Below are 144,179 nucleotides of genomic sequence, written 5' to 3' on the forward strand. Positions count from 1 at the left end.
GATGAGGTTGTACGCTCCTCTAAGGTCAATCTTAGAAAAAATCACAGCTGAACGTAACTGATCAAAGAGTACAGAAATCAGCGGCAAAGGATAAGTATTTTTAACTGAGATCTTATTCAGGGCTCTAAAGTCAATGCACGGTCTAAGAGAGCCATCCTTTTTCTCCACAAAGAAGCCTGCACTTAAAGGGGATTTTGATGGTCTAATAAACCCTTTCCCTAGGCTCTCCTTAACATAATCATTCATGGCCGCAGTTTCTGGCCCGGATAAAGCATATAATCTTCCCTTTGGCAATGCGGCACCAGGAATTAGCTCAATAGCACAATCATAAGGCCGATGGGGAGGCAGAATGTCTGCATTGCCTTTGGAGAAAACATCAACAAACTCCTGGTATTCCACAGGAATGAGTTCAGGAATGGCAGCTGCTACTCTGACTGGAAACATAATACATTCCTTATGACAAAAGGTACCCCATTGAGAAATCTCCCCCGACCGCCAATCAATGGTGGGATTATGAAAGGCCAGCCAAGGGTGACCCAGGACAACTGGAACTGCTGGGCAATGTGTAAGATAGAACTCGATCTTTTCGGAATGTAGAGCTCCTACAGTAAGTAGTACCGGGGGTGTACAGAGAGATATAACCCCATTGGACAGCGGACTCCCATCTAAGCCATGCATGGTGACACACCTACCCAAAGGTAACTGAGGAATGCCTAAGGCTTTAGCCCAAGTTAAGTCCATAAAGTTTCCTGCAGCTCCACTGTCGACAAAAGCCGACACCGAAGAACTGAGGCTGCCAAAGGAAACCTTAACTGGGACTAATAGGGAGTTATTCGAGGAGATAAGCTGCAGACCTAGGTGAACCCCCTCACAATTCACCTGGTCAAAGCGTTTCCCGACTTGTTCGGACAGTTACGAGCAAAATGTCCCTTACCCCCCACAGTACAGACAAAGACCGGAATTTTGCCTTCTGGCTCTTTCCTCAGGAGATAGCCGGGAGAGACCCATCTGCATGGGCTCCTCTACGTCTTCAGGAATGGAATATACACACGGACTTGACCTTACAGGTGCTCCTCTTTCAGCCCTCCGCTCTCTGAGACGACGATCAATCTTAATAGAAAGCTCCATGAGTTTATCAAGAGTCTCAGGAGCGGGGTACTGAAGGAGACTGTCTTTTATAGACTCTGATAAGCCGAGGCGAAACTGACTGCGCAGGGCTGGATCATTCCAGCCACAGTCGTTCGACCAACGGCGGAACTCCGTACAATAAACCTCCGCAGGATTTCTACCTTGTTTGAGAGCGCGCAGCTGACTTTCATCGGACGCCTCTCTATCAGGGTCATCATACAAAAGCCCTAAAGACTTAAAAAAGGCGTCTACTGACAACAACGCAGGATCCTCTGCCTTTAAACCAAATGCCCAGGTCTGAGGATCCCCCTGGAGCAAAGAAATAATAATCCCAACCCGCTGAGATTCAGTACCAGAGGCAGTTGGTCTCAAACAAAAATAAAGTTTACAGGATTCTTTCAAATTAAAAAATTATTTTCTGTCACCAGAAAAACGGTCAGGCAAATGCATCTTTGGTTCAGGAATTACCCTTGGGGAGGCTCGCAAAAGATCTTCCTGCGACTTCACCCGAAGAGAAAGATCCTGAACCATCTGAGTAAGTTCTTGAATCTGATTGACTATGAGCTGGCCTGGATTCGGCCCTAAATCAGTTGGATTCATGAGGCCAACAACCTAAATCAAACAGAATGAAAAATTAAACCCTGTCTAATTTTAACTTTTGGTATGGCTGGTAATAATGTTATGATTCCAGCACTCCTGGTCAGAGGAGATCTTAAGGCAAGGACCGGAGCACTGGAACGGAATGCTGGGGACGGGAGCGAGAAAGACTAATAGCCCCTGGCGCCCTAACTCTGTTGTCTCACCCGTGCTGTCAGAAATCCCTTGCGAGACTATGGTTTCTTGAGCCCTTGGCAGCCGCGTTTGAAGGGCGGATTATGTCTGCCCAACTCCGATGCCCCCCGGTCTTAGTGAGAGACAAAGGGAAATCCGAGACAGGATGATAACAAGAGGCCCTCTAACTAAACAAACCGGCCAGGGGCTAAGAGCTAACAAAAAACCTAAAGTATGTGCGGAGAAACCGCCAGGGAAAAGAACAACCAAAAATCAACTTGTCCAATACTCCTATCCGGCACCGCCGAATACCAGAGTGGACCTGTGGAAGCGGAACCCTCCGCAAATGCTCCAAACACAAAGTATAAAAAGGTAAAGCGGCCGAGCCGCTACACACGGCAGAGCCGCGACTCACGAACACCACTGGATGTTAAACAGTGATAAGTCAGGACTCCAGGGACAAGATGACAACTCCCGAGTGCAGGACTTCAGAGAACAGGAATGACCGGAATACAGCAGGACTGGAAACAGACTCTCAGCAAACACAGGCAGCATGCAGGAAGCTATTACCGGCGTCTGTGAGAAGCCCTGGGAGTGTATTTAAACAGGAGTCCACCAATCAGCTGCTAACAGAGCTGCTTAGCATAAATGCCGTGCAGCTGCCTTGCTGCACGGCCCAAAGACAGGTGCACCTATTAATTCCAAGGACCCAGCAACGGGGAACGCGGTCCGCCAGTGGCGTCCCCGTTGCTAGGGTCCGTGCGGGTCAGCGCGCCCGGCGTCTAGCGTTGCTAGGGAGCCGGCGGCTGTACGCGCACGCCGTCCCTAGTTGCTAGGCGCCGGGCCGCGCAGACAAGCGGACCCCGGCGCCTAACATGGTGGGAGTGATATAGTTTGCTAACATTAATGTTGACACTATTGAAATGTTGGCATGATTAGAATATCGACAAAACATCACTGGTGGTCTAATGGTGCCTTACCTGGTCCAGAATTACCAGGGGTGTCTTGCGGGACTGGCAGTGATGTCCTGATGACTTCTGGTGGATCCTGTGGCACTTTTAGTGATGAGTAACCCTCCCCCTAGTGCTTATCCCTTACTCTTCGGTACCACAGCCTAACCCTCCCCCTAGTGCCTAAACCTCCCCTTCTGTAGCCTTACACTTACTCTCCCATCCTTCAGCCTATCCCTCCTCTCCTGTAGCCTAAGCCTTCCCCTAGTACCTAACCCTTAATATCCCATCCTTCAGCCTAACCCTCCCTTCTTGTAGCCTAACCCTCCCCCTAGTGCCAAAACCTCCCTCCCGTAGCCTTACCCTTACTCTCCCATCATTCAGCCTAACCCTCCCCTCCTGTAGCCTAACCCTTCCCCTAGTGCCTAAACCTCCCTCCCATAGCCTAACCCTTACTCTCCCAACCTTCAGCCTAACCCTCCCCCTAGTGCCTAAACCTCCCCTCCCGTAGCCTTACCCTTACTCCCCCATCCTTCAGCCTAACCCTCCCCCTGGTGCCTAAACCTCCCTCCCGTAGCCTAACCCTTGCTCTCCCATCCTTCAGCCTAACCCTCCCCTCCTGTAGCCTAACCCTCCCCCTAGTGCCTAAACCTCCCTACCGTAGCCTTACCCTTACTCTCCCAACCTTCAGCCTAACTCTCCCCCTAGTGCCCAAACCTCCCTCCCGTAGCCTAACCCTTACTCTCCCATCGTTCAGCCTAACCCTCCCCTCCTGTAGCCTAACCCTTCTCCTAGTGCCTAAACCTCCCCTCCCATAGCCTAACCCTTACTCTCCCATCCTTCAGCCTAACCCTCCCCTTCTGTAGCCTAACCCTCCCCCTAGTGCCTAAACCTCCCCTTCTGTAGCCTTACCCTTACTCTCCCATTCTTCAGCCTAACCCTCCCCTCCTGTAGCCTAACCCTTCCTCTAGTGCCTAACCTTTAATATCCCATCCTTCAGCCTAACCCTCCCTTCTTGTAGCCTAACCCTCCCCCTAGTGCCAAAACCTCCCTCCCGTAGCCTTACCCTTACTCTCCCATCAATCAGCCTAACGCTCCCCTCCTGTAGCCTAACCCTTCCCCTAGTGCCTAAACCTCCCTCCCATAGCGTAACCTTTACTCTCCCAACCTTCAGCCTAACCCTCCCGTAGCCTAACCCTTCCCCTAGTGCCTAAACCTCCCCTCCCATAGCCTAACCCTTACTCTCCCATCCTTAAGCCTAACCCTCCCCTTCTGTAGCCTAACCCTCCCCCTAGTGCCTAAACGTCCCCTTCTGTAGCCTTACCCTTACTCTCTTATCCTTCAGCCTAACCCTCCCCTCCTGTAGCCTAACCGTTCTCCTAGTGCCTAAACCTTCCTCCCATAGCCTAACTCTGTCTCTCCCATCCTTCAGCCTAACTCTCTCCCTAATGCCTACACCTCCCTCCTGTAGCCTAACCCTTACTCTCCCATACCTCAGCCTAACCCTCCCCTCCTGTAGCCAAACCCTCCCCCTAGTGCCAAAACCTCCCTCCCGTAGCCTAACCCTATCCTCCTGTAGCCTGACCCTCCCCCTGCTGCCTAAACCTCCCTCCCATAGCCTAACTCTTAGAGAGCGAACACACTGGCAGATTTAGCTGTCCAATCTGATCAGAACAAAAATCTGGTAATTTAAGGGAACAAGTGACCATCAACAATTTGCTCCCAACCACTGGAAAACAGACAATGGTTGTTCAAACAAATATGTTAAATCAGTTTGTTTGGATAAATTTGTTAAATCAATCGTTTTTATCTATTTTCCAGTGTTTGGGAGAAAATTGTTGATTGTCATCTGCTCCCATACATTACCAGATTTTTGTTCTGACCAGACAGATTGGACAGCTAAATCTGCCAATGTGTATGCACCCTTACTCTCCCATCCCTCAGCCTAACCCTCCCCCTAGTGCTTAGACCTCGCTCCCATAGCCTAACCCTTACTGTCCCATCCCCTAGCCTAACCCTCCCCCTAGTGCTTAGACTTCCCTTCCACAGCCTAACCCTTACTCTCCCATCCCTCAGCCTAACCCTCCCCCTAATGCTTAGAGCTCCCTCCCATAGCCTAACCCTTACTCTCCCATCCCCTAGCCTAACCCTCCCCCTAGTGCTTAGACCTCCCTCCCATAGCCTAACCCTTACTCTCCCATCCCCCAGACTAACCCTCCCCTTAGTGCTTAGTCCTCCCTCCCATAGCCTAACCCTTACTCTCCCATCCCCCAGACTAACCCTCGCCTTAGTGCTTAGACATCCCTCCCATAGCCTAACCCTTACTCTCCCATCCCCCAATAATAATAAAAAAAATATTTTTTATCGCTACTGATGTGCGCAGTTAACAACGGAATGCAGCTGGGAAACAAATACAAGATGTTCATCCAACATCCACAATAGCAAGTACAAAGGGATAGATGTTTATAACCGGCGCTCAGGGCTGTCTTTTCGTATGGGCTCAATGGGCTCTTGCCCAAGGGCCCCAGGAGTATAAGGGCCCTAGGCTGATAGCTGAGGGTCCCCTCTTTCCAGGGGTACCAGCTTTTTGAAAATCTGCCTTGGGGAACCGGAGATTTTCAACGTGAAAGCAGTGGTCCCCATCTGAGCCTGTTAATTGCTCTTCTTAGCCAGATCTCTCAGGTTCTGTCTAACCTAGAGTTTTTCTGAGGGTAGAATCCAAAAGCTGAGACTCACCCCTTTTGCTGGACACTGTCAGCTTGTCTCTACTGTGCCCAGAACCAGAGATATCAGCCTTCCAGCAGCTGGTCCCTGCTCCAGCTCCACACGCCTGGTATACAGTTTTATATATTCATTGGAGGATTGCTCTGGCTCCTGACCTCTGATCCCAAGTTCCCAGAACCTTCTGAAAGGTGGGACTCTCTAGTTTTTTATCCCATTCAAAGCTAAGAAATATATTTTCAGGAACTTGAGATATCTGCAGTCAAGCAAGCTGCCTTCCCACCAGAAAATTATGAATATTAAGCCCACTCCATTAGCCACCCCTCCCCTGCGTATTAAACACCCCCTACTACCCCGGAAGTCATGTACCAGGGTGCCTTCATTCAGCCCAATGCCCCCTTCCTCGGGCTCTTCGAGCTGGTCCTGGTTCTAAAAATCCAGGGGGAAAATTGGACAGGGGATCCCCCGTATTTTTAAAACCAGCACCGGGCTCTGCCCCTGGTGCTGGTGCAAAAAATACGAGGGACAAAAAGAGTAGGGGTCCCCCGTATTTTTTACACCAGCATCGGGCTCCACTAGCTGGACAGATAATGCCAAAGCCGGGGGTCACTTTTATACAGTGCCCTGCGGCCGTGGCATTAAATATCCAACTAGTCACCCCTGGCCGGGGTACCCTGGAGGAGTGGGGACCCCTTCAATCAAGGGGTGTCCCCCCAGCCACCCAAGGGCCAGGGGTGAAGCCCGAGGCTGTCCCCCCCATCCGAGGGCTGCGGATGGGAGGCTGATAGCCTTGAGGAAAATGACATTGGACCCCACGCCATTTTTTTCCGGGTTTTTACCATTCCATCTAAAAAAAATAAAAAAAAATTATTTAAAAAAATATATAAATACTTCTGCCTCCAAAACAGACAAAACAAGTACCTAATCCCTTCTACTATAAATAGATATGCTATTACCCCCCCAAAAAAAAACATGTTTTAAATTTTTTTTATTAGTTTCACCCACCAAAGTGTGGCGGATTGAAAATGATGAATTTACTGTCTAAAAGCACTGTTGTCGGATTTCCAAACTTGAATTGAATATACTTTTGTCGAATTGCAGCACTTCTATCATTGCAGAAAAGTCGAATTTCAAAAAGTCGAATTTTGAAGGTCCGTTTTTTTGACGTTAAGTACTGTATTGCATTGTCAATTTTTTGGGGGGGGGCGAAAAAGTCCCGAAATTCGACAATTTCGGGATTTGACCGCAATTGCATATACCCCTAAGCCTCTAGGAGGGTAGCACATATGTTGTTACAGGTGCTATAAGAAAATACCCACATATCTCATTTACCACTCTTGAGGAAAAGCTAATGTTGGAGCTGGATGCTCCTTTAAATATTTAAAAGCTCAGTATTTTTTACTTTTTATTGTTATGTCATTCACCTTTGTCTCTACCTCACATTGGTGATTTTACTTGTATACATGTTTCCGCAGTAAGCGCAGGTTATAAACATCTATCCCTTTGTACTCTCCCATCCCCCAGCCTAACCCTCCCCTCTTGTAGCCTAACCCTCCCCCTGGTGTCTAACCCTCCCCTTCCCTTACTGTCCAGTCCCTGCAGAATCCTGCATTTCACTTTTCAAAATTATGAAACTGACCACATTCTACCATACACTATAAAGAGTGTACTGATGTCAGGTATTACTGTTTCTTTATTAAACGTTAACGGGATACGGTCAGTAGGTTGACAGTCATTAGGTCGACCACTATTGGTTGACATGCATTAGATCGACATGGAAAAAGGTCGACATGAGTTTTTCACATTTTTTCTACTTCATTTTTTTTTTCAATTTTTCATACTTTACGATCCATGTGGACTACAATTGGGAATGGTAGCCTGTGCCAAGCGCAGTGGTAACGGCCATACGATGGGACACGGTACACTAATTGGGGTTCCCCGTCACTTTACGAAGAAAACAACAACAAAAAAAGTACAAAAACTCATGTCGATCTTTTTTCCATGTCGACCATGTTCATGTCGACCAATAGTGGTCGACCTAATGACTGTCGACCTAAGTGTGGTTGACCTAATGACCCATAACCGACATTAACAAGGGGTTATTTACTGTACTCTGGGATAAAATGTATAAAGTAGTGATAAGAGTGGAGAAGTTGCCCATGGCGACCAATCAGCTGCTCTGTATTATTTTATAGTATGCAAATTATAAATGTTACTTCAGTGCTGATTAGTTTCCATGGGCAACTTGTCCACTGGCATACTTCTCCACTCTTATCACTGCTTCATACATTTACCCCTCTGTTGTAAAGCCTTTATAATAGAAAAACAGAGAGTACAGTTCTAGCCCTGCAGCTTTCTCGTCCATACACTTGCAAAGCATATCTATCTACTGTATGTGTGGTACCATCACTGCCAAATGCCATACTATGGGCGGAATGTATTAAGATACATCGCCGCCCCTCGCCACCTACCGCAGCGATGTTGATTGCATATGCACTAACATATGCGGTCAATATCGCAATGCGGTAATGGAGGCCCCCCGCAATACCTGTTAGGTGGTCTGCGGGGGGTCTCCGTCACCTTCCAGGGGTCTCCACACTACTCCCACGCCGGGAAGCAGCAGCAGCAGGTTGCCCCCGGCGCCTCCTCCTCCCCCCTGCAGCCGGAAGGACCTCCGGCGGCATTGCTAGGGGGAGGAGGAGATTACCTTCCGGTACCAGGGCTGCCTGGAGGAAGGTATGCCGGGGGGGGGAGGGGGGTCTGCGGCCGTCGGCGATAAGAAGCCCATAGGCTTCTATCTGGTATCGCCATCCAGAGATGGCGATACCCTGGACATCGAAATAACGGTGGTAGGGTCTTAGTACATTTGAAAATGCGGTAAAACTCCAGTTTTCAGGGGTTTTACCGCATTTTTCCTTTAGTACATCCCGCCCTAAGTGATAGATGTATTGAAGACACTGATGCTGCTTGCACTTATATCTTCATGAGTCTGTATTATGTAAATGCCGATTTACGTACAGGACTAAAAGCAACACTTTAAAAAGACATTTCATACACTTTAAATGAAGCCGCTGCGGCCGCCATACTTAATCCACAACCTACGTACTTATTACACCATTAGCGTACAGCTAGCTCTTTTTATACAATCTTCCAAAACTTAACACAATGGATACTGTAATCTCTTTGTCCATTGGACACAGGGATGGTCATTTACAGTACAGGAGAGGTCATAGGTTGGTTTGAATAGGTGGGCGATGTCTGTTCCAGATGCACTTGTGGGTGGTCTCCCCTGGATTCCCGCCGCATACCTAATGTACAGTAAATACAGTTTATATCTATATTCTGCTCCTGCACATAACTATTCGCAGGAACATGCGACCTTCTGCAAACCTTACAGCTGGATACCAAACACCACCATATAACCTTGTTCTGTCCCCTCCTATCCTGTAAAGGTGCATCCCTTTGTTCTGTTACCATTTAAACTGTTGTAGCTTGCTGATGTGGTGCAGGGAGACTATGTACACTGTGCACTATTTGGATTAAATATGTAATGTGGTTTGATGGCTTTTCCATGCGTTCACAAACTAACGTAAATACTCATACCACGCGCTAATGCGCAGGACTGCGGGAGCGACCATACGCAAATTACGAATATGCGCACGCACGCATGGCAGAACAAGTACACACACGGAGGCCATCTGTGTGTAGTTTGTATGTGATGTGTGTACTGCAATAATTTTCGACTTTGACAGTCCACCCTTTGGCAGTCACCAATAACTGCCACTATCTAAATCAACAAACAGAAAAATATCTATACAATATCTACAAAAGCTTGGATGGTCGGGGGAGAATTGTAGGTGGGAAATATATGACCTAGTGGGATAGTAAAAAGCATGTATGTATGAATCCATGTCTGGGGGGCATGTATCATCGTGCCGTATATGTCCTACATAAGCTTTGAGGTATTGCAAATTATACATTAAATCCTTCTCATCCCATAATAAGGGTCTGTATGTGGGCCAACAAACACTACTGAGCTCTTTTCGGCTTGTTTCAACAAATGTGGTGCACATTTAGCTGATGATACATGGAGGGGGGACATATGTGAGTGCTAGTATGTGTGGATATCACCTGGCGACTGTGCCATTAGCTGGAGGTTGCAGAGATGAAGATAAGACACATATAAAAATACATTCACATAAACATTTTGGGTAGGGCTGATGTCTTTTCCGGATGGATGTATCGGTAACTGCGACCTCACCAGTTCTTTCAGTGGGGAACACTGGTACTGCTCTAACTGGGTGGACAGGCCCCACCTGTTTCCTGCAAAGCGACTGCCTGAATGAGAGTTGTGAGTTGGCTGGATCCTTCATCTTCCTGTGACCTATGACCTTGAAAAGACTTCAAAACAGGATAAAACTTGCAAAGGTTAGGGTTAATACATTGCTCTTGCATACTACTATCATTTACAGATGTACCATTGATTGTAGCCATCTTTTTTTTTTCCTTCGACCTGTGTCGATATGGTGTGTTTGTGTCTCCATTCCTGCTAGGTTTGGAACCTGCTTTACAAGTTTGTCCCCTTTGTATCTCCCCCTCTTGTTGCCATAACTTTAAACAATCGCTATGTCTAATCCTTTGTTTTCTGGATTTAAGAAGACATATTTTACTGCTTACATTCTGCAGTACCTCAAGTTCAAAGCTGCCCCACCCTAGGGAATGGTACCCTATCTTTGTCAGTCATACATAACCATTCATTGCAAAAAGCCTCCGTGTGTGAATCATACTTTTCACACATAATAAACCTTGCTGACCCTCTCGGTCGCAATTCTGACCTTCTCTGTCCCACTTCTTCAGCCTGAACCCTAGCTACTAAACGCCCACCGCTTGTGCAATTGGATCCCATCGCGGACTTTTTGCCAATAAACGCAATCCCCAATGCACAAGACAATAGACGGTGAAAGGCACCTAACGCTTTCACTCGCTCCTTCTCCACTGAGTACCACGACTCACTCCAATAGTGAACACCGCATACCCAGTGAGGCCCTATTGGTTTCTATTTACTGGAAGTGATAGGAGTGACTTACCTATTCCAGTAAATATCTGCCAACGGAGATTTTCCTGAGAGAGACCAGCAAAAACTCCCTATTACTTACACAAATCACGCTTGTGTATGCTCTATACAGCGCTCATGATACCGCGATTCTACGCAAAAGCTCCTAAAAAGGTATCAAGTTGCGCTATATATCGCATCCACAAATGCGCGGTCCAAACGCACAGCGTATAGGTACTTGTTACCTATCTGCCGTACGACCACGGGTCGATGTGCAAACTGCGACCCTCAGCTCGGAGCGAAACAAAAAACCTTTTTACTTCAATACTACACAATGCACAATTCCCTATTACGCTCCTCTGCAAATCTCTTCACGGTTTGCGTATTAAACCTTATATTAATGTGAGTCAGCCGCCTCACGCCACCAAGCCTCCACTTACTTGGTGTACCATGGGACCCGATTTCCAGGGTTCAAATCCACTCACTCCTACGTTCGCTCACTCAAATACACTTTGGTTTTTCTGTACAGAAAATTGTCAGTCATTCAGATAGGCAGCTTTACCCCCAGAGGCAATACAGTTTAAACAAAAGTTTTATACTAATCTGCTTTTGAAACCGGGCAGTTTTCTGCTATTGTAGCGTGGCTACTGTCCCACCTTTTAACTAAACGTCACTATTGTGTAATTTGTACTTAGCGCCCGCACTCTTACGCACTTTGCGTAAACATGCGACCGTGTGTGTCTATTACACTGCTTGCGCAGTCCTGTACTTTGTCCAAGACACGTGTACAAAACCCTGCGTCCGCAATAAAACAAATCCCACAACTTCTATAAATGTGAGCAATACTAACTATAATCGCTCACTAAACACAACTTGTTCTGCATAAACTTTTATGCCGACCTGCGTTTGTGTCTTTACACTTACTTCCTTAAACACTGTTATTTTAATTTTTAACTAGATAGCCACAAAAGTATCCGGTTTCACACAGATCTAAATGAATCTAGCACTCTGAATCTTTATGCCAACAATGTGAGAGGGTATGCAAAGTATGAGTGTCTTTTGTGTACGCTTTTTGGCGCCCAAAAAAAATTCACAGATTTTCAAATAGCTTTTTTCCTGTTTAACGGGTTCTCCCAGCACCTCTGCAGTCTAGACAGAGCAGACGCACTCTAACAGCACACAAATAGGGTTTTAAAACATCCAGCAACCAGAAAAAGGTTTATCGTGGATATCTTTCCCCCTTTGCTGATAGATTAAGTCTGCTATGACCTGCTAGGCTGTGAGCATGTGGAAATCGGACGAACTCCCAATTGTAAATGCTGATTTGCGTACAGGACTAAAAGCAACACTTTGAAAAGACATTTCATACACTTTAAATGAAGCCACTGCGACCGCTATACTTAATGCACAACCTACGTACTTATTACACCATTAGCGTACAGAGTCCCGTACCGTGTACGGACATTGCGTACAAACGCTGCGCTGGCTGTACAAAGTACACAGCGCGTACACACCCAAAGATACACTGTGAGCCCTTAACAGAAATGCATGCGACAGTAATACACTTTAAACCTTAGCAGGGAAAGGAAAACACAACACCAGATTGTAATTAAACGGCTGGGTTCTGACACCACAGCATATTATTACTGAAAGGGGGTTACAATAACAAAGCAATACAATACAAAAGAATAATGGCTACAGTTAATGGTACATACGTGTTTGGTTTTCGCCGCGCTATCCAGTCTGGTCCTCGGTCATCTAGATAGATAACTTTAAGAGTCCTGTGTGACCGTGCCTGCAGCTAGCTCTTTTTATACAATCTTCCAAAACTTAACACAATGGATACTGTAATCTCTTTGTCCATTGGACACAGTGATGGTCATTTACAGTACAGGAGAGGTCATAGGTTGGTTTGAATAGGTGGGCGATGTCTGTTCCAGATGTACTTGTGGGTGGTCTCCTCTGGGTTCCCGCCGCATACCTAATGTACAGTAAATACAGTTTATATCTATATTCTGCTCCTGCACATAACTATTCGCAGAAACATGCGATCTTCTGCAAACCAACACCGTAATATTACCCTTAAAATACCCTACAGCTGGATACCAAACACCACCTTATAACCTTGTTCTGTCCCCTCCTATCCTTTAAAGGTGAATCCCTTTGTTCTGTTACCATTTAAACTGTTGTAACTTGCTGATGTGATGCAGGGAGACTATGTGTACATTGTGCACTATTTGGATTAAATATGTAATGTGTATTGATGGCTTTTCCATGCGTTCACAAACTCTACCGTAAATACTCATACCACGCGCTAATGTGCAGGACCGCGAGAGCCACCATACGCAAATTGTGAATATGCACATGCACGGCAGAACAAGTACACGCACAGAGGCCATCTGTGTGTAGTTTGTACGTGATGTGTGTACTGCAATATTTTTCGACTTTGACAATTATTATTTACTTATCAGGTATTATTAACCTGTTCATATCTAGCTATTAAACTGCTGGGATTATTTGGAGTCTAAAGTCTCTAATAGACCGGAGAGAAGAGAACTGTCAGCCACCCACTTCCTCTCTATCCCATGAAGAACTAACACAGTATCATTTTTTCAATTTATTAAATAACTGAGCCCACAGAATTACAATACAACGAATATCCTTCATTTTCTGAATCAAGAATATAGAGTAGCTGATCAAGTCAAATTATAATGACCGCCCCCTATTAGCCAGAGTAACCGCCGTGTGCAGCACGGACAGCAGCTAGACGGGCCAAACTGTAATTTTAGACACCCGTCTGGGAGCCCCCAGGTTCATTTCGAGGGTGAGCTGCTCCACAGTAGCGTGTCGGTCGGCCCTCACGCACCTTCATAGCCGACGTTCACCTCTCACATCAGTAGTGCTCCGCAGTTTCCATGGTGCTATTTGTCCAGTCATGATGCACCGTCACCGCAGCAGCACGCATAGAGGTCACAAACTGCGCTGTGTCAAAAATACTGCCCTCTTGGCCCAGAAACCGATAATCATCCCTTTTTGTAACTCTGATAAGTCGCCCCTTTTATCCATGACAGCAACAACTGATAAGTGTGCAGACGGCCTATCACGCACCTTATATACCCACCGAGCCAGCGCACCACACGTGACATACTTAATGGGCTATGTGCTATCGTTTTTTAAAGGGGGCAGTCATTTACAAGGCATAATCATGCTCTATAAATGACTGCTTCTTTAAAAAAAAGTCCAAGTTCAGTCGGCAACACGCATGTCAGGCGAACACGGACATCTGGCTCATGTTGTAACAGTCTCCCAATTGTATCGCTAGTAAACTTCAGGGACTCCTCCCACACTCCAAAAGTATACTGGTTAGGCTACTTGGCTCCTGACAAAAAAAATTAACGTGTGTGTGTACATGGGCAGACTAGATGGGCCAAATGGTTCTTATCGGCCTTCACATTCTATGTTACGGTATCCCAGCGTACACTAAAAGCAAAACTGGGCTTGCTGGAATGTGTAGTGGACGCTGCAAGGAATAATTTGTGGAATGTATGATTTCTGAATTACCAGGACCGGCGCTAGAAAAAGAGCCAATCACGAGCTGCTTTGCAATTGTAATCCTTACTGAATTAGGCCCAGAGTCCATCTTCTGCCTCCATGAAGGAATTTGGTGGAGGAGCACATTCCCAGGGGTGTCCGGATGATAGGGCGACACTCATACGTGGAAATGGTCAAAAGGTCGACGGTTCAAATTGTCTGTATGACAATGGTCGACATAACATATAGTGGGTTATTTAATAAACCTGTTATTTCTTAACTTACGTTTCGCCGCACTTCACATTTTATTTTATGCTATATTTAATGGAAAACACAATAATTTTTTTCTTCATTTTTTTAAAACTTTTTCATAATTTACCATCTACGTCGACTACAATTGGGCCGGTAACCTGTGCCGAGTGCAGCATTACACTAATTGCGATTCCATTTGCGGGAAGCTAAACTTTGACACAAAAAAACATGAATAATTAATGTCAGCCTTTTCATGTGTCGACAATTTCCATATCAACCTTTTTACCTTGTCAACAAGGACAGACCGGGACCTCTTTTTGGCCCTGGCATCCGTGTGCTGCGCACGTGGTGCAAAAGGGGCGCAGGGATACAGCAAATGGGCGCTTGCTGCGACTCATATTGCTTAGCAACAGGGCACTACGGGCGGCAGCGGGGTACAAACCATAGAGCCAGAAGCTGCACTCTGGCATTTGCCAAAAGTGCCAGATGGGCAGTCCGGGCCTGCATGTCGACCATTTGGTGTGGAGCTAGGCACTGTTGACCTTTTATACCATAACCATTCCCAGCAGTGCTCAGAGATGTTTAATAGAAGATTTTACACACAAAGATGACACACAATAGACACAGCCCTTCATTGTTGTGATGAACTTACGCCGGGTACACACTGGAGCGATGTCTGACTGTTTTTCCATTTCACAATGACAAATCGTCTACATCGCCCAGTGTGTACGGGTGATTTGCACGCTCTGGTGGCCGTAAGTGATGGACATTTGTTGGCCTTCTGCACGGCCAACCGGACATCCGTTGCTAGTGAGCTATGTAATGCAAATGAAGGAAGGAACATTGATCATTCCGTCCTTCATTAAATCTTTCATGTGTACGGGCAATCAGGTTTAAGGGAAGTCATCCCTTAATTCGGCAAGATTGCCCGTCACTCCAGTGTGTACCGGCCATTACTATAAAAGATTGTAACCTGAGCAGTATTATAGGTGAATATTGTGGCATTCACTTCATCTTGAAATTTTAGTTTTTTTACCTTTATAGCTTACTTTTATTTGGAACACTTGACACACCTAGGTCACATCTCCTGGAGGCAACACTTGCCGACTTTTGCCTTCCCTACAGGAGATTCCAAGGGAGAAATATAAGTGGGTTGTCCAACGATATGTGTGGTGGCACTGCCCTGCAGTACAGTGCCACAATTCATGCCATTACACAGGATTAGGGAGGGCCACTATGAAGACACCTGGCATCTGGTTTACTCTCCAAGCAGTCAGAGACAACTCCTAAATAATCCAGGAGAGTGGGTAAGAGTCAGGAGCTGGGTCTGACTTGGTTGTGTTTCCGAACTAGTTTCAGGCCCTAGTGGGTGTCTAATGTTTGTGGACTGGAAACTATGAGGTTTAATGTAGTTCCTACACATATATGGAACCCAGCTGGACTGCGAAGAATGTAGGGTAAATTGTACTGGCACTGGGGGGCGATGCGCCGGACTGGAACCGGCTAAAGAATAGAACAGGCACCAAGAGGAGTTATGCCGGTGTGCGGTGCGGTTATGCCGGTGTGCCGGCTTAAGCTGTAATGTGGAGCAGGAGCAGCTTTACAGGATTAGCTGGAGTGCGCAGACGAACCAGCTTTGAAGGAGTGCGGAGTAGCACCACCTAATTAAGATTATGCTGGAATGCGCCGGGCTGGAATGGCTCGTTTAGTTAACCAGGCTGGAACCAGCGGACTGCACTGGGCTGATACTGGCTGAAGAGTCTTTAGGGGCTGGGGTCGGTGGACGGTGCCGGCTGGATATAGCTAAAGTTGCTGTTGCGGACGGCACTAATTGGCTGCGTTTGGCTGGTACCGATAGGCTGTGTCGGACTGGATCCGGCTAAAGAGTCCGGGCTGGAATTGGTGGACGGTGCTGGGCTGGGACCGGCTGGAGTGCTGCTGAACAATTCCGTCAGGAGATGGCCAGGAACCGCAAGCAGGAGAAGCACAGGAACAAAGTCCACCTTTAGAAGGGTGCGACTTAAAGCACTGGCATTTTGGGTCTTAATGAACTAAGTGTCACAACTGAGGGCCTGAGCTGACGGGAGGCAGCCTCAGTTGTAGGGGCTGAGGTGTAGTGGAACCTGGAAGGTTGTATCAGACCCCTGGACATGTAAGTTACACGTAGAAGAATTGCCCGAAGGCGTGACCACGACAACCAGAATAAAAGTCAATGGTGTTTATTATGACAAACTCCGTATCACGGCAGCAATAAAATGAAAACATAAAATCAGCAGTGAAATAATACAGTTCCTGGGTACTACAGGGTGGCAAGGGCCACAGGGCTCTGGTAGTATGAGACAGTTCTTATTATCTTCTAGTTGGAAAGTCCTTACCAGGCCTGACTGTAGGAATGGAGATAGCCCAGGATCGTACCAGCTGGTGTTCCAGGAAAAGCTGGGCTGCTGTGGATAAAATGGCTGCTGTGGGTACTGGCTGGAACCAGACTGATGTAAGCATGGAGTGGATTGCTGGATGGAACCAGCCAAATAATAAGAATTTACTTACCGATAATTCTATTTCTCGTAGTCCGTAGTGGATGCTGGGGACTCCGTCAGGACCATGGGGATTAGCGGGCTCCGCAGGAGACAGGGCACATCTAAAAAAAGCTTTTTAGGTCACATGGTGTGTACTGGCTCCTCCCCCTATGACCCTCCTCCAAGCCTCAGTTAGGTACTGTGCCCGGACGAGCGTACACAATAAGGAAGGATCTTGAATCCCGGGTAAGACTCATACCAGCCACACCAATCACACCGTACAACTTGTGATCTGAACCCAGTTAACAGTATGATAACAAAACGAAGTAGCCTCCGAAAAGATGGCTCACAACAATAGTAATAACCCGATTTTTGTAACAATAACTATGTACAAGCATTGCAGACAATCCGCACTTGGGATGGGCGCCCAGCATCCACTACGGACTACGAGAAATAGAATTATCGGTAAGTAAATTCTTATTTTCTCTAACGTCCTAGTGGATGCTGGGGACTCCGTCAGGACCATGGGGATTATACCAAAGCTCCCAAACGGGCGGGAGAGTGCGGATGACTCTGCAGCACCGAATGAGAGAACTCCAGGTCCTCCTTAGCCAGAGTATCAAAATTTGTAAAATTTTACAAACGTGTTCTCCCCTGACCACGTAGCTGCTCGGCAAAGTTGTAATGCCGAGACTCCTCGGGCAGCCGCCCAGGATGAGCCCACCTTCCTTGTGGAATGGGCATCTACATATTTCGTCTGTGGCAGGCCTGCCACAGAATGTGCAAGCTGAATTGTACTACAAATCCAGCGTGCAATAGACTGCTTAGAAGCATGAGCACCCAGCTTGTTGGGTGTATACAGTATAAACAGCAAGTCAGACTTTCTGACTCCAGCCGTCCTAACTATATATATATATATATATATATATATATATTTTTAGGGCCCTGACCACGTCTAGTAACTTGGAGTCCTCCAAGTCCCTAGTAGCCGCAGGCACCACAAGAGGTTGTTTCAGGTGAAAACGCTGACACCCCTTTATGAAGAAACTGGAGACGAGTCCCAGTTCTGTCCTGTTCAAATGGAAAATTTTAATATGGGCTTTTGTAAGACAAAGCCGCCCATTCTGACAATCGCCTGGCCGAGGCCAGGGCTAACAACATGGTCACTTCCCATGTGAGATATTTGTCAACCGCATGGTCACTTTCCATGTGAGATATTTCAAATCCACAGATTTGAGCGGTTCAAACCAATATGATTTTAAGAAATCCCAACACTATGTTGAGATCTCACGGTGCCCCTAGGGGCACAAAAAAGCTGTATATGCAATACATCCTTTACAATCTGGACTTCAGGAACTGAAGTCAATTCTTTCTGGAAGAAAATCTACAGGGCCGAAATTTAAATGTTAATGAACCCCAATTTGAGGTCCAAAACACTCCTGTTTTCAGGAAGTGTAGAAATCGACCTAGTTGAATTTCCGTCGTGGAGCCTTCCTGGCCTCACCCACGCAACATATTTTCACCACATGTGGTGATGACGTTGTGCGGTCACCTCCTTCCTGGCTTTGACCAGGGTAGGTATGACCTCTTATGGAATGCCTTTTCCCCTCAGGATCCGGCATTCAACCGCCATGCCGTCAAACGCAGCCGCGGTAAGTCTTGGAATAGACATGGTACTTGCTGAATCAAGTCCCTTCTTAGCTCCCCAGGCCCTTAGTCCTCTGTGAGCATTTCTTGAAGTTCCGGGTACCAAGTCCCTCTTGGCCAATCCGGAGCCACTAGTATAGTTCATACTCCTCTATGTCTTATAATTCTCAATACCCTGGTTATGAGAAACAGAGGAGGGAACACATACACAGACTGGTACACCCACGGTGTTACCAGAACATCCACAGCTATCGCCTAAAGGTCTCATGACCTGGCGGAATACCTGTCCCGTTTTTTGTTCGGGCGGGACGCCATCATGTCCACCTTTGGTCTTTGCCAACGGTCCACAATCATGTTGAAAAACTTCCCTATGAAGTTTCCACTCTCCCGGGTGGAGGTCATGCCTGCTGAGGAAGTCTGCTTCCCAGTCGTCCACTCCCGGAAAGAACACTGCTGACAGTGCTATCACATGATTTTCCGCCTAGCGAAAAATCCTTGCAGTTTTCACTGCCCTCCTGCTTCTTGTGCCGCCCTTCTGTTTACGTGGGCGACTGCCGTGATGTTATCCCACTGGATCAATACCGGCTGACCTTGAAGCAGAGGTCTAGCTAAGTTTAGAGCATTATAAATTTGCTCTAAGCTTATTTATGCGGAGAGAATTCTCCAGACTTAATCACACTTCCCTGGAAATTTTTTCCCTGTGTGACTGTTCCCCAGCCTCTCAGGCTGGCCTCCGTGGTCACCGGCATCCAATCCTGAATGCCGAATCTGCGGCCCTCTAGAAGATGAGCACTCTGTAATCACCACAGGAGAGACACCCTTTTCCTTGGATATAGGGTTATCCGCTGATGCATCTGAGGATGCGATCCGGACCATTTGTCCAGCAGATCCCACTGAAGAGTGCTTGCGGGAAATCTGCCGAATGGAATTGCTTCGTAATAAGCCACCATTTTTACCAGGACTCTTGTGCAATGATGCACTGACACTTTTCCTGGTTTTAGGAGGATCCCGATTAGCTCGGATAACTCCCTGGTTTTCTCCACTGGGAGAAACACGTTTTTCTGGACTGTGTCCAGAATCTTCCCTAGGAACAGTAGACGTGTCGTCGGAAAAAGCTGCGATTTTGGAATATTTAGAATCCACTCGTGCTGTCGTAGAACTACTTAAGATAGTGCTACTCCGACCTCCAACTGTTCTCTGGACCTTGCCCTTATCAGGAAAGCGTCCATGTTTCTTTTAAGAAAAATCATCATTCCGGCCATTACCTTGGTAAAGACCCGGGGCGCCGTGGACAATCCAAACGGCAGCGTCTGAACTGATAGTGACAGTTCTGTACCAGGAACCTGAAGTACCCTTGGTGAGAAGGGCAAATTTGGACCTGTAGGTAAACGTCCCTGATATCCAGTGACATCATATCGTCCCCTTCTTCCTGGTTCGCTATCACTGCTCCGAGTGACTCCATCTTGATTTGAACGCTTGTATGTAAGTGTTCAAATATTTCAGATCTCACCGAGCCGGTTGGCTTCAGTACCACAATATAGTGTGGAATACTACCCCCTTCCTTGTTGTAAGAAGGGTACTTTGATTATCACCTGCTGGGAATACAGCCTGTGAATTGTGTGAGGGGGAGACGTCTCGAATTTCCAATGTACACCTGGGATATTACATGTAGGATCCCGGAGTTCCCTTGCGAGTGTTGCTGAAACTCTTGAGATGACCCCCTACCGCACCTGAGTCCGCTTGTACGGCCCCAGCGTTATGCTGCGGACTTGGCAGAAGCCGTGAGGAGCTTCTGTTCCTGGGAATGAGCTGCTTGCTGCAGTCTTCTTCCCTTTCCTCTCCCCCTGGGCAGATATGACTGGCCTTCGCCCGCCTGCCCGTATGGGGACGAAAGGACTGAGACTGAAAAGACTGTGTCCTTTTCTGCCAATATGTGACTCGGGGTAACAAAAGGTGGATTTTTCAGCTGTTGCCATGGCCACCAGGTCCAATGGACCGCCCCTTTATACGGCAATACTTCCATATGCCGTCTGGAATCTGCCTCACCTGACCACTGTCGTGTCTTCGTCTGGCAGATATGTACATCACATTTACTCTTGATGCCAGAATGCAAATATGCCTCTGCGCATCACACATATATAGAAATGCATCCTTAAAATGCTCTATAGACAATAAAATCCTGTCCCTGTCAAGGGTATCAAAATTTTCAGTCAGGAAATCCGACCAAGCCCCCTCAGCGCTGCACATCCAGGCTGAGGCGATTGCTGGTCGTAGTATAACACCAGTATGTGTGTATATACTGTTATGATATTTTCCAGCTTCCTATCAGCTGGCTCCTTGAGGGCGGCCGTATCTGGAAACGGTAACGCCATGTTTTTTATAAGCGTGTGAGCGCCTTGTCCACCCTAAGGTGTGTTTTCCAACTCGCCCTTACTACTGGCGGGAAAAAGGGTATACCGCCCATAACTTTCTGTCGGAGGAACCCCACGTATCATCACACACTTCATTTAATTTATCTGATTCAGGCAAAACTACAAGTAGTTTATTCCCACCCTACAAAATACCCTTATTTGTGGTACTTGTGGTATCAGAAATACGTAACACCTCCTTCATTGCCCTTAACATGTAACTTGTGGCCCTAAAGGAAAAATACGTTTGTTTCTTCACCGTCGACACTGGGGTCAGTGTCCGTGTCAGTGTCTGTCGACCGACTGAGGTAAATGGGCGTTTTTACAAGCCCCTGACGGTGTCTGAGACGCCTGGACCGATACTAATTTGTCCGCCGGCTGTCTCATGTCGTCAACCGGCTTGCAGCGTGTTGACATTATCACGTAATTCCATAAGTAAGCCATCCATTCTGGTGTCGACTCCCTAGAGAGTGACATCACCATTACAGGCAATTTTCTCCGTCTCCTCACCAACATTTTCCTCATACATGTCGACACACACGTACCGACCTACAGCACACACATACAGGGAATGCTCTGATAGAGGACAGGACCCACTAGCCCTTTGGGGAGACAGAGGGAGAGTTTGCCAGCACACACCAAAAGCGCCATAATGTATATAACAACCCTAGAAGGTGTTGTTTCTATATATGGGCTCTTAATATATAATTATATCGCCAATTTATGCCCCCCTTCTCTTTAACCCTGTTTCTGTAGTGCAGGGGAGAGTGGGAGCCTTCCTCACCAGCGGAGCTGGTCAGGAAAATGGCGCTGAGTGCTGAGGAGAATAAGCTCCGCCCCTTTCACGGCGGGCTTTTCTCCCGGTTATTAGGAAAACTGGCCTGGGTTAAATACATACATATAGCCTTAATGGCTATATGTGATGTATTTATTTGCCTCTAAGGTAATCTATATTGCTGCCCAGGGCGCCCCCAGCAGCGCCCTGCACCCTCCGTGACCGAGATCAGTGAGCCGTGTAGCAACAATGGCGCACAGCTGCAGTGCTGTGCGCTACCTTCATGAAGACTGAGGAGTCTTCTGCCGCCTGTTTCCGGACCTCCGTTCTGCCGTTCTTCAGCGTCTGTAAGGGGGATCGGCGGCGCGGCTCCGGGACGAACCCCAGGCTGACCTGTGTTCCGACTCCCTCTGGAGCTCAGTGTCCAGTAGCCTAAAACTTCAATCCTCCTGCACGCAGGTGAGTTGCAAGTCTCTCCCCTAAGTCCCTCGTTGCAGTGATCCTGTCGCCAGCAGGAATCACTGATTAGAAACCTAAAAAAAAACTTTTCTAAACAGCTCTTTAAGAGAGCCACCTAGATTGCACCCTCTCGGACGGGCACAAAAACCTAACTGAGGCTTGGAGGAGGGTCATAGGGGGAGGAGCCAGTACACACCATGTGACCTAAAAAGCTTTTTTTAGATGTGCCCTGTCTCCTGCGGAGCCCGCTAATCCCCATGGTCCTGACGGAGTCCCCAGCATCCACTAGGACGTTAGAGAAAATAAATGAAGCTTGAGAGCGATGAAATAATAGTACCGGTGGTGAGTGGTAATCTGCAGAAATGATACCGGCACTTTAAGAAAAGTTGAACTCTGCTGGAAGCAGGTAATTCTGTAACTGGAAACAGATGAGTCCCAGAGGACTGGAGAGTCAGGCTGCACCGCAGATGGTAAACTGGAGCGGGTCTCTTTAGTGGAAGTTTGGAGATGGTAACTGGAACCTGGAAAACAACCATAGGAGAGAGAGACAAGCTGGAACTAGGTTTGACAACCAAAGCACTGACGCCTTCCTTGCTCAGGCACAGAATACTTATACCTGCAGCAAGGAAGGGATTGGCTAGGCAATTATGCAGATTACAATGCAAACAACGGATTGGAGGAATTTGAACAGGTGACAGAATCCAACATGGCTGCGCCCATGCAGACACTTGGAGGGAAGATTGGTTTGTAATCCATGTGGTAACTTTAACAGTAATGGCGGCGCCGGCCACAGTAAACAGGAGACGCCAGACTGATGAGTGCACATTTGAACCACGTGGGCACAGCGGAGGCCGCTGCTGACGTAAACGCCACTCTGACATCCTGCACGCAGAAACTCAGGGACGGTGGCAGAGGCCACGGGAGACGTCATTCAGGATGTAACATGGCGCCGCTGTGACAGCGTCTCAGAGTGACAGGAGAGGAGGCAGGAATGTGGACATCAGTATAACAGATAGGATCCGGTCCTGGAGCGCTGAGCCAGCCTTAGGAGGCACCTGAAAGGTAAGTAATGGCGTCCAGATACCCGGATCGTGACACTAAGCCTTTTAAACCTGTTGGGCGGCTGTGATTGGCTACCATAATCAGCTGACTGGCAGACTGAGAGTGATTGGCTGAAGGCAGGTGAGCTGGTACAATCCAAGATGGTGGTGCTCATGCCACCAGATTGGCGGGAATATCGGTCTCCCCTGCGACCTGCTGGGAGCCCTCCACAGCCCCAGGCAAGGAAGACGACACTGAGACTTGTAGCACCCGCCTCCGCAAACGAGGGAAGCCGCGCTGGGGAGCCACCAGCAACCACACAGGTACATGGTGGGGTCTAACCCTGGGGTCTCATTCTGGGGCCATGACAGCAAGTATAGGTTGAGGGAGAGGAGCAACCTCAGACAAGAGGCTTAGGGGGTCATTCCGACCCCTTCGCATGCTGCAGTTCACAGCTGTGCGATCCGGTCATAACTGTTGCCTAGCAATCGCCTCTGCCTGATTGACAGGCAGAGGCGGCCACTGGTTGGGAGGGGGTGGCACGGTGGCATTTGGCCACCGTTTTGTGGGCACGGTCCGGCCAACACAGGCATGGCCGGACCGTGCGGGGGGCGGGCCGCAGTGGCTGTGTGATGTCACACGCAGCCGCTGCAACCCAGGGCTGCGCCGAGTAACTCTTCAAGTACAAAAGCATCGCCGCTGTGCGTCCCCCCGCATGTTGGTGTAAGTGATCGTAGCTGTGCTAAATTTAGCACAGCTACGATCAGGTCGGATTGACCCCCTTAAATGCCATTCAGAAATAAGGCAGTGTTTTACTCAAATAAAATGTACTTTGATTTGATGGTCCCAGTGCGATTTTGGTGATACAGCGCAGAATTAAAGAGATAATTAGTTTTAACGTTTGCTCTTGCCTCAAAACAATTGATGCTCTAATTGTAGCTGCTATATCGCTGGAATTGTGCATGACCAGCAAATTAGAAACCTGGGAGTGTGTCAATTATTCTGAATTCTGATGCTTTTTTCGTGTCCCGAGCGATGCAGATATAGGGGGTTATTCAGATCTGATTAGATGTGACAAAATTAGCACATCTACGATCAGTTACTCTGACATGCGGGGGGGACTCCCAGCACAAGGCTAGTCCGCCCCGCATGTCAGGCCCTAACCCCCCACCGCGTACAAAAGCATTGCACGGAGGTGATGCTTTCGCACCCGCCGAGTAACTCCATGCCTGCGCAGTCTAAGCTGCTCTGGCAGTCGGCTACCCACCACGTCCCGGGTCACAGCGGTTGCGTGTTATGTTATATCACGCAGCCGCCGCGGCTTGTGCCCACAAGGGTCTGGACACGCCTGCGTTGTCTGGGCCGCGCCCCACCAACGGCGTTCTAATGCCGTTGGCACACCCGCCCCGCCTCTGCCTGTCAATCAGCATCTCACTGGGCTCCCGGGGTGCGCACACGGACCCACTCCCCAAAGGGCTTCAGACTGTGATCGCTGCCGCTGAAGTAGGCCCGTAGACTCCACCTTTCCATTGTTAGATATATCAACATGCCATCATAAATCAGTAAAAAAGCACTGTTTATTGCAGATAACTATTTCATAAAGGTAAAAGACAAACAAGTATATAAGACAAGCTTCCTAAACTTTACTGTGACTTTGTTGATATGTACCAACATTAGTTTTCATCTTTATATATAAATGTGAAAGCCCTCACTCACTCACTGACTGATCACTAATTCTCTTATTTCCCGATATGTTAGGAAGATGAAATGTAACATCGGTATTCTGCAGGTGGGAAATAGGAAAACGACGTCATTAGAATTTTAATAAACCTCCCCCAAGGGGATGAAAACGGGGTTGCGATAGTGACGTCATTACCGATGCGTGGCTTGCGTTGTGTGAACGATAACGTCCAAATGGACAATCGGATGTAAATTTGGATTGCACCTCCAGCGTGTGGAATTTAATAGAGTACAAAAATGGTCCTGTCACTTTTTACCGTATCTGCTACGGGTGCTCCTCGGGTAACGCCAAGAACCATAGATTAATATTTACTTACATTAAGATGTCTAAATTTTACATCTCTATAGATGTACCAAAATTTTTACACATTTATATTTACAACCGTGAAAATCAGAAACTCCCGTGTGAAGAACGGATAGAACAACTAGTATACAATAAACTGATCATGTATTGTGATGAGAGGTAGTGCCTCCTATGATGTCGTCTTCGGGTTCCGTTTAATCACTAGTGAAAATCTGAAAAACATAATAACAGTTTAATTAATAAATAGCTAAATTGCCTAATTTAAGATGACATTTTTTTTCCCAGTGAGTTTCCTACTGCACATGCGCAAAACACAGCGGCCATTTTACCAGTGTTTCACACATGCACAGTAGTATCTTGATCATATTATTCCTTTAACCTGGGACACTCATGAATTACACAGGTTCTGTGGCTGCTTAAAACCAGGTGAAATGTAGGCTTGTAGTCAGCCAGCCAGCCAGCCAGCCACAGAACCTGTGTAATTCATGAGTGTCCCAGGTTAAAGGGATAATATGGTCAGTCTACGCAGTAGGAAAATTTCTGCAACTAGGGATTCTGAAGGGTAAGTATTGAAAAAAAGGGGTGCAGAGTGTGCACATACTGTGCCCATTATAAATACGCGCGGTCCCCTCTACCTGTTTTAAACCTTCACAAACATGTGTCTATATATATATATATATATATATATATATATATACACACACCGTGGGGATCGAAAGTTTGGGCACCCCAGGCAAAAATTCATTTTAATGTGCAAAAAGAAGGCAAGGAAAGATGGAAAAATCTCCAAAAGGCATCAAAATACAGATTAGACATTCTTATAACATGTCAAAAAAAAGTTTGATTTTATTTCCATCATTTACACTATAAAAAAAACAGAATATGGCGTCTGCAAAAGTTTGGGCACCCTGCAGAGTTAATACCTTGTCCCCCAGCAGTGCCAGCTGCACATGACATGCCCCCCAGCAGTGCCAGATACACATGACATGTCCTCCAGCAGTGCCAGATAGACATGATATGCCCCCAGCAGTGCCAGATACACATGATATACCCCCAGCAGTGCCAGATAGACATGACATGCCCCTCAGCAGTGCCAGATAGACGTGATATGCCACCCAGCAGTGCCAGATAGACATGATATGCCACCCAACAGTGCCAGATAGTCATGATATGCCCCCAGCAGTGCCAGCTACACCTGATATGCCCCCAGCAGTGTCAGATACACATGACATGCCCCCCAGCAGTGGCAGATACACATGACATGCCCCCCAGCAGTGCCAAATAGACATGACATGCCCCCAGCAGTGCCAGATAGACATGATATGCCCCCAGCAGTGCCAGATAGACATGATATGCCCCCAGCGTTGCCAGATAGACATTATATGCCCCCCAGCAGTGCCAGCTACACATGATATGCCCCCAGCAGTGTCAACTACACATGACATTGCCCCAGCAGTGCCAGAAACACATGACATTGCCCCCAGCAGTGCCAGCTACACATGACATGCCCCCCAGCAGTGCCAGATACACATGACATGCCCCCCAGCAGTGCCAGATAGACATGATATGGCCCCCAGCAGTGCCAGATAGACATAATATGCCCCCAGCAGTGCCAGATAGACATGATATGCCCCCCAGCAGTGCCAGATAGACCTGATATGCCCCCAGCAGTGCCAGCTACACATGACATGCCCCCCAGCAGTGCCAGATACACATGACATGCCCTCCAGCAGTGCCAGATACACATGACATGCCCCCCAGCAGTGCCAGAGAGACATGATATGCCCCCAGCAGTGCCAGATACACATGAAATGCCCCCCAGCAGTGCCAAATAGACATGACATGCTACCCAGCAGTGCCAGATAGACATGATGTGCCACCCAGCAGTGCCAGATAGTCATGATATGCCCCCAGCAGTGCCAGATAGACATGACCCCCAGCAGTGCCAGCTACACATGACATGCCCCCCAGCAGTTCCAGATAAACATGATATGCCCCCAGCAGTGCCAGCTACACACGATATGCCCCCTAGCAGTGCCAGATAGACATGACATGCCCCCCAGCAGTGCCAGATAGACATGACATGCCCCCCAGCAGTTCCAGCTACACATGATAAGCCCCCAGCAGTTCCAGCTACACATGATATGCCCCCCAGCAGTGCCAGATAGACATGATATGCCCCCAGCAGTGCCAGATACACATGACATGGGTGGTCTTCTGTATGCCGGCGGTCGGGCTCCCGGCGCTCAGTATACCGGCGCCGGTAGCACGACAGCCGGCATACGACACTTATTTTCCCTCGTGGGGGCCCACGACCCCCCTAGAGGGAGAAGAAAATAGTGTGGCGCGCATAGCGCGCCATCGTGCCCGGTGCGTTGCGAGTGCAGCGCGCCTCCAAGGGGCTCATTTGCGCTCGCCACTCTGTTGGTAAGCCGGCGGTCGTGCTCCCTGCGCCGGTATGCTGGTCGCCGGAAGCCCGACCACCGGCATATCGTACTGAACCCCATGACATGCCCCCCCAGCAGTGCCAGATACATATGACATGCCCTCCAGCAGTGCCAGATACACATGACATGCCCCCCAGCAGTGCCAGATAGACAAGACATGCACCCCCAGCAGTGCCAGCTACACATAACATGCCCCCCAGCAGTGCAATATAGACATGATATGCCCCCAGCAGTGCCAACTACACATATGCCCCTCAGCAGTGCCAGATACACGACATGCCCCCCAGCAGTGCCAACTACACATGATATGCCCCCAGCAGTTCCAGATACACATGACATGCCTCCCAGCAGTGCCAGATAGACATGACATGCCCCCCAGCAGTGCCAGATAGACATGACATGCCCCTCAGCAGTGCCAGATAGACATGACATGCCCCTCAGCAGTGCCAGATAGACATGACATGCCCCCAGCAGTGCCAGATAGACATGATGGTGGTCATTCCGAGTTGTGCGCTCGGTAATTTTCTTCGCATCACAGCGATTTTCCGCTAACTGCGCATGAGCAATGTTCGCACTGCGACTGCGCCAAGTAAATTTGCTATGCAGTTAGATATTTTACTCACGGCATTCCAAGGCTTTTTCTTCGCTCCGGCGATCGTAATGTGATTGACAGGAAGTGGGTGTTTCTGGGCGGAAACAGGCAGTTTTATGGGAGTGTTTGAAAAAACGCTACCGTTTCTGGGAAAAACGCGGGAGTGGCTGGAGAAACGGAGGAGTGTCTGGGCGAACGCTGGGTGTGTTTGTGACGTCAAACCAGGAACGACAAGCACTGGACTGATCGCACAGGAAGAGTAAGTCTCGAGCTACTCAGAAACTGCACAGAGATGTCTTTTCGCAATATTGCGAATCTTTCGTTCGCAATTTTGAGAAGCTAAGATTCACTCCCAGTAGGCGGTGGCTTAGCGTGTGCAAAGCTGCTAAAAGCAGCTTGTGAGCGAAACAACTCGGAATGAGGGCCGATATGGCGCCAAGCAGTGCCAGATAGACATGATATGCCACCCAGGAGTGCCAGATAGTCATGATATGCCCCCAGCAGTGCCAGCTACACCTGATATGCCCCCAGCAGTGCCAGATACACATGACGCGCCCCCCAGCAGTGGCAGATACACATGACATGCCCCCCAGCAGTGCCAAATAGACATGACATGCCCCCCAGCAGTGCCAAATAGACATGACATGCCCCCAGCAGCGCCAGATAGACATGATATGCCACCAGCAGTGCTAGCTACACCTGATATGCCCCCAGCCATGCCAGAGAGACATGACATGCCCCCCAGCAGTGCCAGCTACACATGATAAGCCCCCAGCAGTGCCAGATAGACATGATACGCCCCCAGCAGTGCTAGCTACACCTGATATGCCCCCAGCCATGCCAGAGAGACATGACATGCCCCCCAGCAGTGCCAGCTACACATGATAAGCCCCCAGCAGTGCCAGATAGACATGATATGCCCCCCAGCAGTGCTAGCTACACATGACATGCCCCCAGCAGTGTCAACTACACATGACATTGCCCCAGCAGTGCCAGCTACACATGACATGCCCCCCAGCAGTGCCAGATAGACATGACACGCCCCAGCAGTGCCAGCTACACATGATATGCCCCCAGCAGTGGCAGCTACACATGATATGTCCCCCAGCAGTGCCAGATAGACATGATATGCCCCCCAGCAGTGCCAGCTACACATGATATGCCCCCAGCAGTGCAAGCTACACATGATAAGCCCCCAGCAGTGCCAGATAGACATGACACGCCCCTAGCAGTGCCAGCTACACATGATATGCCCCCAGCAGTGCCAGCTACACATGATATGTCCCCCAGCAGTGCCAGATAGACATGATATGCCCCCCAGCAGTGCCAGCTACACATGATATGCCCCCCAGCAGTGCCAGCTACACATGATATGCCCCCAGCAGTGCCAGATATACATGATATGCCCCAGCAGTGCCAGATAGACATGATATGCCCCCAGCAGTGCCAGATTGACATGACACGCCCCCAGCAGTGCCAGCTACACATGATATATCCCCCAGCAGTGCCAGATAGACATGATATGCCCCCCAGCAGTGCCAGCTACACATGATATGTCCCCCAGCAGTGCCAGATAGACATGATATGCCCCCCAGCAGTGCCAGCTACACATGATATGCCCCCAGCAGTGCTAGCTACACATGATAAGCCCCCAGCAGTGCCAGATAGACATGACACGCCCCCAGCAGTGCCAGCTACACATGATATGCCCCCAGCAGTGCCAGCTACACATGATATGTCCCCCAGCAGTGCCAGATAGACATGATATGCCCCCCAGCAGTGCCAGCTACACATGATATGCCCCCAGCAGTGCCAGATATACATGATATGCCCCAGCAGTGCCAGATAGACATGATATGCCCCCCAGTAGTGCCAGATAGACATGATATGCCCCAGCAGTGCCAGATAGACATGATATGCCCCCCAGCAGTGCCAGCTACACATGACATGCCCCCCAGCAGTGCCAAATAGACATGACATGCCCCCCAGCAGTGCCAGATAGACATGATATGCCCCAGCAGTGCCAGATAGACATGATAAGCCCCCAGCAGTGCCAGATAGACATGATATGCCCCAGCAGTGCCAGATAGACATGATATGCCCCCCAGCAGTGCCAGCTACACATGACATGCCCCCAGCAGTGCCAAATAGACATGACATGCCCCCCAGCAGTGCCAAATAGACATGACATGTCCCCCAGCAGTGCCAGATACACATGATGTGCCACCCAGCAGTGCCAGATAGACATGACCCCCAGCAGTGCCAGCTACACATGATAAGCCCCCAGCAGTGCCAGATAGACATGGTATGCCCCCCAGCAGTGCCAGATAGACATGATATGCCCCCCAGCAGTGCCAGCTACACGTGACATGCCCCCCAGCAGTGCCAGCTACACATGACATGCCCCCCAGCAGTGCCAGATAGACATAATATGCCCCCAGCAGTGCCAGATACACATGACATGCCCCCCAGCAGTGCCAGATACACATGACATGCCCCCCAGCAGTGCCAGAGAGACATGATATGCCCCCCAGCAGTGCCAGATATACATGGTATGCCCCGCAGCAGTGCCAGATAGACATGATATGCCCCCCAGCAGTGCAAGCTACATATGACATGCCCCCAGCAGTGCCAGCTACACATGACAAGCCCCCCAGTAGTGCCAGATAGACATGATATGCCCCCAGCAGTGCCAGATACACATGACATGCCCCCCCAGCAGTGCCAGATACACATGACATGCCCCTCAGCAGTGCCAGATAGACATGACACGCCCCCAGCAGTGCCAGCTACACATGATATGCACCCAGCAGTGTCAACTACACATGACATTGCCCCAGCAGTGCCAGCTACACATGACATTGCCCCCAGCAGTGCCAGCTACACATGACATGCCCCCAGCAGTGCCAGCTACACATGACATGCCCCCCAGCAGTGCCAGATAGACATGACACGCCCCCAGCAGTGCCAGCTACACATGATATGCACCCAGCAGTGCCAGCTACACATGATATGCCCCCAGCAGTGCCATATAGACATGATATGCCCCCCAGCAGTGCCAGATAGACATGATATGCCCCCCAGCAGTGCCAGATAGACATTATAAGCCCCCATCAGTGCCAGCTACACATGATATGCCCCCCAGCAGTGCCAGATAGACCTGATATGCCCACAGCAGTGCCAGCTACACATGACATGCCCCCCAGCAGTGCCAAATAGACATGACATGCCTCCCAGCAGTGCCAAATAGACATGACATGTCCCCCAGCAGTGCCAGATAGACATGATAAGCCCTCCAGCAGTGCCAGATAGACATGATATGCCCCCAGCAGTGCCAGATTGACATGACACGCCCCCAGCAGTGCCAGATAGACATGATATGCCCCCAGCAGTGCCAGATTGACATGACACGCCCCCAGCAGTGCCAGCTACACATGCTATGTCCCCCAGCAGTGCCAGATAGACATGATATGCCCCCCAGCAGTGCCAGCTACACATGATATGTCCCCCAGCAGTGCCAGATAGACATGATATGCCCCCCAGCAGTGACAGCTACACATGATATGCCCCCAGCAGTGCCAGCTACACATGATAAGCCCCCAGCAGTGCCAGATAGACATGATATGCCCCCAGCAGTGCCAGCTACACATGATATACCCCCAGCAGTGCCAGATAGACATGATATGCCCCCCAGCAGTGCCAGATAGACATGACACGCCCCCAGCAGTGCCAGATAGACATGATATGCCCCCAGCAGTGCCAGCTACACATGATATGCCCCCAGCAGTGCCAGAGAGACATGATATGCCACCCAGCAGTGCCAGATAGACATGATATGCCCCCAGCAGTGCCAGCTACACATGATATGCCCCCAGCAGTGCCAGAGAGACATGACATGCCCCCCAGCAGTGCCAAATAGACATGACATATCCCCCAGCAGTGCCAGATAGACATGATATGCCCCCAGCAGTGCCAGATAGACATGACCCCCAGCAGTGCCAGCTACACATGATAAGCCCCCAGCAGTGCCAGATAGACATGGTATGCCCCCCCGCAGTGCCAGATAGACATGATATGCCACCCAGCAGTGCCAGCTACATGTGACATGGCCCCCAGCAGTGTCAGCTACACATGACATGCCCCCCAGCAGTGCCAGATAGACATGATATGCCCCCAGCAGTGGCAGATACACATGACATGCCCCCCAGCAGTGCCAGATACACATGACATGCTCCCCAGCAGTGCCAGAGAGACATGATATGCCCCCAGCAGTGCCAAATACACATGACATGCCCCCCAGCAGTGCCAGATAGACATGATATGCCCCCCAGCAGTGCCAGCTACACATGACATGCCCCCCAGCAGTGCCAGATAGACATGATATGCCCCCAGCAGTGCCAGATACACATGACATGCCCCCCTGCAGTGCCAGATACACATGACATGCCCTTGAGCAGTGCCAGATACACATGACATGCCCCCCAGCAGTGCCAGATAGACATGATACGCCCCCAGCAGTGCTAGCTACACCTGATATGCCCCCAGCCATGCCAGAGAGACATGACATGCCCCCCAGCAGTGCCAGCTACACATGATAAGCCCCCAGCAGTGCCAGATACACATGACATGCCCCCCAGCAGTTGCAGATACACATGACATGCCCCCCAGCAGTGCCAAATAGACATGACATGCCCCCAAGCAGTGCCAAATAGACATGACATGCCGCCCCAGCAGTGCCAAATAGACATGACATGCCCCCAGCAGCGCCAGATAGACATGATATGTCACCCAGCAGTGCCAGATAGACATGATACGCCACCAGCAGTGCTAGCTACACCTGATATGCCCCCAGCCATGCCAGAGAGACATGACATGCCCCCCAGCAGTGCCAGCTACACATGATAAGCCCCCAGCAGTGCCAGATAGACATGATATGCCCCCCAGCAGTGCTAGCTACACATGACATGCCCCCAGCAGTGTCAACTACACATGACATTGCCCCAGCAGTGCCAGCTACACATGACATTGCCCCCAGCAGTGCCAGCTACACATGACATGCCTCCTCAGCAGTGCCAGATAGACATGACACGCCCCCAGCAGTGCCAGCTACACATGATATGCCCCCAGCAGTGCCAGCTACACATGATATGTCCCCCAGCAGTGCCAGATAGACATGATATGCCCCCCAGCAGTGCCAGCTACACATGATATGCCCCCCAACAGTGCCAGCTACACATGATATGCCCCCAGCAGTGCCAGATATACATGATATGCCCCAGCAGTGCCAGATAAACATTATATGCCCCCCAGTAGTGCCAGATAGACATGATATGCCCCCACCAGTGCCAGATTGACATGACACGCCCCCAGCAGTGCCAGATAGACATGATATGCCCCCAGCAGTGCCAGCTACACATGATATGCCCCCAGCAGTGCCAGATAGACATGATATGCCACCCAGCAGTGCCAAATAGACATGACATGTCCCCCAGCAGTGCCAGATAGACATGATGTGCCACCCAGCAGTGCCATATAGTCATGATATGCCCCCAGCAGTGCCAGATAGACATGACCCCCAGCAGTGCCAGCTACACATGATAAGCCCCCAGCAGTGCCAGATAGACATGGTATGCCCCCCAGCAGTGCCAGATAGACATATGCCCCCGAGCAGTGCCAGCTACATGTGACATGGCCCCCAGCAGTGCCAGCTACACATGATATGCCCCCCAGCAGTGCCAGATAGACATGATATGCCCCCAGCAGTGCCAGATACACATGAAATGCCCCCCAGCAGTGCCAGATACACATGACATGCCCCCCAGCAGTGCCAGAGAGACATGACACGCCCCCAGCAGTGCCAGATAGACATGATATGCCCCCAGCAGTGCCAGCTACACATGATATGCCCCCAGCAGTGCCAGATAGACATGATATGCCACCCAGCAGTGCCAGATAGACATTATAAGCCCCCATCAGTGCCAGCTACACATGATATGCCCCCCAGCAGTGCCAGATTGTCCTGATATGCCCCCAGCAGTGCCAGCTACACATGACATGCCCCCCAGCAGTGCCAAATAGACATGACATGCCCCCCAGCAGTGCCAAATAGACATGACATATCCCCCAGCAGTGCCAGATAGACATGATGTGCCACCCAGCAGTGCGAGATAGTCATGATATGCCCCCAGCAGTGCCAGATAGACATGACCCCCAGCAGTGCCAGCTACACATGATAAGCCCCCAGTAGTGCCAGATAGACATGGTATGCCCCCCAGCAGTGCCAGATAGACATGATATGCCCCCCAGCAGTGCCAGCTACATGTGACATGGCCCCCAGCAGTGTCAGCTACACATGACATGCCCCCCAGCAGTGCCAGATAGACATGATATGCCCCCAGCAGTGCCACATACACATGACATGCCCCCCAGCAGTGCCAGATACACATGACATGCTCCCCAGCAGTGCCAGAGAGACATGATATGCCCCCAGCAGTGCCAAATACACATGACATGCCCCCCAGCAGTGCCAGATAGACATGGTATGCCCCCCAGCAGTGCCAGATAGACATGATATGCCCCCCAGCAGTGCCAGCTACACATGACATGCCCCCCAGCAGTGCCAGATAGACATGATATGCCCCCAGCAGTGCCAGATACACATGACATGCCCCCCCAGCAGTGCCAGATACACATGACATGCCCTTGAGCAGTGCCAGATAGACATGATATGCCCCCAGCAGTGCCAGATACACATGACATGCCCCCCAGCAGTGCCAGATAGACATGATACGCCCCCAGCAGTGCTAGCTACACCTGATATGCCCCCAGCCATGCCAGAGAGACATGACATACCCCCCAGCAGTGCCAGCTACACATGATAAGCCCCCAGCAGTGTCAGATAGACATGGTATGCCCCCCAGCAGTGCCAGATAGACATGATATGCCCCCCAGCAGTGCCAGCTACATGTGACATGGCCCCCAGCAGTGCCAGCTACACATGACATGCCCCCCAGCAGTGCCAGATAGACATGATATGCCCCCAGCAGTGCCAGATACACATGACATTGCCCCCAGCAGTGCCAGCTACACATGACATGCCTCCTCAGCAGTGCCAGATAGACATGACACGCCCCCAGCAGTGCCAGCTACACATGATATGCCCCCAGCAGTGCCAGCTACACATGATATGTCCCCCAGCAGTGCCAGATAGACATGATATGCCCCCCAGCAGTGCCAGCTACACATGATATGCCCCCCAACAGTGCCAGCTACACATGATATGCCCCCAGCAGTGCCAGATATACATGATATGCCCCAGCAGTGCCAGATAAACATTATATGCCCCCCAGTAGTGCCAGATAGACATGATATGCCCCCACCAGTGCCAGATAGACATGATAAGCCCTCCAGCACTGCCAGATAGACATGATATGCCCCCAGCAGTGCCAGATTGACATGACACGCCCCCAGCAGTGCCAGATAGACATGATATGCCCCCAGCAGTGCCAGCTACACATGATATGCCCCCAGCAGTGCCAGATAGACATGACATGTCCCCCAGCAGTGCCAGATAGACATGATGTGCCACCCAGCAGTGCGAGATAGTCATGATATGCCCCCAGCAGTGCCAGATAGACATGACCCCCAGCAGTGCCAGCTACACATGATAAGCCCCCAGCAGTGCCAGATAGACATGGTATGCCCCCCAGCAGTGCCAGATAGACATGATATGCCCCCGAGCAGTGCCAGCTACATGTGACATGGCCCCCAGCAGTGCCAGCTACACATGACATGCCCCCCAGCAGTGCCAGATAGACATGATATGCCCCCAGCAGTGCCAGATACACATGAAATGCCCCCCAGCAGTGCCAGATACACATGACATGCCCCCCAGCAGTGCCAGAGAGACATGACACGCCCCCAGCAGTGCCAGATAGACATGATATGCCCCCAGCAGTGCCAGCTACACATGATATGCCCCCAGCAGTGCCAGATAGACATGATATGCCCCCCAGCAGTGCCAGATAGACATGATATGCCCCCCAGCAGTGCCAGATAGACATTATAAGCCCCCATCAGTGCCAGCTACACATGATATGCCCCCCAGCAGTGCCAGATAGTCCTGATATGCCCCCAGCAGTGCCAGCTACACATGACATGCCCCCCAGCAGTGCCAAATAGACATGACATGCCCCCCAGCAGTGCCAAATAGACATGACATATCCCCCAGCAGTGCCAGATAGACATGATGTGCCACCCAGCAGTGCGAGATAGTCATGATATGCCCCCAGCAGTGCCAGATAGACATGACCCCCAGCAGTGCCAGCTACACATGATAAGCCCCCAGTAGTGCCAGATAGACATGGTATGCCCCCCAGCAGTGCCAGATAGACATGATATGCCCCCCAGCAGTGCCAGCTACATGTGACATGGCCCCCAGCAGTGCCAGATAGACATGATATGCCCCCAGCAGTGCCAGAGAGACATGATATGCCCCCAGCAGTGCCAAATACACATGACATGCCCCCCAGCAGTGCCAGATAGACATGGTATGCCCCCCAGCAGTGCCAGATAGACATGATATGCCCCCCACCAGTGCCAGCTACACATGACATGCCCCCCAGCAGTGCCAGATAGACATGATATGCCCCCAGCAGTGCCAGATACACATGACATGCCCCCCAGCAGTGCCAGATACACATGACATGCCCTTGAGCAGTGCCAGATACACATGACATGCCCCCCAGCAGTGCCAGATAGACATGATACGCCCCCAGCAGTGCTAGCTACACCTGATATGCCCCCAGCCATGCCAGAGAGACATGACATGCCCCCCAGCAGTGCCAGCTACACATGATAAGCCCCCAGCAGTGCCAGATAGACATGGTATGCCCCCCAGCAGTGCCAGATAGACATGATATGCCCCCCAGCAGTGCCAGCTACATGTGACATGGCCCCCAGCAGTGCCAGATAGACATGATATGCCCCCAGCAGTGCCAGCTACACATGACATGCCCCCCAGCAGTGCCAGATAGACATGATATGCCCCCAGCAGTGCCAGATACACATGACATGCCCCCCAGCAGTGCCAGATACACATGACATGCCCCCCAGCAGTGCCAGAGAGACATGATATGCCCCCCAGCAGTGCCAGATACACATGACATGCCCCCCAGCAGTGCCAGATAGACATGGTATGCCCCCCAGCAGTGCCAGATAGACATGATATGCCCCCCAGCAGTGCAAGCTACATATGACATGCCCCCCAGCAGTGCCAGCTACACATGACAAGCCCCCCAGTAGTGCCAGATAGACATGATATGCCCCCAGCAGTGCCAGATACACATGACATGCCCCCCCAGCAGTGCCAGATACACATGACATGCCCTCCAGCAGTGCCAGATACACATGACATGCCCCCCAGCAGTGCCAGATAGACATGACACGCCCCCAGCAGTGCCAGATAGACATGATACGCCCCCAGCAGTGCTAGCTACACCTGATATGCCCCCAGCCATGCCAGAGAGACATGACATGCCCCTCAGCAGTGCCAGCTACACATGATAAGCCCCCAGCAGTGCCAGATAGACATGATACGCCCCCAGCAGTGCTAGCTACACATGACATGCCCCCAGCAGTGTCAACTACACATGACATTGCCCCAGCAGTGCCAGCTACACATGACATTGCCCCCAGCAGTGCCAGCTACACATGACATGCCCCCCAGCAGTGCCAGATAGACATGACACGCCCCCAGCAGTGCCAGCTACACATGATATGCCCCCAGCAGTGCCAGCTACACATGATATGCCCCCAGCAGTGCCAGATAGACATGATATGCCCCCCAGCAGTGCCAGATAGACATGATATGCCCCCCAGCAGTGCCAGATAGACATTATAAGCCCCCATCAGTGCCAGCTACACATGATATGCCCCCCAGCAGTGCCAGATAGACCTGATATGCCCACAGCAGTGCCAGCTACACATGACATGCCCCCCAGCAGTGCCAAATAGACATGACATGCCCCCCAGCAGTGCCAAATAGACATGACATGACCCCAGCAGTGCCAGATAGACATGATATGCCCCCCAGCAGTGCGAGATAGTCATGATATGCCCCCAGCAGTGCCAGATAGACATGATAAGCCCTCCAGCAGTGCCAGATAGACATGATATGCCCCCAGCAGTGCCAGATTGACATGACATGCCCCCAGAAGTGCCAGATAGACATGATATGCCCCCAGCAGTGCCAGCTACACATGATATACCCCCAGCAGTGCCAGATAGACATGATATGCCCCCCAGCAGTGCCAGATTGACATGACACGCCCCCAGCAGTGCCAGATAGACATGATATGTCCCCAGCCATGCCAGATTGACATGACACGCCCCCAGCAGTGCCAGATAGACATGATATGCCCCCAGCAGTGCCAGCTACACATGATATACCCCCAGCAGAGCCAGATAGACATGATATGCCCCCCAGCAGTGCCAGATAGACATGACACGCCCCCAGCAGTGCCAGATAGACATGATATGCCCCCAGCAGTGCCAGCTACACATGATATGCCCCCAGCAGTGCCAGAGAGACATGATATGCCACCCAGCAGTGCCAGATAGACATGATATGCCCCCCAGCAGTGCCAGATAGTCCTGATATGCCCCCAGCAGTGCCAGCTACACATGACATGCCCCCCAGCAGTGCCAAATAGACATGACATGCCCCCCAGCAGTGCCAAATAGACATGACATATCCCCCAGCAGTGCCAGATAGACATGATGTGCCACCCAGCAGTGCGAGATAGTCATGATATGCCCCCAGCAGTGCCAGATAGACATGACCCCCAGCAGTGCCAGCTACACATGATAAGCCCCCAGCAGTGCCAGATAGACATGGTATGCCCCCCAGCAGTGCCAGATAGACATGATATGCCCCCCAGCAGTGCCAGCTACATGTGACATGGCCCCCAGCAGTGTCAGCTACACGTGACATGCCCCCCAGCAGTGCCAGATAGACATGATATGCCCCCAGCAGTGCCAGATACACATGACATGCTCCCCAGCAGTGCCAGAGAGACATGATATGCCCCCAGCAGTGCCAAATACACATGACATGCCCCCCAGCAGTGCCAGATAGACATGATATGCCCCCCAGCAGTGCCAGCTACACATGACATGCCCCCCAGCAGTGCCAGATAGACATGATATGCCCCCAGCAGTGCCAGATACACATGACATGCCCCCCCCCTGCAGTGCCAGATACACATGACATGCCCTTGAGCAGTGCCAGATACACATGACATGCCCCCCAGCAGTGCCAGATAGACATGATACGCCCCCAGCAGTGCTAGCTACACCTGATATGCCCCCAGCCATGCCAGAGAGACATGACATGCCCCCCAGCAGTGCCAGCTACACATGATAAGCCCCCAGCAGTGCCAGATACACATGACATGCCCCCCAGCAGTTGCAGATACACATGACATGCCCCCCAGCAGTGCCAAATAGACATGACATGCCCCCCAGCAGTGCCAAATAGACATGACATGCCCCCAGCAGCGCCAGATAGACACAATATGTCACCCAGCAGTGCCAGATAGACATGATACGCCACCAGCAGTGCTAGCTACACCTGATATGCCCCCAGCCATGCCAGAGAGACATGACATGCCCCCCAGCAGTGCCAGCTACACATGATAAGCCCCCAGCAGTGCCAGATAGACATGATATGCCCCCCAGCAGTGCTAGCTACACATGACATGCCCCCAGCAGTGTCAACTACACATGACATTGCCCCAGCAGTGCCAGCTACACATGACATTGCCCCAGCAGTGCCAGCTACACATGACATTGCCCCCAGCAGTGCCAGCTACACATGACATGCCCCCCAGCAGTGCCAGATAGACATGACATGCCCCCAGCAGTGCCAGCTACACATGATATGCCCCCAGCAGTGCCAGCTACACATGATATGTCCCCCAGCAGTGCCAGATAGACATGATATGCCCCCCAGCAGTGCCAGCTACACATGATATGCCCCCCAGCAGTGCCAGCTACACATGATATGCCCCCAGCAGTGCCAGATATACATGATATGCCCCAGCAGTGCCAGATAAACATTATATTCCCCCCAGTAGTGCCAGATAGACATGATATGCCCCCACCAGTGCCAGATAGACATGATATGCCCCCAGCAGTGCCAGATTGACATGACACGCCCCCAGCAGTACCAGATAGACATGATATGCCCCCAGCAGTGCCAGCTACACATGATATGCCCCCAGAAGTGCCAGATAGACATGATATGCCACCCAGCAGTGCCAGACATGATATGCCCCCCAGCAGTGCCAGATAGACATTATAAGCCCCCATCAGTGCCATCTACACATGATATGTCCCCCAGCAGTGCCAGATAGACCTGATATGCCCCCAGCAGTGCCAGCTACACATGACATGCCCCCCAGCAGTGCCAAATAGACATGACATGCCCCCCAGCAGTGCCAAATAGACATGACATGTCCCCCAGCAGTGCCAGATACACATGATGTGCCACCCAGCAGTGCCAGATAGACATGATATGCCCCCAGCAGTGCCAGATAGTCATGATAAGCCCCCAGCAGTGCCAGCTACATGTGACATGGCCCCCAGCAGTGCCAGCTACACATGACATGCCCCCCAGCAGTGCCAGATAGACATGATATGCCCCCAGCAGTGCCAGATACACATGAAATGCCCCCCAGCAGTGCCAGATACACATGACATGCCCCCCAGCAGTGCCAGAGAGACATGATAAGCCCCCAGCAGTGCCAGATACACATGACATGCCCCCCAGCAGTGGCAGATACACACGACATGCCCCCCAGCAGTGCCAAATAGACATGACATGCCCCCCAGCAGTGCCAAATAGACATGACATGCCGCCCCAGCAGTGCCAAATAGACATGACATGCCCCCAGCAGCGCCAGATAGACATGATATGCCCCCAGCCATGCCAGAGAGACATGACATGCCCCCCAGCAGTGCCAGCTACACATGATAAGCCCCCAGCAGTGCCAGATAGACATGATAGGCCCGCCAGCAGTGCCAGCTACACATGACATGCCCCCAGCAGTGTCAACTACACATGACATTGCCCCAGCAGTGCCAGCTACACATGACATTGCCCCCAGCAGTGCCAGCTACACATGACATGCCCCCCAGCAGTGCCAGATAGACATGACATGCCCCCAGCAGTGCCAGCTACACATGATATGCCCCCAGCAGTGCCAGCTACACATGATATGTCCCCCAGCAGTGCCAGATAGACATGATATGCCCCCCAGCAGTGCCAGCTACACATGATATGCCCCCCAGCAGTGCCAGCTACACATGATATGACCCCAGCAGTGCCAGATATACATGATATGCCCCAGCAGTGCCAGATAGACATTATATGCCCCCCAGTAGTGCCAGATAGACATGATATGCCCCCACCAGTGCCAGATAGACATGATAAGCCCTCCAGCACTGCCAGATAGACATGATATGCCCCCAGCAGTGCCAGATAGACATGATATGCCCCCAGCAGTGCCAGCTACACATGATATGCCCCCAGCAGTGCCAGATAGACATGATATGCCACCCAGCAGTGCCAGACATGATATGCCCCCCAGCAGTGCCAGCTACACATGATATGCCCCCAGCAGTGCCAGATAGACATGATATGCCACCCAGCAGTGCCAGACATGATATGCCCCCAGCAGTGCCAGCTACACATGACATGCCCCCAGCAGTGCCAAATAGACATGACATGCCCCCAGCAGTGCCAGATACACATGACATGCCCCCCAGCAGTGCCAGATACACATGACATGCTCCCCAGCAGTGCCAGAGAGACATGATATGCCCCCAGCAGTGCCAAATACACATGACATGCCCCCCAGCAGTGCTAGCTACACCTGATATGCCCCCAGCCATGCCAGAGAGACATGACATGCCCCCCAGCAGTGCCAGCTACACATGATAAGCCCCCAGCAGTGCCAGATAGACATGATATGCCCCCCAGCAGTGCTAGCTACACATGACATGCCCCCCAGCAGTGCCAGATAGACATGACACGCCCCCAGCAGTGCCAGCTACACATGATATGCCCCCAGCCGTGCCAGCTACACATGATATGTCCCCCAGCAGTGCCAGATAGACATGATATGCCCCCCAGCAGTGCCAGCTACACATGATATGCCCCCCAGCAGTGCCAGCTACACATGATATGCCCCCAGCAGTGCCAGATATACATGATATGCCCCAGCAGTGCCAGATAGACATTATATGCCCCCCAGTAGTGCCAGATAGACATGATATGCCCCCACCAGTGCCAGATAGACATGATAAGCCCTCCAGCACTGCCAGATAGACATGATATGCCCCCAGCAGTGCCAGCTACACATGACACGCCCCCAGCAGTGCCAGATAGACATGATATGCCCCCAGCAGTGCCAGCTACACATGATATGCCCCCAGCAGTGCCAGATAGACATGATATGCCACCCAGCAGTGCCAGACATGATATGCCCCCCAGCAGTGCCAGATAGACATTATAAGCCCTCATCAGTGCCAGCTACACATGATATGCCCCCCAGCAGTGCCAGATAGACCTGATATGCCCCCAGCAGTGCCAGCTACACATGACATGCCCCCCAGCAGTGCCAAATAGACATGACATGCCCCCCAGCAGTGCCAAATAGACATGACATGTCCCCCAGCAGTGCCAGATAGACATGATGTGCCACCCAGCAGTGCGAGATAGTCATGATATGCCCCCAGCAGTGCCAGATAGACATGACCCCCAGCAGCGCCAGCTACACATGATAAGCCCCCAGCAGTGCCAGATAGACATGGTATGCCCCCCAGCAGTGCCAGATAGACATGATATGCCCCCCAGCAGTGCCAGCTACATGTGACATGCCCCCCAGCAGTGCCAGCTACACATGACTTGCCCCCCAGCAGTGCCAGATAGACATGATATGCCCCCAGCAGTGCCAGATACACATGACATGCCCCCCAGCAGTGCCAGATAGACATGGTATGCCCCCCAGCAGTGCCAGATAGACATGATATGCCCCCCAGCAGTGCCAGATAGACATGGTATGCCCCCCAGCAGTGCCAGATAGACATGATATGCCCCCCAGCAGTGCAAGCTACATATGACATGCCCCCCAGCAGTGCCAGCTACACATGACATGCCCCCCAGTAGTGCCAGATAGACATGATATGCCCCCAGCAGTGCCAGATACACATGACATGCCCCCCCAGCAGTGCCAGATACACATGACATGCCCTCCAGCAGTGCCAGATACACATGACATGCCCCCCAGCAGTGCCAGATAGACATGACACGCCCCCAGCAGTGCCAGATAGACATGATACGCCCCCAGCAGTGCTAGCTACACCTGATATGCCCCCAGCCATGCCAGAGAGACATGACATGCCCCCCAGCAGTGCCAGCTACACATGATAAGCCCCCAGCAGTGCCAGATAGACATGATATGCCCCCCAGCAGTGCCAGCCACACATGACATGCCCCCAGCAGTGTCAACTACACATGACATTGCCCCAGCAGTGCCAGCTACACATGACATTGCCCCCAGCAGTGCCAGCTACACATGACATGCCCCCCAGCAGTGCCAGATAGACATGACACGCCCCCAGCAGTGCCAGCTACACATGATATGCCCCCAGCAGTGCCAGCTACACATGATATGCCCCCAGCAGTGCCAGATAGACATGATATGCCCCCCAGCAGTGCCAGATAGACATGATATGCCCCCCAGCAGTGCCAGATAGACATTATAAGCCCCCATCAGTGCCAGCTACACATGATATGCCCCCCAGCAGTGCCAGATAGACCTGATATGCCCCCAGCAGTGCCAGCTACACATGACATGCCCCCCAGCAGTGCGAGATAGTCATGATATGCCCTCAGCAGTGCCAGATAGACATGACCCCCAGCAGTGCCAGCTACACATGATAAGCACCCCAGCAGTGCCAGATAGACATGGTATGCCCCCCAGCAGTGCCAGATAGACATGATATGTCCCCCAGCAGTGCCAGCTACATGTGACATGGCCCCCAGCAGTGCCAGCTACACATGACATGCCCCCCAGCAGTGCCAGATAGACATGGTATGCCCCCAGCAGTGCCAGATACACATGACATGCCCCCCAGCAGTGCCAGATACACATGACATGCCCCCCAGCAGTGCCAGCTACACATGACATGCCCCCAGCAGTGCCAGATAGACATGATATGCCCCCAGCAGTGCCAGATACACATGACATGCCCCCTAAGCAGTGCCAGATACACATGACATGCCCTCCAGCAGTGCCAGATACACATGACATGCCCCCCAGCAGTGCTAGCTACACCTGATATGCCCCCAGCCATGCCAGAGAGACATGACATTGCCCCCAGCAGTGCCAGCTACACATGACATGCCCCCCAGCAGTGCCAGATAGACATGACACGCCCCCAGCAGTGCCAGTTACACATGATATGCCCCCAGCAGTGCCAGCTACACATGATATGTCCCCCAGCAGTGCCAGATAGACATGATATGCCCCCCAGCAGTGCCAGCTACACATGATATGCCCCCCAGCAGTGCCAGCTACACATGATATGCCCCCAGCAGTGCCAGATATACATGATATGCCCCAGCAGTGCCAGATAGACATTATATGCCCCCCAGTAGTGCCAGATAGACATGATATGCCCCCACCAGTGCCAGATAGACATGATAAGCCCTCCAGCACTGCCAGATAGACATGATATGCCCCCAGCAGTGCCAGATTGACATGACACGCCCCCAGCATTGCCAGATAGACATGATATGCCCCCAGCAGTGCCAAATAGACATGACATGCCCCCCAGCAGTGCCAAATAGACATGACATGTCCCCCAGCAGTGCCAGATAGACATTATATGCCCCCCAGTAGTGCCAGATAGACATGATATGCCCCCCAGCAGTGCCAGATAGACATGATATGCCCCCCAGCAGTGCCAGCTACATATGACATGCCCCCAGCAGTGCCAGCTATACATGACATGCCCCCCAGCAGTGCCAGATAGACATGATATGCCCCCAGCAGTGCCAGATACACATGACATGACCCCCCAGCAGTGCCAGATACACATGACATGCCCCCCCAGCAGTGCCAGATACACATGACATGCCCTCCAGCAGTGCTAGCTACACCTGATATGCCCACAGCTATGCCAGATAGACATGACATGCCCCCCAGCAGTGCCAGCTACACATGATAAGCCCCCAGCAGTGCCAGATAGACATGAAATGCCCCCCAGCGTTGCCAGATAGACATTATATGCCCCCCAGCAGTGCCAGCTACACATGATAGGCCCCTAGAAGTGCCAGATAGACATTATATGCACCCCAGCAGTTTCCAGCTACACATGACATGCCCCCCAGCAGTGCCAGATAGACATGAAATGCCCCCCAGCAGTGCCAGATAGTCATGATATGCCCCCAGCAGTGCCAGATACACATGACATTCCCCCAGCAGTGCCAGATACACATGACATGCCCCCCAGCAGTACCAGATAAACATGATATGCCCCCAGCAGTGCCAGATAGTCATGATATGCCCCCAGCAGTGCCAGATACACATGACATTCCCCCAGCAGTGCCAGATACACATGACATGCCCCCCAGCAGTGGCAGATACACATGACATGCCCCCCAGCAGTGTCAGATAGACATGATATGCCACCCAGCAGTGCCAGATAGACATATGCCCCCAGCCATGCCAGATAGACATGACATGCCCCCCAGCAGTGCCAGCTACACATGATAAGCCCCCAGCAGTGCCAGATAGACATGACATGCCCCACTTCAGTGCCAGATATACATTATATGCCCCCCAGCAGTGCCAGATAGACATGATATGCCCCAGCAGTGCCAGCTACACATGATATGCCCCCAGCAGTGCCAGATAGACATGATATGCCCCCCAGCAGTGCCAGATTGACATGACACGCCCCCAACAGTGGCAGACAGACAGTGTATGCCCCCAGCAGTGCAAACTACACATGATATACCCCCAGCAGTACCAGCTACACATGATATGCCCCCAGCAGTGCCAGCTACACATTATATGCCCCCCCAGCAGTGCCAGATAGACATGACATGACCCCAGCGGTGCCAGATAAACATGACATGCCCCCTAGCAGTGCCAGATAGACATGATATGCCCCCCAGCAGTGCCAGATAGTCATTATAATCCCCCATCAGTGCCAGCTACACATGATATGCCTCCAGCAGTGCCAGCTAGATATGATATGCTCCCCAGCAGTGCCAGATAGACATGATATGCCCCCGAGCAGTGCCAGCTACACATGAAATGCCCCCCAGCAGTGCCAGCTACACATGATATGCCCCCAGCAGTGCCAGATAGACATATGCCCCCAGCAGTGCCAGCTACACATGATATGTCCCCCAGCAGTGCCAGATAGACATGACATGCCCCCCAGCAGAGCCAGATAGACATGACATGCCCCCAGCAGTGCCAGCTACACATTATATGCCCCCAGCAGTGCCAGCTACACATTATATGCCCCCAGCAGTGCCAGATAGACATGATATGCCCCCCAGCAGTGCCAGATAGACATGATATGCCCCCAGCAGTGCCAGATAGACATGATATGATATACATAAATGCCCCCACAGTGCCAGATACATAAATGCCCCCACAGTGTCCGAAATGCCCCCACAGTACCTGCTGTGCTGGGAGGGGAAGTACTGTAGGCCGCGGGTGGAGTTGCCAAACTATTCAGTGCGCGTTATGCGCTCTGTGCGACGCCAGCGTCTGACGTCAGACGCCAGTGCCGCACAGCACACACAGAGTGCACAGAACAGTGTAGGGCAGCAGGCTCCAGGCTCAAAATATAGCTGCGCCACCCATTAAGGGTGGCGCCCTGCGTGGCCGCTCTTGAGCCGGCCCTGTATACACTAACACGCAAAGAGGGCACTGCCCAAAATAATTTAGCAGTCTGTGATAATACTAGGTGAATGTATCACTGATCACCAGCAGGGATAAACACTGACCATGCATGTGTGGCGGCTATTGCCAGGGAGGGATCCATAGGAACCCTCTCCAAGTACATTTTAGCCCATAAGATAAAGCAACACAATGCCATCTTCAGATGGCGCAAGCTGCTGGGTAAAACTGCAGAATGTTTTGTTTGCCAGAGCTTGGTAAATCTAACAGCATAGCACCGCTGCAGGATTCCAGTGAGGAAAGTACAGTGCCGTAACTAGGCATTTCAGCGCTGTGTGCAAGAAACAGCGTTGGTGCCCCCCCTCTCCCCTATGCGGCGCGCAACAAATATATAGGGGCGTGGCTTCATGGGGAAGGAACGTGGTCACAAAATAATACCAATTCATACTACGGTGCACAGTAGTCTTCATTATTCAAATTACGCTGCACAGTAGCACCACTACACCAGGTAGAGCCCCTTTTACACATTACGGTACACAGCGTCCCCCTTTTTACACATTACGGCACGCAGCGTCCCCCTTTTTACACATGACGGCACACAGCGTCCCTTTTTACACATTACGGCACACAGCGTCCCCTTTTTTACACATTACGGCAGACAGCGTCCCCTTTTTACACATTATGGCACACAGCGTCCCCCCTTTTTATACATTACGGCAGTCAGTCCCCCTTTTTACACATTACGGCAGACAGCGTACCCTTTTTTACCCATTACGGCAGACAGCGTCCCCCTTTTTACACATTACGGAAGACAGCGTCCCCCTTTTTACACATTACGGCACACAGAGTCCCCCTTTTTACACATTACGGCACACAGCGTCCCCTTTTTGCACAATTTACGGCAGACAGCGTCCCCTTTTTGCACAATTTACGGCAGACAGTCCCCGTTTTTACACATTACGGCAGACAGCATCCCCTTTTTTACGCATTATGGCAGACAGCGTCCCCCTTTTTACACATTACGGCAGACAGCGTCCCCCTTTTGACACATTACGGAAGATGGCGTCACCTTTTTACACATACGGCAGGCAGCGTCCCCTTTTTACACATTACGGCAGACAGCGTCCCCCTTTTTACACATTATGGCAGACAACATCCCCCTTTTTACACATTACGGCAGACAGCGTACCCTTTTTTACCCATTACGGCAGACAGCGTCCCCCTTTTTACACATTATGGCAGACAGCATCCCCTTTTACACATTACGGTACACAGCGTCCCCCTTTTTACACATTACGGCACGCAGCGTCCCCCTTTTTACACATGACGGCACACAGCGTCCCTTTTTACACATTACGGCACACAGCGTCCCCTTTTTTACACATTACGGCAGACAGCGTCCCCTTTTTACACATTATGGCACACAGCGTCCCCCCTTTTTATACATTACGGCAGTCAGTCCCCCTTTTTACACATTACGGCAGACAGCGTACCCTTTTTTACCCATTACGGCAGACAGCGTCCCCCTTTTTACACATTACGGAAGACAGCGTCCCCCTTTTTACACATTACGGCACACAGAGTCCCCCTTTTTACACATTACGGCACACAGCGTCCCCTTTTTGCACAATTTACGGCAGACAGCGTCCCCTTTTTGCACAATTTACGGCAGACAGTCCCCGTTTTTACACATTACGGCAGACAGCATCCCCTTTTTTACGCATTATGGCAGACAGCGTCCCCCTTTTTACACATTACGGCAGACAGCGTCCCCCTTTTGACACATTACGGAAGATGGCGTCACCTTTTTACACATACGGCAGGCCGCGTCCCCTTTTTACACATTACGGCAGACAGCGTCCCCCTTTTTACACATTATGGCAGACAACATCCCCCTTTTTACACATTACGGCAGACAGCGTACCCTTTTTTACCCATTACGGCAGACAGCGTCCCCCTTTTTACACATTATGGCAGACAGCGTCCCCTTTTTTACACATTACGGCAGACAGGATCCCCTTTTTACACATTACGGAAGACAGCGTCCCCCTTTTTACACATTACGGCCCACAGCTTCCCCCTTTTTACACATTACGGCACACAGCGTCCCCCCTTTTTACACATTACGGCACACAGCGTCCCCTTTTTACACAATTTACGGCAGACAGTCCCCTTTTTTACACATTACGGCAGACAGCGTCCCCTTTTTTACACATTATGGCAGACAGCGTCCCCCTTTTTACACATTACGGCAGACAGCATCCCCCTTTTTACACATTACGGAAGACGGCGTCCCCCTTTTTACACATTACGGCAGACAGCGTCCCCCTTTTTACACATTACGGCACACAGCGTCCCCCTTTTTACACATTACGGCAGACAGCTTCCCCCTTTTTACACATTACGGCTGACAGCATCCCCCTTTTTACACATTACGGAAGACGGCGTCCCCTTTTTACACATTACGTCAGACAGCGTCCCCCTTTTTACACATTACGGCAGACAGCATCCCCCTTTTTACACATTACGGCAGACAGCATCCCCCTTTTTACACATTACGCCAGACAGCGTCCCCCTTTTTACACATTATGCCAGACAGCGTCCCCCTTTTTACACATTACGCCAGACAGCGTCCCCCATTTTACACATTGTGGCAGAAGAGAGAGAGAAAGAGACTTACCATCTCCCGCTGGCAGTCAGGCTCCTCGTGCAAGCAGGGGAGGAGGAGGGAGGGGGACTGGAGCCGCAGCAGCGCTATGTCATTGGTAGTGGCACCGCTGCAGCAGCCCCCTCTCCTTCCGCATTGGCTGCCCGCCGCTGTGAATGCTGGGATGAGGGAACCGGGGGAGTGGGGAGTGCTGCAGCGGCGCTACTACCAATGACATAGCGCTGCTGCGGCTCCAGTCCCCTCCCTTCTCCTTCTCTGCCTCCGGCGCTGCTGCTTCTCCTCCAGCGCGGCGCAAGGCAAAAAACTGCCGGCTTGTAACGAGTCAGTTTGACTCATTACAAGCCGCTGGCCGTGCGCCCTCAGGGTAACTGCGCTGTGTGCCAGGCACAACTGGCACATAGGTAGTTACGGCGCTGGGTAAGTATAATACATGGTTGCAATGTGGGCCCTCCTGGACCCAGAAGCCCATGTACATTGCACATCCTGCACCCATTATAGATATGCCACCGGATTAATAACAGTCCTTCTACACAGAAAGCATTATAACATTATCAAGAGCTTCTTAATAGTAAACACATCTCTGCCGTCTGTGATATCAGGAAAACTGTCCATATAAATTGAATAACGATAATTGTATCTCATTATATAGATTCTCTGCTTATTAAATAGATGTGCTTCACTGGGGATAGACTGAATACCAGGGTCAGATTAAGGGCCTTGGGCTGAAAATGATCAAGGGCCTATTGTGAGAAGCAGAGGATGTGTGGCCAGTGTTGTGTGGGTGTGGCCAGTGATGTGTGGGTCTGACCAGTTCTGTGTGGGTGTGGCAAGTGCCATGTGGATGAGGCCAATGCTGTGTGGGTGTGGCCAGTGCTGTGTGGGTGTGGTGAGTGCCATGGGGGCGTGCACATCCTATCGCCCCATTGTTAATCTGATTGAGCGCAATTGGAGAATTGTGGTGACTGTTGATTACGTTCAGGGACTGATGGCTGAAGATATTAAGTCGGGAAAAAAAATAATTCTGGTATATACTGTGTCACGTAACATTGTGTTTCCATAAGGTCAATATCCTACGGGCCTGTACTGAGTTGGGAATAAAGGGCCTAGGGAGTCATTCCGACCTGTTTGCACGCTGCAGTTTGTCACAGTGGTGCGAACGGGTCGGAAATGCACATGCGCGGCGGACGCATCGCGCATGCGTGTCATTGCCTGGCATCAGCCCTCGCCGGGCAGCGTGGCTGCCAGCGGAAAAAGTGATCGCAGCGGCGATCGCAAGAAGACTGACAGGCGGGAAGTGTTCCGGGGCGTCAACTGACCGTTTTCCAGGCGTGGTGAGGCGTTTGGAGGGCGAATGTCTGACGTCAAGTCCGGGACCTTCGTCGCTGGATCCGTCACACAGGATAAGTTAGTCTGACCCTGGTCTTGTTTTGCAGGAAACTTTTTTAGCATAGCAGGACTGCACAAGCGATCGCAGCCCTGCTATGCTAAAATACACTCCCCCATAGGTGACGTCAAGTTGATCGCATGAGCAGCAAAAAGTTGCTACGTGCGATCAACTCGGAATGAGGGCCCTAATTCAGGTTTGTTAGCAAACCAAAAACACACACGCTAATGGACAACACCATGGGGGTAATTCCAAGTTGATCGCAGCAGGAATTCTGTTAGCAATTGGGCAAAACCATGTGCACTGCAGGGGAGGCAGATATCACATGTGCAGAGAGAGTTAGATTTGGGTGGGGTGTGTCCAAACTGAAATCTAATTTGCAGTGTAAAAATAAAGCAGCCAGTATTTACCCTGCACAGAATAACCCACCCAAATCTAACTCTCTCTGCACATGTTACATCTGCCCCACCTGCACTGCACGTGGTTTTGCCCATTAGAGTGCTTTTCTGGTTTGCTAACAAACCAGAATAACCCCCAAAGTACAAAAGAGCAAGTAACTGTGAGCCCTGGCAAAACCATGCTGCACTTAAGGTGGGGCAGATGTAACATGTGCAGAGAGAGTTCGAATCAGGAAGGGCGTGTCCAAATTCAAATCTCAATTGCAGTGTAAATACAAAGCAGCCCAGTATTTGTGCTCTCTCTTACTTTATTCCCAATTTAGAATCAGGCCCTATGTGCTGATAAAGTAGCTGCTTCAGAGGTGCACACTAATATGCAAATGCTGCAGGAGGAGTCTTGTGTAAATATAGGATTTATGTAAATCTCTTGGTCAGGCCCATATACTTACCATGCTTGCGCCGCTATATACACTGACCATTACTTGTGATTGTGTTGTGGTTCTGTATGTACAGATCACTGTGATGGCAAAGTGATATTATTATAGCATGCTACATACTGACATTAATGTCTGATACAGAACAGAATATTACCGTCGTGTGATAGAATGTACGTGTGTCTTTATGCTGCTCCGTTTCTGTGTCTCCTCTCCATCACAGACCCTGCAAACAACAAATATTATCACATTGTTATATTACTAGTATTTTGGGCTTCGTTATTTACCAGGTCACTAGCTGTGCCCGGTGTAGCAGGGTTTATTTTTTCTCCTTCCCCTACCTTTCCATTTTTGTCCCTCTACCCTGCCTGTCTCCCTGTCCTCTCTGACTGTTGTTCTCTCATCAATGTCCCCACTCCCTGTCTGTCTCTCTCATCTATGTCCCTTCTACCCCATCTGCCTCTCCTTCATCTGTCCCCACCCCATTTTTCATATCTATCCCCCTTGTCTCTCTCTCTCCCCCCCCCCCCCCCCGCCCAACCCCTGTCCATCTTTCTCTCATATCTGTCCCTATAGGTTGAACTCGATGGACAATTGACTTTTTTCAACCTCAACAACTATGTTACTATTTTTGTTTCTCATCTCTGTCCTCCTGTCGGTCTCTCTCATATCTTTGTCCCATACTCCATTTCTCTTTCCCTCATCTTTATCACCATCCCTCATTTCTTTCACCACTGTTCACCTTCCCCATCTTTCTCATCTTTTCCCCCCTCACTCAGTGTCTCAATCGTCTTTGTCCCTCTTTCTGCTTATCAGTCTCTCTCATCTCTGTTCCCCCTACCCACATCTCTGTCATCTGTCCCCCATCTGTCTCTACTGATCTCTACCCCACACCATCTGCTTCTTTTTCATGTTACACCCCCCCCCCCCCCCCCCCACATACCCATTTCTCTCTCATCTCTGTCCCCGCCTTCCCCAGCCTGGCACTCTCACTCTCTTACTCATTCTCTCTCAGCTTTTTTCCCCTCCCCCATTATCTTTCTCTCATCAGCCCCCTCCCATCTCTGTAATTTCTGCCCCCCTTCCCTACATACATCCATGAGGTGGTGGCAGCTCCAGGGTCTGACAGGAGAGTATAGACCTGTAGAGCCACACAACGCTGTGAAAGAAGAGAGGTTATGTCTGGGTGTCAGGCAGCCAGTGAGAGCTATGAGGGGAGCTCGCACTATGCAAATTATGGAGCCCATTTATGAATAAGTTTTACCTATTTAAAACTTTAAAAAAAACACATGACAGTTGGGAGCTGATTGACTAGAGCACCGTTTATCATATGTAACAAATTTCATATAGCTAATATTCATTGATAAATGGGGCCCATATACAATAGATTCTGCCAGTGGGTTATAAAGAACAGTTAAACCTAGGTTAAAAATTACAAATTTGCTAGTAAGCAGATAGCTCATGGACCTATTAAACAAAAAATTTTGAATAAGGCTGCAATAGTTGAGACATCATTTTTCTATGAAACCAGTAAACCTCCTGCAGTGTACAGTCCCCAAATCTGAGTACGTCACACAGAAATTATACTCCACAATCCTGCAGATTATTATATAATTTATAGAGTAATCCTCACCTCAGTTCCTGCAGTGTACAGCCCGGATATAAATGCTATAGTACTGTATAATCCTCACCTCAGTTCCTGCAGTGTACAACCTGAATATAAATACTGTAGTACTGTATAATCCTCACCTCAGTTCCTGCAGTGTACAACCTGAATATAAATACTGTAGTACTGTATAATCCTCACCTCAGTTCCTGCAGTGTACAGCCCGGATATAAATGCTATAGTACTGTATAATCCTCACCTCAGTTCCTGCAGTGTACAACCTGAATATAAATACTGTAGTACTGTATAATCCTCACCTCAGTTCCTGCAGTGTACAACCTGAATATAAATACTGTAGTACTGTATAATCCTCACCTCAATTCCTGCAGTGTACAGCCCGGATATAAATGCTATAGTACTGTATAATCCTCACCTCAGTTCCTGCAGTGTACAGCCTGAATATAAATACTGTAGTACTGTATAATCCTCACCTCACTTCCTGCAGTGTACAGCCCGGATATAAATGCTATAGTACTGTATAATCCTCACCTCAGTTCCTGCAGTGTACAACCTGAATATAAATACTGTAGTACTGTATAATCCTCACCTCAGTTCCTGCAGTGTACAACCCGGATATAAATGCTACAGTACTGTATAATTGTTATGCACACCAGTGCCTGCAGGAAAGTACTGGTGTCAGAACTGTTATGCACTCCAGTGTCTGCAGGAATGTACTGGTGTTTGAACTGTTATGCAAAACAAATGGACTCACAGACAAACTGGGAAATATGACATAATGTACACAGAAGGTGATAGGGTAACAAAATACACACAAAGTGAACAGAGAAGCCCAGAGGCTAAGGAACTGGGTATCTCCCTTGTATTAGAACTGCTCAGATAGAAAAAGCAAGATGTTGTGTTTTAATACGTAGAGAACCCAAAATGCTGTTGCTAAGGGCAACAGCAAAACCCTAAAGGGTTACCAACGGGTGTGGCAGTAAACTCCTTGGTCAGAGATGGAATGATAGACACAAGGAGAGTCTCCACAATCCTATTTCTCACTTGCAGTGCACAGGTTTTAGCTTACTGCCACTAAACTGACCCCTGACACCTAGCACAGTGAGACAGGATTAGACAGGCAAGTCTTAGAATACAGCCGCAAACTTGCTAAGTTCACAGAGTAGTAACAGAACTCCCGCAAGCTAAACGACTGACTCCAGTCTTACTGCTAGGTCTGGATTGGCAGAGTGTAATACCAAATCCCCAGGCCTATTTGCAGTAAGCAACAAATAAATACAAAGCTACACAGTACTGGCTAACTTTCATGAACTGACTAACCAACAAAGATTCAGCAGCATCTGCTTACTCTGAAAAGAGGCCTTATAAAGCAGGTGCTGTCCACGCCCCACTCAGACCTCACAGACTGTGAGCACAAAAACCAGCACCGGATCCCCTGCTGTGCACAGAGCCTATAACCACTGCACAGCAAAAGACCCGAACCGGAGTATCAGCTGCGCTCAGGTTACTCCACTACCACTTGTCTCCCGGTTGCCATGACGACGTGGCAGCACAGGGCAGGAGACCCTAACAGTACCCCCCCTCTGACGAGGGGTCAAGGATCCCCTACCACCGGGTTTATCGGGGAACTGCGAGAAGAAAGAGCGTATCAGTCTGGGGGCATGAAGATCACAACTGCGCACCCACGACCGCTCCTCCGGGCCATACCCCTTCCAGTGCACCAAAAATGACAGCCGACCCCGAACCACCTTGGAGTCAAGAATCCTTTCAACAACAAACTCCCTCTGGCCACGTATCAGAAGAGGGGAAGGTCTTCCACTGGAAGAAGGATTACTAATCGCCCGTTTTAAAAGGGAACAATGAAATGTTTTATTGATACCCAAAGAACGGGGCAGATCTAACTGAAATGCCACCGGATTGATAACCCTGGTGATCTTATAAGGGCCGATGAACCGGGGGCCTAACTTATGAGATGGCTGTCTCAACTTCAAATTCTTGGTAGACAACCAAACGAAGTCTCCTAATTTGAAGCTGCAGGGTCTTTTCCGCTTATCAAAAACCCTTTTGGTCACTAATGACACAGACACAAGGGCTTTCTTCACTTTCCGCCAAATACCTCTAAGGACCGAAACCACAGAGGAACCACCAGGCGTGGAGTCCAGGGGGTCAAAAGAATTGGCCTTAGGATGATGCCCATACACACAAAGGAAGGGAGAGATCCCTGTAGCAGAGTGAGCCGCGTTGTTATAGGCAAACTCCGCCATGGACAGATGAGCAACCCAGTCAGTCTGACACTTGGAGACATAACACCTGAGGAACTGCTCCAAGGACTGGTTCACCCTTTCAGTCTGCCCATTAGACTGCGGATGGTAGCCTGATGACAAGCTGACAGAAATCTGGAGATCGGAACAAAATGCCCTCCAGAATTTGGCCACAAACTGGGATCCGCGGTCAGAGACCACATCAAGTGGCAACCCGTGGAGACGCACAACATGCAGCATAAATAATTCAGACAGGCGTCTGGCTGATGGCAGCCCAACCAGTGGAACGAAGTGCGCCATCTTCGAAAACCTGTCAACGACAACCCAGATGGCTGTCATCCCCGAGGATTTGGGCAAGTCCACCACAAAATCCATTGAAATGTGGGTCCATGGCTTAGATGGAATAGAGAGTGGATGTAATGGGCCAACAGGAACCCCTCTAGGAGTCTTATTTCGGGCACAGATGTCACATGCCCGAACCCACTGATCCACATCCTTAGCCACCGAGGGCCACCACACCGCCCTAGATAGCAACTCCCGAGTTCTGGCAATACCCGGGTGACCTGCCGACTTCTTGGCATGGAATTCCAGGAACACTCGCTGTCTTAACCTAGGAGGCACAAACAAAAGACCTACCGGAAGGTCTGGAGGAGCCTGCTCCTGTGCTCTAAGGACTAATGATAAGAGGTCCTGGGTAATGCCCACTTTAATACATGATGGGGAAACAATGGGCAACGGCTCCTCGGTGGTCTCCTGGATTGGAGCAAAACTCCGCGAGAGCGCATCAGCCTTGATGTTTTTTGACCCAGGGCGATATGTTATCAAAAAATTAAAGCGAGCAAAAAACAAAGCCCATCGTGCCTGCCTGGCATTGAGACGCTTCGCTGACTCTAAATATGCCAGATTCTTATGGTCAGTGAGAATTGAGACCACAAACTTAGCCCCCTCAAGCCAGTGTCTCCACTCCTCGAGTGCATCCTTAATAGCCAACAATTCCCGGTTTCCCACGTCATAATTCATCTCGGCAGGCGAAAATTTACGGGAAAAGTAAGCACAGGGATGAAAGCGATTATCAGACACTCCCATCTGAGAAAGCACTGCCCCAATACCCATCTCAGAGGCATCCACCTCCACCACAAAAGGACGCTCTGGATCTGGGTGTCGCAGCACCTTGGCCGAAACAAATGCCCTTTTGAGACGGGCAAAAGCCGCTTTAGCCTCACAAGACCAGTGAGCAACATCCGCCCCTTTCTTAGTGAGTGCCACCAAGGGCGCCACTATAGACGAAAATCCAGCGATAAATCATCTATAAAAATTCGCAAAGCCCAGGAAACGCTGAAGCGCCTTCAAACTAGTGGGCTGCACCCAATCCAGGACTGCCTGTACCTTGGAACCCTCCATTTGGAAACCTTCTGGGGAGATAATATATCCTAGAAATGCGATTTGCTGAACTTCAAATTCGCACTTCTCCAGCTTCGCCCCAAGCCGGTGGTCTCTGAGTTTCTGGAGGACTAAGCGTACATGCTTCCGATGTTCCTCCAGGGAATGGGAGAAGATTAGGATGTCATCTAAGTATACAACTAAGAATCTATCCAAATATTCCCTGAGCACATCATTCATGAAATCCTGGAAGACTGCCGGGGCATTACAGAGCCCAAAAGGCATCACCAAATATTCATAATGCCCTGAGTGGGTATTAAAGGCAGTCTTCCATTCATCCCCCTCTCTTATTCGGATTAGATTGTACGCACCGCGTAGGTCAATCTTAGAAAAAATGGTGGCAGTACGAAGCTGGTCAAACAAGACCGAAATGAGAGGCAGTGGGTATGAGTTTTTAATCGTGATACGGTTCAATTCCCTGAAGTCGATACAGGGTCGCAACGAACCGTCCTTTTTACCCACGAAGAAGAACCCCGACCCAACTGGAGACTGTGAAGGTCTGATAAATCCCTTAGCCAAGTTCTCCTGAATGTACTCTGCCATAGCCTGAGTCTCAGGACGTGACAGGGAGTACAACCTGCTCTTGGGAAGCTTAGCATTTGGCAACAAATCAATGGCACAGTCATAGGGGCGATGGGGAGGTAGTACCTCTGCAACTTTTTTGGAGAACACGTCCGCAAAATCTGCATAACACCCTGGCAATCCTGGCAAACTTAGCTGCGAGAGCCTGACTGGAAGGCTCAAGCAACTCCTGAAACAATCAGTACCCCAACTAAGAATCTCCCCAGAGACCCAGTCAAATTGAGGATTGTGGGCCCTTAACCAGGGTAACCCCAACACCAATGGGGCAAAAGTACAGACAGTCACATAAAAGGACAATTTTTCAGAGTGTGTGGCTCCAATAAACAAAGAAATCTGGCTAGTGCAAGAGGTAATTTTACCTTGGGATAATGGTTCCCCGTTTAACCCACAAATCTCAATTTCTGATGCCAAGGGTACTAAGGGAACAGAGTGTTTCAGGGCGAATTGGCGGTCCATAAAAACCCCGTCGGCCCCACTGTCCACAAAGGCCTCAGTCTTGACAGTTTGACCGAGGATCTTCAAGGTCACCGGAATGATAAAAGTCTTCTTGGGAAATTCTGACTTCTGGCCTGACAGGATATTTCCCATCACCCTCAGGCCCTGAAGTTTTCCGGCTTTTCTGGGCATGATACTACCACATGACCTTTATTCCCACAGTACAAACACAACCCCTGCTGTCTCCTCCGCGTCTTCTCACGCGAGGAGAGGCGGGTAGCCCCAATCTGCATAGGCTCCTCAGAAAATTCCTCAGAGTCTGAGGTTCCCTTGGGAAGGAAGGAAATCTCAGTCTCCCTTTCAAGCCTACGCTCTCTCAGCCGTCTATCCACCCGGATGGATAACTGCATGAGCTGATCCAAGCTATCAGGCAAGGGATATTGTACCAGTTGGTCCTTTATCTGGTTAGAAAGACCTCTTCGGTACTGGTGTCTCAGGGCTGGGTCATTCCACTGGGTATCATGGGCCAACCTCCGAAACTCCGTACAGTAAACCTCAACTGGCCTTCGCCCTTGCTTAAGGATCGAAATCTGAGCCTCGGCTGAGACCGTCTTGTCAGGGTCATCATACAACATGCCCAGTGCCGTAAAAAAAACATCAACACTTTTAAGCAACGGACAGTCAGGCTGCAACCCATATGCCCAGACCTGTGGGTCTCCTTGTAGCAAGGAAATCACTATGCCCACCCGCTGAATCTCCGACCCAGAAGACTGAGGCCTAAGCCGGAAGTATAGCTTGCAGCTCTCCTTGAAACAAAAGAACTGCGAGCGATCTCCAGAAAAACGATCCGGGAGATTTACTTTCGGCTCCTTAACCCCTGCAGGTGCTGCTGCTGCGGGAGCTCCGCCAGCAGCCTGGGAGGTGTGCATTTTAATGGACAAATCATTAAATTGTCGAGTCAGGACCTGCACCTGATCGACCACCTGTTGCAACGTATTTTGAGGGGTATGCTCCATATTCCCACAAAATTTCAACAGGAGTATTGGGCTGCTGAATATGTTATGCACACCAGTGCCTGCAGGAAAGTACTGGTGTCAGAACTGTTATGCACTCCAGTGTCTGCAGGAATGTACTGGTGTTTGAACTGTTATGCAAAACAAATGGACTCACAGACAAACTGGGGAATATGACATAACGTACACAGAAGGTGATAGGGTAACAAAATACACACAAAGTGAACAGAGAAGCCCAGAGGCTTAGGAACTGGGTATCTCCCTTGTATTAGAACTGCTCAGATAGAAAAAGCAAGATGTTGTGTTTTAATACGTAGAGAACCCAAAATGCTGTTGCTAAGGGCAACAGCAAAACCCTAAAGGGTTACCAACGGGTGTGGCAGTAAACTCCTTGGTCAGAGATGGAATGATAGACACAAGGAGAGTCTCCACAATCCTATTTCTCACTTGCAGTGCACAGGTTTTAGCTTACTGCCACTAAACTGACCCCTGACACCTAGCACAGTGAGACAGGATTAGACAGGCAAGTCTTAGAATACAGCCGCAAACTTGCTAAGTTCACAGAGTAGTAACAGAACTCCCGCAAGCTAAACGACTGACTCCAGTCTTACTGCTAGGTCTGGATTGGCAGAGTGTAATACCAAATCCCCAGGCCTATTTGCAGTAAGCAACAAATAAATACAAAGCTACACAGTACTGGCTAACTTTCATGAACTGACTAACCAACAAAGATTCAGCAGCATCTGCTTACTCTGAAAAGAGGCCTTATAAAGCAGGTGCTGTCCACGCCCCACTCAGACCTCACAGACTGTGAGCACAAAAACCAGCACCGGATCCCCTGCTGTGCACAGAGCCTATAACCACTGCACAGCAAAAGACCCGAACCGGAGTATCAGCTGCGCTCAGGTTACTCCACTAGCACTTGTCTCCCGGTTGCCATGACGACGTGGCAGCACAGGGCAGGAGACCCTAACAATAATGCTCACCTCAGTTCATGTAGTGTACAGCCCAGATATAAATACTGTAGTACTATATAATCCTCACCTCAGTTCCTGCAGTGTCCAATCAGGATATAAATACTGTAGTACTGTATAATCCTCACCTCAGTTCATGCCGTGTACAGTCCGGATATAAATACTGTAGGACTGTATAATCCTCACCTCAGTTCCTGCAGGGTACAACCTGTATATACATACTATAGTACTGTATAATCCTCACCTCAGCTCTTGCAGTGTACAGCCCAGATATAAATACTGTAGTACTGTATATTCCTAATCTCTGCACCTGCAGTGTACAGCCTAGATATACATCCTTGTATAATTCTCACCTCGGTTCCTGCAGTGTACAGACCTTATATTAATACTATAGTACTGTGTAATCCTCACTTCAGCTCCTGCAGTGTACAGCCCAGATATAAAGTCTTTAGTACTGTATTATCCTCACCTCAGTTCCTGCAGTGTATAGCCCTGATATAAATAATATAGTACTGTATTTTCCTCACCTCAGTTCCTGCATTGTACAGCCCAGATATAAATCATTTAGTATTGTATTATCCTCAGTTCCTGCACTGTACAGCCCAGATATAAATTCTTTACTACTGTATTATCCTTACCTCAGTTCCTGCAGTGAACAGCCTGGATATATAAATACAATAGTACTGTATAATCCGCGGATCAGCTCCTGCAGTGTACAGCCCGGATATAAATACTATAGTTCTGTGTACTCTTCACCTCAACTCCTACAGTGTACAGCCCGGATATAAATACTATAGTACTGTATAATACTCACCTCTGTTTCTGCAGTGTACAGTTTGGATATGAATAATATAGTACTGAATAATCCTCAATTCCTGCAGTGTACAGTCTGGATATAAATAATATAGTACTGTATAATCCTCAATTCCTGCAGTGTACAGACTGAATATAAATAATATAGTACTGGATAATCCTCACTTTAGTTCCTGCAGTGTACATCCTGGATATAAATACTATAGTACTGTATAATACTCAGATCAGATCCTGCAGTGTACAGCCCAGATATAAATACTGTAGTACTGTATAATCCTAATCTCTGCTCCTGCAGTGTACAGCCCTGATATAAATAATATAGTACTGTATTATCCTCACCTCAGTTCCTGCAGTGTACAGCCCTGATATAAATAATATAGTACTGTATTATCCTCACCTCAGTTCCTGCAGTGTACAGCCCTGATATAAATAATATAGTACTGTATTATCCTCACCTCAGTTCCTGCAGTGTACAGCCCTGATATAAATAATATAGTACTGTATTATCCTCACCTCAGTTCCTGCATTGTACAGCCCTGATATAAATAATATAGTACTGTATTATCCTCACCTCAGTTCCTGCAGTGTACAGCCCTGATATAAATAATATAGTACTGTATAATCCACACCTCTGCTTATGCAGGGTACATCCCAAATATAAATATTATAATACTGTATTATCCTCACCTCAGTTCCTGCAGTGAACAGCCTGGATATAAATACAATAGTACTGTACAATCCGCGGATCAGCTCCTGCAGTGTACAGCCCGGATATAAATACTATAGTTCTGTATAATCCTCACCTCAACTCCTGCAGTGTACAGCCCGGATATAAGTACTATAGTACTGTATAATACTCACCTCTGTTCCTGCAGTGTACAGCCTGAATATAAATAATATAGTACTGGATAATCCTCACTTTAGTTCCTGCAGTGTACATCCTGGATATAAATACTATAGTACTGTATAATACTCAGATCAGATCCTGCAGTGTACAGCCCGGATTTAAATACTATAGTACTGTATAATCCTCACCTCAGGTCCTGCATTGACAGCCTGGATATAAATTATTTAGTACTGTATAATCCTCACCTCAGCTCTTGCAGTGTACAGCCCAGATATAAATACTGTAGTACTGTATAATCCTAATCTCTGCACCTGCATTGTACAGCCCTGATATAAATTCTTTAGTACTGTATAATCCTCAGTTCCTGCAGTGTACAGCCCAGATATAAATAATATAGTACTATATAATCCACACCTCTGCTTATGCAGGGTACAGCCCAAATATAAATACTATAGTACTGTATTATCCTCACCTCAGTTCCTGCAGTGTACAGCCCGGTTATAAATACTATAGTACTGTATTATCCTCACCTCAGTTCCTGCATTGTACAGCCCGGTTATAAATACTATAGTACTGTATTATCCTCACCTCAGTTCCTGCAGTGTACAGCCCGGTTATAAATACTATAGTACTGTATTATCCTCACCTCAGTTCCTGCATTGTACAGACCGGATATACATTTTTTAGTACTGTATTATCCTCACCTCTGCTCATGCAGTGTACGGGAACGTTGTCTGAATCCCTCTGACACCAGTGTTACACCACAGTCCTGCTGATTATTGTTAGTGAGATCCAGTGTGAGCATTGGTACATTTGCACCATGAAGGCAGCTCAGGGCAAACGTCCTCAACCTGATGATAAAAATACAACACGCCTCATGTAGTGTCATAGGAGCGAGTATTATACATGTGTCATTTACAGTATCCACTTTGGGAGCTAAATAGGATAATATGAATCATCCAACCGGATTACACTCCTGTTACCCTGCTTATCTCTGTGGAGCAGCCGAGCCAGAGAGGGGCCGTGCAATCCCTCCCAGTGAGCTGAACACGCATGGCGACCACTTCACACAGCAAGCAAGCTCAAGTCCCAGCCTGGACGCTAAGCGATAGTGTTCGCAATCACTTTACCTTTTTACTTATCGCCAGGGCGAGCTTTTACCATGGACCATTAGGTCTATTTACTAAGCCTGGTATGGAGATAAAGTGGACAGATAAAGTAGCAGCCAATCAGTTCCTAACTGCCATTTTCCAAACCCAGCCTGTGACATGGCAGCTAGATGCTGATTGGCTGGTCCTTTATCTCCATCCACTTTATCGCCATTAGTAAATGTCCCAGAGAGGGCGGTTCCGGTATAAATGGTCGACCATGTTATGGTCGACAGTCATTAGGTTGACCACTATTGGTCAACATTGACATGGTCGACATGGACACATGGTCAAGATGGACACGTGGGGTAAATTTACTAAGATGGGAGTTCTATTTGAAATGGGATGTTGCCCATAGCAACCAATCAGATTCCAGGTATTATCTTCTGGAAGGTGCTAGATAAATGAGAAGTAGAATCTGGAGCAGAGAAGAGAAAGGGGGGACATGATAGAAACTTTCAAATATATGAAGGGTTTTAACAAAGTCCAGGAGGGAAACATTCTCCAAATGAAGAGAAGCAATAGGACACGAGGACATGCACTGAGACTGGAGGGGGGGAGGTTCAGGGGAAATTTGCGGAAAAATTATTTCACAGAAAGGGTAGTGGACAAGTGGAATAGCCTCCCATCAGAGGTGGTAGAGGCTAAGACAGTAGAGCAATTTAAACATGCATGGGATAGACATAAGGATATCCTTACAAAGAAATAAGGAACAAATAAGGTTAGTGATAAAAAAAAAAATAATATATAAAAAAAAAAGGGGCAGACTAGATGGGCCAAGTGGTTCTTATCTGCCGACAAATTCTATGTTTCTATGTTTCTGATTGGTTGCTATTGGCAACATCACATCTTAAATAGAACTCCCATCTTAGTAAATTTACCCCATGGTCGACACGTGAAAGGTCGACACATGAAAAGGTCGACATGTTTTTTTAAAAACTTTTTTTGGTGTCGTTTTTTTGCGTAAAGTGACTGGGAACACCAATTAGTGCACCGCGTTCGCTCGCCATGCTTCGGGCATGGTGTCTTCACTCCGCTACCGCTTCGCTCGGCACAGATTACCGGTCCAATCGTAGTCCACGTGGATCGTAAAGTATAGAAAAGTTCCCCAAAAGAAAAAAAAAAGTTAAAAAACTCATGTCGACCTTTTCATTTGTCGACCTTTCATGTGTCGACCAGTTTCATGTGTCGACCATGTGTCCATGTCGACCATGTCAATGTCGACCAATAGTGGTCGACCTAATGACTGTCGACCATAACATGGTCGACCATGTGAACGGATACCGAGAGGGCACCATGTTATATATCCCCCCCCTCCAAAAAAAAATGTTCCTTGTTGCCTTATTTTCTAGGTTATATACAAGGTCGCAGATAAAATGATTGAATTAATATGTTTTATTTATAACGACCCTTTAGCCATTATTTATGTGGCATGCCGGTTAGAGTTGGTTACTGTCTTAGATTAGTTTTGTGTCCTGCCGCCCACATAATCATCTTAAATATCTACTAGTTGACTCCCCCATCTCTGCAGGTTGAATCTCCCGTATGCTCTCATATAATTCAATGTACAATAGTTCTCACCATAGCTCCTGCAGAGTACAACCCACATATCTGAGCCCTTGGCATAGAATCTCTATTCCATGGTCTTGCAACTGGTTACACGCCAGGTCCAGTTTGATCAGAGAGCGGTTTGTAATGACAACAGAGCGGAGGTCACCACAGCAGGATGAGGTCAGGTCACAGCCTCGCAAACTAGGGTGGGAGAAATACAGAAAATCCGGCTTAGTTCACCCATTTCATACTTGTGATTTCTGTAGCGCCACCATCAGGGGAGAAGAAGTTATGTAAGAGTGGGTCCTGACATTGTCAAAATGGGGTTGAGGTAGAAAAACTGCGCTGTATAGACTTTAGCTGGCCTAGGAGTAGTCACAGGGCTCCTCTGTTGAGCCCAAAAATAAAAATGGATATATGCAATACGGAAAGAGGACCACTCCTGATTGGCGCTTGTCAAAAAACACCCACATAAAACATTATGATTGAGCCGTGATTGGTAGGAAATAAGGCATGTGTCTAGTGTTATGTAAAAACAATCTCTGTTTTAATTTAAATAAACACATAAAATCAAAACACATATAAAATGGAAGTAGATAACACAGGGAATCCTACCAAGATGGTGGCCGGAGCAGCAGGTGTTATATGCAAGGTATACCCGGGAAAGATACCCTGCATAAGGCTCCGGAAGGCGAGATTTTCCCTGTGGTATAAACTGAGTCCAAAAACGTCCTTGGAAGTCCAGAGCACTGGTAGGCAGACACCAACGCGTTTCGGGACATCAAAGTCCCTTTTTCAAGGACGTTTTTGGACTCAGTTTATACCACAGTGAAAATCTCGCCTTCCGGAGCCATCTTGATAGGATTCCCTGTGTTATCTACTTCCATTTTATATGTGTTTTGATTTTAAGTGTTTGTTTAAATTAAAACAGAGATTGTTTTTACATAACACTAGACACATGCCTTATTTCCTACCAATCACGGCTCAATCATAATGTTTTCTGTGGGTGTTATTTGACAAGCGCCAATCAGGAGTGGTCCTCTTTCCGTATTGCATGGGTCCTGACATTCCCTAGGGCAACGCCAATGTTCACATAAATTAGCGGGGTTCTTTTGGGACTGTATTGCACAGCTCATGCATCCTACCGTGTCTGCATACAGAGTCGCAGGAACCAATTGAGCCCCACTGAGCCTGGAATGTATTGGGCGGTGACTGAGAGGTGGCTGAACAGACGCACAAAGATATGGCGTCTGATGAACGTTTTATGGTTGTGACTCAAAACCCCAGTTTTATGGGATGTAGTCACGTTGTCTGCGGTCGGGATACCAGTGGTCAGCATACCAACACCAGGATCCCGGACGCCGCCATACCATACCCAACCCGTTTTTACCAATGGGTCATAATTTGCTGTATGTTCATTGATAGCAGATAAACTGGATTGAACAGGAGGCAGTATTTTCCATAATGGTTTATCAGTAGTGTTCCTTGGGGGTAGGGTCCCAAATCCCAGTCCAACTCTCTCTCATGTCTACCCACAGAGTCCAGGAGAGTGTCAAGGACCACATTGTATTGATAAGAGGTCATGTCCTTCTGCAACAGTGAGAACAAACATTGTTTCTCAAATGGAGAAACACGAGGTGGAAGTCCGTGAGTGGGTAGAGTAAATTGGCAGAAAACTTGAGCAAGTCTCTTTAATCAAAACGGATCTGTCCTCCAGATAAAGGGCCCAGACACATGAACACAAGGCAAGTTGAGGTGAGTAGGCTCAATGATAGTCCAGGATAGAGGATTTGAGGTGGGCAAAGAAGACCACAAACTAATTTGGCTACAGTGAGGCATCCAATAGTAGTTATTTATATCCGGGAAGCTGAAAACCTCCTTGCACAATGAGTTTCTTAGCTATAGTTTATTTCTGGGAGGTTTGGCATTCCAGACAAACTTTGCCATGCACTTCTGGATAGTGAGGAGCTCGGAGGTCAGGACTTTTACAGCAAGAGTTATGGAGTTATGGGAAAATATCAATTTACACAACAATGATCCTGACCACCACAATATAAAAATGCCACACCAGACTTCATTTTGGCAAGGAACCTTAGATGGATCTCCCGCTAAAGGGACTCATAGCAATTGGTGATGAAAACGCCTATTGAGCGAGAGGGCAGAGCAAGGGGGTGGAACAGAGAAGAGAGTGGACAGAGGGGGCAGGACAGAGCAGAGCAGCAGATAAAGGGGGCAGGACAAAGCAGAGCAGCGGACAGAAGGGGTGGGACAAAGCAGACCAGTGGACAGAAGGGGTGGGATAGAGCAGTAGACAAAGAGAGTGGGGTGGGGTTGAAGTGACCCGGAATAGGTTCCTTTGCTAGTTATTCTGTCATTTGTAGTGTAATCCTCACCTCAGCTCCTGCAGGGAACATTCCCGTTGTTTGAGTTCCTGGCACAGAACTTTTACTCCGCAATCCTGCAGTTTATTCCACCTCAGATCCAGTTTGATCAGAGATCGGTTATTACGAATGACAGAGCACAGCTCATCGCAACAAGATGAAGTTAGACCACATAAACGCAACCTTTATAAAGAGAAAGAAAGTATCTGTAAACAGAATTTGAGATTATTTTTTTGTTTTTGGTACCTGGCATTTACTATTGTATTATTATACCTGATACTAAATTATTAGTGTTATTTTTAGATTAACAAATATTGTACCACATACCATATTGTTGTATATGTGGCTACCCCCAATAGCCTATCGGCTATTTCAGCTTGAGCCATTGACAGACCAGATGGTTTTTCGTCTGTTCCTGTACTCCACCATTGTGTATTACGCTGTACGATAATTCTCCACTTTCTGTCTTCTATTCTGGGTCCATACTGGATTACCTGACCAGCTACATTACTTACACTCTCCCATTGGCCTATTCACAGACTCATATCCTGTCTCCGACATAGATGTTCAGCCTCGCCAACTGCTTCCACTGCTAGAGCGATGGGATAGGCCTTAGCCGGGATGGATGGAGGACCCACCATGAAAGGGTAAGTGTACAGCCGTGAAAGGGAGTGGGAGGCAAAGTAGCAGGTGGACTGAGGTGACCCAACATGTGTCAGGTCCAATATACTGGTTTAATATAAATTGTTAAATGCGTTTTGATCAAGCTCTTTAATGTGCCAGAGATTCCACCAATGTGACCCTGTGGACAGTCACCTGTGGCTTGCTGCTTTGTGGAGCCCAGGTTGTTCTGCACCTCCTGTACCCTGGTACTGTATTTGTTGACTCTGGGTCCTGTACCCTTGCTGACTTTTTTTTTTACAGTCCCATCAGGCTGCTTACAAATATTGGATAGTCCAGGGCGAGACTGGGCCACAAGTCAGGTGAGTTTGGCTGCTGTTGTCAATATTTCAATGCCACCCCCCCATTCCCCTTGCAAGCGGAGACAATTGAATTGAATTGACCCATAGAATCTTATCTTAAGAAAAGGTAAGTGCAAATCAGATGCATATCTATCTAAGGGGTTTGGTTGACTTGGGCCTTCTTGACGATACTGAAGCTAAGGTGCCAGGGGGGCATGGTCGCCCCTTTTATAAACAAGGTGGACATTTGTCACCCTCAGCAGCTGACCTGGGCCCCACCAAGAAGCCAGGGTCAGAGTACAGAGTCTCCCATCCTCCTTCCTTCCCGGCAGCCCATAGGCAAATGCAGGGGGGATTCCGGTTGCCCAGAAAACCCCCTCCTCTTGCTAGCAGGTCAAATATTGACAGTATAGTATATAATACGGATACCAGAGCTGCATACACAACATGTAGTTTAAGGGACAGAGCGGAGCTGCTGCACAGGCCCAGTGTAGCAGCTTCTTCTATCAAGTTTGCTGTGTGAGTGGATCTGAGTCCTCAATCAGTGCACTGGACCAGAGAGTAGCTGCCAGTAAGAAGAGACAGGAGCCTTACCATGAGGTGGGAGAATATGTACTTAGAAAGTGCACTTCTGTCTCTTACTAATTCTGTTTGTGTATTTATTCGTTATGGGATGGTTAACCGTTTCCTGACCACTTACTTCATTTATATTAGTTAATTATGTTTGATACAGCCTATACTAAAGACTATAGTGTTAAATATTAATACTGTATTCCATACAGTATCCAATGTATAAAAAGTCCAATGTGTACATTAATGTCCAGGGTTGATACTAAGGGCCTAATTCAGACCTGATCGGCTGCTGTGCGTTTTCGCACAGCCGCCGATCAGGTCTGAACTGCCAGACAGCCGATGGCCACCTCAGCCCAGCGATCGCCTCTGCCTGATCGACGCTGGGTGGCAGGGGGCGGGCCTAAGGCATTGGGTCACCATTTTAGGGCCGCGGTCTGGGCAACGCAGGCATGCCCGGATCAAGCAGGGGGGGCAGGCCGCGGCAGCTGCTGCAACCCGGACAGCAACGTGCACGGCTACGATCAGGTCTGAATTAGGCCCTAGGTTCTTCCACCGTTCCCCCAGACTCCCGTGCTTGCTCCAGTGTTCCACAGAGTAGGAGGTTGTGGACTTCATTTGGAAACCCCCTCTAGGAATCCGTTTACCACTGCCCGTTGCCCCTGTGTACTGAATTTACAGGTGAACGCCCATAAAATGCCCTGTTTAATCACAACCTGTCCGACATCTTGGTGACGTACGATCCAAAATCCATCTGACTAATTTTCCCTTGACCAAATTTTTTACACGACGCAAATGGATTTGCATCAGCTCTTACGTCAGGTGAACTTGCGTATCTACTTTATAATGTTACAGGAAATATTTTTACACTTTGATTTACTTACTCCAATTCCTGAATTCTACGGCATGATTTGAATAAGCCGGAGATGCAGGATATTTCCTCCGTTCCCATTGTCTGAGGAAAGCACCCCTCGAAACTGGAAAACAAAATAATTTTGAAATAAGTCAAGAGGTGTGGTATATGCATGACTGGTGGTCAGGAGACGGTATCCCGGCAGTGTGTGGGAAGGGGGAGCGCAACAAGCCCCTTGCGGGGTCACCACGGATTCTGTTCCCACTCTACGGGTGTCGTGGACAACAAGGAATAGTCCCTATTGGTCGGCATGCTGACCGTCAGGATTGTGAGGGGGCGGGATTTCAGGAGAGGTATTGGGACCGATGGTCTCCTGACCACCCGTCACATAACTACATCTCCTTTGTTATATATTTTAGGAGCTAATAGAATGTGTAATGATTTGTTGGTTTCACCCATCTGAAATGTAAATGTAGAAAATCAAGGAATAATGGGGGTAATTCCAAGTTGATCGCAGCAGGAATTTTGTTAGCAGTTGGGCAAAACCATGGGGGGTCATTCCGAGTTGTTCGCTCGCAAGCCGATTTTAGCAGATATGCTCACGCTAAGCCGCCGCCTACTGGGAGTGAATCTTAGCATCTTAAAATTGCGAACGACGTATTCGCAATATTGCGATTACACACCTCGTAGCAGTTTCTGAATAGCTTCAGACTTACTCGGCATCTGCGATCAGTTCAGTGCTTGTCATTCCTGGTTTGACGTCACAAACACACCCAGCGTTCGCCCAGACACTCCCCCCGTTTCTCCAGCCACTCCCGCGTTTTTCCCAGAAACGGTAGCGTTTTTTCCCACATGCCCATAAAATGTCCAGTTTCCGCCCAGAAACACCCATTTCCTGTCAATCACACTACGATCGCCTGAGCGAAGAAAAAGCCGTGAGTAAAAATCCTAACTTCTTAGCAAATTACTTGGCGCAGTCGCAGTGCGGACATTGCGCACTAAGCGGAAAATCGCTGCGATGCGATTAAATTTACCGAGCGAACAACTCGGAATGACCCCCCATGTGCACTGCAGGGGAGGCAGATATAACATTTGCAGAGAGAGTTAGATATGGTTGGGTTATTTTGTTTCTGTGCAGTGTAAATACTGGCTGCTTTATTTTTACACTGCAAATTATATTGCAGATTGAACACACCACACCCATATCTTACTCTCTCTGCCCATGTTAAATCTGCCTCCCCTGCAGTGCATATGGGTCCTCATTCCGAGTTGTTCGCTCGCAAGCTGCTTTTAGAAGCTTTGCACACGCTAAGCCGCCGCCTACTGGGAGTGAATCTTAGCATAGTAAAATTGCGAACGAAAGATTAGCAAAATTGCGAATAGACATTTCTTAGCAGTTTCTGAATTGCTTCAGACTTACTCGGCATCTGCGATCAGTTCAGTGCTTGTCGTTCCTGATTTGACGTCACAAACACACCCAGCGTTCACCCAGACACTCCCCTGTTTCTCCAGCCACTCCCGCGTTTTTCCCAGAAACGGTAGCGTTTTTTCGCACACGCCCATAAAACGACCAGTTTCCGCCCAGAAACACCCACTTCCTGTCAATCACATTACGATCACCAGAACGAAGAAAAAACCTTGTAATGTCGTGAGTAAAATACCTAACTGCATAGCAAATTTACTTGGCGCAGTCGAACTGCGGACATTGCGCATGCGCATTAGCGACTAATCGCATCGTTGCGAGCAAAAAAAATAACTCGGAATGAGGGCCATGGTTTTGCCCAGTTACTATCAAAAATCCTGCTGCGATCAACTTGGAATTACCCCCATGGTTTTGCCCAACTGCTAACAAAATTCCTGCTGCAATCAACTTGGAATTACCCCCATTGGGGGTAATTCAGACCTGATCGTAGCAGCAAATTTGTTAGCAGTTGGGCAAAACCATGTGCAGTGCAGGAGGGGCAGATGTAACATGTGCAGAGAGAGTTAGATTTGGGTGGAGTGTGTTCAAACTGAAATCTAAATTGCAGTGTAAAAATAAAGCAGCCAGTATTTACCTTACACAGAAACAATATAACCCATCCAAATCTAACGCTCTCTCTGCACATGTTATAGCTGACCCCCGCAGTGCACATGGTTTTGCCCGACTGCTAACAAATTTGCTGCTACGATCATGTCTGAATTACCCCCATTGTGACATGCGGGAGGTGCATCAACACTTGGTGTGAGAGAAACACCGAAGAGAACGTATCAAGCAACCAACCAGCTTCTCACTCTCAATCAGACTTGCCTACTCTCCCGGAATGTCCGGGAGGCTCCCGAAAATCGGATGGCCCTCCTGGCCCCCCGGAAGAGCAAGCAAGTCTCCCGATTTCAGGGGCCCCCTCTGCCTGGCCGCCCACTTAGCGAGTAAAGTGGGCGGTCCGGGCAGGCGATGACACAATCGATTCTTGTTGAATCGCGTCATCATAGCCACGCCCCCTGCTGTATAATGCCCGTAATAGCGGCAGTACACAACGGGAAGCAGGGCTTACACGACACGATCCCGTGGTCACGCCCCCGGTCTGCCTCCACCACACACCCGGTCCGCCTCCGGCCAGCCCCCCTCTGCACGCACATCGCTGCCCCCTCCCCCTGACGAGCCGACCTGGCTGCTCTCTCCCAGAGAGAGCAGCCAAAAAGTCGGTAAGTATGCTCTCAATTTTATAGCACAGTCTGTAAAATTAGAGAAGCTGGCCGGTTGGCACTTTATCTCTCTCCAAGGCTTTATACATCTACCACATAATGTTATGGACTGAGTTGATCCCAACACCTAAACCAAGTAAGTGAGAGTGAGTCACAGGTTCCCCAAGAGTTTGAGGGGCAGCTGGGAAAAATTGGAGCCACTGTTTCTGATACATAGCTGCCATCTCATCACCACCCGATCTGGTAAAAATAGACTTAAAAAAACATATGAATTCCGAGAGTGGCAGTAAAATGGTCCATTGCTTCTTACGTGACTTACTCTGAAAAGTTTTTGAGCAGGAAAAATACCCCTGAAAGGAACAGGATGCGGCATCCTGGTGGTCAGAATCCCCACGGAGCCTGATGGTCAGTACTGGAGTAGGGGTTAAGGTTAAAAACTATGGGGACGGGGGGGTTAAGCTGCGGGTGAAGGGGGTGGGTAGTTAGGGTCAGGCAGCTAGAGGGGATGGTTAGGGTTAAGCTGCGGGAGGGGTGGGTTAGGGTTAACATTCTTACTGGGATGTCAAACCCAGTCTCTGGGAACCAAGGCATCTTCAGGTGGTGTAGGTTCCCACTGACAAGCTCCGAAAAAAAGTTGTATTTTTGGAGCTTGATAAATTTAGATCCTAATACTATTTTATGGGGACATCGGGCCAAATCGGGGCTGAAAGGTAAGCAGGAGATATCCGTTATATGGGCCTTATTCAGGCTTGTCAGCAAACCAAAAAAGATAGCAGTTGGGCAAAACCATGTTCCACTGCAGGTGGGGCAGATGTAACATGTGCAGAGAAAGTTAGATTTGGGTGGGGTGTGTTCAAACTGAAATCTAAATTGCAGTGTAGAAATAAAGCAGCCAGTATTTATCCTGCACAGAAACACCCAAATCTAACTCTCTCTGCACATGTTAATTTTTACCTACTTTTGTAGAAAATAATGGATAATAAATAAACCACAAATTCTTATTCCAAAAAAATCACGAGTCATCACCAGCGCCGAATGACATTTTCTGAATGGTATGATTAGCACTTACAAAATCTTTGAGCACTTGCCGAGAGCTGGAGCTAAAGCTTCTCGCGCTTCGGGCGCAATGTCATATTCATGAAGCTTAATTTCATGCACACTTTTACTGTTCATCAAGCAGTAAGATAATTTCCAGTAACTAATGAAAGGTGTAGAGAAAAACAAGGACCGGTGGTGTACTTCCACACGCAAATAGTGAGGCATGATTCTCTCCACCAAGTCTTCATCTTGCACCTCATACAAACATTTAAGACTTAAGTTGTCGTAAAATTGTCGAGGCTTCTTCAACCAATCTTCTAAAGGCGATTTATCCCTTAGCGAAACTTTACAACCAAGACATCTCTCAATCTCCTGAATGTTTTTGCCATTTGAGAGGCCAAAAAGAAATTGCGCCGTTAATTCGAATTGTGGTTTGCGACATAATTCCTGCAGGAAACGATTCATTTCACTGGTCCGTGGAAAGATTCTCCCAGTGACTGATGTGTCTTCCAGCAGGTAATGGAGAGCCGCAAAGAACTCCTGGACACTCAGGTGGATGAAGCTGTAGGATGTTTGGGTCTCAACTCCCCTTTGGAAGATGTTCTCATTCAGAAATGTAGACTCGGGTTCGGTCATTGAGAGTCCGTGTCTCTTCAGATCTTCTTCCTCAAATAGGAACTTCTGTTCCCAAATCCCTTCATTGGCTACAGCACACAGCTTCTTTATAGAGCTGTTTGTTGATTTGTTGATGCCCCTGCCGTGATACTTTATTAAACTCTTCAGGTAGAACAGGTAAATTGCTGTGGATGTCTTGCAATCGGCCACTGTCATTCCATGTTCCATTTGCTGATTCATGAGAGTACATATAATACAGCAAATTATGGGCACCACACACATGGTGAATAGAGTATCGTTGTCCTTTATTATACCGAGAGCCAGGTCTGCCTTTTCTTTTGTTTCAAAGAAGTTATAGAAATATTTCTTTCGGTCTTTCCCTGTAAACCCCAGAATTTCCACATATCGTGGATATTTCACCAGGTTCTTCAGCTCCGTCAATGAGTATGGTCTTGTGGTGATGATCATCGAGGCTTCTCTAAGATATCGTTGCCGTAGTAGACTGTTCAGAAGGATGTCTTTGGTGGTGACCTGGAAAGGGTCTTCGCAGAGCTCAGCATCATTTATGGACAACTTCAATTCATCAAAGCCATCAATGATAAAGAGAATCCTTTCAGAATCTTCAAAGACAGATTTAAGCAGATCTTGGTTACACTTGAAGTCGCATATTTTACGCATGAGCCCGGCCAGGCTGTTGTCACCAGTGACGGTGTTGAGTTCTCGACAGCTCATGTAAAACACAAATTTAAACCTGTCCCGATAGAGGTTTTCAGATGCCCAATCCAGCATGATCTTCTGAGTGGTCATGGTCTTTCCAAATCCAGCGGGTCCTTGTATCACCACAGACTTCGAGACGCTCCCGCCTTTATCGGGGTCGAACAGGCTATGGATGTTAGTTGGGGAATAGTCTTCTGAAGATCTTTGCTCCATAATCTGTAGATGCCTCCAGCCTGCAGCTGTTATTTCATGTTCTCTCTCTTCTTCATTCTGATGTTTGTTTCTGAACAGAAGGCTGGTGTACCTCAACTGTAGATGAACAATCTCCCCAATACGGGCATTTCCATCTTCAAAAACATGGTATTTATTCTTCATATGCTCCATGTATTTTGTTCTGAAATCTGAAACAAGATTTTATCAATTTCACCATTATAACGGATACTAGTCAATAAACATGATACTGTAATATAGTTGAGCGTATTCACCAAGATGGAGAGGTATAGCCTATTAGTAAGAGTGTGATTATCACCTATGCTAGCTTTGTATGTATGTTTCCTACGAGCTCTTGAATAGAACACACAGATGCAGTGGCGCCAAAAGTGTGTGTGTGTGTGTGTGTGTGTGTGTGTGTGTGTGTGTGTGTGTGTGTGTGTGTGTGTGTGTGTTGTGGGAAGGGGGGATATTTATAAATTGCTTGGGCTGCTGGAGAGGCCCGGTGGGGTCCAGATATTCTGCACCCCCCCTCCCCTTCCCCCTTAGTATACCTATACTTAAGGCCGTAGCCACCGTGGATTACAGTGGCACTCCCTGTGGAGCGTGCAGCAGTCCCGCAACTCTTGGATCTTGAATATTGACTCAAAATGGTCAGCAAGGAGTAAAGGTACATACATGAGAGACCCGCTTCCCTCACCGGCACCGGCGATCAGCGGGCATCGATGATTGTCGATCCATATGGGAAATTCTTAATTAGAAAAATCCCAGATTTGCTGATCGGGAAATAGAGATTTTTTTCAACATGTTTTCCACTCTCAATTCCCTTGATCGGACCGTTGGGGGGATTAGGACATTGCAGCAATACATCTGTAACGTATGGAGCCTTAAATGTTCCCATATATTAGCGGCAGATTGCAACAATTTCCCAATCCTCCCATGGCAGTGTCTGGGCATCAGGAATTTTAGATATGTTTAAACATGTAAATTCCTGGAGGCGTTTTTGGCCTTGCAGGCAAGTTTTCAGAGTTTGCTGAATATCAGGACCCCTAATGACGAATGGCCTGTTACACATGTGGAAATGGCATATATTTTATGTATCGGGCCATTAGGTGATGATAAATAGGCCGCTCATTGACAACCTGGTCAGAAACTATCCTGGGTATTCAGGTAATTAAGCACAGTTGCCTATCCACTGCATGGCTAAGAGAGCATTCTGGGAAATGGAATGCATTCAGCTCATCGATAATCTTTATACCGATAAGCAGGAGATTGGTAGGAGTATGTCGGCTGCACTGTGCCGACAAAGTTAAGATGCACCTTAAAGCTTTCTAACGGTGACAGCCGTATACCTGTGTAAACATACTCTGCTTTATCGGCGTGTTTGCACGTATACTGCCGACACCATTAAAATGCTTTAAGCTGCATATTATAACTTTGCTGACACAGCGCCGCCGACATACTCCTGCCGATCTTCCTGCTTGTTGGCTTAATGTTTGTCGATAGAAAAATGCATATTCCTACAGGAAGCAGAGTAATAATATTTAAGGGCAGATGTACTAAAACTTCTAAAAATGAAAAGTGCCGGTGCCCAACCAATCACATACTAGCAATCGTTTCTCTTTTGCATCCTAAACAATGATAGACACGGATAGCAACACCTCCACTTGCTGTTCTAGAAGCTTCATGTAATCGATCCTTTAGAACTGTGATGATCGTGTTCGCATATAATAAGCAATATTACAAATATTTTATATCTTCAAGAACAAATAATAGTTTTTAAAAATGAAAATAAATAAAAAAATCCTGAAAAAAGTTGCCCCTGAACGGCGACAACCCCTATAAGTGTGACATACGTTGGTCTAATTCATGGATACTGTCAGTCAGGCTTTAATGACTTACCTTCCAGCTTTGTTCTCCGCAACTTCTGCACATTCTCTCCTAGAAATAAAAAATAATTACAATAAAGGGAGTCAAGAATATATTTAGATACAGACATATTTCTTATTGCTCTGTTTTAGCCTGATGGACAAGAAGTTTGTGTATCACAGCCGAAGATGTCACCTCTTTTACTGAAGATTAGCTACCCTCACAAAAAACATCCATTAATTACCAGTAGCAATTGTAAGTGGTACCCATTCACTGGGTCATTCAACGCAACATGCCTCCACCTTTCCCACCAAAGAAACACTGCAGTATATCTACGGTCAGGACAGAGCCCTCAGTCAAGATTGTCCTCTGGTTCAATTTGCATCATGCAATGGGGTGGCATAGCTCCACCTTGCAAACTTCACAAAAAGATTAGGGAGCAGATGTACTAAGCTTTGGAGGGTGATAAGTGGAGAGCGATGGAAGGACCAGTCAATCAGCTCCTTACTGTCATGTTACAGGCTGTGTTTGAAAAATGACAAGTATTAGCTGACTGGTTGGTAGTTTATCTTTCTCCACGTTACCATTCTCTTAGTACTTAGTACATCTGCCCCTAGGTGAGATCTAGAAGATGGTCTCCTCTATCTCTGAAACTCATGAGTATCCCATACATCTTGTGAGAGCAGGCAAGTTTGAGTGCAAAGTATGCTGCGTCATGCGTTTTTCACTCGCATCTTTTTGTAGGGCGTTAAGTGCCACTGTAAAAGGTGGGGTGTGATAAACCATGGTGCCAGGTGCAGGCGCGAATGACAATGCATATGCGGACACCAATGCTTGTTTAGTAAATATCTACAGTGTTTGAAAGTAACAAAGAGGTGATCAACTCTTATCTCAATTAACTATATGACACAGAAAGGCAAAGGAAGTAGTTTTGGGCAACTGCAGACCCCCCAAGTGTGCACCTTTGGGCGAGGACAAAAACCGTCAGACAAACAAAGGAGGGAGAGAGAAACATATATAGGGCTATGGAGAAACATATAGAGAGCGAGAGAGAGACAAACAGATGCCCAAAAGAGAAGAGAGAAATGGACAGAAACAGACAGGGGTATAAACACAGGGCGAGAGTTAGGAAATATGAGTGGACAGAGGGAGACAGGTACACATACAAAACAAACCTATTGTTATTTGAAGTAGGAGAAATTATCATGTGCCGCTCAGCTGTCTAGTGGTGTGAGACAGTTTAACTTAATGTAAACTAAGTGTCCACGTGCTACCTTTCTATATGGCAATAGGCAGCCTGTGGCCCATTGTGTGGAAGGCGGTGTCCAGGCAGCCTGAAAGAAGGTGGTTCATGCTCTGCAGTAAATTTGCTGCACAGCCTGTACCCTGTTTTTCATTATTATTATTATTATTATAATCCTTTATTTATATGGCGCCACAAGGATTCCGCAGCGCCCAATTACAGAGTACATATGCACATAATCAAAATAGGAAAACAGTGACTTACAGTTGAAGACAATATAGGACAAGTACAGGGCAACTAAGCATAACTACACCAGTAAACATAGAGATAAGTTCCAGGTGGCCAAAAAACTGTGGGATCTGGGCAGTTGAGGATTATTAAAGTAAGAAAAGTATAAGCACATGAGGGAAGAGGGCCCTACTCGTGAGAGCTTACATTCTTAGGGGAGGGGTAGACAGACAGGGGTGACACAGATGGGGTACATAGAGAGCATGGAACAGAGGGTTATGTTGAGATTTGGCTAGGTTTGGTAAAGAAATGGGTCTTAAGAGCCCGTTTGAAGTTTTGTAGAGAGGTGGAGAGTCTGAGGGGGAGAGGTAAAGAATTCCAGAGAAAGGGAGCAGCACGTGAAAAATCTTGGAGATAGGAGTGGGAGGAAGTAATCAGAAGACAGGAGAGTCGGCGTGCATTAGCAGAGCGAAGAGGACGGGTGGGAGAGTAAAGGGAGATAAGGTCAGAGATGTAGATGGGAGAGGAGTGGGTGAGTGCTTTGTAAGTGAGTGTGAGAAGTTTGAATTGGATTCTGAAAGGGAAGGGAAGCCAGTGGAGGGCCTGTAGGAGAGGGGAGGTAGACGTAGTGCGTTTGGTGAGGAAGATGAGCCGGGCAGCAGCATTGAGGATAGATTGGAGTGGAGAGAGGTAATTGTCAGGGAGGCCAGTTAAGAGGAGATTACAGTAGTTCAGTCTGGAAATAATCAGTGAGTGAATAATGATCTTAGTGGCATCCTGGGTGAGAAAAGGTCTGATTCTAGAAATGTTTTTGAGATGAAAATTACAGGTTTGTGAGAGGTGCTGAATGTGTGGTTTGAAGGAGAGGGAGGAGTCTAGGATTACGCCAAGACAGCGTACTTGGGGGCTAGGAGAGATAGTCGTGCCATCAATGGATAATGAGATTGTGGGAGGTGAGGCTGTGCGGGAGGGTGGGAAGATGATCAGCTCAGTCTTAGACATGTTGCGTTTAAGAAAGCGCTGAGACATCCAGGAAGAGATAGCAGAAAGACAGTTTGAGGTACGAGTGAGGAGAGCTGTGGAGAAATCAGGGGAGGAGAGGTAGATTTGAGTGTCATCAGCATAGAGGTGGTATTGGAAGTTAAAAGAACTAATGAGTTCACCTAAAGAGGACATATAGAGAGAGAAAAGGAGAGGACCAAGAACAGAGCCTTGGGGGACACCAACAGTTAGTGGAAGTGGGGGGGAGGTAGCATCATGAGAGGAGACAGAGAAGGAACGATCAGAGAGGTAGGAGGACAGCCAGGAGAGGGCAGTATCATGCAGACCAAGAGAGTGAAGGATTTGCAGAAGGAGAGGGTGGTCCACAGTGTCAAAAGCAGCAGAGAGGTCAAGAAGAATAAGCAGAAAGTAGTGGCCCTTAGATTTGGCTGCATGGAGGTCATTGCAGACTTTTGTGAGGGCAGTTTCAGTGGAGTGGAGAGAACGGAAACCAGACTGGCAAGGGTCAAGCAGTGAGTGAGAGGAAAGAAAGGCAGTGAGGCTATTATAGACAATACGCTCAAGAAGTTTGGAGGCAAAGGGGAGGAGAGAGATGGGTCGATAGTTGGAGAGAGTGTTAGGATCAAGGGTAGGTTTTTTAAGAATAGGGGAGACAATAGCATGCTTGAAGGCAGAGGGGACAGTGCCTGATGAAAGGGAGAGATTGAGAAGGTGGGCAAGATGGGAACAGGCAGAAGGGGAGAGGTAGCGGAGGAGGTGGGAGGGGATAAGGTCGAGCGGGGAGGTTGTGGGGGGGGGGAATGGATGAGGGCCATGACTTCCTCGCCAGATACATGGGAGAAAGATGTCAGAGTTGGTAAGAGGGAAGGGGAGGGGTGGCAAGGGATGGGTGGTGGCTGGTTGCTGGTCTGGTGGGAAGTGATATCCTGACGTATGGAGTCAATCTTGGATGTGAAATAAGTGGCCAAGTCAAGAGCAGACAATGACGAAGGGAGAAGAGGTGGTGATGGGCAGAGGAGGGAGTTAATAGTGGCAAAGAGGCGCCGGGGATTGGAAGACTGTGTAGAAATGAGGATTTTGAAGTATGATTGTTTAGCAATGGAAAGGGCAGTACTGAAGGGTGAGAGCATGAATTTGAAATGGAGGAAGTCTGCTTTAGAGCGTGATTTCCTCCACTGTTGCTCGGCAGTACGTGAGCATTTTTGTAGGTATCTGGTGCATTTGGTGTGCCAGGGTTGAGGTGTTGATCTTCGAGGGTGAATAGTGGTTGGCGGAGCAACAGAGTCAAGGGCAGAAGTAAGAGATGCATTGTATAGGGATGTGGCTTGTTCAGGGCATGTGAGAGAGAGAAGAGGACAGAGAAGCGAGTCAAACAGGGAGGAAAGGGATGAGGTGTCAATAGCCTCAATGTTACGCTTCGTGATGGTAGCCTTAGGAGGGAGAGATGGGGGAGCAGAGATAGATAAGTTGAATGAGAGCAAGTGGTGGTCAGAGAGGGGAAAAGGGGAATTGGAGAAATCAGAAATATCACAGCGGTGAGTGAAGACCAGATCCAGTGAGCTCCCGTTCACATGGGAGGGTGAGGTGGTCCACTGGGAGAGACCAAGTGAAGAGGTGAGGTTAAGGAGTTTAGAGGCAGGGGATTTTGTGGGGTTATCGATAGGGATGTTGAAATCACCTAGAATAATGGAGGGAATGTCGGAAGAGAGGAAGGGAGGTAGCCAGGAAGCAAAGTTGTCGAGGAATTTGGAGGAAATGCCAGGTAGACGGTAAATTACAGCAACTCGAAGATTAGTAGGTTGGTAGAGGCGTATTGCATGGACCTCAAATGTAGAGAATGTAAGAGAAGGTTCTGGAGGTATAAGTTGGTATGTGTAGCTTGAGGGTAAAAGGATCCCAACACCACCCCCATGGCGACCCCCGGGTCGGGGTGTGTGTGAGAATGTGAGGCCCCCAGCAGAGAGAGCAGCAGGAGAAGTGGTGTCATGAGGAGTAATCCAGGTTTCTGTAATGGCCAGGGGGTGCAGGGAGTTGGAAATGAAAAGGTCATGAGTGGGGGCCAGTTTGTTGCAAATAGATCTGGCATTCCAGAGGGCACAGGATAGGGGGTATGAGTTTGTGGGAGAGATATGAATGAGATTATCAGGATTGCTGTAGCGTTGAGGTAGGAGTAATTTGGAAGGAGAGGATAAAGAGGGTGTGATGATGGTGCTGGGGCCTTGGCTAGGAAGGGAGACTGCATGCGTGAGACAGGGAGGGAGTGCAGTTTGATACTGGTGGAGGAGAGGTGAGGAGACAGGCAGAGGAGGGAGAGAGCAGGGTTGAGTGATGGGGTATAAATAGTGTGAAGGGGCAGAAGTGAATTGCAATGGGGAAACAGAAGAGGGGTAGGGAGGCAGACAGAGGAGAGGAGGGAGGATGAGATGTAGGAGACTGGGAGAGAGGGATAGAGGTGGTAACAGGGGACAGAATAAAGGATTAGAAGGACAATGAGTAATGGGGGTTGCCAGCCTGGCCATAGTGTGGATGGGGTGTGTAAACTGCTAGTAAAATGAGAATAGGAGGAGTGGTGGGTGTATGAGAGAGCAGTGAAGTTTGCAGAAAGAAATACAATTTGCAAGTATTTAAAATTATGTTAATATCTACAGATTACCAGTAAATCAAATATTTGTTGATGTTAGATGGAAAATTACACAGTGTCGGCAAACCACAAGTCAGTGTTACTTCATCAAATATGCTTCTCAATAAAACATTTGTTTTCCAGATATTTGCAGGGTCAGAGTAAAAGTTGTATTGCAGGTGTTTTTGCAGAAAGTGAATGTTTAGTTTCCGAGTAAGTGAGGTTTGGAGAATAATAGGTGTGTACAAACATTTGTAGCTGCAGTCCAAGTATTGGTGGATTGTGATGTTTTATTTGCTTTTGTTTGGAGTTTCCATGCAGTTTCCGTCCAGTTAAAGTCCAGTATAAGTCCCAGATGAAACCCTTAGAAATGTTCTCCCTTTGAAATCTTTCTCCACACAATGATTCAGCTACGCTAATTCAGCTAAACTACACACTAATATAAAGCCCAAACATGTGTATGTAAGCACATTGATTGATTGGACCCTCCCCTAGTCCATCACCCATTTGGAGCAATAAAACTTAAACAAACAAATGATGTGTAGGGATGAAACCATTACACATTCCCCAAATAACTACAAATAAAACTTGAATAAATCTGCTAATAATATTAGCGTTGAGTTAAGTAAATCATTCCCCCTTTGGGTTGGCAGCAAGAGGTGGTGATTTAAGCAAAAGGCAGTGGTTGAGAAGAAGTTAAGTTGAATAGACAAGCTCACTACTCTTAAAACCTGTCCAGTCAGGGGAACGCCAATCAGAGGAGAGCACAGCTTACATTAGACAAACTCGGATTACATTTAAAAGGGCTGAGCCTGGACTTCCGGTGGGCGGGGCACCTCGTGTGGCCGCATTTTAGCTTCTCTCCAGACAGGGGTCTGCTAAATCACCTCTCATCCATTAAAATAACTTTGATTCTGAGGTTTAAAAACTACACTACTAGACAGCCTCAGTACCGCGGATAACCCCGATACCAAACAACTGTCTGGAACTTTTATACCCCCGGAGTCTGGCCTTTGATGTGAGAGGCTTGTGTGAGCGCCTTTGCTCTGGCGCGAAAACTAGCGTGGCACAACGACTACTGCCACTTAAACTTAAATCGATGACTGCTCATATACCCCTGCTTAGCCATCTACATATACCTCTCTCCTGACGGTGACTTCTGAGGAGGCTCCGCTGGTGGCCGTGGTCGGGTCGCTGGGGGTGTCCCTGGGTTGACGACCCGCGGGAATCCATGCTCCGACATTAATCTACTGCAGCCGCTGACCTGGTTTCTGACGGGACCCAGAGCGGGGTGATGGGATCTGAGGTATCAGATATTTTCTTGGCTGGCTCCCGCGGCTCTCCTTAGCCGCCAGCGAGTTGATTACTGCTTCTCCCCGGCCGCCCCCGTTGTCGGCATACTTCACTGCAGGGATCCCGGCTGACGCTGCCCGTCATTCAACAGCTACATATTTGGGTGCTGGGGACCGTGAGCCCACAGTTGTGAACTCCTTCTCATCCACTCACTGCCTTTCCACAACTGAGTCGCGCTGATTGTGGGGACGCCGGGCTCTCCTCACGCGCTGACGGACGGCAGCTCTGTCCTCTAACGACCTGGTTCTCTGGCCGCTCGTTCACACGGATCCTGGACAGTAGTGCTCTGAAGATCTTCCTTTAGGCTGGCCCTGCATGCTATCCCCCTGCTGCCCTGCACTAATCGCCCCCCTGCCTGGTTCATCTGCCTGAGCTCAAAGTGGCCCGGGCTCCCCTGTCCTGGACAGCGAATTGGCAACGCGTCCCCAGGATTTATCCGGTGGTGTTCCTGGGCTCCTCTGGTGAAATCCAGGGCTGCCTGATCCTCTCCGGCTGGACCTGCTCTCTTCATCCTGGACGCCTGGACTCATTTTCCCCCAGGTACTAATAATGTTTGTTTCCCCCTTTGTTTTCTATTAACACTCTCCATGCTCCCTATACTCTGAACCGTTCCCCCCTTGTGTGTTACCCATACCCCCCCTGCATACCTCCTTCCCTAGCCCATCCAGTGACCCTCTCTGATACCCCCCCCCCCCCCCCCTCTATTGCTCTCTCTTCGCACCGGACCTCAGTTTACACACCTCAGAACTCAGTCTATCTGACCAATATGCCGGAGGATTACCTAAATGGAGCACCTTGAGACTGTAAATTGCCTTTACATTATTTCATAGGATATTATAACTGTATTTTATCCATTCCCTGGACTGGTCAACACGACACTTCCTCTGCCAAAAGGCTGTTCTATTTTGTAGTATGTTTTTTTTTTCCCCTCATTTATTTTTTACTATTCGGCATATATATCTAGTTGCACTTCAGCTGGTTATTATTTGTGTAATGCTGCCCTCTTGTGGGGTTCTTGCAATATGTCATTTATACTATCTCTATGGAAAATGCTATAGTTGCTATTATAACACCATAGTGTGCCATTGTATATATGAAACTAAGCTTGTCGCTTTGTCTAACAATTACTCTCCTTCTGTAGGGTTATCAATAATAATTACTCACGCAGCGTGGTTATCATCCCGCTAATCCCTTACTGCAGGTTTTGTCAAACTGCTTGACCCTTTTATAGTGGTGCTTTACCTGGAGCGACGTCCTAGAACGTACTGTTTCTGGTATTATTGTTATATAGCTTCACCACTCGTTGACATATAACTGTTGCCCTCCCCCCCCTTTTTTTTTTTTTATATGCTGTTCCTATATTGGCAGTGATTCCTTTGCTTCATATGGGATCTACTGAGCATCTGATGTGAACTTGCTCCCTCTTTAAAGGAAGCTACCTCGAATTATAGTTTAAATGTAACTGTCAACTGCTCTAACTCTGACCCCTACCCGATATTATTATACGTATACATTTTTTCATTATCGGCTTTCTCTCTCTACAACCTTCATAACTGTCCTCCTCTACAGGGGTATGGACAAATTTATTGATAAAGTCATGCCTCCTAAACAACAGAATAATGCAAATAAGGCCCCAAAAACGAAAACCAACACTCAAAAATCGGGACCACCTTCCCCATCTTTCTCTGAAAGTGATGGCCGAGATTCCCCGGGAACAACTACCACTCCCCTGACGGCTAAAGAAATCGCAGATTTCATGATGCCACTTATGGATAAACGATTTGAAGATCTCCAAACACGTCTAGAAGCAGGCCTTACTCGTATAGACTCTCATGCATCACGTATAACTGCTCTGGAAACTAGAGTTAGTGATGTGGAGGATCACCTGCATTCTTGTCAGGAAGGCGCGGAGAATCATGACAGGGCTATTATACAACTACAAGACAAGGTAGATGAGTTAGAAAATAGGTCCCGACGGAACAATCTAAGATTCATAGGGATTCCAGAATCTGTAGTGGGCCATGCTTTAACATCTTTCCTCACTGCTGATTTACCCAAAGCATTAGGGGTTATAAATGACTTAGAAATCCCCCATATTGAAAGGGCCCATAGAATTGTCATAGAACAAGAGGGATCCAGACGATGACCTCGTCCGGTCATAGCCCGTTACTTGGACTATAGAACAAAAGAAAAAATCCTGGCGTCTTATCGTAGGTCCCAGGGACTAGTGGTGGGAGGGACTAAAATACTGATCTTTCAGGACTTCTCAGCGTCAGTCACACAGAAGCGTAAAGAATTCTCTGAGATATGCACCTTCCTCCATAACGAAAAAATCAGGTTTTCCCTGCTGTATCCGGCAAAACTGAGGGTGTTGGAGGACGGAAAGCCAATTTACTTCTCTGACCCACGTGAGGCCAAATCATACTTTAAGCCCCCTCAATTGTCCCCCCGTTCTCCTCATAGATGACTTATATTTACAAAAGGTCGACCACCGGGTAGGGGAATCATGACCTCTATTGATCCCCTGGGGTAGTATTACTATGTTACGAATGAAGCATTCTCTCTTTTACTGGGTTTGCTTTATTTTTGCTTTTTCTTTTTTTGTTTCTACTTTTGGTTTCAGGTGCGCACATCTTACTCAAGATGATGCCCACCACTGTTCTGGTTTGCTTGAAAATACGAAAATGTGGAGTTTAGAGGTAACTTGGATTACACTTATTTGTATGTTATTCACTGCGAGTCCTAGAATGTTGCTACAGCTTTTTGATGTCTCTCTGTTTCCTGACTTCCATGCCGTGAGAGGATGTAGCTATTACCTTGTCGACTGGGTGATATGCGGTCTCAGGGATTCCCTACCTGTTAACAACCTCCTACAGATACTTAACCCCTGGTGGGGGGATGGGTAGCCATGTCGTCTCCCCATATAGGCGCTGACACCTCCCCCAAGCTTAAACCTTTACAGATAATATCATGGAATGTCGGTGGACTCAATACACCGGTCAAACGAAAGAGAGTCATTACCCACCTTAAACGGTTTAGTCCGGACATTATATTTTTGCAAGAAACACATTGGGTCAATACAGAGGACAACCTACTAAAGGCCCCTTGGTATGGCTCTTGTATATCCGCTCCCTACCATCGTAAGGCACGAGGTGTAGCAATAATATTTCATAAAGATCTTCCTGTCACTATTTTGTCTCAAGTTGTAGACCCGGAGGGCCGTTATATCATATTGGACATCGACCTGTACCATACTCAATATACTCTAGTCAACCTATATGCCCCTAATATAAATCCACATGTATATATCCAAGATCTTGGACACATCCTTCAGGGCAGAACGAACCATTCCCTCATCGTAGGAGGTGATTTTAATATGGTAGAAGACCCCTCTTTAGATAAATTGCCTCCAATGCAAAGACCTTCTAACTTTCATGCCCATTTTTACCAATCCTTTAAATTAGACTTATGCCTGTCAAACCCTTGGCGCCTTTTGAACCCTACAGACAAAACGCATACATACCTATCAATGGCCCATGGTTCCCTTTCCCGTATAGACAGGATCCTTATCTCAGATAATTTACTCAATAATATAGCTCACACAGATATTCATGATATAATGGTGTCGGATCATGCCCCGGTCTCCATCTCCCTGACTCATCCTCACCTGCACCCTCGTAGCCGTATATGGAGATTTCCCCATTACTTAGCACAATCTGACGATTTTAAGGCCTACCTGATTGGTCATTGGACTAATTATGTCGATGACAACCTTGAACACTGGGATGACCCTATCCTTTTCTGGAGTGCTTCTAAGGCGGTTATGAGGGGCCACATAATCAGTTACGTCTTACAGAAAAACAGACACTCTAGAAAGGAATATGAAGCACTTAAGGCCGAAATGCAAACCTCCTTTGTTCAGTACACAAATGCACCTTCAGACGATACTAAAAACTCATATAGACAAGCACGTCAACTACTGGAGACATATCTCGCCAACAAAGCAAAACAATCAATTGACTTCACACGAAACAAATATTACCGCTGGGGTAACAGAGCAGGGAAACTTTTAGCAACAATGTCCAAGCCATTTAGGAAACGCCAGGTTATTACTACTTTGAAACATCCCGTCACGGGAGCTTTATTAACGAATTCCTCGGATATAACTGCACAATTCCGCCATTATTTTGTAAATGCATTCCGCTCAACCCCTATTAATTTGACCGACCATTTAACTATCCTTGCAGATTCAGTGCTTCCAAAATTGACACCTGATCAGAGAGAAGCACTTGCTGGCCCAATAACTATGGATGAAATCAACAAAACCATATCTACCCTTCCCCATGGAAAGTCTCCGGGACCTGATGGTCTGTCAGGCGACTATTACCGAATTTTACAAGCCCACATTGCCCTGACCTTGCTAGAATTATTTAGGTCTATACATGAAAAGGGAGCTCCCTACTCATCTTTCAATGAGGCTTTCATGACCCTGCTCCCTAAGCCAGACAAGGATCTAAGTTTATTGACGTCTTACAGACCTATAAGTCTGTTAAATGTCGATTACAAATTGGTGGCCAAAATCATGGCAACGCGCCTCCAGGCTATACTGCCATCAATTCTCTCGGACCAGCAATTGGGATTTATACAGGGACGCCATGCAGTTAGGGCCATTAGGACGGCCATAGCGGCTGTTGTGGCGGCTCAACGCCCGACACCCACTCAAAATATATTGGTCAGCTTAGACATCCATAGGGCCTTTGACTCTATTCTCTGGTCACACCTTCATACTATATTAGAAAAAAGAGGCTTTGATGATAGTTTTGTAAATTTTATAAAATATATCTACCACGATCCGAATACTTCCCTACTGGTAAACGGCCTTTTAAGCCCAAGCTTTACATTGGAAAGAGGCACCCGCCAAGGTTGCCCTCTATCACCCCTCCTCTTCAACATAGCGCTGGATCCCCTACTACGCACTCTACAGCAATGGCATACCTTTCAGGGTATTAGAGTCGGGTGCAGGGAAATAAAGATCTCTGCATTCGCAGATGATATCTTGTTATACGTATCCAACCCGGAACACTCCCTAGATCAAATATTACACACAATTAATATATACGGTTCCATATCCGGCCTGCAACTTAACATGGACAAGTCAGTGGCTATGCTCCTTGGGGGCACACTAACTCAACCTCGTTGGGCCTCTCATTTGTCTCTGCAATGGGCCAGAACATTTATCCCTTACTTGGGAATAATTTTGCCCCGAAATCCGGTCAATTTATACCAATTTAACATTAAAAAGGTGATACACACTCTTATGGAAGATGTGAGACATTGGGAACGTCTGCCACTCTCTTTCCTGGGGCGAGCAGATCTCTTAAAAATGGTAGCAATACCTAGAATATTATACCCACTACAAAACCTCCCAGTACTTTTGACTAAAGCAGACACAGTCCACTTGAACGCCTTGATTAGGAAATTCATATGGAAGGGAGGACGCGCACGCATAGCCCTACGGAAGTTATATCAACGAAAAATGAATGGCGGCATCAACTTCCCTGATGTCACTGGGTATAACCACTCAGCTCTCTTGCGACATTTGAGAGACTGGCTACAGGGGACATCGATTTATACTGATGTCCTTTTGGAACAGGAATTTTTGAGGGACACTGCATTAATAGGCTTATTACATCAACATGATCAGGAAGTGGAGGAACATGTTAAATTGAATCCTTTGCTTTGGACAACGCGGAAGCTCTGGCACATCCTGCGTCACAAAGCTGGACTCAATGGTTTCTATTCTTTACATTTGCCCCTGGTCAAGAATCCTCAATTCCTAGACGGCATGGCTGCTCATCCCTTCACCCTATGGAGACACGCGGGAGTGGAGAATATTGGGTCTCTAGTGTCGGGGGAGAAACGCCCTCTCACCTTTACAGAATTATCTACTAAACATACCATGGTTAGGCCATATCCTCTGGCCTTCCTACAGACACGCTTTTATGTAAGCCACGTCATACAGCATTTTTCAGACAAAGACTGGGATAACCCCCTAGATGCCCTCTTGAAAAATACAGTCCCTCAACGTAGAGCTATCTCGATCCACTATGCCTTCCTTAGAGATATTATGGATCATACTAAAGTATTGGGAGGAGTGGCGGGGTGGCTGTCCCCCTTCCCTGAACTAACAATCCCAGATTTGGAAAAGACCCTCCTATATTCTCGCAGAACTCTTCCTTCTAGTATGTATACTGAGCTATTCCTAAACATATTCCATAATGCATATCTTTCCCCGTTACGTCGATTTCATATAGGTACCTCCGCGACTCATAACTGTCCCAGGTGTCATCAGGAGGTGGCGGATAACTACCATTGCTTACGGGCTTGCCCTATTGTAAAATATTTCTGGCACTTAATACGCAGATATGCTGAATTAAAACTGACAAATTATGTCCCATTTACCCCGGAATGGGCAATTTTCGGAATGGTTAACCCTTTGCTTCGAATAACCCCGGGTAGTAAGAAATTACTACTGGCTATAAGCGCAGCAGGTAAAAAAACTATATTGCAAAGTTGGCTTGATAATTCACCCCCTCAGTTACCACTGTTTTTTAATAAACTATACTTTCTGTTTCGAATTGACTGGGTGGAGACACTCCTGCATAAGGAAAGAGAAGTGGAGCGTTTTTTTTCACTCTGGGAGTCATACATAGACACGCTTCCACTTACCACTAGAAACCAGATTCATTATAGTCTCAAGGACACCACATGGTATCTTACCAGGCTGATAACCCATGATCCTCCGATAACCTTAACGTAGGGGGACACTTACTTTTGTATATTGGCTGTTGTTGTGATTCAGGACTCGCAGTCTTATTTGTGTTTGTATGTTCAGAATTTAGTTTTAAGTTATTGCTGTTGACGATTGCAGATTTATATTGATATACAATAAGTTTCCCTCGACATCAAGAGAGGTACACCTTGAACATTTACTATTATACTCAGATCGACTTATTTGTATGAAAGTTCCCACTATAACGAGAATCTGTGTTAATGTACTATTTCAGCTTAAACCACATGTTGTTACTAGAAGTATCAAATCAACATTGTAACTATTGTGATATGCTTGTATCACTTCTTTGTTACCTCAATAAAAATATTTAAAAAAAAAAAAAAAAAAAGGGCTGAGCCTTACACTGGCATCACTGCCCTATACCTACTAAAAAGTACATAAGGAAAAAATAAGAATTTACTTACCGATAATTCTATTTCTCGTAGTCCGTAGTGGATGCTGGGACTCCGTCAGGACCATGGGGAATAGCGGCTCCGCAGGAGACAGGGCACAAAAGTAAAAGCTTTAGGATCAGGTGGTGTGCACTGGCTCCTCCCAATATGACCTTCCTCCAAGCCTCAGGATACTGTGCCCGGACGAGCGTACACAATAAGGAAGGATTTTGAATCCCGGGTAAGACTCATACCAGCCACACCAATCACACTGTACAACCTGTGATCTGAACCCAGTTAACAGCATGATAACAGCGGAGCCTCTGAAAAGATGGCTCACAACAATAATAACCCGATTTTTGTAACAATAACTATGTACAAGTATTGCAGACAATCCGCACTTGGGATGGGCGCCCAGCATCCACTACGGACTACGAGAAATAGAATTATCGGTAAGTAAATTCTTATTTTCTCTGACGTCCTAGTGGATGCTGGGACTCCGTCAGGACCATGGGGATTATACCAAATCTCCCAAACAGGAGGGAGAGTGCGGATGACTCTGCAGCACCGAATGAGAGAACTCCAGGTCCTCCTCAGCCAGGGTATCAAATTTGTAGAATTTTGCAAACGTGTTTGCCCCTGACCAAGTAGCAGCTCGGCAAAGTTGTAAAGCCGAGACCCCTCGGGCAGCCGCCCAAGATGAGCCCACCTTCCTTGTGAAATGGGCATTTACATATTTTGGCTGTGGCAGGCCTGCCACAGAATGTGCAAGCTGAATTGTACTACACATCCAACTAGCAATCGTCTGCTTAGAAGCAAGAGCACCCAGTTTGTTGGGTGCATACAGGATAACAGCAAGTCAGTTTTCCTTACTCCAGCCATCCTGGAAACTATATTTTCAGGGCCCTGACAACATCTAGCAACTTGGAGTCCTCCAAGTCCCTAGTAGCCGCAGGTACCACAATAAGCTGGTTCAGGTGAAACGCTGGCACCACATTAGGGAGAAACTGGGGACGAGTCCGCAGCTCTGCCCTGTCCGAATGGACAATCAGATATGGGCTTTTGTGAGACAAAGCCGCCAATTCTGACACTCGCCTGGCCGAGGCCAGGGCCAACAGCATGGTCACTTTTCATGTGAGATATTTCAAATCCACAGATTTGAGCGGTTTAAAATGTGATTTGAGGAATCCCAGAACTACGTTGAGATCCCACAGTGCCACTGGAGGCACAAAAGGGGTTTGTATATGCAGTACTCCCTTGACAAACTTCTGGACTTCAGGAAGTGAAGCCAATTCTTTCTGGAAGAAAATTGACAGGGCCGAAATTTGAACCTTAATGGACCCCAATTTGAGGTCCAATAGACACTCCTGTTTGCAGGAAATGCAGGAATCGACCGAGTTGAAATTTCTTCGTGGTGCCTTCCTGGCCTCACACCACGCAACATATTTTCGCCACATGTGGTGATAATGTTGTGCGGTCACCTCCTTCCTGGCTTTGACCAGGGTAGGAATTACCTCTTCCGGAATGCCTTTTTCCCTTAGGATCCGGCGTTCCACCACCATGCCGTCAAACGCAGCCGCGGTAAGTCTTGGAACAGACATGGTACTTGCTGAAGCAAGTCCCTTCTTAGCGGCAGAGGCCATGAGTCCTCTGTGAGCATTTCTTGAAGTTCCGGGTACCAAGTCCTTCTTGGCCAATCCGGAGCCACGAATATAGTTCTTACTCCTCTACGTCTTATAATTCTCAGTACCTTGGGTATGAGAAGCAGAGGAGGGAACATATACACCGACTGGTACACCCACGGTGTTACCAGAACGTCCACAGCTATTGCCTGAGGGTCTCTTGACCTGGCGCAATACCTGTCCAATTTTTTGTTCAGGCGGGACGCCATCATGTCCACCTTTGGTCTTTCCCAACGGTTCACAATCATGTGGAAGACTTCCCGATGAAGTCCCCACTCTCCCGGGTGGAGGTCGTGCCTGCTGAGGAAGTCTGCTTCCCAGTTGTCCACTCCCGGAATGAACACTGCTGACAGTGCTATCACATGATTTTCCGCCCAGCGAAGAATCCTTGCAGTTTCTGCCATTGCCCTCCTGCTTCCTGTGCCGCCCTGTCTGTTTACGTGGGCGACTGCCGTGATGTTGTCCCACTGGATCAATACCGGCTGACCTTGAAGCAGAGGTCTTGCTAAGCTTAGAGCATTGTAAATTGCCCTTAGCTCCAGTATATTTATGTGGAGAGAAGTATCCAGACTTGATCACACTCCCTGGAAATTTTTTCCCTGTGTGACTGCTCCCCAGCCTCTCAGGCTGGCATCCGTGGTCACCAGGATCCAGTCCTGAATGCCGAATCTGCGGCCCTTTAGTAGATGAGCACTCTGCAGCCACCGCAGAAGAAACACCCTTGTCCTTGGAGACAGGGTTATCCGCTGATGCATCTGAAGATGCGATCCGGACCATTTTTCCAGCAGATCCCACTGAAAAGTTCTTGCGTGAAATCTGCCGAATGGAATCGCTTCGTAAGAAGCCACCATTTTTCCCAGGACCCTTGTGCAATGATGCACTGACACTTTTCCTGGTTTTAGGAGGTTCCTGACTAGCTCGGATAACTCCCTGGCTTTCTTCTCCGGGAGAAACACCCTTTTCTGGACTGTGTCCAGAACCATCCCTAGGAACAGCAGATGTGTCGTCGGAAACAGCTGCGGTTTTGGAATATTTAGAATCCACCCGTGCTGTCGTAGAACTACTTGAGATAGTGTTACTCCGACCTCCAACTGTTCTCTGGACCTTGCCCTTATCAGGAGATCGTCCATTTTCTTTGAAGAAGAATCATCATTTCGGCCATTACCTTGGTAAAGACCCGGGGTGCCGTGGATAATCCAACCGGCAGCGTCTGAAACTGATAGTGACAGTTCTGTACCACGAACCTGAGGTACCCTTGGTGAGAAGGGCAAATTGGGACATGGAGGTAAGCATCCCTGATGTCCCGGGACACCATATAGTCCCCTTCTTCCTGGTTCGCTATCACTGCTCTGAGTGACTCCATCTTGATTTAAACCTTTGTATGTAAGTGTTCAAATATTTCAGATTTAGAATAGGTCTCACCGAGCCGTCTGGCTTCAGTACCACAATATAGTGTGGAATAATACCCCTTTCCTTGTTGTAGGAGGGGTACTTTGATTATCACCTGCTGGGAATACAGCTTGTGAATTGTTTCCAATACTGCCTCCCTGTCGGACGGAGACGTTGGTAAAGCAGACTTCAGGAACCTGCGAGGGGGAGACGTCTCGAATTTCCAATCTGTACCCCTGGGATACTACTTGTAGGATCCAGGGGTCCTGTACGGCCCCAGCGTCATGCTGAGGACTTGGCAGAAGCGGTGGAGGGCTTCTGTTCCTGGGAATGGGCTGCCTGCTGCAGTCTTCTTCCATTTCCTCTATCCCTGGGCAGATATGACTGGCCTTTTGCCCGCTTGCCCTTATGGGGACGAAAGGACTGAGGCTGAAAAGACAATGGCCCTCATTCCGAGTTGTTCGCTCGCAAGGCGAATTTAGCAGAGTTACACACGCTAAGCCGCCGCCTACTGGGAGTGAATCTAAACTTCTTAAATGTGCGACCGATGTATGCGCATTATTGCGATCACAAACGAGTTAGCAGTTTCTGAGTAGCTTCAGACTTACTCTGCCTGTGCGATCAGTTCAGTGCTTTTCGGTCCCGGCTGACGTCATAAACACACCCAGCGTTCGCCCAAGCACTCCCACCGTTTCTCCAGACACGCCTGCGTTTTTTCCGGAAACGGTAGCGTTTCCAGCCACACGCCCCTAAAACGCCGTACATCCGCCCAGAAACACCCATTTCCTGTCAATCACAATGCGTTCTCCGGAGCGACGAAAAAGCCGTGAGTAAAAATACTTTCTTCAAAGTAAAGATACTTGCCGCATGCGCAGTGCGAACATTGCGCATGCGCACTAAGAGAATTCTCACTGCGATGCGATGAAAAACACCGAGCGAACAACTCGGAATGAGGGCCAATGTCTTTTTCTGCTGAGATGTGACTTAGGGTAAAAAAAGTGGATTTTCCAGCTGTTGCCGTGGCCACCAGGTCCGATGGACCGACCCCAAATAACTCCTCCCCTTTATACGGCAATACTTCCATGTGCCGTTTGGAATCTGCATCACCTGACCACTGTCGTGTCCATAAACATCCTCTGGCAGATATGGACATCGCACTTACTCTTGATGCCAGAGTGCAATTATCCCTCTGTGCATCTCGCATATATAGAAATGCATCCTTTAAATGCTCTATAGTCAATAAAATACTGTCCCTGTCAAGGGTATCAATATTTTCAGTCAGGGAATCCGACCAAGCCACCCCAGTGCTGCACATCCAGGCTGAGGCGATCGCTGGTCGCAGTATAACACCAGTATGTGTGTATATACTTTTTAGGATATTTTCCAGCCTCCTATCAGCTGGCTCCTTGAGTGCGGCCCTATCTGGAGACGGTACCGCCACTTGTTTTGATAAGCATGTGAGCGCCTTATCCACCCTAAGGGGTGTTTCCCAACGCGCCCTAACTTCTGGCGGGAAAAGGTATACCGCCAATAATTTTCTATCGGGGGAAACCCACGCATCATCACACACTTCATTTAATTTATCTGATTCAGGAAAAACTACAGGTAGTTTTTTCACACCCCACATAATACCCTTCTTTGTGGTACTTGTAGTATCAGAAATATGTAACACCTCCTTCATTGCCCTTAACATGTAACGTGTGGCCCTAAAGGAAAATACGTTTGTTTCTTCACCGTCGACACTGGAGTCAGTGTCCGTGTCTGTGTCTGTGTCGACCGACTGAGGTAAATGAGCGTTTTAAAGCCCCTGACGGTGTTTGAGACGCCTGGACAGGTACTAATTTGTTTGCCAGCCGTCTCATGTCGTCAACCGACCTTGCAGCGTGTTGACATTATCACGTAATTCCTTAAATAAGCCATCCATTCCGGTGTCGACTCCCTAGAGAGTGACATCACCATTTCAGGCAATTGCTCCGCCTCCTCACCAACATCGTCCTCATACATGTCGACACACACGTACCGACACACAGCACACACACAGGGAATGCTCTGATAGAGGACAGGACCCCACTAGCCCTTTGGGGAGACAGAGGGAGAGTTTGCCAGCACACACCAAAACGCTATAATTATACAGGGACAACCTTTATATAAGTGTTTTCCCTTATAGCATCTTAATATATAATCATATCGCCAAATAAGTGCCCCCCCCTCTCTGTTTTAACCCTGTTTCTGTAGTGCAGTGCAGGGGAGAGCATGGGAGCCTTCCCACCAGCAGTTCTGTGAGGGAAAATGGCGCTGTGTGCTGAGGAGAATAGGCCCCGCCCCCTTTTCGGTGGGCTTCTTCTCCCGTTTTTCTGACAACCTGGCAGGGGTTAAATACATCCATATAGCCCCAGAGGCTATATGTGATGTATTTTTAGCCAGTATAGGTATTTTCATTGCTGCCCAGGGCGCCCCCCCCAACGCCCTGCACCCTCAGTGACCGTTGGTGTGAAGTGTGCTGAGAGCAATGGCGCACAGCTGCAGTGCTGTGCGCTACCTCATGAAGACTGAGAAGTCTTCAGCCGCCGATTTCTGGACCTCTTCTCTTTTCAGCATCTGCAAGGGGGTCGGCGGCGCGGCTCCGGTGACCATCCAGGCTGTACCTGTGATCGTCCCTCTGGAGCTAGTGTCCAGTAGCCTAAGAAGCAAATCCATCCTGCACGCAGGTGAGTTCACTTCTTCTCCCCTAAGTCCCTCGTTGCAGTGAGCCTGTTGCCAGCAGGACTCACTGAAAATAAAAAACCTAATAAAACTTTTACTCTAAGCAGCTCTTTAGGAGAGCCACCTAGATTGCACCCTTCTCGGCCGGGCACAAAAATCTAACTGAGGCTTGGAGGAGGGTCATAGGGGGAGGAGCCAGTGCACACCACCTGATCCTAAAGCTTTTACTTTTGTGCTCTGTCTCCTGCGGAGCCGCTATTCCCCATGGTCCTGACGGAGTCCCAGCATCCACTAGGACGTCAGAGAAAAAATGAGAGCTGGGACAAGGCAGGGATAACACCTTGGAGGTTGGATACAACTTGAACAGCATTTTTTCTCAAATATAACATTTGAAAATGGCTTTGTTTAACCCAGAAGTTCCCAAACTCGGTCTTCAAGGCATGGACAATGGTCCAGGTTTCAAGGATAACGAAGCTTGGTCACAGGTGACTTAATTAGTACCTCAATCAATTTGATTTGACCAGCCATGGACATACTTAAAACCTGGACTGTTAGGGTGCCTTGAGTACAGAGTTGGGGACCAGTATCCGGTCTTTACATCAAAGTCGACAGTCATTAGGTTGACCACTGTAGGTCAACAGTAAGTACTTTGATAATGACTGAAGATCAACACATGACTAGGTAGACAGGTATGGAAGGTCGACATGGGCAATGTTGACACACAGAAAGTTGGTTATAAACCTATGCTCGCCACAGTGCCGGAAGCGTGGCTAGTGAAGTGAGCCTTGCAATGGGACGCGTTTCAACTGTCGGTGGTCCCAGATAGAAATTTGGGTCAAGAAACCCTCCCAAAAAACAGTTTCAACCTTTTGTGTGTTGACATTGCCTACATTGAATTACCTTCAGTCAGTGTCGACCTACTTATTGTCGACATTCAGTGGTCGACCTAGTGGCTGTCGACCTAGACAGGGTCGACCTAATGATCCACACCCTTGGGAACCACTGGTTTAACCAATGTTTTTGGGCCTCTGGAGAACGTTGGACCCTTGCAGCGTATTTTATCAGCCCACTCAACAACGATCAGGTCTGTGAAAATCTGGTCATTTTATCTGTGGTGAAACTGATCACGTACACAGGTGTTTGACAACCATGCCAGATAACTGAATCGTAATGCACTAAACACTTACTGCTCATCTCGAGTTTCTCTGCATGTCCCTTCAGGTTGATCAGATTTAAGACTCGAATGGTCACATCCAGAACTGACTCTTTTCCATAAACGTCTATGAGTCGGTTCTTTGTAGCCACATAGTCTGCTTTTTCCAAATGTCCACATGGAATAGGAGGTATGTCTTCATAGAAGAAATCTGACAACTTGTCCTTAAATCGTTCGAAGTCATATTGCTTCAGATCTTCTAGAGAAGCCAGAACCTTATCTCCAAGTGTCACATCCATCACCTGAGACACAGTAGGTAAACCTGACAAAAAAAAAGATCAAAGTCCTTTGAGACTACATCCTTAAGACATACAGTGCGGAGACCCGGCTGTGGAGATAGATCTAAGCAAGGGACAAGAGACATATGATTGCAACCATGGAACTGGGACAGGAGACATATGATTGCAACCATGGAACTGGGACAGGAGACATATGATTGCAACCATGGAACTGGGACCGGAGACATATGATTGCAACCATGGAACTGGGACCGGAGACATATGATTGCAACCATGGAACTGGGACCGGAGACATATGATTGCAACCATGGAACTGGGACCGGAGACATATGATTGCAACCATGGAACTGGGACCGGAGACATATGATTGCAACCATGGAACTGGGACCGGAGGCATATGGTTAAAACCATAGAGCTGGGACAGAAGACATATGGTTGCAACCATAGATTTGGGACAAGAGACATACCTGTATGATAGCAACCATAGAGCTGGAACAAGAAACATATGATTGCCACAATAGTGCTGGAAAAGGTGACATATAGTTGCAACCTTAGACCTGGCACAAGAGATATATAGTTACAAACATAGAGCGGGGACAAGAGACATATAATTGCAGCCATAGAGTTGGGACAGGAGGTATATGGTTGCAACCATAAAGTTGGGACCAGAGACATATGTAGCTTCTGCGCTATGCGTCCTTCTCTGAATCACCCCATTATTTCCAGTTGACTCTCCTATCACAATTAAAACTACAGTATCAGTCAAGAGCAAGCAGGGTGCCTTCTCAAATCCAACCACCAGAGGCCCTTGGTGTACTGTGCTACATTGAAAGTAACAGACTTAAACTTTCTTGCTGTTTACAAGACCTGAAGAAAACCGCACAGAATTCCTGGAGCACACTATAATGGACCAGTAAATGAGATTTACATCCTATATGATAGTAGAAATACAGAGATCTCAGTTACATATATTTGCAAAGATATGATCAAGCCAGCAGCCACTTCACGGATGCCTGCGGTTGACAGGCTATTACATTTCCCTCTGTACTGGGAATAGCAGCTGGCTGAGTATGAAGTAGGTGGTGAGTATTTATGTGGTGGCTGTTATTATGGGAGGGGACTACTATTGCTTTTGGTGATCTCAGGAGATGTGGCCTTGCAGTGATAGTGCAGTACACAACTCATGCTAATACATACTTGCCTACTTTTGCAAAAGCATTTCAGGAAGATTGTGAAAGTAACTCCTATGAGCGTGGTGGAGTAACGAGGTCGTGTACTGACCCAGATTGAGCCTGTTGCCCAGTAAGATCTTCTTTTTGACATAAGCACTGGTACTTTTCATAACTTGTTCATTATTGTGTTCTACTAACAAGTGGTTCCATATAAGTGGCCACGAGAAACCTATTTAAAAATGCATGTAGCCATAAGGATCATTGCCTACTTACCTACTCTACCGGATTGGCCGGGAGCTAGGATGATGCAATCTTGCATCCACACCCCTGCACCTCCCTCCCATGTTGAGGTCATGCCCCCTATTATACCGAGCTGCCTGCACCCTCCTGCATGGTGCAGCCAGATAGTCGGTAAGCATGGATCATTGGGCAGATGTATTCACCTGGAGAAGGGATAAAGAAGTGATAAACCAGTGATAAGCGCAAGGTGATATACACCAGCCAATCATTACGGATTTGAAAAATGACAGGAGCTGATTGGCTGGTGCGTTATCACCTTGCGCTTAGCACTGCTTTATCCCTTCACCAGGCTTAATACATCTGCCCCCATCCATGTGCCTTATCACCAATACAGGAGAATGGCATTGATGGTTCCATTTGAATGTATATACTGTATCTCTGATTTCTTTTGCTCCAAGTGTAAATTCACGGCATATTGTGGGAGATTGCTAGACTGTTCAGGGAGTGAGGGAGCTTGCTGCTATTTCAGGAGTCTCCCAGACATTCAGGGAAAGTTGGCAAGCACAGTACTGTGGGGGTCATTCCGAGTTGATCGTAGCTGTGCTAAATTTAGCACAGCTACGATCATCTTTCCTGACATGCGGGGGGACGCCCAGCACAGGGCTAGTCCGCCCCGCATGTCAGTCCGGCCCCCCTCACAGAAGTGCAAAGGCATCGCACAGCGGCGATGCCTTTGCACTTCAGGAGTAGATCCCGACCAGCGCAGCTTTAGCGTGCTGGCCGAGAGCTACTCCTCGCTTCCTGGCCTGCAGCGGCTGCGTGTGACGTCACGCAGCCGCTGCAGCCCGCCCCCCGATCGGTCCAGCCACGCCTGCGTTGGCCGGACTGCGCCTACGAAATGGCGGCCAAACACCGCCTTTTTCGACCCCTCCCGCCCATCGATCGCCTCTGCCTGTCAATCAGGCAGAGGCGATCACTGTCCTGCTACAGCCTTCGGTCGTCCCGCATGCGCACTACAGCGCATGCGCAGCAGGGACCCGTTCGCTCTGCTGCGTTAAAACGCAGTGAGCGAACGGGTCGGAATGACCCCCTGTATGTATTAATAACTAATACAGTTGAAAATGCTATGTAAAAAGAAATTAGAAAACGACACAAAGACAAAATTAAAGCCAATTTCAGCCAATCAGAAGCAGCGACCAGTTGTTCTCTTCACCACTGGTTTGCATTTTGCACCAGAGTTTAAGTACCCGCCTATGGGGTAAATTTACTAAGGTCGGAGATTTTAAGAAACTGGTGATGTTGCCCATAGCAACCAATCAGATTATATCTATTATCTGCTAGAAGCAGCTAGATAAATGGTAAGTAGAATCTGATTGGTTGCCATGGGCAACATCACCAGTACTAAAAATCTCCCACCTTAGTAAATTTACCCCTATGAGCCTACAGTATCTTGCCATAAATTCCATATGAATGCTCTGGTGCCCCCTATACCATGGCACCCTAGGCAGCTGCCTAGACTCGCTTAGTTCTGACACCTGACCTTCCCATTGGACTTCATCCTGTCTTTCAGCACTCGGGATAAGCCACAGGATTAAGTATTGGCAGCCAAGCAGCTCACATACAATGGTGACCCCGGTGTGACCCCGTGTTTACAAAACCCAGACAAGCGCCCCGCACCTCTAACGCTCACAAGATATAGCTACCCCCTCACACATGTCAGAGCACAGCTCCAAACAATAAGAACCTTTCTCTGGCAGAATACTGTGGGTGAGATATATCAAGCCTTGGAAAGAAATACGGTGAAGTTGCTAAGAGGAACCAATAAGATTCTAGCTATCATTGACCGGCAGTCTATGACATGACAGTTAGATACTGATTGGATGCTTTGGGCGACTTCTACACTGTGGGGTCTATGTACTAAGCCTTGAAAAGTGATAAAGATGGAGAGAGATAAAGCCAATCAGCGCCAAACTCGCATGTTACTGCAGGGTAAATCCTGGCTGCTTTATTTTTACACTGCAAATTAGATTGCAGACTGAACTCACCACACCCAAATCGAACTCTCTGCACATGTTACATCTGCCTCCCCTGCAGTGCACATGGTTTTGCCCAACTGCTAACAAAATTCCTGCTGCGATCAACTTGGAATTACCCCCTATGAGTATTGTCGGTGCTATGAGTATTGTCAGTACTATGAGTATTCAGGGCCGGTTCTTGGGATTGTGGCGCCCCGGGCAAAGTATAGGGGCGTGGCTTCAAATGGGGGCGTGGTCAGTTACGCCCCCATTTATGCCCCTGTAGCGACGCTGAAAGATAAAATAAAATAAAAAAATATATACTTACCATCCCCGTTCCTGATCCAGACTGCTGCAGACCTCCTCCGCCGGCGCCGCTCTTCTTCTCTCCTTTCCTTGATCTATGGGAAAGACTTATTACGTCTCTCCCATAGAACAGCATAGACACTAGAGGTCAATTATGACCCCTAGTGTCTGTGCCACTATGATGTGCGGTGCGCGATGACGTCATCGCGCACCGCACAACTAAGGTCCTCTCAATGAAGGGAAACTAGACGCTACGCGTCTGGTTCCCTTCAAAGCGGGGGGCACAGCGGGGCACTGCGGGGGGCACAGTGGCGGATCTTGGCCTGGTGCGGCGCCCTCCGGAAGGCGGCGCCCCGGGCAAAAGTACCGCTTGCCCGTGGCAAGAACCGCCACTGTGAGTATTGTCAGTGCTATGAGTATTGTCAGTGCTATGAGTATTGTCATTACTACTAGTATTGTACGTACTATAAGTATTGTCATTACTATGAGTATTAGTGCTTAGTATTGTCAGTACTATGAGTATTGTCAGTACTATAAGTATTGTCATTACTATGAGTATTAGTGCTATGAGTATTGTCAGTACTATAAGTATTGTCATTACTATGAGTATTGTCAGTACTATAAGTATTGTCATTACTATGAGTATTGTCAGTACTATAAGTATTGACAGTGCTATGAGTATTGTCAGTGCTATGAGTATTGTCAGTACTGTGAGTATGGTCAGTGCTATGAGTATTGTCAGTACTGTGAGTATTGTCAGTACTATGGTGGTCATTCCGAATTGATCGCTTTCGGTCGCTGCGCTGTGATCAGGCAAAAAAATCGGCACTTCTGCGCATGCGTATGCGGCACAATGCACACGTGTGACGTATTATTACAACAACCGATGTAGTTTCACACAGGGTCTAGCGAAGCTTTTCAGTCGCACTGCTGGACGCAGAGTGATTGACATGAAGGGGGTGTTTCTGGGTGTCAAATGACCGTTTTCAGGGAGTGATCGGAAAAAACGCAGGCGTGCCAGGAAAAACGCAGGCGTGGCTGGGAGAACGCAGGGCTTGTTTGTGACGTCAAACCAGGAACTGAACAGACTGAAGTCATCGCAAGCGCTGAGTAGGTCTGAAGCTACTCTGACACTGCACAAAATTATTTTGTAGCCGCTCTGCAATACAAGCGTTCGCACTTCTGCTAAGCTAAAATACACTCCCAGTGGCCGGCGGCAGAGCGTTTGCACAACTGCAAAAAAGTGCTAGCGAGCGAACAACTCGGAATGACCACCCATGAGTATTGTTAGTGATATGAGTATTGTAAGTACAAGTATTGTCAGTGCTATGAGTATTGTCAGTGCTATGAGTATTGTCAGTACTATGGGAGTAATTCCAAGTTGATCGCAGCAGGAATTTTGATAGCAATTGGGCAAAACCATGTGTACTGCAGGGGAGGCAGATGTAACATGTGCAGAGAGAGATAGATTTGGGTGTGGTGAGTTAAATCTGCAATCTAAATTGCAGTGTACAAGTAAAGCAGCCAGTATTTACCCTGCACAGAAACAAAATAACCCACCCAAATCTAACTCTCTCTGCAAATGTTATATCTGCCTCCCCTGCAGTGCACATGGTTTTGCCCAACTGCTAAAAAATGTCCTGCTGCGATCAACTTGGAATTACCCCCCATATTCATATCACTGACAATACTCATAGTAATGACAACACTCATATCACTGACAATACTCATTGGCCCTCATTCCGAGTTGTTCGCTCGGTGTTTTTCATCGCATCGCAGTGAGAATCCGCTTAGTGCGCATGCGCAATGTTCGCACTGCGACTGCGCCAAGTAACTTTACTATGAAGAAAGTAAGTTTACTCACGGCTTTTTCATCGCTCCGACGAACGCATTGTGATTGACAGGAAATGGGTGTTACTGGGCGGAAACACGGCGTTTTAGGGGCGTGTGGCTGAAAACGCTACCGTTTCCGGAAAAAACGCAGGAGTGGCCGGAGAAACGGTGGGAGTGCCTGGCCGAACGCTGGGTGTGTTTGTGACGTCAGCCAGGAACGAAAAGCACAGAACTGATCGCACAGGCAGAGTAAGTCTGAAGCTACTCAGAAACTGCTAAGTCGTTTGTAATCGCAATATTGCGAATACATCGGTCGCACTTTTAAGAAGCTAAGATACACTCCCAGTAGGCGTAGGCTTAGCGTGTGTAACTCTGCTACATTCGCCTTGCGAGCGAACAACTCGGAATGAGGGCCCTAGTACTGACAATACTCATAGGGGGTAATTCCAAGTTGATCGCAGCAGGAATTTAGTTAGCAATTGGGCAAAACCATGTGCACTGCAGGGGAGGCAGATATAACATGTGCAGAGAGAGTTAGATTTGGGTGAGTTATTTTATTTCTGTGTAGGGTAAATACTGGCTGCTTTATTTTTACACTGCAAATTAGATTGCAGATTGAACACAACCCACCCAAATCTAACTCTCTCTGCACATGTTATATCTGCCTCCCCTGCAGTGCACATGATTTTGCCCAATTGCCAACTAAATTCCTGCTGCGATCAACTTGGAATTACCCCCATAACCCTATCACTTAAAAAAGTAACACACAAATTTACCATTGAGATTTTTCTTGTCAACCTCATGTCCGTGTCAACATTCCGGTGTCAGCATTCCGTACCTGCTGACATTCTGCATACCCCCGTTTGCATATTTTACTGTTTCTGCCTATTCTGAACAATTTAATATGCATCACATTAACCCAATATTTTTGGAATGTCAAGAAAAATAGTTGGGTGGGATATGAAAGCGTAACAAGTGAAAGGTAACAAGGTTATATAAAGCTAATATACAGTATATTTCCTTACACCCACTGAATCAGCCCCACAACTCCCGACTTCAGACTCACTCACCTCCAGCTTTTATCACCACCCCTCAGCAATCCTTTTCTTACACATGATGTAGAACGCCAATGTAATTCTGTCTTCTCCACATAGATCAATTTCTAAAAAGCATTTTGTGAAGAAAACCCCCCCAGAAAAACCTGACAACAGCACGGATAGACCTTTCTCAGGTTACTTGTTTACATGACTGAGACGCTAAGCTCTGGTCTCCACACCCAAAAGGGAAATTCTAAATAAATTCCCCATACTTCCTGGTTCTTTACAGACCAGCACAATGAATGTTAGCCCTGCGACGAGTGACGGGGTGAGGTGAAAGAGAAGAGACATAAGAGAACGTTAAAATGAATTTTCACAGTAAAATATATCCCTTATTTGCAGGACATAAACGTTGGGCCTGCGTCCGTATCTGCGGCTTTCTGCAAATACTGCAACAAAGAGTTTCCCTGAGGTAAATCCATGTGTATGTATGAGCAAGGACTGAGGCGGAGTCAGCGTACATACATGCAGAATTACCGATTGGTCCGTCTTTAGACTGAGTCAGCGCCTGCACATGCAGAAATACTGATTGGTGTGTCTTTAGACCATTGGTGCGTCTTTAGGCAGAGTCAGCGTCAGTATATGCAGAAATACAGATTGGTGCATCTTCAGACTATTGATGGGTTTTTAGGAAGAGTCTGCGTCCGCACATACAGAAATACTGTTTGATGCGTCATTAGACCATTGGTGCATCTTTAGGCAGAGTTAGAATCCGCACATGCAGAAATACAGATTGGTGCATCTTTGGAAGGAATGACTGAGGCACCCAACAAAATGGTTAATATGTCTCCGCTGGTCACATGGGCTTTGACTTACTATCAGCCGGCCCAAATGAAAGGTGATACCAAATTCAAAATCTAGCCCCACCCAGATGTCCCTATGTACAGCTAAGTTGAGTAGGACCCCAGCTAACAACACAGTGACAGCAGGACCCAGGAGGGCAGGATCACCTGAGACCCAACAAGAATAGAGACCAAAGGATTCACCTGATGGAATACAAGGTCTAATGCTTGAAAGCCTGATAAGACTTGGAAGAGAGAGTAGGTTTGGCCTCTGTGCAAGGCCTAGCTTACGTCTGCAGCCTAGGGATGGACTGCTGCGTGCATAGGTCAGAACAAAGGCTGAGGGCAGCAGTGAGGCCTGTGGCAGAACAGGGACACATGGCAGAACCATCACTCCCAACATCAGAGATTTCCTGTTCAGGACGGGGTTGAGGTTATTTTTTATGCAGCAAGCCTTAGAGACACCTGAGCCCACACTGTGTGGCAGTGACACACTTCCATGCCGCCCCGTACATCGGGCACACTGACCTGATTGTGAGACTGCAGAATAATCCCCCCAAATTGTTACTATCCCACCAAAAGCATGGCGGTTGGGAAGCACTGCAGAAATGAGGTCTGAGGCAGGTCTGATCTGATCCGCGTAGCCCAGGACTTACCCCTACAGTGCGAAAGTATCATGCTGATAGGGGCCGGAGCGACGTGACACACCCTTCCTGAAAACGTTTTGGAATGCCTGCGTTTTTCCTGACACTCCCAGAAAACGGGCAGTTACCACCCCACAAACGTCCGCTTCCTGTCACTCAATCTACGTACGCCTAGCAATCGAAAAAGACGAAGGATTTTTGTGAAATTTGGCCTCGCGTCCGCTCATTACTATCTGTACGCATGCGCAGTTGTTCGATAATCAGCCGCTTCGCGATTTCGAACAACAGTGATCAGGTCTGAATTAGGCCACAGTCACATGGACTTGCATAGAGTCACATAGACTTACACAGAGTCACATGCAGTGGCGGATTCAGGGGGGGGGCACCCAGGCACGTGCCCCCCCTATCGTTTAGGATCACTATAGCTGCAAGGGCTGTGGGGCCGCAGGTTGCATGTGGCCCCGAACCTGTTAAGGTGTGACCCAGCACCCGGTCACCAGGCAGCTGGCCGCATATCAACAAGAGCGGAGCGGCGTGGCGGCGGGGGGGGGGGTGATTTTAGGGGTTGCCGAGAGGTCACCCCAAACACTCCTACCTCCCCTCAGTCGGGCCACTGCTGCCGGGCCCTGCTGCTGCCCGTACCCGGCACAATGACAGGGAGAAGCCCTCGCCTGTAGCGGCTCCAGCGTTCCGTGTCACGCAGGCCGGGCAGCTTAAACTCACCCGACTCCTCCTGCTATTAGGGGCGTGAAACTACACCTTACTCCATGCCCCGGCGTTTGCTCTCCCTGCTGGAGACCCCGGCTGACCAAGGAATCAGAACCGGCATCTTCTCCTTCGGCTCCCCCGTTCCAGACGCTGTCAGTGGAGTGGTGTCCCCGACAACCAGCAGTGCAGAGGGGTGAGAAGGCGTGAGGGAGGATGAGAGGGCATCCACAAAGCTGCAGTGGATCTTCGGTAATATGGGGAGAAATGTCACAGGGGGAGGGGGGTCTTCTGTGCTTGGGGAAGATCCTCTATCTGGGGGTGGGCGGTCTCCTGTCCTGTGAGGTGTATAGTGGTGTTGGAGAAGCTGTGATGTGATGAAGTGCAGAGAGTGCATTGAAGTGGGGGAGTGCTGTGAGGTTGGCATTGAAGGGCGGGTAGGGATGCTCTGCCCAGTCCTGGTTACAGACTCTCTCACCCTGTCACCCACAACATCTGCCCCACAGACACTCACCCGGTCCCCCACCAGACCTGTACTCCATGCCCCCGGCGTGATGAAACAAGGGGGTAAATTTACTAAATTGAGAGTTCTATTTAAGATGGGATGTTGTCCATAGCAACCAGATTCTACTTGTCATTTATCTAGCACCTTCTAGAAGATAATACCTGATATCTGATTGGTTGCTATGGGCAACTTCCCATCTTAAATAGAACTCCCAATTTAGTAAATTTACCCCAAGGTTGCGGCTTGTGAGTACGGAATTCCCTGTGAGGCCACAAGCACCATTCCAGAAGTTTGCACAAAAGACCAACCCTCCCCCCCCCCCCCCCCCCCCCGCTTTTCCGTATCGTGGTGTCCGCCCTGTCGTTTTGTTCTGGATCCGCCCCTGGTCACACTGACATGCATAGAGTCATACAGACACACAGTCAACAGACAAAGGGAGCACAGGCGCCAAAATGGCGCGGCAGCGATATAGCGGGGAGGGGTGGTCCAAATGGGGGAGGGGGGGAGGTATGCCGTCCTCTCTTTCACACCTAGGGGAGCAGGGCTAGCAGACGGAGGAAAGAGCCAGGAGGGGGTTAAAAGGCTGAGGCAGAGGGGGAGGCTGCATTTCACTTACGGAGCTGGACACAGATCCCAAACTCCTCTAACCCACCCACCCCTTTTGTGAATGTATCATTTCTGCTTTATGCCTTTCAGCATTTTGTGTGTTCATTTAAAAAAAAAAAATTCATTGAGAGAAAATGGGACTTTTATGGATGCATTGGAGGTCAAGAATTTTTGTAAGGTAACGAGGTTTGTGGAGATACAATCGGTTTTGGTAACCGGGTTGGAAAGAGGTTGTGTAATGTTTATGCATTTTGTCTTTTGTCACAGTTGGTCCAGGATATATGTAGCAGGGCGGGCGGGAAGAAGTGGTGAGCAAGTCAGGTGCAGGAGGGGAGCTAGCTGAGGTTGCAGATTCTCCGCGCGCGAGGCTCCAGCTGTCGGCGGTGGGCCGTCGGCTGCGCACCAGGCCAGAGTGATCTGAGGGGGCATTGCTGAGGGCCTACGGCTGAGGTATGTGGCACGCCCCGTCATAAATCAATGATGGGCATTGATAGGGTTTTTGTGCCTTGCCCACCGTTCTCTGTCCCTACCCTGTAAACTGTAAATACGGTAATGTTTAATAAAGCTGTGGCCAATGATTCAATCTCAGATCTTGTCTCCGAGTATGATTTCAGTAGGGGTGATATTGGGGTTGGTTTAGCAGAGATGCCGCAGGCCACTCTCTCTCCCTTATGCATAGAGTCACACGGACATATCTAGAGTCACAGAGACATGGATCGAGTCATACGGACACACAGTAACACAGACATGCATAGAGTCATACAGACACACAGTCACACAGACATGGATCGAGTCATACAGACACACAGTCATTCAGACATGCATAGAGTCATACAGACACACAGTCACACAGACATGCATAGAGTCATACAGACACACAGTCACACAGACATGGATCGAGTCATACAGACACACAGTCATTCAGACATGCATTGAGTCATACAGACACACAGTCACACAGACATGCATAGAGTCATACAGACACACAGTCACACAGACATGCATAGAGTCATACAGACACACAGTCACACAGACATGTGTAATAGGTGGTAAAGCGTACCTGTAATCTCTCGCCTGTCCAGTTGCGGCCTCTCTGGTCGTTCGGTTCTTGCTGGTTGCGACGTTGGGCAGAATCTGCGTGGAAAGGCTGCGGAGGACCTGGGCAGAAGGGACAGGGATACCCCAGTATAGACAACACCCCCCTTAAAGGTGAAAGGACCACTACGGTGGGATACAGTAACAAGATTTATTGTAGAAGCGATTAATCCCCATTCAGGGAAAACTAAGTCGGCAGTCAGTAAACCTAGCACATTTCGGTTAAGGTCATCACCATTGCTCACATATGATTCGCTAAGACATTACGAATATAACACAACAATGACACAAATGCATTTCAGAACTTTAGCATCCTAAAAGAACCTTTTAGCAAAGCAAGCTTCACGGATATACCGGCAGTACGTTGAACACACCACTAGGTGGCATTAGGACTCAATAAAAGGGTCTCTGACCTAAAGGTCCATATAATCCGGAGAAGTTCATGGGTTGTTGCCCGGTAATGTCACTGGAGGTACATTTATTCCCTGACGGGGCTTGGCTAATCCTGCTCACGGTGTGCAGGGCTATTGTCCCTGGGGATGGCAGCCTTTAGAAATACGGGCGACTCCCTCCACTGGGAGCAAATTGAACAGGGTCAGTAGTCTCGCTGGGTGCACTCCCTTAAGTATAACATGAGAGGGGATGCAGGTCAATGGTGCTGTTCCTTTAGGGCCGGTCCCGTTTTCCTGGGAGACAGTCACGGGGTAGCTAATAGGTGGCGCTTTAAGCCCACCCGGTCCACGATGTCAGGCCTGTGGTGGCTCAGAGAACTCCCTCCTTACTGGTGCTGCGGTGTGCTGAGGGTGTACATTATGCGGGGGAGGGAAGCAGTTGCAACCGGCCAGGGCTGGGGTAAGTGCGGCCGACAGTCTCTGTACCCTTGTAAGGTGCTTCACACTGGCAGCGTGGTGGGGAGAGAGGTTACTATAAGTCACTTCTTAAAGTACCTGATTCGGTGACTTCTCTCTGTTCCCTTGATGGTAGTTGCTCCCGGTCAGCGCGGGAACGTCCCCTGCAGTGGCGCTCTATCTGCTCACTCGGCGTCTGGCCCTCCGTCTGTGCGACGATGCTTCTCCTCTCCTGCTGCCTCCGCCAGCACTCTCGGCTACCCAGTTTCCTCCTCGGCCGGGCTCTGTAGCGCGCGTCGCTCCTCTCCCGCTCGTCTCTTCACCTCAGCGGCGGGGCGCACAGCCTGCCTCGTCAGCCGCGCTCTGCTTCCCGCTCTCCGCCGCCGAGTCTTTTACAGGCTCCGTCACGCCCCCCTGTTCTCCCGCTCGCTGGGCTGCCAATCCCCTTCGGTCTCCAGATCTCTGTCCAGACCGCCCTAGTTGCCTAGCAACCGGGCAGCAGCTGCAATAGTAGATAAGAGTGTCCCGGATAGACAGATGCTAGGTATCACACATGCATAGAGTCATACAGACACACAGTCAAACAGACATGCATAGAGTCATACAGACACAGTCACACAGACATGCATAGAGTCGTACAGACACACAGACATGGATCGAGTCATACAGACACACAGTCATTCAGACATGCATAGAAACTTGGTGGGACGAATCTCATGATTGGACAGTCAATCTAGAGGGCTAAACACTGTTTAGGAGAGACAGACTAAATAAAAATAGTGGAGGGGTGTGTCTTTACGTAAAGCCGTTTTTAAAACCTGATATACGGGAAGATATTCAGGAGGGGACTGTAGACACTGTTGAGACATTATGGGTAGAAATTGCATGCGGGGGAAAAAGGAATAAAAAAGTTAGTATTGGGTGTATGCTATAGGCCGCCTGGTATCAACGCATCTGATGATGAATTGTTACTAAAGCAAATTGAAAGAGCAGCAGGAGTAGGAGACATAGTAGTGATGGGAGATTTTAACTATCCAGAGATAAACTGGAAAAACGATTCATGTGATACTGCTAGGGGCAATATGTTTTTAAACACACTTTAATGATAACTACTTAGTTCAACTAATTGAGGAACCAACTAGGTACAATGCAATCTTAGACCTGGTATTAACAAACAATTGGGATTTGGTATCAGGTATTATAGTAGGGGAACCCATAGGAAACAGCGACCACAATATGGTCACATTCAATATCAGTTTCCATAAACAGCCCTATACTGGCTCAACTAGGACTCTAAACTTTAGCAAAGCGAATTTTGAAAAGATGAGGGTATTTTTCAGGGATATTGAATGGAAAGGTTTGTTTTTAGGAAAAAATACTACGGAGAAATGGGAGGTACTAAAATTCCTGCTAGCTAAAAATACACTCAAATGTATTCCTACGAGCAGCAAAAAAAGGAATAAAAATCATAAACCGATGTGGCTTAACAAAAAGATAAAGGAATTTACGGCCAAGAAAAGGCGAGCATTTAAAAAATACAAATCTGACGGGGAAGCAGAGTCATTTCAGCACTATAAGGAATGTAACAAATTATGCAAAAAGGAAATAAGAGCGGCTAAAGTAAAAACTGAAAAACTAGTAGCAAAGGAAAGCAAAGCGAATCCCAAAAAAAAATATTTAAATACATTAATAGCAAGAGATTAAAGAAGGAGAGTATAGGCCCTTTAAATATTTAAATACATTAATAGCAAGAGATTAAAGAAGGATAGTATAGGCCCTTTAAAATACAAGTTGGGAGTCTTAAGCACAAATGATAATGACATAGCGGACACACTAAATTAGTTTTTTTCAACAGTATTTACTAGAGAGGACCCAATTCAGGGACTAACACATAATCTCAATAATGAGAATATCCCAATGTGTTAGGGTCTCCTGCCCTGTGCTGCCACGTCGTCATGGCAACCGGGAGACAAGTGCTAGTGGAGTAACCTGAGCGCAGCTGATACTCCGGTTCGGATCTTTTGCTGTGCAGTGGTTATAGGCTCTGTGCACGGCAGGGGATCCGGTGCTGGTTTTTGTGCTCACAGTCTGTGAGGTCTGAGTGGGGCGTGGACAGCACCTGCTTTATAAGGCCTCTTTTCAGGGTAAGCAGATGCTGCTGAATCTTTGTTGGTTAGTCAGTTCATGAAAGTTAGCCAGTACTGTGTAGCTTTGTATTTGTTTGTTGCTTACTGCAAATAGGCCTGGGGATTTGGTATTACACTCTGCCAATCCAGACCTAGCAGTAAGACTGGAGTCAGTCGTTTAGCTTGCTGGGGTTCTGTTACTACTCTGTGAACTTAGCAAGTTTGCGGCTGTATTCTAAGACTTGCCTGTCTAATCCTGTCTCACTGTGCTAGGTGTCAGGGGTCAGTTTAGTGGCAGTAAGCTAAAACCTGTGCACTGCAAGTGAGAATTAGGATTGTGGAGATTCTCCTTGTGTCTATCATTCCATCTCTGACCAAGGAGTTTACTGCCACACCCGTTGGTAACCCTTTAGGGTTTTGCTGTTGCCCTTAGCAACAGCATTTCGGGTTCTCTACGTATTAAAACACAACATCTTGCTTTTCCATCTGAGCAGTTCTAATACAAGGGAGATACCCAGTTCCTTAGCCTCTGGGCTTCTCTGTTCACTTTGTGTGTATTTTGTTACCCTATCACCTTCTGTGTACGTTATGTCATATCCCCCAGTTTGTCTGTGAGTCCATCTGTTTTGCATAACAGTTCAAACACCAGTACATTCCTGCAGACACTGGAGTGCATAACAGTTCTGACACCAGTACTTTCCTGCAGGCACTGGTGTGCATAACATATTCAGCAGCCCAATACTCCTGTTGAAATTTTGTGGGAATATGGAGCATACCCCTCAAAATACGTTGCAACAGGTGGTCGATCAGGTGCAGGTCCTGACTCGACAATTTAATGATTTGTCCATTAAAATGCACACCTCCGAGGCTGCTGGCGGAGCTCCCGCAGCAGCAGCACCTGCAGGGGTTAAGGAGCCGAAAGTAAATCTCCCGGATCGTTTTTCTGGAGATCGCTCGCAGTTCTTTTGTTTCAAGGATAGCTGCAAGCTATACTTCCGGCTTAGGCCTCAGTCTTCTGGGTCGGAGATTCAGCGGGTGGGCATAGTGATTTCCTTGCTACAAGGAGACCCACAGGTCTGGGCATATGGGTTGCAGCCTGACTGTCCGTCGCTTAAAAGTGTTGATGCTTTTTTTACGGCACTGGGCATGTTGTATGATGACCCAGACAAGACGGCCTCAGCCGAGGCTCAGATTTCGATCCTTAAGCAAGGGCGAAGGCCAGTTGAGGTTTACTGTACGGAGTTTCGGAGGTTGGCCCATGATACCCAGTGGAATGACCCAGCCCTGAGACACCAGTACCGAAGAGGTCTTTCTAACCAGATAAAGGACCAACTGGTACAATATCCCTTGCCTGATAGCTTGGATCAGCTCATGCAGTTATCCATCCGGGTGGATAGACGGCTGAGAGAGCGTAGGCTTGAAAGGGAGACTGAGATTTCCTTCCTTCCCAAGGGAACCTCAGACTCTGAGGAATTTTCTGAGGAGCCTATGCAGATTGGGGCTACCCGCCTCTCCTCGCGTGAGAAGACGCGGAGGAGACAGCAGGGGTTGTGTTTGTACTGTGGGAATAAAGGTCATGTGGTAGTATCATGCCCAGAAAAGCCGGAAAACTTCAGGGCCTGAGGGTGATGGGAAATATCCTGTCAGGCCAGAAGTCAGAATTTCCCAAGAAGACTTTTATCATTCCAGTGACCTTGAAGATCCTCGGTCAAACTGTCAAGACTGAGGCCTTTGTGGACAGTGGGGCCGACGGGGTTTTTATGGACCGCCAATTCGCCCTGAAACACTCTGTTCCCTTAGTACCCTTGGCATCGGAAATTGAGATTTGTGGGTTAAACGGGGAACCATTATCCCAAGGTAAAATTACCTCTTGCACTAGCCAGATTTCTTTGTTTATTGGAGCCACACACTCTGAAAAATTGTCATTTTATGTGACTGTCTGTACTTTTGCCCCATTGGTGTTTGGGTTACCCTGGTTAAGGGCCCACAATCCTCAATTTGACTGGGTCTCTGGGGAGATTCTTAGTTGGGGTACTGATTGTTTCAGGAGTTGCTTGAGCCTTCCAGTCAGGCTCTCGCAGCTAAGTTTGCCAGGATTGCCAGGGTGTTATGCAGATTTTGCGGACGTGTTCTCCAAAAACGTTGCAGAGGTACTACCTCCCCATCGCCCCTATGACTGTGCCATTGATTTGTTGCCAAATGCTAAGCTTCCCAAGAGCAGGTTGTACTCCCTGTCACGTCCTGAGACTCAGGCTATGGCAGAGTACATTCAGGAGAACTTGGCTAAGGGATTTATCAGACCTTCACAGTCTCCAGTTGGGTCGGGGTTCTTCTTCGTGGGTAAAAAGGACGGTTCGTTGCGACCCTGCATCGACTTCAGGGAATTGAACCGTATCACGATTAAAAACTCATACCCACTGCCTCTCATTTCGGTCTTGTTTGACCAGCTTCGTACTGCCACCATTTTTTCTAAGATTGACCTACGCGGTGCTTACAATCTAATCCGAATAAGAGAGGGGGATGAATGGAAGACTGCCTTTAATACCCACTCAGGGCATTATGAATATTTGGTGATGCCTTTTGGGCTCTGTAATGCCCCGGCAGTCTTCCAGGATTTCATGAATGATGTGCTCAGGGAATATTTGGATAGATTCTTAGTTGTATACTTAGATGACATCCTAATCTTCTCCCATTCCCTGGAGGAACATCGGAAGCATGTACGCTTAGTCCTCCAGAAACTCAGAGACCACCGGCTTGGGGCGAAGCTGGAGAAGTGCGAATTTGAAGTTCAGCAAATCGCATTTCTAGGATATATTATCTCCCCAGAAGGTTTCCAAATGGAGGGTTCCAAGGTACAGGCAGTCCTGGATTGGGTGCAGCCCACTAGTTTGAAGGCGCTTCAGCGTTTCCTGGGCTTTGCGAATTTTTATAGACGATTTATCGCTGGATTTTCGTCTATAGTGGCGCCCTTGGTGGCACTCACTAAGAAAGGGGCGGATGTTGCTCACTGGTCTTGTGAGGCTAAAGCGGCTTTTGCCCGTCTCAAAAGGGCATTTGTTTCGGCCAAGGTGCTGCGACACCCAGATCCAGAGCGTCCTTTTGTGGTGGAGGTGGATGCCTCTGAGATGGGTATTGGGGCAGTGCTTTCTCAGATGGGAGTGTCTGATAATCGCCTTCATCCCTGTGCTTACTTTTCCCGTAAATTTTCGCCTGCCGAAATGAATTATGACGTGGGTAACCGGGAATTGTTGGCTATTAAGGATGCACTCGAGGAGTGGAGACACTGGCTTGAGGGGGCTAAGTTTGTGGTCTCAATTCTCACTGACCATAAGAATCTGGCATATTTAGAGTCAGCGAAGCGTCTCAATGCCAGGCAGGCACGATGGGCTTTGTTTTTTGCTCGCTTTAATTTTTTGATAACATATCGCCCTGGGTCAAAAAACATCAAGGCTGATGCGCTCTCGCGGAGTTTTGCTCCAATCCAGGAGACCACCGAGGAGCCGTTGCCCATTGTTTCCCCATCATGTATTAAAGTGGGCATTACCCAGGACCTCTTATCATTAGTCCTTAGAGCACAGGAGCAGGCTCCTCCAGACCTTCCGGTAGGTCTTTTGTTTGTGCCTCCTAGGTTAAGACAGCGAGTGTTCCTGGAATTCCATGCCAAGAAGTCGGCAGGTCACCCGGGTATTGCTAGAACTCGGGAGTTGCTATCTAGGGCGGTGTGGTGGCCCTCGGTGGCTAAGGATGTGGATCAGTGGGTTCGGGCATGTGACATCTGTGCCCGAAATAAGACTCCTAGAGGGGTTCCTGTTGGCCCATTACATCCACTCTCTATCCCATCTAAGCCATGGACCCACATTTCAATGGATTTTGTGGTGGACTTGCCCAAATCCTCGGGGATGACAGCCATCTGGGTTGTCGTTGACAGGTTTTCGAAGATGGCGCACTTCGTTCCACTGGTTGGGCTGCCATCAGCCAGACGCCTGTCTGAATTATTTATGCTGCATGTTGTGCGTCTCCACGGGTTGCCACTTGATGTGGTCTCTGACCGCGGATCCCAGTTTGTGGCCAAATTCTGGAGGGCATTTTGTTCCGATCTCCAGATTTCTGTCAGCTTGTCGTCAGGCTACCATCCGCAGTCTAATGGGCAGACTGAAAGGGTGAACCAGTCCTTGGAGCAGTTCCTCAGGTGTTATGTCTCCAAGTGTCAGACTGACTGGGTTGCTCATCTGTCCATGGCGGAGTTTGCCTATAACAACGCGGCTCACTCTGCTACAGGGATCTCTCCCTTCCTTTGTGTGTATGGGCATCATCCTAAGGCCAATTCTTTTGACCCCCTGGACTCCACGCCTGGTGGTTCCTCTGTGGTTTCGGTCCTTAGAGGTATTTGGCGGAAAGTGAAGAAAGCCCTTGTGTCTGTGTCATTAGTGACCAAAAGGGTTTTTGATAAGCGGAAAAGACCCTGCAGCTTCAAATTAGGAGACTTCGTCTGGTTGTCTACCAAGAATTTGAAGTTGAGACAGCCATCTCATAAGTTACGGCCCCGGTTCATCGGCCCTTATAAGATCACCAGGGTTATCAATCCGGTGGCATTTCAGTTAGATCTGCCCCGTTCTTTGGGTATCAATAAAACATTTCATTGTTCCCTTTTAAACGGGCGATTAGTAATCCTTCTTCCAGTGGAAGACCTTCCCCTCTTCTGATACGTGGCCAGAGGGAGTTTGTTGTTGAAAGGATTCTTGACTCCAAGGTGGTTCGGGGTTGGCTGTCATTTTTGGTGCACTGGAAGGGGTATGGCCCGGAGGAGCGGTCGTGGGTGCGCAGTTGTGATCTTCATGCCCCCAGACTGATACGCTCTTTCTTCTCGCAGTTCCCCGATAAACCCGGTGGTAGGGGTTCTTTGACCCCTCATCAGAGGGGGGGTACTGTTAGGGTCTCCTGCCCTGTGCTGCCACGTCGTCATGGCAACCGGGAGACAAGTGCTAGTGGAGTAACCTGAGCGCAGCTGATACTCCGGTTCGGGTCTTTTGCTGTGCAGTGGTTATAGGCTCTGTGCACGGCAGGGGATCCGGTGCTGGTTTTTGTGCTCACAGTGTGTGAGGTCTGAGTGGGGCGTGGACAGCACCTGCTTTATAAGGCCTCTTTTCAGGGTAAGCAGATGCTGCTGAATCTTTGTTGGTTAGTCAGTTCATGAAAGTTAGCCAGTACTGTGTAGCTTTGTATTTGTTTGTTGCTTACTGCAAATAGGCCTGGGGATTTGGTATTACACTCTGCCAATCCAGACCTAGCAGTAAGACTGGAGTCAGTCATTTAGCTTGCTGGGGTTCTGTTACTACTCTGTGAACTTAGCAAGTTTGCGGCTGTATTCTAAGACTTGCCTGTCTAATCCTGTCTCACTGTGCTAGGTGTCAGGGGTCAGTTTAGTGGCAGTAAGCTAAAACCTGTGCACTGCAAGTGAGAATTAGGATTGTGGAGATTCTCCTTGTGTCTATCATTCCATCTCTGACCAAGGAGTTTACTGCCACACCCGTTGGTAACCCTTTAGGGTTTTGCTGTTGCCCTTAGCAACAGCATTTCGGGTTCTCTACGTATTAAAACACAACATCTTGCTTTTCCATCTGAGCAGTTCTAATACAAGGGAGATACCCAGTTCCTTAGCCTCTGGGCTTCTCTGTTCACTTTGTGTGTATTTTGTTACCCTATCACCTTCTGTGTACGTTATGTCATATCCCCCAGTTTGTCTGTGAGTCCATCTGTTTTGCATAACAGTTCAAACACCAGTACATTCCTGCAGACACTGGAGTGCATAACAGTTCTGACACCAGTACTTTCCTGCAGGCACTGGTGTGCATAACATATTCAGCAGCCCAATACTCCTGTTGAAATTTTGTGGGAATATGGAGCATACCCCTCAAAATACGTTGCAACAGGTGGTCGATCAGGTGCAGGTCCTGACTCGACAATTTAATGATTTGTCCATTAAAATGCACACCTCCCAGGCTGCTGGCGGAGCTCCCGCAGCAGCAGCACCTGCAGGGGTTAAGGAGCCGAAAGTAAATCTCCCGGATCGTTTTTCTGGAGATCGCTCGCAGTTCTTTTGTTTCAAGGATAGCTGCAAGCTATACTTCCGGCTTAGGCCTCAGTCTTCTGGGTCGGAGATTCAGCGGGTGGGCATAGTGATTTCCTTGCTACAAGGAGACCCACAGGTCTGGGCATATGGGTTGCAGCCTGACTGTCCGTCGCTTAAAAGTGTTGATGCTTTTTTTACGGCACTGGGCATGTTGTATGATGACCCAGACAAGACGGCCTCAGCCGAGGCTCAGATTTCGATCCTTAAGCAAGGGCGAAGGCCAGTTGAGGTTTACTGTACAGAGTTTCGGAGGTTGGCCCATGATACCCAGTGGAATGACCCAGCCCTGAGACACCAGTACCGAAGAGGTCTTTCTAACCAGATAAAGGACCAACTGGTACAATATCCCTTGCCTGATAGCTTGGATCAGCTCATGCAGTTATCCATCCGGGTGGATAGACGGCTGAGAGAGCGTAGGCTTGAAAGGGAGACTGAGATTTCCTTCCTTCCCAAGGGAACCTCAGACTCTGAGGAATTTTCTGAGGAGCCTATGCAGATTGGGGCTACCCGCCTCTCCTCGCGTGAGAAGACGCGGAGGAGACAGCAGGGGTTGTGTTTGTACTGTGGGAATAAAGGTCATGTGGTAGTATCATGCCCAGAAAAGCCGGAAAACTTCAGGGCCTGAGGGTGATGGGAAATATCCTGTCAGGCCAGAAGTCAGAATTTCCCAAGAAGACTTTTATCATTCCAGTGACCTTGAAGATCCTCGGTCAAACTGTCAAGACTGAGGCCTTTGTGGACAGTGGGGCCGACGGGGTTTTTATGGACCGCCAATTCGCCCTGAAACACTCTGTTCCCTTAGTACCCTTGGCATCGGAAATTGAGATTTGTGGGTTAAACGGGGAACCATTATCCCAAGGTAAAATTACCTCTTGCACTAGCCAGATTTCTTTGTTTATTGGAGCCACACACTCTGAAAAATTGTCCTTTTATGTGACTGTCTGTACTTTTGCCCCATTGGTGTTTGGGTTACCCTGGTTAAGGGCCCACAATCCTCAATTTGACTGGGTCTCTGGGGAGATTCTTAGTTGGGGTACTGATTGTTTCAGGAGTTGCTTGAGCCTTCCAGTCAGGCTCTCGCAGCTAAGTTTGCCAGGATTGCCAGGGTGTTATGCAGATTTTGCGGACGTGTTCTCCAAAAACGTTGCAGAGGTACTACCTCCCCATCGCCCCTATGACTGTGCCATTGATTTGTTGCCAAATGCTAAGCTTCCCAAGAGCAGGTTGTACTCCCTGTCACGTCCTGAGACTCAGGCTATGGCAGAGTACATTCAGGAGAACTTGGCTAAGGGATTTATCAGACCTTCACAGTCTCCAGTTGGGTCGGGGTTCTTCTTCGTGGGTAAAAAGGACGGTTCGTTGCGACCCTGCATCGACTTCAGGGAATTGAACCGTATCACGATTAAAAACTCATACCCACTGCCTCTCATTTCGGTCTTGTTTGACCAGCTTCGTACTGCCACCATTTTTTCTAAGATTGACCTACGCGGTGCTTACAATCTAATCCGAATAAGAGAGGGGGATGAATGGAAGACTGCCTTTAATACCCACTCAGGGCATTATGAATATTTGGTGATGCCTTTTGGGCTCTGTAATGCCCCGGCAGTCTTCCAGGATTTCATGAATGATGTGCTCAGGGAATATTTGGATAGATTCTTAGTTGTATACTTAGATGACATCCTAATCTTCTCCCATTCCCTGGAGGAACATCGGAAGCATGTACGCTTAGTCCTCCAGAAACTCAGAGACCACCGGCTTGGGGCGAAGCTGGAGAAGTGCGAATTTGAAGTTCAGCAAATCGCATTTCTAGGATATATTATCTCCCCAGAAGGTTTCCAAATGGAGGGTTCCAAGGTACAGGCAGTCCTGGATTGGGTGCAGCCCACTAGTTTGAAGGCGCTTCAGCGTTTCCTGGGCTTTGCGAATTTTTATAGACGATTTATCGCTGGATTTTCGTCTATAGTGGCGCCCTTGGTGGCACTCACTAAGAAAGGGGCGGATGTTGCTCACTGGTCTTGTGAGGCTAAAGCGGCTTTTGCCCATCTCAAAAGGGCATTTGTTTCGGCCAAGGTGCTGCGACACCCAGATCCAGAGCGTCCTTTTGTGGTGGAGGTGGATGCCTCTGAGATGGGTATTGGGGCAGTGCTTTCTCAGATGGGAGTGTCTGATAATCGCCTTCATCCCTGTGCTTACTTTTCCCGTAAATTTTCGCCTGCCGAAATGAATTATGACGTGGGTAACCGGGAATTGTTGGCTATTAAGGATGCACTCGAGGAGTGGAGACACTGGCTTGAGGGGGCTAAATTTGTGGTCTCAATTCTCACTGAGCATAAGAATCTGGCATATTTAGAGTCAGCGAAGCATCTCAATGCCAGGCAGGCACGATGGGCTTTGTTTTTTGCTCGCTTTAATTTTTTGATAACATATCGCCCTGGGTCAAAAAACATCAAGGCTGATGCGCTCTCGCGGAGTTTTGCTCCAATCCAGGAGACCACCGAGGAGCCGTTGCCCATTGTTTCCCCATCATGTATTAAAGTGGGCATTACCCAGGACCTCTTATCATTAGTCCTTAGAGCACAGGAGCAGGCTCCTCCAGACCTTCCGGTAGGTCTTTTGTTTGTGCCTCCTAGGTTAAGACAGCGAGTGTTCCTGGAATTCCATGCCAAGAAGTCGGCAGGTCACCCGGGTATTGCCAGAACTCGGGAGTTGCTATCTAGGGCGGTGTGGTGGCCCTCGGTGGCTAAGGATGTGGATCAGTGGGTTCGGGCATGTGACATCTGTGCCCGAAATAAGACTCCTAGAGGGGTTCCTGTTGGCCCATTACATCCACTCTCTATCCCATCTAAGCCATGGACCCACATTTCAATGGATTTTGTGGTGGACTTGCCCAAATCCTCGAGGATGACAGCCATCTGGGTTGTCGTTGACAGGTTTTCGAAGATGGCGCACTTCGTTCCACTGGTTGGGCTGCCATCAGCCAGACGCCTGTCTGAATTATTTATGCTGCATGTTGTGCGTCTCCACGGGTTGCCACTTGATGTGGTCTCTGACCGCGGATCCCAGTTTGTGGCCAAATTCTGGAGGGCATTTTGTTCCGATCTCCAGATTTCTGTCAGCTTGTCGTCAGGCTACCATCCGCAGTCTAATGGGCAGACTGAAAGGGTGAACCAGTCCTTGGAGCAGTTCCTCAGGTGTTATGTCTCCAAGTGTCAGACTGACTGGGTTGCTCATCTGTCCATGGCGGAGTTTGCCTATAACAACGCGGCTCACTCTGCTACAGGGATCTCTCCCTTCCTTTGTGTGTATGGGCATCATCCTAAGGCCAATTCTTTTGACCCCCTGGACTCCACGCCTGGTGGTTCCTCTGTGGTTTCGGTCCTTAGAGGTATTTGGAGGAAAGTGAAGAAAGCCCTTGTGTCTGTGTCATTAGTGACCAAAAGGGTTTTTGATAAGCGGAAAAGACCCTGCAGCTTCAAATTAGGAGACTTCGTCTGGTTGTCTACCAAGAATTTGAAGTTGAGACAGCCATCTCATAAGTTACGGCCCCGGTTCATCGGCCCTTATAAGATCACCAGGGTTATCAATCCGGTGGCATTTCAGTTAGATCTGCCCCGTTCTTTGGGTATCAATAAAACATTTCATTGTTCCCTTTTAAACGGGCGATTAGTAATCCTTCTTCCAGTGGAAGACCTTCCCCTCTTCTGATACGTGGCCAGAGGGAGTTTGTTGTTGAAAGGATTCTTGACTCCAAGGTGGTTCGGGGTCGGCTGTCATTTTTGGTGCACTGGAAGGGGTATGGCCCGGAGGAGCGGTCGTGGGTGCGCAGTTGTGATCTTCATGCCCCCAGACTGATACGCTCTTTCTTCTCGCAGTTCCCCGATAAACCCGGTGGTAGGGGTTCTTTGACCCCTCATCAGAGGGGGGGTACTGTTAGGGTCTCCTGCCCTGTGCTGCCACGTCGTCATGGCAACCGGGAGACAAGTGCTAGTGGAGTAACCTGAGCGCAGCTGATACTCCGGTTCGGGTCTTTTGCTGTGCAGTGGTTATAGGCTCTGTGCACGGCAGGGGATCCGGTGCTGGTTTTTGTGCTCACAGTCTGTGAGGTCTGAGTGGGGCGTGGACAGCACCTGCTTTATAAGGCCTCTTTTCAGGGTAAGCAGATGCTGCTGAATCTTTGTTGGTTAGTCAGTTCATGAAAGTTAGCCAGTACTGTGTAGCTTTGTATTTGTTTGTTGCTTACTGCAAATAGGCCTGGGGATTTGGTATTACACTCTGCCAATCCAGACCTAGCAGTAAGACTGGAGTCAGTCATTTAGCTTGCTGGGGTTCTGTTACTACTCTGTGAACTTAGCAAGTTTGCGGCTGTATTCTAAGACTTGCCTGTCTAATCCTGTCTCACTGTGCTAGGTGTCAGGGGTCAGTTTAGTGGCAGTAAGCTAAAACCTGTGCACTGCAAGTGAGAATTAGGATTGTGGAGATTCTCCTTGTGTCTATCATTCCATCTCTGACCAAGGAGTTTACTGCCACACCCGTTGGTAACCCTTTAGGGTTTTGCTGTTGCCCTTAGCAACAGCATTTCGGGTTCTCTACGTATTAAAACACAACATCTTGCTTTTCCATCTGAGCAGTTCTAATACAAGGGAGATACCCAGTTCCTTAGCCTCTGGGCTTCTCTGTTCACTTTGTGTGTATTTTGTTACCCTATCACCTTCTGTGTACGTTATGTCATATCCCCCAGTTTGTCTGTGAGTCCATCTGTTTTGCATAACAGTTCAAACACCAGTACATTCCTGCAGACACTGGAGTGCATAACAGTTCTGACACCAGTACTTTCCTGCAGGCACTGGTGTGCATAACATATTCAGCAGCCCAATACTCCTGTTGAAATTTTGTGGGAATATGGAGCATACCCCTCAAAATACGTTGCAACAGGTGGTCGATCAGGTGCAGGTCCTGACTCGACAATTTAATGATTTGTCCATTAAAATGCACACCTCCCAGGCTGCTGGCGGAGCTCCCGCAGCAGCAGCACCTGCAGGGGTTAAGGAGCCGAAAGTAAATCTCCCGGATCGTTTTTCTGGAGATCGCTCGCAGTTCTTTTGTTTCAAGGATAGCTGCAAGCTATACTTCCGGCTTAGGCCTCAGTCTTCTGGGTCGGAGATTCAGCGGGTGGGCATAGTGATTTCCTTGCTACAAGGAGACCCACAGGTCTGGGCATATGGGTTGCAGCCTGACTGTCCGTCGCTTAAAAGTGTTGATGCTTTTTTTACGGCACTGGGCATGTTGTATGATGACCCTGACAAGACGGCCTCAGCCGAGGCTCAGATTTCGATCCTTAAGCAAGGGCGAAGGCCAGTTGAGGTTTACTGTACGGAGTTTCGGAGGTTGGCCCATGATACCCAGTGGAATGACCCAGCCCTGAGACACCAGTACCGAAGAGGTCTTTCTAACCAGATAAAGGACCAACTGGTACAATATCCCTTGCCTGATAGCTTGGATCAGCTCATGCAGTTATCCATCCGGGTGGATAGATGGCTGAGAGAGCGTAGGCTTGAAAGGGAGACTGAGATTTCCTTCCTTCCCAAGGGAACCTCAGACTCTGAGGAATTTTCTGAGGAGCCTATGCAGATTGGGGCTACCCGCCTCTCCTCGCGTGAGAAGACGCGGAGGAGACAGCAGGGGTTGTGTTTGTACTGTGGGAATAAAGGTCATGTGGTAGTATCATGCCCAGAAAAGCCGGAAAACTTCAGGGCCTGAGGGTGATGGGAAATATCCTGTCAGGCCAGAAGTCAGAATTTCCCAAGAAGACTTTTATCATTCCAGTGACCTTGAAGATCCTCGGTCAAACTGTCAAGACTGAGGCCTTTGTGGACAGTGGGGCCGACGGGGTTTTTATGGACCGCCAATTCGCCCTGAAACACTCTGTTCCCTTAGTACCCTTGGCATCGGAAATTGAGATTTGTGGGTTAAACGGGGAACCATTATCCCAAGGTAAAATTACATCTTGCACTAGCCAGATTTCTTTGTTTATTGGAGCCACACACTCTGAAAAATTGTCCTTTTATGTGACTGTCTGTACTTTTGCCCCATTGGTGTTTGGGTTACCCTGGTTAAGGGCCCACAATCCTCAATGTGACTGGGTCTCTGGGGAGATTCTTAGTTGGGGTACTGATTGTTTCAGGAGTTGCTTGAGCCTTCCAGTCAGGCTCTCGCAGCTAAGTTTGCCAGGATTGCCAGGGTGTTATGCAGATTTTGCGGACGTGTTCTCCAAAAAAGTTGCAGAGGTACTACCTCCCCATCGCCCCTATGACTGTGCCATTGATTTGTTGCCAAATGCTAAGCTTCCCAAGAGCAGGTTGTACTCCCTGTCACGTCCTGAGACTCAGGCTATGGCAGAGTACATTCAGGAGAACTTGGCTAAGGGATTTATCAGACCTTCACAGTCTCCAGTTGGGTCGGGGTTCTTCTTCGTGGGTAAAAAGGACGGTTCGTTGCGACCCTGCATCGACTTCAGGGAATTGAACCGTATCACGATTAAAAACTCATACCCACTGCCTCTCATTTCGGTCTTGTTTGACCAGCTTCGTACTGCCACCATTTTTTCTAAGATTGACCTACGCGGTGCTTACAATCTAATCCGAATAAGAGAGGGGGATGAATGGAAGACTGCCTTTAATACCCACTCAGGGCATTATGAATATTTGGTGATGCCTTTTGGGCTCTGTAATGCCCCGGCAGTCTTCCAGGATTTCATGAATGATGTGCTCAGGGAATATTTGGATAGATTCTTAGTTGTATACTTAGATGACATCCTAATCTTCTCCCATTCCCTGGAGGAACATCGGAAGCATGTACGCTTAGTCCTCCAGAAACTCAGAGACCACCGGCTTGGGGCGAAGCTGGAGAAGTGCGAATTTGAAGTTCAGCAAATCGCATTTCTAGGATATATTATCTCCCCAGAAGGTTTCCAAATGGAGGGTTCCAAGGTACAGGCAGTCCTGGATTGGGTGCAGCCCACTAGTTTGAAGGCGCTTCAGCGTTTCCTGGGCTTTGCGAATTTTTATAGACGATTTATCGCTGGATTTTCGTCTATAGTGGCGCCCTTGGTGGCACTCACTAAGAAAGGGGCGGATGTTGCTCACTGGTCTTGTGAGGCTAAAGCGGCTTTTGCCCGTCTCAAAAGGGCATTTGTTTCGGCCAAGGTGCTGCGACACCCAGATCCAGAGCGTCCTTTTGTGGTGGAGGTGGATGCCTCTGAGATGGGTATTGGGGCAGTGCTTTCTCAGATGGGAGTGTCTGATAATCGCCTTCATCCCTGTGCTTACTTTTCCCGTAAATTTTCGCCTGCCGAAATGAATTATGACGTGGGTAACCGGGAATTGTTGGCTATTAAGGATGCACTCGAGGAGTGGAGACACTGGCTTGAGGGGGCTAAGTTTGTGGTCTCAATTCTCACTGACCATAAGAATCTGGCATATTTAGAGTCAGCGAAGCGTCTCAATGCCAGGCAGGCACGATGGGCTTTGTTTTTTGCTCGCTTTAATTTTTTGATAACATATCGCCCTGGGTCAAAAAACATCAAGGCTGATGCGCTCTCGCGGAGTTTTGCTCCAATCCAGGAGACCACCGAGGAGCCGTTGCCCATTGTTTCCCCATCATGTATTAAAGTGGGCATTACCCAGGACCTCTTATCATTAGTCCTTAGAGCACAGGAGCAGGCTCCTCCAGACCTTCCGGTAGGTCTTTTGTTTGTGCCTCCTAGGTTAAGACAGCGAGTGTTCCTGGAATTCCATGCCAAGAAGTCGGCAGGTCACCCGGGTATTGCCAGAACTCGGGAGTTGCTATCTAGGGCGGTGTGGTGGCCCTCGGTGGCTAAGGATGTGGATCAGTGGGTTCGGGCATGTGACATCTGTGCCCGAAATAAGACTCCTAGAGGGGTTCCTGTTGGCCCATTACATCCACTCTCTATCCCATCTAAGCCATGGACCCACATTTCAATGGATTTTGTGGTGGACTTGCCCAAATCCTCGGGGATGACAGCCATCTGGGTTGTCGTTGACAGGTTTTCGAAGATGGCGCACTTCGTTCTACTGGTTGGGCTGCCATCAGCCAGACGCCTGTCTGAATTATTTATGCTGCATGTTGTGCGTCTCCACGGGTTGCCACTTGATGTGGTCTCTGACCGCGGATCCCAGTTTGTGGCCAAATTCTGGGGGGCATTTTGTTCCGATCTCCAGATTTCTGTCAGCTTGTCGTCAGGCTACCATCCGCAGTCTAATGGGCAGACTGAAAGGGTGAACCAGTCCTTGGAGCAGTTCCTCAGGTGTTATGTCTCCAAGTGTCAGACTGACTGGGTTGCTCATCTGTCCATGGCGGAGTTTGCCTATAACAACGCGGCTCACTCTGCTACAGGGATCTCTCCCTTCCTTTGTGTGTATGGGCATCATCCTAAGGCCAATTCTTTTGACCCCCTGGACTCCACGCCTGGTGGTTCCTCTGTGGTTTCGGTCCTTAGAGGTATTTGGCGGAAAGTGAAGAAAGCCCTTGTGTCTGTGTCATTAGTGACCAAAAGGGTTTTTGATAAGCGGAAAAGACCCTGCAGCTTCAAATTAGGAGACTTCGTCTGGTTGTCTACCAAGAATTTGAAGTTGAGACAGCCATCTCATAAGTTAGGGCCCCGGTTCATCGGCCCTTATAAGATCACCAGGGTTATCAATCCGGTGGCATTTTAGTTAGATCTGCCCCGTTCTTTGGGTATCAATAAAACATTTCATTGTTCCCTTTTAAAACGGGCGATTAGTAATCCTTCTTCCAGTGGAAGACCTTCCCCTCTTCTGATACGTGGCCAGAGGGAGTTTGTTGTTGAAAGGATTCTTGACTCCAAGGTGGTTCGGGGTCGGCTGTCATTTTTGGTGCACTGGAAGGGGTATGGCCCGGAGGAGCGGTCGTGGGTGCGCAGTTGTGATCTTCATGCCCCCAGACTGATACGCTCTTTCTTCTCGCAGTTCCCCGATAAACCCGGTGGTAGGGGTTCTTTGACCCCTCATCAGAGGGGGGGTACTGTTAGGGTCTCCTGCCCTGTGCTGCCACGTCGTCATGGCAACCGGGAGACAAGTGCTAGTGGAGTAACCTGAGCGCAGCTGATACTCCGGTTCGGGTCTTTTGCTGTGCAGTGGTTATAGGCTCTGTGCACGGCAGGGGATCCGGTGCTGGTTTTTGTGCTCACAGTCTGTGAGGTCTGAGTGGGGCGTGGACAGCACCTGCTTTATAAGGCCTCTTTTCAGGGTAAGCAGATGCTGCTGAATCTTTGTTGGTTAGTCAGTTCATGAAAGTTAGCCAGTACTGTGTAGCTTTGTATTTGTTTGTTGCTTACTGCAAATAGGCCTGGGGATTTGGTATTACACTCTGCCAATCCAGACCTAGCAGTAAGACTGGAGTCAGTCGTTTAGCTTGCTGGGGTTCTGTTACTACTCTGTGAACTTAGCAAGTTTGCGGCTGTATTCTAAGACTTGCCTGTCTAATCCTGTCTCACTGTGCTAGGTGTCAGGGGTCAGTTTAGTGGCAGTAAGCTAAAACCTGTGCACTGCAAGTGAGAATTAGGATTGTGGAGATTCTCCTTGTGTCTATCATTCCATCTCTGACCAAGGAGTTTACTGCCACACCCGTTGGTAACCCTTTAGGGTTTTGCTGTTGCCCTTAGCAACAGCATTTCGGGTTCTCTACGTATTAAAACACAACATCTTGCTTTTCCATCTGAGCAGTTCTAATACAAGGGAGATACCCAGTTCCTTAGCCTCTGGGCTTCTCTGTTCACTTTGTGTGTATTTTGTTACCCTATCACCTTCTGTGTACGTTATGTCATATCCCCCAGTTTGTCTGTGAGTCCATCTGTTTTGCATAACAGTTCAAACACCAGTACATTCCTGCAGACACTGGAGTGCATAACAGTTCTGACACCAGTACTTTCCTGCAGGCACTGGTGTGCATAACATATTCAGCAGCCCAATACTCCTGTTGAAATTTTGTGGGAATATGGAGCATACCCCTCAAAATACGTTGCAACAGGTGGTCGATCAGGTGCAGGTCCTGACTCGACAATTTAATGATTTGTCCATTAAAATGCACACCTCCCAGGCTGCTGGCGGAGCTCCCGCAGCAGCAGCACCTGCAGGGGTTAAGGAGCCGAAAGTAAATCTCCCGGATCGTTTTTCTGGAGATCGCTCGCAGTTCTTTTGTTTCAAGGATAGCTGCAAGCTATACTTCCGGCTTAGGCCTCAGTCTTCTGGGTCGGAGATTCAGCGGGTGGGCATAGTGATTTCCTTGCTACAAGGAGACCCACAGGTCTGGGCATATGGGTTGCAGCCTGACTGTCCGTCGCTTAAAAGTGTTGATGCTTTTTTTACGGCACTGGGCATGTTGTATGATGACCCTGACAAGACGGCCTCAGCCGAGGCTCAGATTTCGATCCTTAAGCAAGGGCGAAGGCCAGTTGAGGTTTACTGTACGGAGTTTCGGAGGTTGGCCCATGATACCCAGTGGAATGACCCAGCCCTGAGACACCAGTACCGAAGAGGTCTTTCTAACCAGATAAAGGACCAACTGGTACAATATCCCTTGCCTGATAGCTTGGATCAGCTCATGCAGTTATCCATCCGGGTGGATAGACGGCTGAGAGAGCGTAGGCTTGAAAGGGAGACTGAGATTTCCTTCCTTCCCAAGGGAACCTCAGACTCTGAGGAATTTTCTGAGGAGCCTATGCAGATTGGGGCTACCCGCCTCTCCTCGCGTGAGAAGACGCGGAGGAGACAGCAGGGGTTGTGTTTGTACTGTGGGAATAAAGGTCATGTGGTAGTATCATGCCCAGAAAAGCCGGAAAACTTCAGGGCCTGAGGGTGATGGGAAATATCCTGTCAGGCCAGAAGTCAGAATTTCCCAAGAAGACTTTTATCATTCCAGTGACCTTGAAGATCCTCGGTCAAACTGTCAAGACTGAGGCCTTTGTGGACAGTGGGGCCGACGGGGTTTTTATGGACCGCCAATTCGCCCTGAAACACTCTGTTCCCTTAGTACCCTTGGCATCGGAAATTGAGATTTGTGGGTTAAACGGGGAACCATTATCCCAAGGTAAAATTACCTCTTGCACTAGCCAGATTTCTTTGTTTATTGGAGCCACACACTCTGAAAAATTGTTCTTTTATGTGACTGTCTGTACTTTTGCCCCATTGGTGTTTGGGTTACCCTGGTTAAGGGCCCACAATCCTCAATTTGACTGGGTCTCTGGGGAGATTCTTAGTTGGGGTACTGATTGTTTCAGGAGTTGCTTGAGCCTTCCAGTCAGGCTCTCGCAGCTAAGTTTGCCAGGATTGCCAGGGTGTTATGCAGATTTTGCGGACGTGTTCTCCAAAAAAGTTGCAGAGGTACTACCTCCCCATCGCCCCTATGACTGTGCCATTGATTTGTTGCCAAATGCTAAGCTTCCCAAGAGCAGGTTGTACTCCCTGTCACGTCCTGAGACTCAGGCTATGGCAGAGTACATTCAGGAGAACTTGGCTAAGGGATTTATCAGACCTTCACAGTCTCCAGTTGGGTCGGGGTTCTTCTTCGTGGGTAAAAAGGACGGTTCGTTGCGACCCTGCATCGACTTCAGGGAATTGAACCGTATCACGATTAAAAACTCATACCCACTGCCTCTCATTTCGGTCTTGTTTGACCAGCTTCGTACTGCCACCATTTTTTCTAAGATTGACCTACGCGGTGCTTACAATCTAATCCGAATAAGAGAGGGGGATGAATGGAAGACTGCCTTTAATACCCACTCAGGGCATTATGAATATTTGGTGATGCCTTTTGGGCTCTGTAATGCCCCGGCAGTCTTCCAGGATTTCATGAATGATGTGCTCAGGGAATATTTGGATAGATTCTTAGTTGTATACTTAGATGACATCCTAATCTTCTCCCATTCCCTGGAGGAACATCGGAAGCATGTACGCTTAGTCCTCCAGAAACTCAGAGACCACCGGCTTGGGGCGAAGCTGGAGAAGTGCGAATTTGAAGTTCAGCAAATCGCATTTCTAGGATATATTATCTCCCCAGAAGGTTTCCAAATGGAGGGTTCCAAGGTACAGGCAGTCCTGGATTGGGTGCAGCCCACTAGTTTGAAGGCGCTTCAGCGTTTCCTGGGCTTTGCGAATTTTTATAGACGATTTATCGCTGGATTTTCGTCTATAGTGGCGCCCTTGGTGGCACTCACTAAGAAAGGGGCGGATGTTGCTCACTGGTCTTGTGAGGCTAAAGCGGCTTTTGCCCGTCTCAAAAGGGCATTTGTTTCGGCCAAGGTGCTGCGACACCCAGATCCAGAGCGTCCTTTTGTGGTGGAGGTGGATGCCTCTGAGATGGGTATTGGGGCAGTGCTTTCTCAGATGGGAGTGTCTGATAATCGCCTTCATCCCTGTGCTTACTTTTCCCGTAAATTTTCGCCTGCCGAAATGAATTATGACGTGGGTAACCGGGAATTGTTGGCTATTAAGGATGCACTCGAGGAGTGGAGACACTGGCTTGAGGGGGCTAAGTTTGTGGTCTCAATTCTCACTGACCATAAGAATCTGGCATATTTAGAGTCAGCGAAGCGTCTCAATGCCAGGCAGGCACGATGGGCTTTGTTTTTTGCTCGCTTTAATTTTTTGATAACATATCGCCCTGGGTCAAAAAACATCAAGGCTGATGCGCTCTCGCGGAGTTTTGCTCCAATCCAGGAGACCACTGAGGAGCCGTTGCCCATTGTTTCCCCATCATGTATTAAAGTGGGCATTACCCAGGACCTCTTATCATTAGTCCTTAGAGCACAGGAGCAGGCTCCTCCAGACCTTCCGGTAGGTCTTTTGTTTGTGCCTCCTAGGTTAAGACAGCGAGTGTTCCTGGAATTCCATGCCAAGAAGTCGGCAGGTCACCCGGGTATTGCCAGAACTCGGGAGTTGCTATCTAGGGCGGTGTGGTGGCCCTCGGTGGCTAAGGATGTGGATCAGTGGGTTCGGGCATGTGACATCTGTGCCCGAAATAAGACTCCTAGAGGGGTTCCTGTTGGCCCATTACATCCACTCTCTATCCCATCTAAGCCATGGACCCACATTTCAATGGATTTTGTGGTGGACTTGCCCAAATCCTCGGGGATGACAGCCATCTGGGTTGTCGTTGACAGGTTTTCGAAGATGGCGCACTTCGTTCCACTGGTTGGGCTGCCATCAGCCAGACGCCTGTCTGAATTATTTATGCTGCATGTTGTGCGTCTCCACGGGTTGCCACTTGATGTGGTCTCTGACCGCGGATCCCAGTTTGTGGCCAAATTCTGGAGGGCATTTTGTTCCGATCTCCAGATTTCTGTCAGCTTGTCGTCAGGCTACCATCCGCAGTCTAATGGGCAGACTGAAAGGGTGAACCAGTCCTTGGAGCAGTTCCTCAGGTGTTATGACTCCAAGTGTCAGACTGACTGGGTTGCTCATCTGTCCATGGCGGAGTTTGCCTATAACAACGCGGCTCACTCTGCTACAGGGATCTCTCCCTTCCTTTGTGTGTATGGGCATCATCCTAAGGCCAATTCTTTTGACCCCCTGGACTCCACACCTGGTGGTTCCTCTGTGGTTTCGGTCCTTAGAGGTATTTGGCGGAAAGTGAAGAAAGCCCTTGTGTCTGTGTCATTAGTGACCAAAAGGGTTTTTGATAAGCGGAAAAGACCCTGCAGCTTCAAATTAGGAGACTTCGTCTGGTTGTCTACCAAGAATTTGAAGTTGAGACAGCCATCTCATAAGTTAGGGCCCCGGTTCATCGGCCCTTATAAGATCACCAGGGTTATCAATCCGGTGGCATTTCAGTTAGATCTGCCCCGTTCTTTGGGTATCAATAAAACATTTCATTGTTCCCTTTTAAAACGGGCAATTAGTAATCCTTCTTCCAGTGGAAGACCTTCCCCTCTTCTGATACGTGGCCAGAGGGAGTTTGTTGTTGAAAGGATTCTTGACTCCAAGGTGGTTCGGGGTCGGCTGTCATTTTTGGTGCACTGGAAGGGGTATGGCCTGGAGGAGCGGTCGTGGGTGCGCAGTTGTGATCTTCATGCCCCCAGACTGATACGCTCTTTCTTCTCGCAGTTCCCCGATAAACCCGGTGGTAGGGGTTCTTTGACCCCTCATCAGAGGGGGGGTACTGTTAGGGTCTCCTGCCCTGTGCTGCCACGTCGTCATGGCAACCGGGAGACAAGTGCTAGTGGAGTAACCTGAGCGCAGCTGATACTCCGGTTCGGGTCTTTTGCTGTGCAGTGGTTATAGGCTCTGTGCACGGCAGGGGATCCGGTGCTGGTTTTTGTGCTCACAGTCTGTGAGGTCTGAGTGGGGCGTGGACAGCACCTGCTTTATAAGGCCTCTTTTCAGGGTAAGCAGATGCTGCTGAATCTTTGTTGGTTAGTCAGTTCATGAAAGTTAGCCAGTACTGTGTAGCTTTGTATTTGTTTGTTGCTTACTGCAAATAGGCCTGGGGATTTGGTATTACACTCTGCCAATCCAGACCTAGCAGTAAGACTGGAGTCAGTCGTTTAGCTTGCTGGGGTTCTGTTACTACTCTGTGAACTTAGCAAGTTTGCGGCTGTATTCTAAGACTTGCCTGTCTAATCCTGTCTCACTGTGCTAGGTGTCAGGGGTCAGTTTAGTGGCAGTAAGCTAAAACCTGTGCACTGCAAGTGAGAATTAGGATTGTGGAGATTCTCCTTGTGTCTATCATTCCATCTCTGACCAAGGAGTTTACTGCCACATCCGTTGGTAACCCTTTAGGGTTTTGCTGTTGCCCTTAGCAACAGCATTTCGGGTTCTCTACGTATTAAAACACAACATCTTGCTTTTCCATCTGAGCAGTTCTAATACAAGGGAGATACCCAGTTCCTTAGCCTCTGGGCTTCTCTGTTCACTTTGTGTGTATTTTGTTACCCTATCACCTTCTGTGTAAGTTATGTCATATCCCCCAGTTTGTCTGTGAGTCCATCTGTTTTGCATAACAGTTCAAACACCAGTACATTCCTGCAGACACTGGAGTGCATAACAGTTCTGACACCAGTACTTTCCTGCAGGCACTGGTGTGCATAACATATTCAGCAGCCCAATACTCCTGTTGAAATTTTGTGGGAATATGGAGCATACCCCTCAAAATACGTTGCAACAGGTGGTCGATCAGGTGCAGGTCCTGACTCGACAATTTAATGATTTGTCCATTAAAATGCACACCTCCCAGGCTGCTGGCGGAGCTCCCGCAGCAGCAGCACCTGCAGGGGTTAAGGAGCCGAAAGTAAATCTCCCGGATCGTTTTTCTGGAGATCGCTCGCAGTTCTTTTGTTTCAAGGATAGCTGCAAGCTATACTTCCGGCTTAGGCCTCAGTCTTCTGGGTCGGAGATTCAGCGGGTGGGCATAGTGATTTCCTTGCTACAAGGAGACCCACAGGTCTGGGCATATGGGTTGCAGCCTGACTGTCCGTCGCTTAAAAGTGTTGATGCTTTTTTTTACGGCACTGGGCATGTTGTATGATGACCCTGACAAGACGGCCTCAGCCGAGGCTCAGATTTCGATCCTTAAGCAAGGGCGAAGGCCAGTTGAGGTTTACTGTACGGAGTTTCGGAGGTTGGCCCATGATACCCAGTGGAATGACCCAGCCCTGAGACACCAGTACCGAAGAGGTCTTTCTAACCAGATAAAGGACCAACTGGTACAATATCCCTTGCCTGATAGCTTGGATCAGCTCATGCAGTTATCCATCCGGGTGGATAGACGGCTGAGAGAGCGTAGGCTTGAAAGGGAGACTGAGATTTCCTTCCTTCCCAAGGGAACCTCAGACTCTGAGGAATTTTCTGAGGAGCCTATGCAGATTGGGGCTACCCGCCTCTCCTCGCGTGAGAAGACGCGGAGGAGACAGCAGGGGTTGTGTTTGTACTGTGGGAATAAAGGTCATGTGGTAGTATCATGCCCAGAAAAGCCGGAAAACTTCAGGGCCTGAGGGTGATGGGAAATATCCTGTCAGGCCAGAAGTCAGAATTTCCCAAGAAGACTTTTATCATTCCAGTGACCTTGAAGATCCTCGGTCAAACTGTCAAGACTGAGGCCTTTGTGGACAGTGGGGCCGACGGGGTTTTTATGGACCGCCAATTCGCCCTGAAACACTCTGTTCCCTTAGTACCCTTGGCATCGGAAATTGAGATTTGTGGGTTAAACGGGGAACCATTATCCCAAGGTAAAATTACCTCTTGCACTAGCCAGATTTCTTTGTTTATTGGAGCCACACACTCTGAAAAATTGTCCTTTTATGTGACTGTCTGTACTTTTGCCCCATTGGTGTTTGGGTTACCCTGGTTAAGGGCCCACAATCCTCAATTTGACTGGGTCTCTGGGGAGATTCTTAGTTGGGGTACTGATTGTTTCAGGAGTTGCTTGAGCCTTCCAGTCAGGCTCTCGCAGCTAAGTTTGCCAGGATTGCCAGGGTGTTATGCAGATTTTGCGGACGTGTTCTCCAAAAAAGTTGCAGAGGTACTACCTCCCCATCGCCCCTATGACTGTGCCATTGATTTGTTGCCAAATGCTAAGCTTCCCAAGAGCAGGTTGTACTCCCTGTCACGTCCTGAGACTCAGGCTATGGCAGAGTACATTCAGGAGAACTTGGCTAAGGGATTTATCAGACCTTCACAGTCTCCAGTTGGGTCGGGGTTCTTCTTCGTGGGTAAAAAGGACGGTTCGTTGCGACCCTGCATCGACTTCAGGGAATTGAACCGTATCACGATTAAAAACTCATACCCACTGCCTCTCATTTCGGTCTTGTTTGACCAGCTTCGTACTGCCACCATTTTTTCTAAGATTGACCTACGCGGTGCTTACAATCTAATCCGAATAAGAGAGGGGGATGAATGGAAGACTGCCTTTAATACCCACTCAGGGCATTATGAATATTTGGTGATGCCTTTTGGGCTCTGTAATGCCCCGGCAGTCTTCCAGGATTTCATGAATGATGTGCTCAGGGAATATTTGGATAGATTCTTAGTTGTATACTTAGATGACATCCGAATCTTCTCCCATTCCCTGGAGGAACATCGGAAGCATGTACGCTTAGTCCTCCAGAAACTCAGAGACCACCGGCTTGGGGCGAAGCTGGAGAAGTGCGAATTTGAAGTTCAGCAAATCGCATTTCTAGGATATATTATCTCCCCAGAAGGTTTCCAAATGGAGGGTTCCAAGGTACAGGCAGTCCTGGATTGGGTGCAGCCCACTAGTTTGAAGGCGCTTCAGCGTTTCCTGGGCTTTGCAAATTTTTATAGACGATTTATCGCTGGATTTTCGTCTATAGTGGCGCCCTTGGTGGCACTCACTAAGAAAGGGGCGGATGTTGCTCACTGGTCTTGTGAGGCTAAAGCGGCTTTTGCCCGTCTCAAAAGGGCATTTGTTTCGGCCAAGGTGCTGCGACACCCAGATCCAGAGCGTCCTTTTGTGGTGGAGGTGGATGCCTCTGAGATGGGTATTGGGGCAGTGCTTTCTCAGATGGGAGTGTCTGATAATCGCCTTCATCCCTGTGCTTACTTTTCCCGTAAATTTTCGCCTGCCGAAATGAATTATGACGTGGGTAACCGGGAATTGTTGGCTATTAAGGATGCACTCGAGGAGTGGAGACACTGGCTTGAGGGGGCTAAGTTTGTGGTCTCAATTCTCACTGACCATAAGAATCTGGCATATTTAGAGTCAGCGAAGCGTCTCAATGCCAGGCAGGCACGATGGGCTTTGTTTTTTGCTCGCTTTAATTTTTTGATAACATATCGCCCTGGGTCAAAAAACATCAAGGCTGATGCGCTCTCGCGGAGTTTTGCTCCAATCCAGGAGACCACCGAGGAGCCGTTGCCCATTGTTTCCCCATCATGTATTAAAGTGGGCATTACCCAGGACCTCTTATCATTAGTCCTTAGAGCACAGGAGCAGGCTCCTCCAGACCTTCCGGTAGGTCTTTTGTTTGTGCCTCCTAGGTTAAGACAGCGAGTGTTCCTGGAATTCCATGCCAAGAAGTCGGCAGGTCACCCGGGTATTGCCAGAACTCGGGAGTTGCTATCTAGGGCGGTGTGGTGGCCCTCGGTGGCTAAGGATGTGGATCAGTGGGTTCGGGCATGTGACATCTGTGCCCGAAATAAGACTCCTAGAGAGGTTCCTGTTGGCCCATTACATCCACTCTCTATCCCATCTAAGCCATGGACCCACATTTCAATGGATTTTGTGGTGGACTTGCCCAAATCCTCGGGGATGACAGCCATCTGGGTTGTCGTTGACAGGTTTTCGAAGATGGCGCACTTCGTTCCACTGGTTGGGCTGCCATCAGCCAGACGCCTGTCTGAATTATTTATGCTGCATGTTGTGCGTCTCCACGGGTTGCCACTTGATGTGGTCTCTGACCGCGGATCCCAGTTTGTGGCCAAATTCTGGAGGGCATTTTGTTCCGATCTCCAGATTTCTGTCAGCTTGTCGTCAGGCTACCATCCGCAGTCTAATGGGCAGACTGAAAGGGTGAACCAGTCCTTGGAGCAGTTCCTCAGGTGTTATGTCTCCAAGTGTTAGACTGACTGGGTTGCTCATCTGTCCATGGCGGAGTTTGCCTATAACAACGCGGCTCACTCTGCTACAGGGATCTCTCCCTTCCTTTGTGTGTATGGGCATCATCCTAAGGCCAATTCTTTTGACCCCCTGGACTCCACGCCTGGTGGTTCCTCTGTGGTTTCGGTCCTTAGAGGTATTTGGCGGAAAGTGAAGAAAGCCCTTGTGTCTGTGTCATTAGTGACCAAAAGGGTTTTTGATAAGCGGAAAAGACCCTGCAGCTTCAAATTAGGAGACTTCGTCTGGTTGTCTACCAAGAATTTGAAGTTGAGACAGCCATCTCATAAGTTAGGGCCCCGGTTCATCGGCCCTTATAAGATCACCAGGGTTATCAATCCGGTGGCATTTCAGTTAGATCTGCCCCGTTCTTTGGGTATCAATAAAACATTTCATTGTTCCCTTTTAAAACGGGCGATTAGTAATCCTTCTTCCAGTGGAAGACCTTCCCCTCTTCTGATACGTGGCCAGAGGGAGTTTGTTGTTGAAAGGATTCTTGACTCCAAGGTGGTTCAGGGTCGGCTGTCATTTTTGGTGCACTGGAAGGGGTATGGCCCGGAGGAGCGGTCGTGGGTGCGCAGTTGTGATCTTAATGCCCCCAGACTGATACGCTCTTTCTTCTCGCAGTTCCCCGATAAACCCGGTGGTAGGGGTTCTTTGACCCCTCATCAGAGGGGGGGTACTGTTAGGGTCTCCTGCCCTGTGCTGCCACATCGTCATGGCAACCGGGAGACAAGTGCTAGTGGAGTAACCTGAGCGCAGCTGATACTCCGGTTCGGGTCTTTTGCTGTGCAGTGGTTATAGGCTCTGTGCACGGCAGGGGATCCGGTGCTGGTTTTTGTGCTCACAGTCTGTGAGGTCTGAGTGGGGCGTGGACAGCACCTGCTTTATAAGGCCTCTTTTCAGGGTAAGCAGATGCTGCTGAATCTTTGTTGGTTAGTCAGTTCATGAAAGTTAGCCAGTACTGTGTAGCTTTGTATTTGTTTGTTGCTTACTGCAAATAGGCCTGGGGATTTGGTATTACACTCTGCCAATCCAGACCTAGCAGTAAGACTGGAGTCAGTCGTTTAGCTTGCTGGGGTTCTGTTACTACTCTGTGAACTTAGCAAGTTTGCGGCTGTATTCTAAGACTTGCCTGTCTAATCCTGTCTCACTGTGCTAGGTGTCAGGGGTCAGTTTAGTGGCAGTAAGCTAAAACCTGTGCACTGCAAGTGAGAATTAGGATTGTGGAGATTCTCCTTGTGTCTATCATTCCATCTCTGACCAAGGAGTTTACTGCCACACCCGTTGGTAACCCTTTAGGGTTTTGCTGTTGCCCTTAGCAACAGCATTTCGGGTTCTCTACGTATTAAAACACAACATCTTGCTTTTCCATCTGAGCAGTTCTAATACAAGGGAGATACCCAGTTCCTTAGCCTCTGGGCTTCTCTGTTCACTTTGTGTGTATTTTGTTACCCTATCACCTTCTGTGTACGTTATGTCATATCCCCCAGTTTGTCTGTGAGTCCATCTGTTTTGCATAACAGTTCAAACACCAGTACATTCCTGCAGACACTGGAGTGCATAACAGTTCTGACACCAGTACTTTCCTGCAGGCACTGGTGTGCATAACACAATGATAGGTACTTATTTAAGCGAGGAAGTAGTCTGTGACAGATTAAAACATTTAAAGATTAATAAGTCACCAGGTCACGATGGTATTCACCCAAGGGTTCTAATGGAGCTTCACTCTGAACTTGCAAAACCGCTATTTTTTATATTTAAGGATTCAGTAATATCAGGTATGGTTCCCAAAGACTGGCGTATAGCGGAAGTAGTACCTATATTCAATAAGGGAAGTAAAGCTGAACCAGGTAATTATAGACCAGTTAGTCTTACATCTATAGTGGGGAAAGTATTGGAAGGTATTCTAAGAGATAGTATTCAGAAGCTCCTTGAAGTCAATAAGGTCATTAAAAGGAATCAACATGAGTTTATGAAGGACAGATTCTGTCAAACCAACTTACTTGGCTTTTATGAAACAGTAAGCGCAAACCTAGATCACGGTAAAGAGGTGGATGTAATCTTTTTAGATTTTGCCAAAGCATTCGACACTGTACCACACATGAGACTTATCTAAAAGCTACAAGAATCAGGGCTAGCAGGCACAATATGCACTTGGGTCAAAAACTGGTTAGATAATAGGGAGCAGCGCGTTGTGGTTAATGGATCTTTTTCAACTTGGACTGAAGTGCTAAGTGGTGTGCCGCAAGGCTCAGTATTAGGACCGCTATTGTTCAATATTTTCATTAACAACCTAACAGAAGGTCTAGAGAGCATGGTGTCAATTTTTGCAGATGATACCAAATTGTGGAAAGTTATAAATTCGGAGGGGGATGCTGAGTCGCTTCAGAATGACTTAGTTAAATTAGAAGCTTGGGCAGCGAAATGGAGAATGCGCTTCAATACAGACAAGTGTAAGGTAATGCACTGTGGTAACAAGAACAAAAATAACACTTACCTACTAAATGGGGTAAAATTAGGGGATTCTGTACTGGAAAAGGACTTAGGTGTCATCATAGATAGCAAACTAAGCAGTAATACCCAAAGTAGGACTGCAGCAAAGAAAGCTAATAAGATATTAGCATGCATAAAACGGGGAATTGATGCTAGGGACAAGAGTATTATATTCCCGTTATATAAATCACTTGTGAGGCTACACCTTGAATAGTGTGTACAATTCTGGGCACCTTACTACAAAAAGGATATCCTGGAGCTAGAAAAGGTTCAAAAGCGGGCAACCAAACTAATTAAGGGCATAGAGACCCTGGAATATGAGGAAAGGCTTGCAAGACTAGGCATGTTTACACTGGAAGGGAGGAGATTAAGAGGGGACATGATCAACATTTACAAATATATAAGGGGACAATATACAGATCTTGTGCAGGACCTGTTTTTGGTTAGATCAACACAGAGAATTCGTGGACACTCGCTCAGGTTAGAGGAGAGGAGATTCCGCACAATTCGGCGTAAAGGCTTTTTTACAGTAATTCCCTGCCTGAGGGAGTTGTAATGGCCGACTCAGTCAACACCTTTAAGAATGGGTTAGATAAATTCCTAATGGATAAGGATATCAAGGGTTACGGGGCACAGTCACGCACTATGGTTATTATGAAAAAGAGGTGTAAAACGTAACGCAGTCATCAACTTCAGTCAAAATTTTATATAAAATAATCGTGCATAGGAGACCACAAATAGGTTAAACTCGATGGACAATTGTCTTGTTTCAACCTTAGATACTATGTTACTATGTTACATAGAGTCATACAGACACACAGTCACACAGACATGCATTGAGTCGTACAGACACAGTCACACAGACATGCATAGAGTCATACAGACACAGTCACACAGACATGCATAGAGTCATACAGACACACAGTCACACAGACATGCATAGAGTCGTACAGACACAGTCACACAGACATGCATAGAGTCGTACAGACACACAGTCACGCAGACATGCATAGAGTCATACAGACACACAGTCACACAGACATGCATAGAGTCGTACAGACACACAGTCACACAGACATGCATAAAGTCGTACAGATACACAGTCACACAGACACGCATGGAGTCATACAGACACACAGTCACACAGATATGCATAGAGTCATACAGACACACAGTCACACAGACATGCATAGAGTCATACAGACACACAGTCACACAGACATGCATAGAGTCATACAGACACAGTCACACAGACATGCATAGAGTCATACAGACACACAGTCACACAGACATGCATAGAGTCGTACAGACACACAGTCACACAGACATGCATAGAGTCATACAGACACACAGTCACACAGACATGCATAGAGTCATACAGACACACAGACACACAGACATGTGTAGAGTCATACAGACACACAGTCACACAGACATGCATAAAGTCGTACAGATACACAGTCACGCAGACATGCATAGAGTCATACAGACACACAGTCACACAGACATGCATACATACCTCCCAACTTTCTTCTACAGGTAAGCGGGACACTCGCGCGGCGAAGTCGCGCGCGCTCCCAAAAAGGGGGCGTGGCCTACAAAAAGGGGGCGTGGTTTCGCGGGAGGACCCGTGATCGCGAGTCACGCCCCCGTTTTCGTCACTGAGGGGGCATGCCCAGCGCTCTGTGAGCCGCTGGCATGCCTCCTCTCCCTCTGTCTGCACTGAATAGACGCTGTGCGCATGCGCACAGCGTCTATTCACCGCTGCTCTGCTAAGCAGGGCAGCGGGTGACAGAGACTCCCAACTGCTCCCCCCCACCGCGGGACACTGCGGCCCGCGGGTGGGACAGCGGGACAGTCCCCAAAAAACGGGACTGTCCCGCGAAAATCGGGACAGTTGGGAGGTATGATGCATAGAGTCATACAGACACACAGTCACACAGACATGCATAAAGTCGTACAGATACACAGTCACACAGACATGCATGGAGTCATACAGTTACACAGTCACACAGACATGCATAGAGTCGTACAGATACACAGTCACACAGACATGCATGGAGTCATACAGACACACAGTCACACAGATATGCATAGAGTCATACAGACACACAGACAGGCATAGAGTCATACAGACACACAGTCACACAGACATGCATAAAGTCATACAGACACACAGACACGCATAGAGTCATACAGACACACAGTCACACAGATATGCATAGAGTCATACAGACACAGACATGCATAGTCATACAGACACACAGTCACACAGACATGCGTAGAGTCATACAGACTCAAACAGACTCATACAAGATGGTTTGACAAATTGGGATACAATGTGTTAAATATGGAGACTGACGCAGGTCATTTCATAAAAGATAAGCTTTTATTTACTAGACTGAAAACATGCAAGTAACACTCAGTTACAATCATAGCAAGAACAAATTAAAATACTCAGCTCAGATGGTAAAATACTCATATCTCAGATGGTTTAAGATCTGTGCCAGATGATGGTCGTCGATGACGTAGTTTAACGAAATCCAGACGATTCTCCATGGTCCTGCCTTATAACTTCATCGCAAGTTAAAAGCTGGAGGGGGTTTATAGAAGGCTAGGGGGTAAATGTACTAAGGTGGGAGGTAATTTTTTTAGGACGGGTGATGTTGCTCATAGCAACCAATCAGATGCTACTTACAAGCAGTGCATGCTGGCTCCTGTACAGTTACTAGCGCCGCCAGGGTGCCATATCCAAATCTACGCAAGCACATTATTGGGGGGCAGTTTTCATCTACTAAAATATATATATATATTTTACATTGCGATCTCAAGCTCTGAGGGTCATAATCGTCAGCATGGATCGTCACAGCGAAACGGTTATGTCTCCCATCAGGTGAATCTGTGGGGATAGCCTGGTGCAGAAGCGGATTAAGGGGCACACAAGGGTCTCTCTTTAGCAGCAGCATCTGATTCTGCTCTGTAATTAATACTTTTTATAATGTGACATTGCCATTTGCAAAGTGAACGCCTGGAGGCAAAATATGGGCCCTCATTCCGAGTTGTTCGCTCGTTGCCGAGTTTCGCTATATTGCGATTAGTCGCTTACTGCGCATGCGCAAGGTTCGCAGAGCGCATGCGCTTAGTTATTTTACTCAAAAGTTAGGTATTTTACTCACGGCATAACAAGGATTTTTCATCGTTCTGGTGATCGGAGTGTGATTGACAGGAAGTGGGTGTTTCTGGGCGTAAACTGGTCGTTTTATGGGAGTGTGCAAAAAAACGCTACCGTTTCTGGGACAAACGCGGGAGTGGCTGGAGAAATGGGGGAGTGTCTGGGCGAACGCTGGGTATATTTGTGACGTCAAACCAGGAACGAAACTGACTGAACTGATCGCAATGGCAGAGTAAGTCTGGAGCTACTCAGAAACTGCTAAGAATTTTCTATTCGCAAATCTGCTAATCTTTCGTTCGCAATTCTGCTATGCTAAGATACACTCCCAGAGGGCGGCGGCTTAGCGTGTGCAATGCTGCTAAAAGCAGCTAGCGAGCAAACAACTCGGAATGAGGGCCATGGTTCCTGACTAATACCCCTTTTCCACTAACGAGCACGGGTCGCAGCCGGGAGCCTGACACGGGAGCTGCCCCCTGCTGCGACCCGTGCTCGGTCCCTTTCCCATTAGCAGTCACAACCCGGCAAATGCCGGGTTGGTGTCGCTTCTAGTGACACGGCAGGGGCGGCGCAGGGAGATCACATGATCTCCCAGCACCGCCTTCCCTATGCACTGTGAACGGGAGCCGTGTCACCTCGACACGGCTCCCGTTCACACTAGACAGCTAGCCGGGTTGAACACGTGTTCAACCCTGCTAGCTACCAGGGTAGGATTCCCGGATCACTTGATCCGGGTTTACCCTTTTCCACTAGCAAAAAACACGGGTAAATGCGCGCCCCCGTGCATTTACCCGTGTTTTTTGAGCTAGTGGAAAAGGGGTATAACTGGTTTAAAATACTTGTAACAATGTGCAATCCTCAGGCTGACCACAAGAGGGCAGTGCCGCCAGCGCACGGTGTAATAGCATACTGTGTAGCTCTGGCAGTTACCGCTAGAGGGCAGCTCTGATATGAATACCAGTCGGTTCCGGTATGAATGGTCGACAATGTCAAGGTCGAAACTCATTAGGTCGACCACTATTGGTCAACATTGACATGGTCGACATAGACTAATGGTCGACACATGAAAGGTCGACACATGAAAATGTCGACGTGTGTTTTTTTTTAACAGATTGGTTCTTTTCTGCGTAAAGTGACGGGGAACCCCAATTAGTGCACCGTGTCCCCTCGCATGGCTCGCTTCGCAGGTTACCATTCCCAATCGTTATCCACGTGGATCGTAAAAGTATGAAAAAGTTCCAAAAAATAAAAAAATGTGAAAAAATGATGTTGACCTTTTCATGTGTTGACCATTTTCACGTGTCGACCGTTTATCCATGTCGACAATATCGATGTCGAACAATAGTGGTCGACCTAATGAGTGTCGACCTTAACATTGTTGACCATCTGACCGGATACCATACCAGTCACCTACAGAGAAGGCCGCGGGACTACATTTCCCACGATGCACCTCGCCAGTCCCCGCACAAGTGTAAGTATCAGTGAGTCAGTGTCAGTGACCATTGTGCCTGACTCCGATGCCGCAGCCACCCGTCATCCAGGTGACACAGGGGGAGGCGGCAGTAGCAGGTAATAGGGGTCTCATTCTATCCCCGGCACTGCGCTATGCAGGAGGAGCAGATTCCGGTGTCTCCTGTCTGTCTTTCCCTCATACAATGTATAATACAGATAGAGCAGACTGACTCTGGTATCTCTTGTCTATGCCATTCCCTGCAGGATTTGATACATATGGAGCAGACTCTGGTGTCTCCTGTCTATAATATTTTCCGCTCATACACTGTGCAGATGGAGCAGACTTCAGTGCCCTTCCTGTGCAATGTTATTGCCTCATACGTGGTATAATACATATGGTGCAGAATCTGGTGTCTCCTGTCTGTGATATTTTTCCCTCATACACTGTACAGATGGAGCAGACTTCAGTGCCCTTCTGTCTTGTCTGGGTAATGTTATTCCCTTAAGCATGGTATAATACATATGGAGCAGACTCTGGTGTCCTATTATCTATCTATCTATCTATCTATCTATCTATCTATCTATATATATATTTATCTATCTATCTATCTATCTACATAT

The 144,179-nt window shown here is 48.4% G+C and overlaps 1 protein-coding gene across 3 annotated transcripts; it reads right to left on the bottom strand.

Annotated features, from left to right (window-relative positions):
• Positions 1-24,807: 24,807 nt before the first annotated feature.
• On the bottom strand, positions 24,808-104,525 carry LOC134983603 (NACHT, LRR and PYD domains-containing protein 3-like). Of its 3 annotated transcripts, XM_063949269.1 has the most exons (10): positions 104,329-104,525; positions 97,428-97,715; positions 76,830-76,868; positions 73,417-75,118; positions 69,694-69,786; positions 67,290-67,460; positions 64,927-65,097; positions 62,902-63,048; positions 52,366-52,434; positions 24,808-25,508 (listed from the first exon to the last, which is right to left on the bottom strand). In XM_063949269.1, the coding sequence occupies exons 2-10, from the start codon at positions 97,690-97,692 to the stop codon at positions 25,466-25,468; spliced, it is 2,700 nt and encodes an 899-aa protein (XP_063805339.1). In that variant the 5' UTR covers positions 97,693-97,715; positions 104,329-104,525; the 3' UTR covers positions 24,808-25,465. The 3 variants fall into 3 exon arrangements, with proteins under 3 accessions (XP_063805339.1, XP_063805341.1, XP_063805340.1); XM_063949271.1 differs by lacking the exon at positions 97,428-97,715; XM_063949270.1 differs by lacking the exon at positions 64,927-65,097.
• Positions 104,526-144,179: the final 39,654 nt, after the last annotated feature.

This window comes from Pseudophryne corroboree (genome assembly GCF_028390025.1).
Source record: "Pseudophryne corroboree isolate aPseCor3 chromosome 3 unlocalized genomic scaffold, aPseCor3.hap2 SUPER_3_unloc_2, whole genome shotgun sequence".
NCBI lineage: Eukaryota > Metazoa > Chordata > Amphibia > Anura > Myobatrachidae > Pseudophryne > Pseudophryne corroboree.

Coding starts and splice junctions, on each gene's coding strand:
- LOC134983603 (XM_063949269.1), bottom strand. CDS start 97,692: ATGGATGTGACACTTGGAGATAAGGTTCTGGCTTCTCTAGAAGATCTG. Junction 75,119..76,829: donor GCGGAGAACAAAGCTGGAAG/GTAAGTCATTAA, acceptor ATCTTGTTTCAG/ATTTCAGAACAAAATACATG. Junction 67,461..69,693: donor CGTAGAATTCAGGAATTGGA/GTAAGTAAATCA, acceptor CTCTTTATAAAG/GTTGCGTTTATGTGGTCTAA.